General features: G+C 43.3%; 1 protein-coding gene across 1 annotated transcript; it reads right to left on the reverse strand.

Moving 5' to 3' along the window:
* Window positions 1-26,894: 26,894 nt before the first annotated feature.
* Window positions 26,895-66,688, reverse strand: PTCHD1 (patched domain containing 1). The gene is made up of 3 exons (XM_074814653.1): window positions 66,250-66,688; window positions 52,330-52,990; window positions 26,895-34,533 (listed from the first exon to the last, which is right to left on the reverse strand). Exons 1-3 carry the CDS (start codon window positions 66,676-66,678, stop codon window positions 32,879-32,881), a joined length of 2,745 nt encoding a protein of 914 aa, XP_074670754.1. The 5' UTR covers window positions 66,679-66,688; the 3' UTR covers window positions 26,895-32,878.
* Between the last annotated feature and the right edge of the window lie 77,491 nt (window positions 66,689-144,179).

Raw genomic sequence — 144,179 nt, forward strand, 5'->3', positions numbered from 1 at the left:
AAATAATAGAAGCATATTTGGAAAGTGTAAAGAATCTGTTGATTTAAGAAAATTAAATGTTTTGCTCAATTCTAATTTCAGTTGCTCCAATTCAAATGCAAAAAGCAACTTAAGTCAATATATGCTTATGAAGAAGGAAAGAAGTAGTTCAGGATAATTATGTTGGAAAAACTCAGATTCAGCTTCGTTATAGATCTTAAAATATCTAAAAAAGAGTAGTTCCTACTGTATGTTAAATGTATAGAAAACTTACTGAAAGAAGGGCTTAATGTGATGTGCATTTTTCAGACTAAATTGAAAAGGTGAGAAAATAATGAAAGAATTTTACTGTCCTATGGTGAATTTTTCTAAAAATGGGCATTGTGGGTTTGTTTGTTTGTTTGTTTTTTAAAATCTATGCTTTAATTTTGGGGGGGTCTTTGTCAGACTGTGTGTATGCATACAAATGACAGAGAGGAGGAACTTCCAGAGCCTAGAATTGGCAAGCTTAATCTAGGCTTCTTAAAACTACCAGTGCTGGTGGTGATGCTAGTAGTTATCTTTCTGTGTACTCTTTCTAACATGATTCATTTGTTTGTGATTAAAAATTTAAAAAGCCACTTTAGGCATCCTGTGAGGATTTTCTGCAAATCCCTGTATTTCTGTCAATGAGCCCATATGCAACTTTAGCTCAAAAAAACCTATTTGTAAATCTGTCTTCTGTCACCTAGGATGTTAATAAAAGACAGGTCATGGCCAAAATTTGCCTCGTCTATCATTGCTGCTGTAAATGGGAGACTAGCTTGTACTTTCAAAGCAGAATTTGGCTTTTAATTGGTGTTGGCTCATCCTGTGTGATCATGCAACATTACAGTAACACATGGGGTTTTTATTGTACTTCCTTTGCAATGGACATGCTTGCTTTTTTTGCTTCCCTGTAGACTGCTGTTTACGAACTCTGCCCAAAGGAGAATACCATTAGTTCTATAATGATATCTCTTTCTCTAGCCTGACCAGTGGATGCATCAAGATTTTATAGTTCATGTTTATCTCAGCTAAACATTATTTGGTGAAACAGTGGAAACACTTTTTCTAAACCCAGCCTCTACCCATATTTTTCTTGGCTTTCTCTGGGGCAATCTGAGATTTTTTTTCTATGTATTATAAAGGTTTTCATTAAATCTTTTCCTTATAGCACTTCTAATCCAAATCTGTCACTTCTCAGCCCAACCAACCATTTATGTTCATGACCTTACTCTTATCTTGTGAGGAATGTGGAGATCTGAAGAGGTGACTTCAATCATCTGCTTTTTTGCCTACAGGTTTTTTTGTGGGACTCCACAGAGGGGTATTTTAGTATGTATTTCAGATGACTGAGAGTGTTAAAAAGGGGCTGGCGTATTTGCAGTATGAAGGAGGAGTAACTGATCTTTTAGGGAGGCTGAAGGCAAGGCTGGGAAGTCAAGGGAGATAAGCAGATAGTTTGACAGAAACTTCAGTCTGCTTCTCATCTGTGATTATGTGGGCTATCTTGTACTTTATTTCGCATCTGGTTCTGGTTTTGGAGGTAAAAAGGCTCTTCTAGAGTGGAAGTGTTTAAGAATTAATTCCTCCCATTTTTTATTTTATTTTGTTCATTGCAGAATGGTTGCGTGTGTTAATTTGGGATGAAGATTGTGCTAGCATGACTATGATGAATTTTCTCAAGGGTAAACTGCTGCATATACCTGAAGCCACACTGAAAATCAACGTGGAAATCAAAGTCAGGACAAGGCAATTTGCTTTATGAGCAGGGTGATTCACCAGGAGCAAATGAAAGATCCAGGGGAATCAGTCTGATGTCAGCAGAAGATTAGTAACACGTGAGGATTTCTCATAAAAATCCAGTTCTGACTAAATATTTTTGTTGTAAACAACTGCAGCTGAAATGATACACAAGAAGAAATAGCCTACTTCATTACAATGTTTGGAGTCTTTCCTTTTCACAGTATAAATGCACCAATTTTCTTTGGCTTTTATAGCTCTGGCAGATAAAGTGTAGAGGGTAGCTTGAAGGGTCATCTAGTTTAACCTTTATTAGCACATGAATGCATGAAACAGTATTAAATAGAAAATAGAAACACCTCAACATCATATCAAGTGCTGAGTTTGTATTTACAGGTCGGATTGTAATTTGTGAAGATACTGGATGGCAGGTCTTTGTTTCCCTGGCTGTTAAATAGAAGAGGTTGGAATTCTAGAGGTAATAAAGCCAAAACAATCCTCTATTTCATTGTTTTGATTTCTTTGCTTTTTTCTTAACTGTATTTAACAGTTTCTATCTCTCCTGGAATAAAAATTTGTAAATTCCAAATGTGTCATTTGGCTTTCATGACATTTTATTCAGTGACAGAATGTGACAATGCTCATTTGTTTTTCCCCATCCACATAGTAAATATGAAGCTATGAAGTATAAATCTTTTTTCAGAGATGCTGTTGAATTAAAACCCTATTCTAATTTTCCTTAAAATGGAAAGTTTAATTGAAAGCAAGTTGAACATTGTGACAACATGCAGCAAATATGCATTTTTTTCCATTTATATCTTGTATACTTTTGAAAGCTTTTAAAATCAACTTAGTGGGTTGCGTACGTATTCTTCATACCGAGATTTGACTGGTGTGAGTAGGTTCTCTAGTGAGGACATTCACGTACACAAATTCCAGTTATTTTGTAAAATGCACTGGTAAGCTTTTTCCTTCCTCTAAGAACCCTAAAAGGCAGATGTATAACAGTAGAAAAGGGTCCCCTATCAACCAAAGCACATCGGTCTGCAACTCATGCATAATCCAGAGGTATTGAACAGAAGGTTCCTGCTGTAGACACCAGGAACTCATTTTCCATGGGATATTAGGAGGCATTTTCCCTTTCGATTTGAATTCCATTCATTGCAAATAATTTAGCTCTCAGCACTTCATAATTGTGCATTAACAAAAATGAAAGGGTGGCCTATAAATAAACTTCACCAGAAGCTACAAGCAGATTGACCAAATATAACTTTGCAGAGGCAATGGATGTGAATGAATTTCTGTGCCAAACCAGGTTCAACCACTTTTAATCCATATTCTGCTGCAATTTAACATCCACGTTCCCCTGCTCCATTAAAATTGCTATGTATATTCTTTGCCCCTGCTTTTCCTTGTTTTCCAGGCTGCAGGGCTCAGATCGGTGAGCTGTGAAGCCTCCTGCTGTTGCCATTTCCAGTGCAAGGTGTGAGAGCGCTTTGCATTGGAACAGGGAGGTGTACGGGCCGTCCCAGTGTGGGAAGAGGTAAAAGGGGCACAGCAGAACTGGGAGGAGCAGGGGTTCAACTGGGGGTTCTGAGGGGTCCCTGCTGGGACCATCAATATTTTTGAAAGGATTGTGGTACCATGTCTTTGACGCGTACCATAGTTTCCCAGGTGAGTGCATCTAATTGTAACTGTCACTTACTCAGATAGATGGAAAAGATCTGGGATTTTTTTTGCCCAGTGTCCAGTTTTCCTCATAGAGCCACATAGCCCATAGCAGACCTTTCTGTTTTGTGTAAAAGAGGGTCTTTTGCTCTGTTAGAGCCTCTCCTGCTCATTGAGATTTCCAGCAGGGTGACACAGGCGAGGTTGCGTTTTGGTGGGTTTGTTTTGTGTTGCGGCAGGAGGGGAGGCAGCCTGGGGGGCAGCGGTGGTGCGCACTGGGGGAGGAGGGAGGGGGCTGGACCGCCAGTGGCAACCAGCACTCAGTTCATGTGGTCACCTATGGGACTTCACCTTCAGTGAGCTGAGCTCACCGTCCTCTTGAGACGGCTAAGATGAAATGCTTTAGTGGGAACTTGACCTTTGTTTGCTGGTCACCAGGAGTCTTGGAAAACCAATAAAATTTTATCAAAATTGTTATTTTCTTGAGAAAAGGTGACTATTGTTTAAAAAGGGGATTTTCTTTTTTTTGTTTTTATTGTCTGGTTTTATTGTTCAGTAATTTCAGAAGGAGAGTGCAAGGAACCCAGCTTTTTCAAGGCATGAGTTGATGTGCTATAAATCAAAGGGGTATGGGGGCGGGCTGGGCACTCCATGGGAGTCATAGGCTTTGATTAATGAACAGATTTATTTGTTTCCATTAAACCAGTTGTTGGCCAGATCAAGTCTTCCACCTTGTCTTCAATAAACCATCAGCGAATGCCCCCCCCCCCCCCCCCCCAGTATTTTTTTATATTAAAGAAAGAAGCCTAGCAGAGGTTATTTCTGTCTCCTTGGCTTTGGAGGCAGGGGGCCTTAGCGAGGGTCCTGTGTGAACGGGTCCCATCATACTTCTCTCTTGACCTGGTTAAGAAGGCTTCTCATATTGTGTTGAAAAATGGGAGAAACTGTCAGAAATTTTGTTTACTGTTAGTTGACTGCTGAAAGTCTGCATTTTGAAGGCTGCTGTTAGTGAGTAAAATAAGCCCAGAGCCACTGAGAAGCCACCAAATGTTCAGTATTTGCATGTTTTCTCTTTCTCTGTTTTGACCTTGTCAATGTAGAAGGGCTTAAAAAAATTACAAAACTCAAAACATGGGCTTTTTTGGACTAATTTTTAATTACTTAGCACTGAGAGCCTAAATTACTGTTTTTCTTGAAACACCTCATAAATGTCAAGTTTTAAAAAGAGAGTATGTGGTAAACATTTGAGGGTGATACCGCGTGTTTTGCATGTTAAACAACACGATAAAACATAATGTAGCTTAACTGTGGCATGGCAACAGGTCTTCCAAAATTAACTGTTCTAGTTGCAAATGAATCTCACCGATTTATTTCAAACTAGGCTGGAGCATGAATGTTTCTTAACCAAAGCCCGGAGAATAGAATGACCCTTATATAAATTATAAATATGCAAGGAAAATATAGGATCATAGGAGGGTTTTTAAATGATTTTTTTTTTCAGAATTTTTCTTCTCTCAAGTTGTCTATTACCAACTGTGTGGCTGCTTAGATGAGTATTTAGTCTCATCAGAGGGATCTTCACCAACACGAATGCCATTTTAGAAGCAGTACCAAACAGCTGCAGAGCACTGTCATTATTCAAACGTTTGTAAAAATGTCCTGGTTTTATGTGCGAATATAGTGAATCCTGTAGATGAAAAATGAATTGGAGAGTGACTAAGCAAATTCAAAGTCAGATGGATCTTTTCAGTGCAGAAGCATCTTATATTGCTCATGGCTCTTATTTAGATAAACTCTTCTATACTTACGGACTAATGCTGCGTGGTAGTAGGACTGCAATAATAGCAGTGCTTCCATGGGGATGAGCAGCACAGGCAGCCCAAAGCATTTAATGGCACCAGTGTTTCCTATAAAATAAGTGTGCAGCATTACATTTTATTGACAGGAAATAGCTAATTCATCTCAAGGCATCTGGCTCTTGATTTTATTAACCTGCAGGATGCCTAAACAAAGAAGCATATATATAACATTATTTCAAGAAGATAAGTATTTCCAGAAGGGCATCACTTACATATGAGGCACTCTAGTGTTTCATATAACAAGCAATGGAATAATTGTCAATGCTGTACATAGTCAGAAGGGGATAAAAGCCAATAATTTTTCATTGGCTATTTGAGAAAAAACATTATATATAGATACACAGATATATATATAAAAATATATATATAATTATATATATCTGTATATGCACTTCAGCCTCTCTTTACTTATTTTGGTGCATTTAATAATAATATTTCATATTCTGTCAACGTCCATCCAAACAGTTAGCAGTCATTCATTGAGATCCACGGTCTCACACCTGTCACTTTGATGAGAGATGGTGGAGTGGAAATAGAAGAAGAGTGAAGGGCCTGATGTCCAGAGAGGCAGGTGTCCCTCCCTGAACAGCGTGCTGAGTCTGCCTGTGATGCTTTCCCAGTGCTGCCAGATCCAGGAGCTTTACTGCAGGAGTCGCAGATTTTGGTGTTTTCCTTGAAGCTCCCCTACCTGAAGTCATGTTACTATATCGCATTATTAGGACGCTTTCATAGTCAAAGATACCAGCTTGGTCAGGGGGACTCCAAAGACTCAGAAATTGGAGTGTAAAAGAAGATGTGTGCTTTCTGTTTAAAAAATCCTGTAATTCTGAAGGACAACCTTATGTGGCCTGATGTGTGATTTCTGCAAATGCAGGGCTGTTGGGATGATTTCCCTGAGCCAAACGGGTAGTCACAAATCTTAGGAGAGCACCAGCAGCTCCAGATACCTGCTCTCGACCCTCCATCACTGCCGGGACTGCACTGAATCCTCATGGGCCCAGCCAGGGTATATGGGACACCCTCTGTGGCCATAGTTCATCTTGGGCTTTTCTACTGTGATTGTGACAAAGTCCTCCTCCCCATCGTCCTCAGAAACATGGCAAAGCTGGGACTGGCCAGCCTTAAGGGATGTGTATTTGTTGCATACAATAAGCACAGATGAGGTATTGTTATTTCTATTATTGGTTAGCTGTGTGGCTGCTACATTAATCATTCAGGGGCATATACACTGAAATTTTGCCCTGAATTCAGGAGCAGGCTCCAGACCCCACATGTTTTCCTGTTGAGACTGCCAGCCCAAGCCTGCAGGTCTTTGCTGGATGGATGAAGCCTTCAAGCTACTGCTGGACCAGCCGCCCTGGTGACACATAGGGAGTTTGAAATCTCTCCTTAAATACTGTGCCTGTAGTACTAGAGCACTAACCACCAGCTGTGAATGAACCTGGGACACTGGCAGTGGCATGTGAAGGAGCTCAAAGCTGTTTAAGAAGTCTGAGCTCTTTCAGCGATGGTTGCGGTATCCCAGCTGAGTGAGAAGGAGCTCCCTGTTGAGACAGCAGTTCCCTCAACTTCTTACACATTTTATTTTGTGAACGAGCATCTGCCCACCTTGAACAGTTTTCCAGAGCTTCCCTTGTGCTGCTGGAGGCAACCTGAAGCTGAAGACACACGGGGTCCATCTAGAGCACCAGCTCGTCTTAAGCTGGGTGGGTGCTGATTAGTTTGGCTGTTGCAGCAATGAGGCAGGTCAGGAGCCTTGCCAGGCTGGCTTCTGCTCCCAGACCTCAGGCTTGGGCCTAAACATCAGTCTAGATGTGCTGCAGAAAGCCAGGTCTGTCTGCGTTTGAAAGGTGATGTTGCAACCCAGTTAACATAGGACTGTGAGCTGGGATCAGGCAGTGTTTTGTACCCAGCTGCAGTAATGGAATCGCTTGGAATTGGTATAACATCCTTTCTTCATTTGATGGATTTGACAGATTTGACCAAAGGCCCTCTAAAAATAGATGGAGCATACCCATGTGACCCTCCTCCCCTCCCCAAGGCTCTCCATGATCTCTGTAGCACTCGCAGTATCAGAACTATGACAGATGGTACCAGGTAGCCTGTCGTTGCCCCATACTTCTATATACACCTACATAGTTGGGCTAACAGATTATAAATGGATTATCAAAATAAATAAATATAAACCCTATATAATTTATTATTACATTATTATATTATTTATTATAAATAAATAATTAAAAAAACCCAGATTATATAAATAAATAGTATACCATTAGGCTAACATTATGAAAATAATACTTGTCAGTCAGCCATAACCACTTTTAGGTGTGGATAGCAGGTATGATGTTTGAAGAACAGATGCTGTTTATGCTGAGTGAAGTTGTCTGTAAGTCCCTCCACAGTACAGATGGGCACAATCATCTGATTCAGTTGAGATTAGGTGGATGAAATATTCTATAGGCATTTAGGTGCAATCTCACGATCGCTTGCCCTTGTTCTTGTGGGAGACTTTAACTTCCCAGACATCTGCTGGAAATACAACACAGCAGAGCGGGACCAGTCCCGGAGATTCCTGGAATGTGTGGGAGATAACTTCCTGACACAGCTGGTGAGTAAACCGACCAGAGAAGGTGCCCTGCTGGATCTCCTCTTTGTGAACAGAGGACTGGTGGATGATGTGGCGGCCGGAGGATGACTAGGGCACAGCGATCATGAAATAATAGAGTTCTCTATTCTTAGAGAGGCCAGGGGAGGGCTAAGCAGAACTGACATCCTGGACTTCCAAAGGGCTGACTTTGTCTTGTTTGGGCACCTGCTTGACAGGATCCCTTGGGAGATGATCCTGAAGGGTATAGGGGTCCAGGAAGGCTGGGCGCTCTTTAAGAAGGAAGTGTTAATGGTTCAGGAGCAGGCGGTCCCCAGGTGCTGTAAGAGAAGCCGGCGACAGAGAAGACCACCCTGGCTAAACAGGGAGCTTTGGCTGGAACTCAGGGAGAAAAGGAGAGTTTACAGCCTTTGGAAGAAGGGGCTAGCCACTCACAGTGATTACAAAGAGACTGTGAGGCTATGCAGGGTGGAAATCAGGAGGTCTAAAGCCCAGCTAGAAATTAATCTGGCTTCAGCAATCAAGGACAACAAGAAATGTTTCTATAAGTATGTGAGCAGCAAAAGAAAGACCAAGGAGAGCCTCCATCCCCTGCTAGATGCAGGAGGAAACATGGTAACAAGTGATGAGGAAAAGGCTGAGGTGCTTAATGCCTTCTTTGCCTCAGTCTTTAATAGCAAGACTAGTTGTATTGAGGGAATCCAGCCCCCTCAGCCAGAGGACAGAGACCGGGAGAACAACCCCCTCGCAATCCAGGAGGAGACAGTCAGTGACCTACTGCATCACATAGACACACACAAGTCTATGGGACCGGATGGGATACAGCTGAAGGAGCTGGCTGGGGTGCTCGCTAAGCTGCTTTCCATCATTTACCAGCAGTCCTGGCTGACCGGGGAGGTGCCGACAGATTGGAAACTGGCCAATGTGACGCCCATATATAAGAAGGGTTGGAAGGATGATGCAGGAAATTACAAGCCTGTCAGCTTGACGTCGGTGCCTGGGAAGCTGATGGAGCAGCTCATCCTGAGTACCATCACACAACACATGCGGGACAACCAGATGATCAGGCCCAGTCAGCATGGGTTTATGAAAGGCAGGTCCTGCTTGACAAACCTGATCTCCTTCTACGACAGGGCGACCTGCTTATTGGATGAGGGAAAGGCTGTGGATGTTGTCTACCTTGACTTCAGTAAGGCCTTTGACACTGTTTCCCACAGCATTCTCCTGGTGAAACTGGCTGCTCATGGCTTGGATGGGCACACGCTTCACTGGGTAAAAAACTGGCTGGATGGCCGGGCCCAAAGAGTTGTGGTGAACGGAGTTAAATCCAGTTGGTGGCCGGTCACGAGTGGTGTCCCCCAGGGCTCGATTTTGGGGCCACTCCTGTTTAACATCTTTATTGATGATCTGGACGAGGGGATCGAGTGCACCCTCAGTAAGTTTGCAGATGACACCAAGTTGGGTGGGAGTGTGGGTCTGCTCGAGGGTAGGGAGGCTCTGCAGAGAGATCTGGACAGGCTGGAGTGATGGGCTAAGGCCAACTGTAGGAGTTTCAATAAGGCCAAATGCCGGGTGCTGCACTTGGGCCACAACAACCCCCAGCAGGGCTACAGGCTTGGGGAGGAGTGGCTGGAGAGCTGCCAGTCAGAGAGGGACCTGGGGGTGTTGATTGACAGCCAGCTGAACAGGAGCCAGCAGTGTGCCCAGGTGGCCAAGAAGGCCAATGGCATCCTGGCCTGTATCAGAAATAGCGTGGCCAGCAGGGACAGGGAAGTGATCTTACCCCTGTACTCGGCACTGGTGAGGCCGCACCTCGATTACTGTGTTCAGTTTTGGGCCCCTCACTACAAAAAGGACATTGAATTACTTGAGCGTGTCCAGAGAAGGGCAACGAAGCTGGTGAAGGGTCTGGAGCACATGTACGAGGAGCGAGGAGCGGCTGAGGGAACTGGGGTTGTTTAGTCTGGAGAAGAGGAGGCTGAGGGGAGACCTCATCACCCTCTACAACTACCTGAAAGGAGGTTGCAGAGAGCTGGGGATGAGTCTCTTTAACCAAGTAACAAGTGATAGGACAAGAGGGAATGGCCTCAAGTTGTTCCAGGGAGGGTTTAGACTGGATATTAGGAAGCATTTCTTTACAGAACGGGTTGTTAGGCGTTGGAATGGGCTGCCCAGGGAGGTGGTGGAGTCCCCATCCCTGGAGGTGTTTAAGAGCAGGGTCGACATAGCGCTTAGGGATATGGTGTAGTTGGGAACTGTTACTGTTGGGTTGATGGTTGGACTGGATGATCTTCAAGATCTTTTCCAACCTAGACAATTCTGTGATTCTGTGAGATTAGGTCTGTGTAATTTAGTATCGTAGAGAGAGATGAAAACATTTTGAAGAGGGTGTTGCCTGTTAGTGGAAAGGATAAATTGGAAGTGCTGCTAAAAAGCTTTGGTTTTACTTTCAGATACAGAGAAAGGACACTATAGAGAGAATTTACCTCACAATCTCTGACTAGCGGAAGATTGGCCACCTGATGGAGAAAATTACACTAAATAGTGCGGTCATTTACTTACTGTTTTGTCAGCTGGGGCTATATGGTTATCCAGAGCCCACATGCATATTCTTTCTGTTTGTAAAAGCTTTCCTTAAATAATGTAGCCAGGTAATCAAGCCTCATTCTAGGATAGAGCAATATTTATGTAATTGTTTTTCTATGTTTTGTAACTTGGCCGAAATTTGAGAGTTTATCTTTAAAACTTTCATTGTCAAAATGTGTGCATATTTTCTATTTTCTGAAACAATTTGGCTCTTTGCAAGAAAGAGATGACTGCCTTGCTCAAGTGAAAAAGCTACAAACATTTTAGTACAGGTAGAGCTCTAGACCAGGGCTGGAAAGCTGAGTGAGGAACTGGGCTGTTGTCAGGGTCTGTCCCCTGTACTGCCTGTGAAAATACCCCTGAAAGACTGTGGTTTCTGCTGTCTTATTTAATTCTGTGTGCATGCTCACTCTGTGTGTGTCCAGGGTGGAGATGGACGTGGGAGCGGGTAAGGGATGGGTGAGAATGAGGAGGCAGGAGCAAGAGGCAGGACTGAGCCCTGCGGGCTGGGGAGGGGGCTCAGGTGGGACTGAGCTGGAGGCATGAGGAATCACAAGCTCCCAGGAGGGTTGAACCTGGCTGAAGCGTAGAAGATGTCAGGGTAAGGGGCGCAAGGATAAAAATTCACTTACTGCCACTGCAGAGTGTAGTTCCTTTTGCTAAGAAACCGGAGTGGCCATTTGGCACTGAACAGGGGATTATTCCTGTTACACTGGGCAGTTTGGGGCTGCACACATGCAACCTGGGAAGTTCCTAGCCCCTTCCTTACTTGTCATAAGGGGCTGCTTACAGCACCAGAGGGAGACATGGGACAAGAAAAAAAATCCTTTTTCAAGTTGCCTGTGTAAACCTGACTTTACTATCCTGAATGGTAACAAGTGCAATCTTGGGTTACCTGCTCACACACAGCATTTTCCACAGACTTGCAAATAGTTCAGGGTACATGAACCAGAGGATGTATCACAGCTATAGGGAGAAATAGGCTGTCCCCTCCAGGACCTCTGCATTATTTGCTGCAGGAACTGGGAAAGTGTGTAGTGAATAAGATGAAGCAAGGGGAAATCTCCTGGGATGGGCTGTTAAATACTGTCCCAGAGAACTTGATTTTCTTCCTGATGCTGCCTGAATTCCATGGGGATTTAAATCACATCACTTCACTGACATTTTTCACAGGTGATGTCTGTGTGTTCTTCAATTTCTGGATTTCTTATCTGAGCCTTTCAGTCTGACTTGTTGAAATGAATTGAAGAATACTCGGAGTTTCCAATGGAGACCAGGAGAGCTCTGCTTTGCTCTGGAGAAATATAGTGCAATAAAATGCCAGATTCCCTAAAAAAGTCAAACTGTAAACGTTTCAAATGAGTTAGCCCTTTTGACATTAATATCTCTGTGCCTCAAGCCTCTATTTGTAAAATGTGTGTAAGGAAGTCTTCTCATCTCACAGGACATTTGAGAGATCAAAGTAATCATTTTTGGGAAAATGCTCACGTGCTGAGGAGTACGTAGGAAGATGGATAATTCTGTCTCTAGAATGGAATTTGAGTAACTTGTAATAAGGGAGACATTGGTGTAGCACTGAGCAAAGATGGAAACAATACAGGGAATTAACTCAGTGAGTGTTGGATACTCTTTCGCCATTCCTCCAGTGAGGAATATCAGGTGAGCAGTTGTGCCCTGTCTATTCTGTGCAAAAAAGAGGAAGGACAGGAGTGTTGTGGAGAGAATGGTGTATGACCAGGCAGTTTAAGGGCACCACAAGACACATGTGATGGAGATAAGCTAGGTTTGCAAAGGCAGCCTTGCCTTGGGAGCCCTGTGCTCACACTACCAGCTGTTCCTTGGATTATGGGTGTGCTGCACAATGCAGCACCGAGTTAAAGGCACTGAAAGAAAGCGCAAGGAGGGCACCCAGCACAACGCCATGCAGCGGTCTGCTTCTGCCAGGCAGCGTCAAGTGTCCTCACCCTTGGGTGCTCTCTGCACTGAAACGCATTTGCCCAAAGGTGCTTGTGCACCTTAGAGATAGCAGCCAGTGAGAGTTCTGGGTGCCAGTAGGTACGCACACATGTGGCAAGGCTGAGTTGGAGAATTAATTTGCAATTCAAATGTAGTTACTGAGGTAGATAAATTTAATTATTTAGAGACATTCAAGCCAGATTTCTGAGTGCCACACTCATGTGTATTTGTCAAAAACGATCATTTGCTTCATTTACTCTGCAATGATTTTCATATTTTGAATTGTCACCTCAGCTCTTAAAGTTGTGATGTATGGCTGGCACTGAAATATCTGAGGAACTCCAGACAAAGAGTAAATGCTTGGGAACGTGGCCGAGGCTGTTCCTGCTCCAATATGACAACAAGCAGGCTTTATTGCTTAGTGCTTGCCTTCAGAGCTAATACACACCACCATCTGGCAAGTGTACACGAAGAGAAAGCAGCACATGAAAAAGTCAGATTATCATTGTGCCTAGGTGGAGGAGGCCAGGAACAGAAGCTGTACATTTCAGAGAATGAAGCCCCAGCAGATGAATTCCCCATGAAGTAATGGGAAAATCTTGCTCACCTTATTCACCTTGGTAACTTCAGTGAGGTGAACTTGCATGAGAAAGGCAGGCAGGACCTGTGTAGGTCTGGTGAAAGATACAGGAGGAGTATGCTTAAGACAGAGGTTGAAACTGCAGTGCTTTGGTAGAGCAGAAATGGAAAGAAATTTGGAGTAGACATGCAGCAAATTTCCCAAGAACACACAACTAATGTTACTCTTTTCAGATGCAACATTATGAACAGTATGTAATTTTCAGCCCAAGCAGATCTGGCACTAGCATATTTTAGAGGTTTTTCATGTGGAGTGGCACACTACGGCTCCAGGCCCTTCGTTCCTCATGATTAATGTATCCTGCTTTCTGTGTACGAGAAACCTCGAGCTGCGCAGGTACATAATGGGCACATAAATGGGAAGAATTCAGAAAGGGTTTTTCTCACCACCTCAGTGACTGAAAAATACAGAGAATTTTGCTTATTCATTTCACCTGACCTCATAGCTTTGGTGAACTCCATCCCTCTCTAAATAAGAAACCTGCTTGTTCTGCTTTTGATGGATGATTCTGCTTTGCTACTCAACGTTTTACAACTAATGCAGTATTTCTGGAAAGGCTCATATTGTGCAAATCAAAGATATGCTTTTGCATCATCACCAAAAATATTATGGGACAATGTCCTTACAAATAATCTTGAATCAGTATTTTTATTCTATCAGATTTGTTTTCTTGCCCTACCTACTGTACATCATTGTGACACATTCTTTGGTAAAAGACTTCTAGAGGGAAATATTAAGTTTTCTTTCCTTCAACATTATGTGCTTGGGTACCTTGATTTTTAAAAGGGATACAAATCCTCCTCCCATTTTGGGGCCTAGATATAGGTATGTTTGATTGTATAGGCCACTCAGGAACATATCTGACTTAGTTCACTTGCTTAGCTGTGGTCAGAATTCAAAGCACACAGTACACGAGACTGTAAGTCACTCCTTCTGGCTAATGAACATGATTGTATATTATCTGTCTTCCCATCCCAAATGACATATAGAGAAGTCTACAAGCCTGATGGCTCCCTACAGATTGTTGTGGCTCTGGTATCTAGACTAACGTTAAAATAAAGAATCATTAGGTTTTTGCACTGACAAGATGGTTTTGAAGACCCAAGACCATTAGATTTTAGGGTGTGCTTTCAAAGGTTAGTGTCTCTCACTCGTGCTGATGCACGGGGTGTAATGTGCTGATCTCCTCGTGTGTCAGCAGACAGGCAGAGGAATCCGTCAGCCTGCGGTGCCCCTGCTTGTCCACTTCTTGACATGGAGCACCTGAGCTGATGTAATGGAAACTATATGTCTGGGAAGAAGTGGGGCTGCCCTCTGGCAGTCACGTCATTGGGATGGGGCAGTGCAAGGGCAGCCTGGCAGCCTGACCCCCTCCACTGGAGGGCATGGATTGAGGTCCCCGAGGGAGCAGGACTGGGCGTCTGGTGCTGTGCTGTGCTCCTATAATAGACCAGAGCCCCACCAGAGAGATAAAATAAGCTGGGAGATAGTGTGCCTGCCTCTGTGAGGTCAATGGGAAGGTGGGAAATGGACATCCCCACAAACTCCAGAAACCCTCTGGCCACCTACCATCCCCTCCAGATTGCCACGGACCTCATTGGCTCTCTGCCTGTAGTCCCTGTGACCCTGTGTCCCCCTGTGCTTACCCACAGCCCTCCAACACCACCACCTGAGTTTCAGTGCTGTCTGAAAGGAGACCTACTTCTTCGTTTGCTCTTATGATAGTGACATCCAGTTTTTGTCTAAACTGCCAAGAAATCTTTGAACTGGTGCCACCAGTGAAGCATTTCTCTAACTCTTATGTGACATTATTGCTACCTTGTCTGGCCCCTGCTTGCAGGTTGTCTTATCAGACCCATCAGGTAGATGGATGGAAACATCAACAGTCCAAGAAATGTGGTCTCAGTGTGATGATTCAAGCATTTGAATACTCACTTTATGCAGTATGTTGTAAGTCTGAAGAGGATGAAATGACTGAGTAAGTTTTGGCTACTCATAAATTTCTCAGTGTCCTTTGCAAAAGGGGTGGAGGAGGCTAGGCAGGCCTGGGGAGCAGTTAAAAGAAACAGCAAAAGAAGAACTATTGATGGGTAGCGGAAAGGTGTCAGTTTAACCATTTATTTGATTTTCCTGTACTGCTTCCTGGCTAGTTTGCATTAGGCCCAGTATGGGATTCATGAAATTTGAATGAGTTTACAATATTTTTCAGATAAGAGCAGTCCTTGTGCAGGGAAAAAGAAGGTAAGATGTAGTATTCAATTATGCAAGAACAGGGAGAAAGTACAGAGCAGCTGAGTCAAGGCAAATAGACTAAGTGTTGGAGAACGCTGCGGTGCTGACAATCTATCTTTTAATGATTATTTATTAAGAACAGACAATGTGTGAGCTCTCCCTTTCTGGCTTCTCTTCAGCTGGATGCCATCAATAGAGGAAGGCTAACAACAGTGGTTTTGGGAGAGACATGTATTAGGAGTGTATTAGAGGCTACAAAGAGATGGAAAAATGGTGCAGGTATGGAAAGAGTATTGTGTTTACATTTTCTGTGATGAAAACAACATAGATTTGAATGCTGCTGTTGCTATTGATTCTCGCTGACTTCATTGAGAAATACATGCAGTCAGAGACGTGGAGTTTAATTTTATATGGCTAAACTTTTAAGCAAAGTTGTCACTGGCTTTTCAAGGCAAAAATTCAGTTACTGGGATTTTGACATCACTTTCCATTTTCTCAGAATTATTTTAAGATCTGGTACCATCCCTGCATTTTCCCAATATCCTTTTTTTTCTTCACTGTTTTTCCTTTCTACTAAGTGCATCACCAAGGTATATTTTGCCTTCTTTTTCTGCCTTTTTTCCCATGCCACTTATTTCTTGGCCTCTCTTTCCCCCTCTTCTGTCAATTTCCTTTGACTCCTTGAATGCTTTCTGTTCTTTCATTTGTCCCTTTTTATCTCCACCATGCAAGCTCTCCCACTTTTACCTTAATAGGTCAGCCACAAACAATCAGCAGTTTTAGATGGCCTATCTTTTGCAGTAAAGAAAATGAGCCTTTCCATTTGTGAATAAAAATGTTCTTGATAACTCTGAATGGCTTTTTCTAGCAGTTTGAAATGGTCAAAGATGAAGTCTGAGGTGGGCTTGTGAGGAAGACGATTCTGCGAAGGCAAATGCTGTGGTGTGTATGACATTCTCCATTCTGAAAAAGTTAAAGAAGACATGCTTAAAGAAGTCATTTGATGGAGCTGGATGCATTCAATATCTAATACAATGGGTCTTACCACCAAGTGCCGCTTGCAACACAAATATTTCATAGTGTTCACTTACTGAACCCCTTAATTGTCTCCACTGAAGTCACAAGGAAATTTATAGAACTACTTCCATATAATGCGATCATCAAAAGATCTGAGTACATCTGGAAAAACAACTGTAGCTCTGTTTAAGCTTTCCTTCCTCTTCATAATTTGCTTGCTGAAGGACCTTACCAGTTCTCTGCCATCATTTGGCGTCTTCAGTGTGTTACACAACATAAATGATGCCTGCTGTGCTAGCTGGTCTGTCTGGCATCCCTAAATTTCATGATAGAGGTGAATTTGAAGTTCTTCACACAAGCATTTAATTCTTTATTCCAAGAAGCAGAAGGAGAGTTCCTCCTGTTGTTCCGTGTACTGTACCCTACCATCATCTTTGACCCAAAATGGGGGAGACTTGCAGTATGGTGGTAGTTTCCTCTGGGTAGGGGCTATTAAAATGAGATTTGAGTCTAAGGTCATAATCCTTTTCCTACCACTTGTGTGCAAATCAAGTGGAAGCATATACATAATACATGGTTGGACTCAACGATCTTAGAAGTCTTTTCCCACCTAAAAGATTCTATGATTCTATGATAATGGTGAATGAGAACAGCTCAGCCAAAGCTATGGAAGATATGGGGGACATAAGTAGCAGAAATGGGATGCCTGGTGGAGTGCTGCTTCTGTTTCCCTGGTTAATCTTGCTTCTCTTCAGACAGATAATTTGGAAAGTGGAACCCCAAGAGGGTCCCTAGTTTGGCATCAACAGTAATACCCACTGGCCAACTTAACCCTGATGCCCACATCTAATTCAGATGCTCAAGACAGAAGGTTACCCCCCTCCACTGCACCAGTGGAGAGAGGGATCCTGCAAAGCCTGTCGAAAGCAGGACCTTAATTCAGCTTGAAGGAATCTTTGTGTTGAGCATAAAAGGAATCTGGCGGGACACTTGCCTCGGGTAGGTGGTATGAATACTCAGTTGTAAAGCAAAGCAACTGCCAGGAAAATGCACTCACTTAAAGTTGTGCTAACATAATTTTGAATAATGAATATGTGAGAAGAAACCAATTTGCTTGTAGATATCCCACAAACAGAAAAAATAATCAGATAAATTATTCATTGTGAATTATTTGCATAGGCTGATAGGAACTCATTAAACACCAAAAGACTGATTTGCAGGAAAGAAATGGAGAAAATCTTTAGTCTGGTATTTATCTTCTCCTAAACTTCCAATAATTGTCTATCCAGCAAACGAATCTGTCTCTTTTGCTGTTATTCTGTACTTCCTGGACCATCCTTACTGAATGTTTTATGGCAAAGTTTTTCTGTGAGCCGAAGAGCACAGTTACATATTGAAGTGCATCAGAAAACAGTAGAAGACATCACATTTTCTCCACTTACTTGTGGCTGAATTGCTACAAATTTTTAAATTGTCAGACTTAATAGTATTAGTTACAGATACATAAATCTCCCATTTTTAAAAACACATCCCAGCCTCTACAGGCCAAGAATCCAGCTTTTACATTAAGTGATGTGACAAGCAATTCTAGATGTCTTTGCTTCTGAATACCGTATCTGAGTCAATTTAAAGAGACATAGCTTGGGACAACTGAAATTGCTATACCATACTCAAGTTGGAAAATACTGTATTCTTATAGAGAAAGGGCTGAATCGGTATCTAGGTTGTTTCAAGTAGCTATTTGTGTAACCTTTAAATCCTGCTAAAGATGGTTCCACAGCCAGCCTAGGCAGCATATTCCCAGTGCATGCTTATTCTTGGAATTAGGATATGCAAATTGAATTATATTTGCTGCAAATTAAGCAGATTTTTTCTTGTCCCACCTTCAGGGGACAGAAGAAACATTTGATACCTGTCCTTCTTACATATCCTTTTCATACAGAAAAGTGTTACTGTGGTTCTCCTCAAATTAATCTTTCCTACACTAAGGCTAGGAAAGCCTAGCCTAGGAAAGCCTAGACTGTAGGCTTTCCTGCAGAAGGTATATTTTCATGTCTCCTCATTCTCATTCAATTCAGTACTCTTTCCAAGTGTCATGTCCACGTTACTCAGCTGAAGGCTCATCAACTCTAAAGAGAACAGAAAAAAAATATGTCTTCCATGTCTTCTGTATGTTATTGTATTAATAAACTGGGTGAGGATTAGATAATGTGGTGGCTTTGTAGCATTGCCATAATTTTTACTCATGGTGAAGCAGCGACCAAGTGCAACCTCAGATACTCTCCTGTAGAACTGCTGTTTAATCAGTTTTTCCACATCTTGTGTTTGCACCAGTGATTTCTTTTTCCCCTGTGGGTTTGCCTTTTCTGAATTTCTTATTGTTGATTTCACATGATTCTTCCAATGGGTCAAGTGCATTCTGACTTCTGTTGGCAACCTTTGAAATTCTGCAGCCCTTCCTGACTTAGACTGACAATATTTTATTAATATACTCTCCCTTCCACTATCCTTGCTGCTAGTAGTGAAAACGTTGAATAGAGCTGGCCTGGGACAGCCCATGGGGGATCTCCCTTTCACGTGTCTGCTAAGGGGAACATTGCGTGCGCAAAATATATGCATACACACACAAATGTGTGCAAAGAGTGTAGCAATACAGTGCAAATGTGTAGCAATAGAGTGCAGAGATGGAGTTGAAATTTGACATGATAATTCCTATTGTGCCACAATAACTCTGGGATTTGAACAAAATTAAATTTCATAGTCACCTTTTTTTTTCCAAATAGTGCCATTTGACACTGTAATTGCTTTGTATTCAAAGCACAGATCAAAACTGCTACCACAAAAAATACTATCATTCCATAACCATTGAAAAAAATAATGATATGGCCTCTCCACATTTTATTTAATTTAATTCTAGCACTCATTGTACTTATACTAGAGTCACAGTTCATTTTTCGTAAAATTAGTAGCATGTTTGCTCCTTGCTCCCTCAGCAGGATTTTGGATATCAGTCATTAGATCATCTCTCTCTGTTTCTGTGGTTTAGTGAGGAAAGTAGAAAGTCGTTCATTTTGCCAGAATTACAGATTGCTTTCCTTTGCCAGTGGAGGTTGTGCTGGCCTAGGCTGGAGAGGACTGGGCTGAGATCACCCTTTTGCATTGGAATATCTTATGTGCGTGTGTGTGAGATAAATGAGGATGAGAATAAATGAGGAGAGAGAAGGAGGATGGCAGTATGGGAGGGCAAGGTGCCAGGAAAATCTTTCTCTAAAGAAAGACAGAGCTGTCTGGAAATGTGCATTGTCACTCCCAGGGAAGAGGGGGACAGTTCTGCTGGAGGTCTGCAAAGCCGTGCCTTTACATTCATGGAGGCTTGGTGGGACAATCTGTGGATCCTTGGCCAAACTGGCAGGAGCTTGGCTTTCTGCAGAGCGGTGTGTCAGCTCCCTGGTTTTAGGGCATGCCAGAAATTTACCGGTTCTCCAACCACACATGGAAGACTTTTTCCCCCTTTCCTTTTCCCATGGGCTTTGTGGCTGAGGAGAGAGCCCAGGAGTTAGAAACCCTTCGGTGTTTTGTCACTGGCACAACGAGCCATAAACACATTGCTGGAAAAATTTAGTTCTTTAAGTAGAGACCTAGTTAAGGCTCCTACCTCTGCAGAAATTTGGTTTTCCCACCTAGGCAGCTCCTAGCTAACCCCTGGTAAGCTGTTCCTTTTCGCTCCCACTCTCTCTGGAAGGCTGTAGCTCTCTCTTTGCAGGTGTAATTCAATCAAACAGGCATTGCATATTCCTTGCTAGTCATTGCCTAGTCCCTCAGGCACTGACGGAGTCATTGCCTACCCATCGGCCTCACAGGGAAGTTGCATAATGCTGCAGAGATACAATGGAGAAAGGGATATTTTTAAATGTGTGCTTTATTTTTTTTTTAAACTTGTATAAATAAATACAAAATGACAAAGAGGTTCATGTTTACTAAACATTGCATTTGATTGTATGACATTACACAGTGTGTGTCACAATAGTTCACCTTGTAATTGTGTCCTTTCAGCTGTTGGTGCATAATTCTATAACTCATAGGATACAATTAGTCCTGAAGCTGCATCCAGCCACCCTTTTAGTGGAACCCCTGAGTGCTTACAATTGCAAGAGTGTATTAGGGGAGCGCTTGAGCCAATTGGCCGAAATTGGGGAATTTCATAAGAGAGATCTGGCATAGCAAAAGAAGAAGCTAATGGGAGGGGTAGGATAGATTCTTGGGAAAAGAAAAAGTATTAAAGCTTTGGAGCATTTTTATTTCTGATTTTCTTCCCCTTAGCGGTTAACAGAAATATATCTGAAGTAATCAAAGTCAGCAGAGATCACAGGTTCATTTAGGAATATGATTTTTTTCACGCTCACTGAGAGCAGGCAAATGGATAAACCTTGCATGATCAGTTTTTACCTGAAGAGCTGGTTCGTATTGTGATAAGGGCAAAAATATACTCATCCACTTGATGAAATGCTGATTCTCCAAACCACTTACCATCCTCACCCAGTGAAGGTCAACTGCCAAGGATTTATAGACATACTCTGGCCATGATTTGCTCGCTTGCTTCTTTAAATTGCATTCCATGTGCTTTTTCACATTCATTCTCTCTAATTCTCTTCAGAAGGCTTGAATAGAGCTACTTTACCTTCATATTTAGAGCTTATAAAAGTTTTTACTGGAAACATTTCTGCATTCTGTTTGGCCTGTTCAAAGCAAATTGTTCTCAGGTAGATTAGAATTTTGTATAGATTTTCCCCATTATTCTGTGAAATACATATGTTTCATATTTATTTTAGGAATAGGGGTAGCTGTAAATGATGACCTTTGACTACTTGAGATCTATGATTGTCCACCTAAGTATGGTTTATATTTGCTTACTGGCTTACTTAATGTATATTAATGGAAACTATGTCTACAGAAACAATTACGGATTTGAATGGTGTGTGAGCATCAGGGAACTGGTAACATTACACATAAGCCACTACAAGTTAAAAACTGTAGAGAGGTTTTTGGACTTTGATGATCTTTTCCTGACTTTATTTTTCCTGGATCAGGGGATTTTTGGTAACATTTAGCTGATTCTGCATTCAAATCTGTGTTTCCATACGAGTACCACGTTTGCTATTGTTCGCATTTGCTATTGCCTTCCAGTGAGTGCTGCTCACTTGCAGTTCATCTGCCCCATCTTCCCTGGCCGGTGGAGTTAGGGCTCAATACCTTCTTCCCTTTGGCAGCATTTTGAAATAAGCTTGGTGGGCATCTGCCTTACCAGGGAACTATTTACCACTTTTCTGTTCCATAAAATGTTTGTATCCAAACACAGGTACTCCTCTGCTTTGATACTGGACATACTGCTGTTACCTGGATCTGTGACAAGGCTGAGATATTATAGAAGTCAGACAAGATACGTCTTTTCTCAGCTCACCTTCTGCCTCTCCCCTCTTGCACAGAAGTTTTTGTAAATGATTTTATGTGCTTTGAATTTGTCAGACTCAGTAAGACTTTCTTATCAGAGCAAAGGTAAGAATGTGAACTATTTTTAAAAGAAGAAACCCCAACATTTTCTGCTGAAAATCTCAAATCCAGCAACTCTATCCTCCTCTCCTTCCCTTTCCAATGTTTTATTTCCACTGGGCAACATGTTTTGAAGCCAGATGTAATATTCTGCTTGGAGTATACTGAAAACTCATAGTTCTTTCTGGCTTAGGAGTGGAATATTGAGCACCTTTTGAAAATTTGGTAGTGGAAAATGAGGCTCACAAAATCACTGGTAATTGAGCCTCATAAAATCAGCTGCCACTTATCAAAAATAATGGGACTTTTATTTGCTTTCCAATTCTCTCCTTCCCACTGTGGCCACCTTCATTTCCAAATGTACTAACAGAGGATAGAGATGGCAGGTGCACAAAAACTTCTGGGGTGAATAAAACAGTTCATATTTAAAAAGATTTGTTTGATCTAAACAAAGTCTCTTTCTCCAAACAGTTATCTCAATAAAACCTCCAATATGAATTTCAGATGGGCTCTGTGGCATGAAGCCAAAGGCTGAGGGCTACCAAGCACCGGAAAAGTGCAAGCATAAGTATGCCTGGATGGCTTCCATAGCACATCTACATCTTAGCGCATCTACAGAGTACCACAGAGGCCAATTTTTCTTACAAGCATTTAAAGAACATTAAAAGTATGAATGCCCTCTTTTGCACAGCTTTCTGATGAAGGAGTAATAAAGCTTTGCCCTGCAGTGGCTCAGGTATGGGTTGTTTCCCATCACACCCATGCTGGTCCGTGCTCACCTCTGTATCCCGGGTCCTCAGTCACTCGGGCAGCGTGACCTTAGAAAGCAGACTGACAGAACAAAAGTCAGTCTTTGACTTCAAGGGGAGAAGGAAAACAGTCATCTGGAATGCGATGGGCCATGCTTTAAACAAGTGTTATTAGCTATAACTCCTGTGAAGTCTGTGGAGAGGTGCTGATGCACACAGAGTACATCATTAAAGAATTTTTCCCATCATTTTTTCCATTTCTCCCTTACCCAGGCTCCACAGTTTAAAGCTCTGTTGGTTGCAGTTGTCAATAATTTAAAACTCTTACCTTATTTTCAGCTTGGTGCTGGAACAGACCACCTGAAGAGCTCTCCAGGGCTGTGAGTACATTTGGGAGTTTTTTTGTGCAGGTTTCTAGGAGTTCTCTACAATAAATTTTGGCATTTCTCATCTGAGTTGACTTTTTGTCTCCCTTGACTTTCCGGTTTCCAATATGTATTTGTCATTGCTACCTGTGAAATATTCTCCATAAATTCATTATTTGCTTCTCACTTCAAACATTTTATATTCCGAGATCCTGGCTTTTGAAGCACACGCTGGGCAAAAAAGGGAACTCACCGATGTTAGCAATCCTTTTCATAATTCTGAACGCACGTATCTCAGCTTCAGATTTCCCCTTTCTAAGCCCAATTCTTTTAACCTTTTCCTGTAAATTAGATTCTTCAGACTTGGTGTCACCACTGACTGTGAGGCAATAACTCTTCCTTTGATGGAGAGGTTTGGAGAGTGCCGAATGAGTAGTTTAAATGGTATTCTCTCTCTTTACTCTCCCCATTTCTGCAACTTCCATATTATAAATCTGCTGTATAACACTCACACAGATGGTGACGTTAAATAAATATGATGCTCTGACACTGACCTTTGAATTCTCCTTTCTAGATCTAATAATACATGTTAAGTCACATGTATATATCAGAGGTATGTCAGAGCAGTAACATGTCGTTGGCTTTCCTGTGATAGCTGCTGTAGTCACCCTTCCAGTAAGATCCAAGATATTGACAGAAATGGCTCCCATCAGAGGGGCTAATGAGCAGGAATAATTCTGAAATGATAATGTGGCTGCTGCCTCTGGAGGCAACACCAGGAGAGGCTCGGCAGAATCCCACCTCTCTTGCAGCCAGGGGTATGGTATACCGATTGGTAAAACTGTCAATAGGCAAGTCTGGAACAACTTGCAATAGCATGCTGAGAGGAAAGAAAAGAGACAAATTCAATTGCAGATGTTCTTGACTCAGGAATCACCTAAAGAGAGCCAGCATTTCCCACTTCTCGCTGTAGGTAATATGCCTGAGGGCTCACTTTGTCCAGAAAGAAAATTGATTGCATCTTCAAAAGAAAAGAAAAAAAATCCCTCCAACACATGAGTATTTTATCAGGAAGGTATGGCTATTTCAGACACATTAAAAGTCAGTTGCTCCTCTCTAAGTAGGAGTTGTAGTAAAAAAGAGTGAGGGTCCATTTGTTATTTTTCAGTAAGTTATGAGCCAGAATCCATCTCACTGATCTCTTTTTCTCTATGATATTGTATATCTATCATGCTAAAGTCTCCAGCTCTGGGCTCCAGATTAGATTATGAATGATATCCACCTTTTATTCCAAAGCAGTGAGGTACTGAATTTATATTTGAATTCATATAATTAGGCAGCTGTGAATTTTTAGTTTCCATACATGGACAGACACTGTCGTTTATTAGACAGCCTTAATATACATTACAGCTGCAAATCTTACATACGCTCATATAATTTAGCTCACTCCTCATTCTACCTCAGACCTTCCTTCCCCTTGCAACTCAGAAGTTTTTATATCATTCTCTCCCATCTGCCTGACACAATATAACATGACTATTTTCCTTTCTCAACAGCTCTGCATTTCTGCATCTAGCTTCTTTGTTCCTAAACTCCTTACCAACTTCTCTTTTGCTCCTCCCCTGCTGATTCATTACTAATTTCAGGACAGCTAAACCATTCTTCCTACCAGCTTTCAACTACGTTTCTGGGTTGGCTTTTCCTCTCTTTATATGGAGCCAACTTGAGTTGGGCGTATTAAAAATACATAATTGGTATGGGGGTGTATGCACTATATATACACTCGTGGGGCATCTCATTTTTCTGAATATAGCTGACAAATATAAAATAATTTTTACTTGTAGCATCAGTGAACAGATTGCTTATTATGAAATATAATCAGTATGTGAAGGCATATTTTTTTGCAAATTGTGTTTTCTGGCATCAATTTGTTTGTATACATTTAAAATTTTGTTTCCAGCAAACTTCACCTGCGCAACTCAGTAATTTCTAGGAAGATAAGTGTCAGTCTTGCTCGAAAGTATGCCCACTCACAGAATACAGCATATTGAAGGGGATCGAATGTGACCGAAGAGAATAAGCATAGAATATTCTGCATTCATTTATAACATACTCTATTGTATGTAGTCTAGATACCCACCTACTGAGGTCTTTAACATGATTCTTACATTTCATATATGTATAAATTTTCAAGCGGGCTTTGATATATATATTTCTGCTGATGGACTGTTAGATGTCCCTGGTTCTTTCTAGCTAGGTGCTTGGCATATATTTCAGTTATTCTCTGCCAATAAACTGAAATCAGCAAAACAAATTCTGCTGTCCTCAATATGTTCTATACTGCCATTAACCTTTACATGTTTAAGTGATATTTACAGGACGAAAGTAAACATGAGCACACTTCACTGTGTTGAGTCTGTAAACCTGTCTAATTTCTCTGTGCAAATTAGTTGTACAAATAAGGAAATACGGTACTTTAGAATGACAGTATTCTGATTTGTATGCAGAAGTTGAAGAATTTCTTGTGGAATTCAGATGTGCCGTCTGTGAACGTTTGTTGGGCGCAACTGTATTCCTTGATAATCTAAAAATCAGACTTAACAGGCCTCTATTTTGAAGGTATACATACAGATGATTTTTCAGAATAAAGAGTACTGATTACACATTTGGAAAGCCTGATTTTTGTAAATTAGATCTGTGGAGAATTGCATGAAGGAGCTCTTGCTAACATAGACAAATGAGGCACACCAGCCTTGTACAGGAGTTTTGCTCTTTGAGTTCCTGTGCCATGCTTAGACATAGCCTCTCTTACATTAGATTAGCAATTAAAAAATGGATGTAATTTGATTTTCTGTTTCAGCCAGAATTTTTGCCAACAGTGCTTGTGGATCCTAAATTTAAGGCAAAGTGAGAAACAGCGAATGGAAGGGACAAGGGCAGGAGCCGTAACAGGTGACAGGAGTCACCTTTAAACTGCAGACCCAAACTTTCCATTACATTAAAGTGGCTGAAAGCCCTTGGCAGCCAAAACCCACCAGCTCTCAGGCCTGCTACTGTTTGCAGTGACTTGGACTTGGGTCTGGCTCACCTGGTTTTTAGAGTAAACTGATTCTTATCTCATTGCTGCAACCAGGTGTGACAGAGCAGCCATAAGTATCACCCTTGTCCCTTGTTGCGGTGGTTTATTTCTCCATTGAAGCATTTGGTCTAGGTGGGCCTATAGAGGTGCTGTTCACCTTCCCCAAAACACTGGGAAAAGGTGTAAATGCATGGTCTACTTGGGTGTGGGAAGAGCATGATGGGCCACAGTCATCGGAAGATCCTGGGGCAGCAGCTGCAGTTCTGCTGGGGAGCGGGGCAAGGTGGGTCTCTCAGTGACAATGGGGCTTCCAAAGTTTGTGGATGCTAAGGTGTTGGTAAGAAAATTTTTAATAGTAACAATTCTGTTCAATAGTAGTACTCCAGGTCTATCTATGAGATCTCAGTAGGTCTAGCTCTCATCTGAGCAGAAAACCCTAGATTTTTGATCAAATCAATTTGAGATTTTTACCTTAGCTCATGGTTCACCTGCTGGGGCTGGGGTTCTGCTGCTAGATTAGCTAGGAACCCCACCAAAAAGGGAATTGAATCACAGTAACATGGAAATGAATAGATGTGAAGCGAATACATTTTCCCTGTATCTGCTGCTGAGCAGTGTGCAGCCCAGAACAAGAGGGGCTACTGAATAAGCAGTGTGCCCTTTGTCTTTGGGATGTTGCTGGTCCTTGCTGCAGTAGGTGCCCCTGAACTGCTCCACCACCCCTCTCTGATAGGAGTTGGAGAGGACACACAGCCTGATTATTTGGGTTAGGCCAGGTAAATCAGTTCATTAGGTTGGTGATGTCATGGGACTTCTGTAGCAGTTTGGGAGCACAGGAAGCAAAGAGAGAGACAGCCATTTTATTTCAGGCTTATGCTATACATTGAGATTCATTATACAATTTTTTTCCCTAAATTAATACAAAAATAGTAAAAATAGGTTAAAAAAAGCCCAAACAAAAACCCCTGACATCTTGCAAGCCATTTATTTGACGCACAGATTAAGACTTCTTGGAGCTTAAATAACCTAGAATTATTTATGCTGATTTTTGTTTTCCTTTTCCCAAATTAAAAAAAGGTGATGACTTGCAGAACGCCAACAACATCAGACCAATTCGTGCCTGAGAAGCAGCTGCCCCAGGCAGCCGCAGGTGATGCTGAGGTGCCCTTTCTCCAGGCAGGAAGCTGTGCCTGGACCATGACAGGGCAAGTGGTGGCACATTGCGGCAAGCTGCTCTACCCCAACCTATGCACCATGGGCAGGAATATGTGTTCGAATACCTTCCTGGGATATCTTTGCCATGTCTTTCTCAAAACCGCCCCCCAAAAGTTCTCCCTTGTGCTTTCCTGACAGCAGACGAGTTTCACAAGGGCTCCCTTGGGGTCCATCCCCACCACAATTTGGAGCTAAAGCTCCTCCCTGTTCTCTAATGACACTAGGGAGAGGGTGAAGGGAGGATAAGGTTTCCCCTGCCCCTGCACTGGGATGGGGTCCCTGGGGGTGCCCTGCAACGATGGTGTGGTGCCTGGCCATGGCTAGAAGATGCTGCTCACCTTTGGGGAGGGGAAGGGGTTGTTCCTCTCCACACCCCTTTCTCATCAGACCTGTGTGAACCCCAGAAAGGTTTACTTATTTAAAAATATTTATAAGAAAATAAATGACAAGTAGTTTTAGTGATAAATGTAAGGATAAAGCCATGGAAGAAATACTTTGCCCCTAGGTAGCTAATTGTACAATTTGATTCATATGGATCGGGGTTTTGACACCTGTGAAGGCAGGCGAGGAAAAGGCTCTGGGTAATCCTTTCCGACCAGGGTCTTCCAAAAAGTAGCTTCCCAAGGGCTCATGCCTTACCACACAAGCTCTGGTTCAGCAAAACCCAGCAGTGCTGCCATAATGTGAGGCATGCTAGGAGCTGTCTGTGAGTGCATGAGAGCCGCTGGGCTGGGCTGTGGGACAGAAACAGGGGAAATGACCCCGCCACAGTGCCTGGTCTGGCATCCCCAATGCCCATGCAGCAGAGCTGTCCCTGCCCCTCCTGCGGCCCCATCCTGCCACCAGTTCCTGACCATGCAAGAGTAGCTACAGCAATTGAGAGTCCACAGCAAACCCAAGGCTAACCCCTGTTAGCTCTGCTTCCTTTCTCTGCATCTCCTTGAACATGCTATCATCTGCTTCCAGAGTTAACAAATAGGAGAAACACCACTTGGCTAAGTTTTGAGGCAACCAGTTCTTCTTCCAGAAACCCCACTTGCTAAAGAGCTGTTTCTGGCTTTCTCATTGTTTTAAGAGAAGTCACTGTCTTCCTTCTGACTCTCCTAAACTCTGCTGAGTCGTGCCACCACTCTGTTGTGTTTTCTCTTTGAATAAAAAAGGTGTTGGCTGAGGTGGGTTTTGGTGGCTCACAGGAGGACAGTCAGCCTAGAGAAAAGCATTTAAAAGTACACCTTTCAATTTAAAGTACACATTTTATCTGAATTCAGCACTGACTCAGAAAGCTTCTGAGAGCAGATGGGAATCCTCATGTGGCTCAACATAACCTCAGGCCACTTTGGTACTGTTTTCCCTCCAGGTTCATGCAGTTGACCATGATAAGTTCGTTTGCTTCTCTTTGGAAAAGAAGCTCTTTTTCTTTGCTACACAGGTTTTTCTCAACCTTCACAGCTCTAATATTAATCTAACTAGAACATTTTCACTTAAAGCTTTGGGCAGAAAATTCTGGCTTTGTCAATTAATTTTTATAGCACAGTTATTCCAGCTATACCAACTTTTCTCTCTTCATTTTTCCTCTAGTTAGAATTCTTGTAAATTGAAAATGAACTTGTGCTAAGACATTAGGAATTATGTTTCAAGAAAACTGGACTGATCTTGATGCTCACATAAACTTAGGTTGGTTCTTTTTCCCCCATGCTTACCCTGTAGTAAAAATATACTGTACACCATACCTTACTGTATAGAAATTTTAATGTTTGTAGAAGATATATGTGCTCAGTGAGCCACAGTCCTATAGAGTCTTGTTAGCCTTAGCTAAAATTTTTGCTTAGATTTTAGTCAGTGCCTGACAGCTTATAATACTCTGTTCTACTCACTGAATTTATACAAAAATTGAGTCATCTATATTGCAAACAAAACCACAGTGATACCTGGGCTAAAAAGCCACTTAGGAGTATGTCAAAAAACTGCTTAAGCCTAGGTAGTATTCCAAAACGGAGGTTCACCAGTAAGCGTAAAATTTTATGCACAGTTATCCACTGGGAGTGCTTTGGACTGAGAACAGAGCACACCATCTGCACCTATTAATCAACAGGCACAGTGAGGCCAATTGACTTTGGTGAAGATAATTGCTCCAGAGGAAAAAGTCAAAGGGGAGGAAGGCCAAAGTGGCTTAGCATAGTCTGAAACCTTGAGAACATGCCATTTCTGGTTCATGTTGAGGTATTCAAGCTACCTGTAGAGAAGGAATATTTGGTGCATCTCTCAGACACATCAGGATCCAGGCAGAAATCTCACAGACCTGGGGTAAGCACACCTTGGACATTTTCATGGCTTTACCTTACCAAGCCTGGAATTGGGGAGTGGAGTGATGGCTTGAGGTAAAACATGGTGAAAAACGTACACAAGTTGTTTTTGGCTCTGTTTTGGGTTTCCTCTGGTTTGGGGATGCTTCAGAGACTGTCTCGTGCCTGGCCTGTCCTTCCCTGTGTGGAGAGGGGCATGGCTCCTCTTCCCCCTCCCAGCCCTGGGGTGGCCAGTAGGAGTTACTGGTGGGGTGGCCAGTAGGAGTTACTGGTGGGGTAACATGGAACGGGGTGGGTGGGTAGGGGGAAGTGCTAGGGGAGGAATCTGCCCTTAAAAAGATTTTTAAGAACAGCCTGTCAGGCTGAGCCCAACTTTACCTGTGGGCACAGGCTTTCCTTCAGAAATGATTTAAATGTCATTGGGTCTGCCTTGGGGCAAGCTGGTGGGCTGCATGACTTCTAACCCTGTCTTCTGTGGACACCTAAGCACATCTGATGGCACTTTGCCATAGGGGTGCCTCCACATCCTTTTTCTGACAGGTTTGGAGATAGAGGAGTAATTTTATCACTGGTTTTATCACTTTCCTGGAAGATCTCTGAAGGCTGCACATGCTGAGATTTAATGAGAGATCTGTTGAAACTACAAGCTTGTCTTTGGACATCTCTTTAAAAATGCGCCTATCTATGCATTTCAATTAGATGCGAAGAGGTTTATGGTAACCATCTTTGCGTCTGGTGTTTGCAAGTGATAGCATCAGGGATAGCAGAGGTGTAAAATCAGTGTTTGCCATGTATTCCTCTCTGCAGTATACAAACAACCTCTTTCACACATCTCCCATTTCCAGGTGTCCCACAAGCCAGTAGCTTGCTGCTGCCAAAAGTGGTTTGCAATTCCTCTGTATTCTCAACTAATTTGCTAATGCCCTCAGAAGTTTAAAAGCCACTGCAGCTGCCTGTTGAACAGCTAGGAGACAGGGTGATATTTAAATGACATGATGACTGTCACAGAAAATCTACAGTGAAAGTATATTTAAGAAATGATTTTTGGCTGGAAAACATAGCCCCAAGCCTGAGTCTAAAGAAAACAGGGGAAACAGATCTTTCCCCTCACCTCACATTCATTTGGCTGTCTTCAAGGTGTCTGCCTGATTTCTGCCAAGGCTGAAGTTGTTACAGCTTCCCAGCTGCTACTGCAGCTAATGTTTTTTGTTCGAGCAAAGAGCCTGTGCATTCCTGGACACAGCTTCCTTTCCTTCTGGTCAGAGAAGGGACTTATCCAGGGGAAAGCAAACGTTGCCAGCTGCACTGCTGACTTGTTTTGCTAGTCAGTATGTAACATTTTGCTTCAGGGCAAAATATCTGGTTATCTTATTTTCTGCTAGGAAGGAAGCTTCAGAGGTATCCCTTTGCTTGAAAATGAATATCCACTAGGCGGCATTTGCAGGTTTTGCACAGGACGTTTGTGGGGTCACTGGGATTGGATGCTAAAGAGAAATTTCATGCAGTGGCGCATACCCTGGGTCTGTGACCACAGATGTGCTAATCACCATACGGGTGACACAGGCAGCCTCCCCAGCCACAGTCATCCCAGTGCTCCAAGCCCCACGGCTCCTGCAATATCCCTTCACCCTCCAGATACCATCATTGAGGCAAACACTGTGCCAACTGTGAAAACTTCTCAAGTACTCTTACTTTCCAGATGAGCTGTAAAAAGGAGTCCGGTTGCAATACATTCACCTTGCACTGCAAAGCAACAGTCCATATATTCATGAGACCACCCGACACACCAGCCAGCTTCCTGCAACTGGGTTTTCACAAGCAATGTATAGTCGGAATATTCTCAGCAAAACCTAAAGAATTGGCTTACGTATCCCCACTGGGGTTCAACCGCATGATAAAACCTTACAGTAATGTGCCTGTTGCTCTTAAGGGTGGAGGGGGTGGAGGAGGAAAGAGATGCTGCTTTATCTGTATTACTCCACATCACAGATGCTGACAGAATTATTGATTTAGAACTCACAGCTCCAAAAAGACTCAGTAATGTGATTTTTTTAAAGGTGTTTTTTTCTTCCCTCAGATGTGATGTTTTCAATAGGCCCCTTAGATACGGGCTCTTTGGGGATGTTGTTAAACTTGCTGCTGCTAAACCACAGTCCCAGCCTTCAGTTTGTTCCATGCAACTCTCATGGTCTACTGTCTCTTGGAAGAGCCCATAGCTGCAAGGTCTATTGCTTTACAGGTACTCTAGGAAGATTGAGGGATTAAGTTATACATTATGTAAAACCACCCACTAATCCTCTTAGTGTGCATTACCAGTGAATGGCCTGAAATAGGCTCTCACTAAAAGAGCCCTAACATTCACTTTCTTGATGACATTTCAGTATTTGAGGTTTGTGTCATGGATTTTGGTGCTGAAATATTCAGTACACCATCTTCTGTCTGCTGCTAGATCCACACACATGTGTTAGTAGAGTGCTAACAAAATTGCAGTTGGTAAAGCAGATTACATGTTTAACTAGTAGCGAGACATGTATAAAATAGAATTACATATTTTCTAGAGTGACAGAGTCACTGGGATTTTTTTTTTCTTTTTGTTTTTATAAGAAAAAGAAACAGCTATAAAACCATGATTAAAAATGTTACAAGGGATGATTTACATTTTAAAAGAATGATTTTTTTAGAAAAAAAAAGTGATTTATAACATAAAAGTGTTTGGAAAGCATTTGGTTGCTGTGTACTGCCTTCTTTCCCAGTACAGTTTGCTATCTGTTATACAGTCTTGCATAAATGTTTAGATTAGGGGAGAAAAGAAAAATTAAATGTGATGGCTAAGACCTATAAGAGCTGACTCACTGACTTGAGTTATTGCTGTGCAGAAAGTTTGTAAAGCCTTTACATCCAGCGAACATTTAGTGCTACTTCAGCCTTGACAGTTGACCTTTCAATCTGATTGGGTTTAGCCACAATAATAGCAGCATCTGCAGTACAGGCGATGCAGATGGCTGCTTAGGAACCCAACTTCTCTCATTAGATCTTACTTCATGCATCTAAAATTCAACTCCTCTTTGCATGTGTGTGCAAATTCTCTCATAATACCTGTTACAGGATCTGAGCAAGGTACAGTCCCCTGCTTCTTTTTTAAAACTTATTTTTAATTTCTCCCATCATTTTGAATATTCCTGGATTTATCTTAGAGGGGGGAGAGAAAACCTCCAAACCCCTTACTCTCCCCAGATATTTAGTCAGTACTGGTTTCTTTTTTTTTTTTTCCCTTAGTAAGACCTAGTGTAAAAAAGCAACAAACAAACAAGTTAGACTGTTGTAATTTGGTCAACCACTCGGGTGCTATCCATATCCACCATTTCAACACACTCTATTTCCTCACGGTTTTCAGGATTCTTCTTCTCTTTCCTCTTCTTCTTGGACGGTGGCAGGAAAGTCAGTATCACAGGTAAAATGGCAAAGCAGTGAAAGAAGGTGACTAATGCTATTAAAAACAAGCACCTGAACAGTGTACGGGTCAGATTTGAAGGCACAGCTGCAAGAGGAATCAGACCAACAATATAGCAGAGGTAGCTCTGCAAAATAGCTACCCCATGCACTTCCAGGGCATTTTTCACCCATTTAGTTCTTGTGAACTCTTTGCCCAGGACAAAGGTTGATAACAGTGGAGCACAGTTGTCAATTGTATAATTAATTCCGTAAATTAAGCACAACACAGAAATACAATCTAGTTCCACTTTCCACAAGGTCATAAAACCTATAACTCCAAATTCAACCGAGGCAACAGTTAGAGTGAGCCAGACGTTGATCAGAGAGTCTGCCACCAGGAATGCAGAGAAGAAGAGCAGAAATAAAGCACTAATGCAGGAGTTTTGTAAGGGGGCTCCCACTGAAGAGGCATAACGATCCATGTACACAAATGATGGATTGAAAACGATGAATTTCACCTTGGAGGTGAGAGAGAGCTTCCTCAGGGTCTCCAGGAGGTCATAAAGTTCTTCCCTCTTGGTTTCCATTGTCTTGGCCACCAAGAACATCCTGGAGGCCACGACATCGACTTCGTTGTTGTATTTCTTGGAAAAGATGATATCCTCTGAAAAATGGGCAAACTGAGGGGTCTTCAGGAAGGAGTTCCTCAACATATCAGTGAAGTTCTTCTTGGGCAATCCAGTAGATATGTTGAGTTTCCTAAGGTAATTTAAGTAGCTTTCAAACCAAGATATCCTCACAAAGCCCTTGGTATACTCCAGCACATCCTCCTGGACACTGGTGTTCCAGTACTCGATCGACTCATAGATGTAGAACCCAATCACTGGGCTGTAGTTACTGAAATACTTCTGCTGGGCAGTTGTATACTCAATGGTCCGTGTCGCGGTCGCTACGATGTTGCTCAGGTCTGACCCTTCACTGACCTGCAGGTAGCCCATTAAGGCAAAGGAAATATAAACAAGGTAAAAGAGAACTACAAAAGGCTTGACATAAGTGTTTGTTATCCAGTCACAATAATAGCGTTTCAGGAACCACACCAAAAGATGACTCTCATAAGTGTTCGTTTCCTCTGAATCCGCCGTGTCCTCGCTGAATTTGGCTGTCAGAAGAAACCTATACCATGCAGGCTTCTCTTGCAATACCTCTGGCTTTGGTACCTTTCTGCAGAAGATACTATGCTGGTAGTTGTTTTCTATGTAGCCAGTAAACACCAGGCTGGAACCATAAAAGGAGAGTACATAGAGGTAGTTGAAGAAAATTGCAATACAGGAATTGCAGCAGAAAATCCTGGCTGCTTCAATGTTAGTGAAGGGACTGGCACCTATTCCAAAAGTGACCAGGTACATGGCAGTGGTGAGAGAAAACGAGAGCATGGAGTCTGCAAATACGGCTGCAGTCCTCTCTTTAACATGTTGGTCTTCTCTAGTTTTTCTCCAGGAGGACAACATTTCAAAAGTCCCATATAACCCATGACCTACAATAGAGAACAAAGTGAGTGTTTAAAGTACTCAAATCAACATGCAGAAAAACATAACGTGGACATGCTAGAAGATTCAAAGGAGACACAGCTGGCCATTACCAGTGCTTGCAGTCAATGTCCTGTAGAAGAGAGAAATGATTATGGAGGTCTAAGCCACAGGAGTGCATTTGCTACCTGACTAGCAAACCTTACTGCCAGAGCATGAGGAGAGTTCTGCATCGCTGGTGCAGGGTTGATGGGTTAAAGAAAAAGGATTATTTTTCTGGTTGGCTGTTTCGTTTCATTATTTTGGAGTGCCTGTGATGGAAGATGCTTTGAAATTAGTTTTTCCTGGTGATGGAATCTGACCTGTGGTGAAAATAAAGAAATATGACCTTGAAGTGCCCATGCTGGAAACAGAGCATTAGTTGGATGCTTTGTAGAAAATCTGTAAAAAATGAAACTTTCATATAAGCTGAAAATTGTCAATTAAATCAGTCACCGATTTCTCCACTTCCTATACAAATTTTCTGTCAGGAAAAAGAAATCCTAGAAATGGAACAAACAAAAAAAGCACAAATAAATTTTAGAGATGCAGAATGGTAGAACTGATATGGAACTGCTCAAGGCATTGGTCTTCTTACTTTAATATATCTAAGGGCTTTTAAAACCAAATACAGCTCTATTTTTCTTGGCAGTTCCCACATTTTGTAATGTATTTAATTAACTCTTAAAATGGATATAGCATTCATGAAAGGAGATGAAGACCTGCAGACCTAAAATCCTGTGTTTAGCACCCAAGTGTAGGCAAATCAGGAAAAGTATATGGTTTTATCTTAAGCCTTGGTTGGTCATCTTCCTCTTACAGTTTCTATTTTGTGACTGATAACCAAGACACATTTGGAAGACACAGACCTCTGCTCTCTTATAGAGGACCTGAGCTGGGAATGCAGCCATCGACCAGCTATCAGGTGAGAGTGGCTGAGATAAAAGTAGGTTGATGTTTTACACAGACATGAATGGAAAAATATAGTCTTTGTATCACACCTAAAATGTAAGACTGCAATATTTTCTCATAATAATTCATATCATGTTCATCTTTATTTAATAGATTCTTTCCATCTAATCCCACTCTCTTTGCTGCCTTTTAATTACTCCTCCTCCTTATTCTTTTGCTGTTTTTGCTGTCCCCTGCCTACCTCTCTGGTCTGCTTTTGCATTTTCTCTGGAAATTCCCAAAAGCCAGTCCATGGTGTTTTGCTCTTACCCATTCCCTGATAACATTAGATAAAACGATCTGTGCTGAATTAGTTGCTGATGACACTGGAGTGCAATCACTGGATTTCTGAAGCTGATGCTCCAGTCAGGCAGGTCAAGGTAATTCACAAATCTCTGTTAGAATTTCAGGCTGTCTGCAGAGTAACAAAATTGCTGTATCGGCTCTGTTCTCTCCACCTGTAGATGATTATCAATTTCGCCACAAGGGTTATGAACATTGGTCAAGAAACCCCCAAACAAATGAGGTATTCTAAAGAACCAGAAAACCAGAAAATATATTAGTGGGATTGGAACTAGATGATATTTAAGGTCCTGTCCAACACAAACCATTCTATGATTCTATGATTCTGCTATCATGTTTATTCTTAAATGCCTCATGTAGGCTAAATATTTAATTAACTTGACAAAATAACCCTTTTGTGATCAGTACCTTTTACTGTAGGGGCAGCTATAGCTGATTCACTCCACCCTTCTTGCAAGGAATATCCTATCTATATTTTAACAGATGGCAGAGCTGGTCACTGTTAATGCTGAAAAGAACAGGTATGGGGTATTTTATAAGGAATTCAAAATACAGAGTTCATAAGATGAGATAATAGGAGAGTTGGTGTATCTCCTTATCACAGTTACCTGGTCTTTAGAGCAACAAAGTCCATGCTCTCATTGTTGTCTGGAGTCACGGCATGGACCACGAATGTCCAATTTGTAGCAATATTACAGTCCTGGTTTTGGTATGGCATTTGGCATTCATCTTAATTTTCCCAAACAATGTTTTACAGCTGCTTTGAGAGGCCAGGTCAAGACTGTCAATTTGATAACTAGCACCGTGCCCCCTCTTAAAGCTAATGGGGAATACTGGAACTCCCCAGACATAAAATCAAGCAAAAAGCACAATCAGTGACTGGCACCCCGTTGCTAATTATGCTTCAAATAGTTATGTTCTAGGCTCAGTAGGCAAAGCTATTGCGCTTGCTTTCAGTGTGTTCTTTGTAAAGACAGACTGACCTTTATTTAAATGTAACTGATCACTTGCCAAAGCAGGGAGTGAGAAGTTTAATCCATTTATGGCTCCCATAAGTCCTGCAGACAGGCTCGTCTGAGAATTTCACATGGCATCATATGCATTAGCTTTGAGTGAGCAAAACAGAATAAAATGAGGTCATTGAATATTACAAATTACTTCCATCGTGAGCTTTAGCTATAGCATGTTTTTGTAAAAATCATTTCAACGTTAATAGGCTCTTGCCTAAAAATACTCAAATAGCCGCATTAATTTGGAAAGCCTTTGACTTTGTGATGAAAAAAAGAATGTAGAGCTAATTAAATATGATGCTGAGCATCACTTTTTAACAGGTATAAGATTTTGGATAATGTCTGATAACATGACTCCTGATACCACATATTTTCTTTAAGTAGAAAACATAAACCCACAATTTTCTGTTATATAATTTTCAAGACTACCCTAAAACAGAATCTGATTTAGAGAACTGCTCAAGTAAATGCACGAAGAGGCGTCACCACATGTGCTCCACAAAGCCAACAGAAAAACATTTAGATACTCTTCTATTTTAGGATAGGTTCCTTTTGTTGTTTTCTACACAATCTGCGTGCTAGGAATTGGTATTTTCCTTCAATTGTACAATTTGTGATTCCTCTGTCCATTTTTATAATAGCTAAAAAATTCTCATTTACCTTTAGGGAGACAAGCCTAAATGACAAACCTGCACACTTTTTGCATCAGTGGCACTACTGACCTGACCCAGTATCCTCTGAGAAAAAGATTAAGCCCAAACTCATGCATGAATTAAGCATGGCAGTCTGAAGATTAGCCTTATTTAGCTCGAATGGGAATTGTATAACTTAATGTACTCATCTAAATACTGACTACAAGCTCAACTTGGGTGACAATCTCCAACGTTGTCTAACTCACTGATGCTCTTATAAATCTAACCCACAGAGATTAGGGCAGATAGCTCAATGGAAGCATTTTGTGAGAATTTCTTTCGCTTGTCCATCACTTCATAGGTCTACCTTTTTCATCCCTAACCCATCTGCACCAATTACCTCTATTCCTCTCGCTGGTGCTATGTCTACTCTACATAATATTAATGAGAAGAAGGCAAATTTTTCCTTGCAAATAAATTCTGTAATTGCTTGAACCGATTTTCCCTTTTTAATAGAGATTTAGTCATAAATCTGTACTGATTTAGAGCAATTTGTTCATTATTCACAGTAATTCAGTAAATAATAAATATGAACTCAAACAGCTAATGGGCTACTGGAGATCTTTTCCTGTTGACATTTGCTATTATGATTCACTGGTTGTGCCCTACAGACAGGCTGTACAACCATGAGCTAAGAAGACGGCGTACATGGAAAGATGAGATTTTTTTAAGGAAAAGAGGTTCTGAAGGGTTCTGAAAGGGCAAAGGAAAATGTTAAGGGAATAGGAGAAAGGTATTGGACAAAATGGGGACCAAACTCTTTTTTTCCTTATTCTCTTTTTCTACTACTTTGCATTATAGGCGATACTCTTACCACATGTCTTGGATGACTGAGGACAGAAATTCTGGCTTTTGTAGCCAAAGAAAATGAAGAAGATAGTCACTGCTATTTCTGAGGAGCTTAAATTTTTTACGGACTGAGGTGGGCTATCTTTAATTTTACAAGCTAATAACAATACCAGAAATAAAAACAATAAATTATGCCTAGCTTAAATACAGCGCTTCTATGAGTAGTCTGAAAATGCTATAAAAAGTTTCATCTGCCTCCTTCAGGATCAAGTCTTGCAATTACACATGCTCTGCAAAATCAATACAGAGCATGCATGAGAGAAAAAAGCACTTGTAGGAAGTTGTGAAAACTAAGGCAAAATTTTTTGTTGTTTAAAATTATCAAATTATTTACCTCATTTTAAACACTACTTATGTGCAGGCACTTAAACTGTTCTTTTTAGTACCATTTTAAAATCTCAAAAAGGAGATGCATCCTTTTCCCTGCTAAGTGGGTGTTCAAGCAAGAGGCCTTTACAAATGGGCATTGGTAGCCTAGGCTTAAAGATGGCTCCACTCCTGCCTGGCAAATGGCAAGACTGAAGCAGAGAGGGGTGAAGGGATTTAAATCAGCTCCAGAGCCTGTGGGAGGGCAGTGAAGTGACCTCCTGGCCACAGGAGTCACAGACTAGCTCTCTATTTGCTTGGCTTAATTGCTTCCCTAAAACAAAAGCTGTCATCTGCTTTTGTTGTTTAAAGATTAAGGAATATGTTCAGTTTTACACTAAAGTCATGTGAGGTTTTGATCTTATCGTGATAAGATGAGGTTTGGGTATTCAAATAGACGATTTCTGTAAGAGAAAGTAAGGGGAATGACTGCGAAAAAGGTTTTGGTTCCTCTTGCAGTTCGACCCATCTATGAAAGTAGAGAATAATAGTACACTGTGGGTCTTATTTTTTTGTTCTTGCTGTTCCGAAGCCTGTACGCCTCTGTGTGTGTTTGATACTTGAGTAAAATCTTTGTGAATAAAGTACCACTTAGAGGTTGAGAAGTTCCAGCCTTCTGTGTGGAAGGTTCCATTTTAGGGGTAATTAATTTTATTCATCCCGTTTTAACGCAGTGGCACACAAAACGCTGATAATGATTGATCTCCACCTCAGTGAGGCTGAATGCTGCACCAGTGTGTATGTTGCCCATTAACTGCCAGAATTAAGACTAATAAAGTACCAACCTGTCTTCTTAAGGGGGAAAACTTCTCTAGCAGCAAAGATGGGTTAAGGAGGCGTTTCTCCCTTCTCAGGCACTGGTTCCCCTCCCCTACCAAAGTCTGTTGCTCCCTCATTACTACTAATTCACCTGTTTCTAGTTTAAATTGGACTAAAGGAATGGTTAGGATTAGAAACATCAGCAACCTTTTTTTCTGAGGGTTACTTCTTAATTGAAAATCTTTTCCTGACACTGATGGCACAAAAGACTGGCAGAAATTGAGAATGAGTCATGGTAGGATGTACAGGAGCCTCATAAACTGGGTAGGCAAAAACTTGAAGTGGAAGCATGCTCTGACAGTGTTACTGACGTTAAGTCTGGGTTTTGATTTAAGGTTTTTGCTTGCATTGCAATGGCTGCATCCTTGTACCACTATTGGTTCAGCTGGACGAATGCTGTCTCTCTTAGGTTGATTTAAGCCTGAAATCATCCCACTGAATAGGAGCACTTGTCTGCAAGAGGAATTTAGTGTGCTGTGAAAAAGTGTGTGAATTTACAGAGGGCTAGCTATGTTGCACCAGCTTTCTTTGTGGAAATCTGTGAAGGACAGCTTAATTCACTTTCAATGTGGAGTGAAATATCATCCGCAGAGACAAACACTGGACGAATTAACATGAAATAGCTAGGATGCTATAAATTCATATCCTAGCTTGCTGCCAATGCAGGCAAGGTCTCAAGAACTGCACTTGTGCAAAATTAGTACATGGGGGATCAGAATCACACCACAGGAATTGCCCTTTCCAAAACTATACCTGTAATAACATATGATATAATGAAGGTGCAATGAATTTTCCTAGCTGACAATATTAAAAATAACAATGTACACTGCTCAACTCTGGGATTGCTTTCCACAGTAATGTCAACAAAGAGGCTGAGATAATTTCCCCCTGCTGACTTATTTTTTCCAGCTAGATCAGTGAGCTCATCAGCTCCCATCTTCTGAAAAGCCAAGTGAAACTGCTAATCCAGACTCCCTTTGTCACAGGAGTTGCAATCAACCAGTTGTTGACTAAATACGTGACCTGCCTCATGTGGCCTGTCCCAGCAGGCACAATTTTAACTTGGAACATATAGCAGGTTCAAAGTGCTACTGAATATGCAGGCAGAGCAAGAGAATTTGCATCCAGTTGAAGTAAGCATCTGGCTTCATACCCTGTTCTCACTAAAACAATAAAGTACTACAGCTATCGAGATCCTTCAGCATGCAGACAGAATTAGGACTGAGCCTACAACAGTTTTCACTGAGTTTATAGCAATATAGTGGCATGGGTTGAGCCCAACAGTTAAATTATCGTTAGCATGCTGTTGCAACAAACTGTTGCCTGACTTCATTTCATACCTCCAAGCACAAGTTCAAAGGGCAAGTAAGCCTGAACACTACGTGCGGGCATGGTACCTGGATTAAGAAGAACACATGAAGAACAATACGGGATGGGATGTTCTGGTATAAGCATAGGCTGTACATATTGCAATGCTTTCTTCCTGTCACACAGACCCTACATGTCTGTATTGTAACTGAATTACAAGTATGACAACATACCTCAAAAATATGATGACAATGCTGTCAGGTAGGTTCAGCGTTTGCAATTATTGTTTTAAAGACTACTAAATTTTACATATATTTCACTAAGGTGTACTATGCCTGCAGATGTTAACAGCTGACTTGGGATCTTCCTAAATGAGACATGTACTGAAATAGGGTATCTCGGTCTGTTAGATGTCTAGGCATGATACCAGCAGATCAATCTCTGGGATTGCTTTACATTTGAATATTAGCCATTCACCCTCAATTGCCAGGCTGATCTCTCCAACCTGGTTACAACAGCACTGGCCATCCCAGCCAGGAAGCCCCAGGCATGCCCATGTATTCCTCAACTTAGTACCAGAATCAAAACCTCAAGAGTCTTGGTGCATTCACACCGGATAAAAATCTGCCTCAGTCTCCAGAGAGAGTTGTGTTTTGTGCTGTGTCTACTTGGCAACAAAATAAGAGAAACTGAAATGTTTAATAATATGTTCCCAGTATCTGCTGTGTTTCACAGCTGTGGGCGGCTGTGCCCACAGAAGCGCACTGCTGAAGAGAAAGTGTCCCCATACAACACACTGTATTGGTTGGTGCATGCAGAGAAGAAGTCTTCAACTGGTGTTCAGTGCTTCATGCTAGGAGACCACAGTGTTATTTTTAGTCGTAGATCCTGCAGAATGACTCTCTGGGCCGTTAAGCCTGCACTCAAATTGCTTAATGCACAGGCAGGAAAACAGGGTGCGTCTGGAAATCCAGCACAAGGTCTCGTGTAGTGCTGCCAAGCACAACTTAAAAAGCGGATAGGTTCCTCATAAGACTCATATGAATCTGCTGCGGGAGTAATTTTGATCCCAGTCTTCTGGCAATGAATGTCTGCCATAATATCCTACATTTTCTATGTTTCTAAACTTAACTTTTGGAAATGCAGCACAGGATTAGCTCTCTGTTCCCCTGTGAAACAGCCTGTTTGGTCAGGTTTAGCCACTTCTGAGTTATACTAAAAAGTACACATTTGCACAAAGAATGCACTGACACAAAGCAATCACCCTCACGCTCTTAGTCTCACCTTAAATGGTTGGGACATAGTCAGCAATGCTTGGGGTACATGATGCATCCCAATTATAAACTCCTCAGTACTATCTTTTGTCGTGGCAAACAAGCAATAATGATGATGCTTGCACCAAGCAAGCCGATGTTTTAGAAAACAGTACAAATCACAAGCTAATTTTAAGAGCATGATCTGCATATTACTACTGAAATGAAAATCATTCTACATATAAATCCCTAGCTCTGAAGAAATACATACATATACACAAGACACATGTAGACATTCCTGTCATTTTTCTACCTATGTAAGGGGAAAAGAAGCAAAGAGTATGAGAAGTATTTTAAATAAGTAGAATTGAACAATGCTTCAGTATTTATAATCCTAGACTTCACCACAATCCCTAATCAGCAATGGCAGTAACATGGTTCGTCACTTTTTATTTTTGGAATATGTGTATTTTAAACCTATTCATTATAAAAAAGCATCTTCTCATTTAATATTGCATTTTCAATTTTTTTTTAAGCCATACCAAATTCAATTCAAATTAATAGCCTCTTATTATAATGCTTATATGAGTAATTCAGCACATATGTGGTTAATCTTGAATAGTCCCATTGATTTCAATAGAGTAAAAATTACTGATTTAGGCTTTGGGAAGATGCTTGATTTTCTTCTTGGATCACTTTTTTTTAGTATTAAACCAATGTAATATCTGAGATTTTCTTGTTATAGTGATAGCAAGAAAGTCAGATAAGCACATTTCATAACCAGAAAAACATTGGAGAGAAAACTTGAGTGGCTCTTTTATTTTGAGAAAGATAAGCAAAGCAAGTTATAGTTCAAAATCCACTTTTATATATAAAACTAATATTTAATTCCACTTAAGAATCAGTAAAGGCTTGTTTTTGTGTTTAAATAGTGGGCTGTCAACTCTGCTTAAATGTGCGACTTGCTTTCCTCTGTTTTTGTGGAAGACCTGGCAAAAGTTAAAAGTCATATTTCGTTCAGTGCAACAGAAGGAGCTGAGTGTTAGCTAAATCTGATTTTAGCTGCTGGAATATTTATGTCTGCACGGCGCGCTCATCTACAGACTACCCAGACTTTGTGCAGATCCAAACCGAAAGCATTCGAGCCAAACCTACGTACGTGCAAGCCCGTGGTTCTGGGTCAAACAGCAGGGGAGCTTCTAACTCCTGCTGGCCTTCGAAGAGTCTCCCTGCCCAGGAGTCCCCTGCTCCCCCCAGAGATGCCTGTTTTTCCATTTTTAACTTGGAAACATCAGAAAATCCCCCCGGAAGCACAGCGCCCCGCCTAAGCTGTTATTTGAAGAGACAGGGAGAAAGGCTTCGTTTTGCTGCATGAAGGATCACAAGAAGAGGAGGGCACAGGGCTGCGGCTGCCCACCCCCGCTGCTGGCACGGGGCACAGGCCCTGGGGTGCATGGGGGGAGCCAGGGCTACCCTCTGCACCCAGGGAGCCACACAGGACAGGAAGCCAGAATAGCGAAGGAATGACACATGTGGCCAGCAAGACAGATTTCCCCCGTGATGTATGTACCTCAAGCCTCACTGGCCAAGGAGGTGGGTAGATATAGAGTTATATGTTAAGTACTACTGGGCTCGTCTCACATATGACATGCTTAGATTCCTATCAGCAGACAAAATTGCAAACTGATTTTCCCCATGAAGTGAGTTTTTGTAAAAAAAGATTACTTAAAGGTAAATGAAAGCTACCTGCAACCATACGGGCAAGGTTAATGTTTACCGGGTTACAGAATAGCCAAGTGACATATAGTACATGACAGTTCCTGAAGACAGAGTAAGACACAGTGAGTATATCTAGGGCAAAGTCATGTTTTAAATCTGCTTTAAATTTCTAAACTCACAAGCTGAAATATCAATTGCTTCTAGAAGTGTTTTCCTAGTGGAATATGGATTAGTTTACCACACTTCAAGTTCCCCTTTTCTGGTGAGAAAGCTGCAACCAAAACATTGCAGGCATACCCTTAAATTCTCCTGTTTAAGCAATGTTTGTCATTAGTCTTACTCATATAGATCAACCATATGTGAAACACAATCTTCAAAAAGTTGCAAAGGTTCAGTTAAAGCACGTTAAGACCTATTATTTTTACCGACCAAAAAAAAAAAAAAATCATTGCAAGTTTGTAACTCAGCTTGGGCTTTCCACCAAGCACCCAGACTTAATTTATTCTGATTTAACTTAATCCATCTCTGCCAGAACACCGAGGTCTCATGACCTGAAAATGGCAGGTGCCCACCCTGCCACACGGGCCTCCCGGCTATTGCCTATTTGGGGAATGTCACTTATTAGGTGCACAAAATGTGCATCATGTCTCTCACAGAAAGACCTAAAATGAAAAAAGTCATATCATTTCCTGCTGACCTTCCACAGGTCTCCATTGACCATCCATGTCCAGTATGCAAAGTATACCACAAACATATATATTTCCTACATATATATAGAGATAATAAAAGGTTTATTTTCTCTAACCTGTGAACTTCCAATATATTTTTATATATGTGGAAGTTTCTCTTGAGGGACTTCACTACTTGAAGAAAATCAGGATGTCAGAGCCAAACTTCCAGTGCCTTTGACTGAGACTTCTCTTGACAAGCCCTTCCATTAAACCATTGCACGCACTGACTTCTTTGCAGTTAAAAGAATGAAGACAGTAAAAGTATCACATCTTTCTGCTACTGTTTGCATAAATGAATGCTCATTAAATGCACTGCATCCCCTGTAACACATTTTTCATATGAAATAAGTGCATATTGGAGCATCACCAGCCAAGAGGCAATGCCTGATCTTACTCAATGATTGTACAGTACTTGGTTTCAATATTAAACTGTTCTCTGGACTGACTTTCTACAGATACAGCTCCTCTTTTCCAAAAAGCATTATAATTACTGAGTCATCGACACTCTTCTGAAGCCAAGAAGCATGTAAGAGTTCAAGGATTTCACCAGGGTTTGTGGTGGTGAGGGGACACATGTTGGCTGTGTCACCATCACACGTGGCCGGCTGCACGCCCTACTTGCTGCTTTTGCACTACATGGGAAAGGGTTGGTGCAAGCGTCTAAAATACTCTGCACCATTTGTATTTTAAGCCTATTTTCTTCCCAGGCGTTAGTGGCTTCTTGGTGTTTGGGTTCCTCAAGGTGCTTGGGGCATCATCCTTCAGGAGGAGAACTGGAGAGAGGGAGACCAGCAGGTGCAGGAGGTGGTTAATCGCCTATCCTTTGGGTGAAAAACACTGACTTTGGTGAGTGTTGAATGAGAAGGGGTGGCCTGGAGGCCTACTTCTGCTCTTCCCCATGAGGAACAGAAATGCCTGGTGATGCCTGAGGGACTGCAGAAGATGCATAGCTGCTTAGAGAGCTCAGGAAGAGACTGAGGGACTGAGGAGAATAGACTAGGTTCTGACTAGGCAGAATCCCCAGAATGCCTGTGATTCTGCTCAGGGTAGATAAAACCAGATAATTTGATTTATTTCTTAGAAGGGGAATGAAAGGAACAAAACACAAAATGTTTTAGGAATATAACTGAGCTGTGCAGGGTTGAACTGGGAAAGCTGAGCAGATGGAGTGACAAAAAACTAAGTGTACTTCCAGGACACTCTTGGAGTCCTTTGGCAGCATGAAAAAAGCAAAGGATGGATGGTGGAAATCACTGGGAAATCTGAAGCAGCTGAGATACGACTGCAGGGTATGGTGGGGACCTGTCTGGGAGCCATGGAACTTATTCAAGAATATAGGGAAAAGGGTAGGAACAATGGGCCCGGCTGTGGCCAAGGAGAGGGAAGGATGGGAGAGAAGAAAAATTAAAAAAAAAAAAAAATGGCAGAGGGAGTGGGGAAAACAGGAGAAAAGATGAAAGAAGCTTAGGGAGACCAAAAGATGCTGAGAGCTGTGCAGGCATCAGGAAGGAGATGCTATGGCCTGGAGCAGGGAGACGGGTGAGACCTGCTGGAGAAGGCTGCTGGAGATGGCAAATGAGATGGATGAGATGGGAGAAAGGGGCAGGGGGGCAGCAAGCTGAGGCAGTCAGCTGAGGGAGAACGTGCTTCTTCCTGGCACGAGGGGATGGCAGAGGGGCAGCCGGACAGGTAGAGTGAGAAAGCTTAGCTTGGGGAATAAAAACAAGAGAGACTCTGTAAGCTTCACATTTTTATTAACTGACAACAGGAAAATCGGTGGAAAAGTACTATACAAAGTCAAACATTTGTGTGTGTGTGTTACCTTTGTGTGTGGACTGAAGGGCACCAGGGAGACCTGCACAGGGGCTGGTTCTCTCTCTTTGAAACTCTCTATATGTAACCAGTGTTGACACTTCAGTTTTATTGAATATAGCAAACACTTGGGTGCTTGACAGGGAGGATAATGAATGCTTTTAGGGTGTACAAATTTGGCATATGTTGCAATTCCCTACCAGCATGTTCTTCCAGAAGACTGAAGAAGGAGCAAGGCTAGATGCCTTACTGGCACCGAGGCGCAGCTCCAGCAAGCCACGTGTGCTGGCACGTGCTGGCCTGAGTACCCTTGTCCTCTCAGGATTTTCATGCTGGTTGTTAGATGCCCTCCTTGGTTTAGCTACCTGTTGCCTTCATGGTCCCTAACCTTCAGCAATCCTTTCACTTGCCCTCCCGTGCTTTTCACTCCCATCATCAAACACACTGACCTCCCCTCTTCTGTTTCCTAACGTTTTTCTTCTGACCACCTTTCCCAACTATCTCTGACCTCAGATCCCATCTTTGCTCCTCCAACTTTTTGCATCCGTAAAGCCCCTGTACAGATATCTCAGCTCACTCCTCCCCCAGCACAGCTTTCCCACAGGCAAGCCATGTGGAAGGTGTGCATCCACCAAATTTGTGTTTCTGAGAAGCGATTGGCTTCTCTGCATCTGTGAGGTGCTCCTATGAGCCCTGGTACCCCTGGGTACCTCCCAAAGCATTCTGCACCTCTCCTACTCCTGTGCCCCCTCCTGCCAGATGCAGCCCTGTGCAGTCTCCTTCTCCCTTGACTTTCCCCCCACCCATGACTGAACCTCAGGAGGACCCTGTCTGGGTCCTGCTCAACACTTCCACCTGCTCCTTCCCAGTCGTCCCTCCCTGGACCTGCTCCGTTGACCGTATTCTCCTTCCCTCTTCCCAGAAAGGGCATACTGACAGGGTGGGATGTGATGGGAAGATGGAGGGAGGCAGTAAGAAGAGGTATTTGCATTCGTCCCTGTTTTGCTGAGTTTCACACAAAGCTGGCTATCGTTTCCGTTTACAGCAAGCTGCAAGCTCAAGCCGCTCTTGTTACTGCTAACTGGTTTTCCCCTGCCAGCATCAGACGCTAAATATAAGCCCGTGGAGCCATCCCTGCGTCCCTGCCCATATCTGGCAGCGCCTGGCATTCCACCACAATTTCACAGAGCTGATGCTTTTCACGAACTTGGCAGCTGAAGAGAGCCGCCTCTCCCTGAATAAGCTGTAGGAGTTTCTGAAGGAATAGGAAACAGATTGCTAGTTTTCTCTTCAGTGCAAAGGGCAATGTTGCAATTTTCTTTTGAGTTCCTAAGTTAAATGTTGTGCTCCACCTCTGGGAAGTAAAAAAAATCACGCCAAAAACTTGTTCAGCCAGTGCTGCTTGTTGTCCAATGGTATGTTTGGTAACACACTGGGGTTTTTTGAGGAAACTGGTATTTTTAAAGGATTGGCAGTTATTAAACAGCATTTAATGCGCAAGGGAAACTTATGATGAATGTGTTAGCATCTGTGCCAGACCAAACATCTGTAGTTTTCAATGCAGCAGGCAACAGGAAATCAGAATTATAATTCTGCTTTTCAGCTAACAATATAAATCAACTTATTTTAAATTCAACCAAATTGAAGAATTTAATTTTTTGGTTCTTAGGGTCAAAAATGAATAGCCTTAGTTCAGCAAAGTAGTCCACATGAACTAGACATGTAAGTAATCTTGTCCTTAAATTCCTTGTTTACACACTGATAAATGCGGATAATAGTTTTAAAAACCACAGAGACATATGCTAATTCAAAATATGCCCAAATGAATGGTGGGAGCCTGCCAAGTTTCACAGGTTTTAGGCTTCACTTTCACGTTAGAAGTACCTGTATAAATCCAGAGCTGAAGAAGAAAAGTTCCCAGTTTGACTTGACAAGATATCCCTAGAGAAAAGAGCGGCTGCAGCCAGCCTGCCCTCTTCTGCGAGCTCGCCCCAGCGCAGCCCCTTCACGGGGGCTCAGGCCAGCCTCAGGCACTGCCTCCTGCCTTGCCCTCACAGATGGACCTCCGGTGACCAAAGGGGACCCCTGCTCTTTTGGGATCTGCTGGGGAAGGTCATCTCTGGCAACATCTCTCCTAGCTTCAATTTTTGCCATTTAGTTAGCAACCAGAGAGGGCTAAAAAGAAACCTGCCCCAACATTAAAACATCACAGTAGTGACATACTCAGGCTATGTACAGTCATTGATGACTGCATGATTCTGACTTAATGAGTTACCTTTTGTGAGAGGGGTTACAGTAATCTGCCTTAATTAAAGAGTGAAATAAATTAGAATAAACTACCATGAAGGTGATTAAAACCAAAGCATGAAGTGTTCAAACCAGTATGTCATATTTAACAGGTGGGGTAGGCAAAAGATGTTCCTGCCTACACTTACACAGTCTGATCTTAAAGACTGCAACTTAGTAAGCCATGGTAATTTAATAACTTAAAATTGTCCTACTGATGCAAAACCTAAGGATTCAACACCTACAGAGGCTGGTGCCCTTCACTATATCTTGTTTGTTCTTGGAAATGGCCGATGCTGAAGGGATGTCAGAGAAAACAGGATGAATGAAATCTAGTATTAAAGAACACATTGAATGGAGTATTTTGCAGACATATTGCCTAAATTATTAGAATGGGATTGTGACTGGACAAAGTATTTAAACTACTCGGAAAGTAATTCTTGAGAATATGAATAAACAGCTAATTGCAAAACATTGCTGACTATAGGTAATGTATCTTGGAAGGGCAGTGATAGTATCAAGATGAACTTAACAGGAGAAACGGTGTGAGATAAACAAGCTATAATTCAGCAAGGACAAGGGTAACCTTCTACATGTTGGTTGGAATAACTGATTGTGCAAACAGGGTAGAAAGTGACACGAAGGATCTGTGAATTACCATGTGCCACCAACCAAATGCCAACCATTTCATACTGCTGAGAAAAAAAATGAATGTCATATGGGGATGTATGAACAGGAGTGCCATATGCAAGATGTGTGAAATCATCCTCCTACTCTACTTGCTGCTGAAAGCCTCAGCCTGAATCCTGTGCCTGGATTTAGGCACCACACTCCACAGAAGATGTGGAGTGGCCAAAAGCAAAGCAAGAAGATTGCTGGAAGTCTGGTAAGCATAGTCTGAGGAAACCTGTGATGAAAAGGAAGAGGACTGGGCAAGTGAGAGTGGTCCCAAATATGCAGAGAAAAAGAAAAGAAATTGTTTTCCAGATGCAATGGATAAATAATGAGGACAGCTGAGTTGCAAAAGGGGAATTCAGGTTAGACAGGATGCAAATGCTGTAGCCGTAGTGCAGCAAAAAGCAGGGGGAAGCAGCCCAAGGAAGAGACAAAGTGCAGGGTGAGAAGTATCTGTTAGGAAAGACATAATCTTGTCCTGTGGCAGAGGGCAGATGATGTCTGGAGAGTGTCCCCTCTCTGGCTCTGCAATGCTGACGAAAAGTTAAAAATCCTCAGCTGCTATAAACTGGGAAAACTTCATTAATTATTTATACCAGTAAAGGGCCTTGCCTGAAATGTGTCCAGTGTAATCATTTTTTCTACCTAATTTTTGCTTTTAGCCATGAGATTATGAGTAACAGCTATGGGGCTACCCTGTTAGCCAGAAATTCCTTAGCTTTCTAAAGGTCAGTTAATCTATGATCTAATCTGATGGTCACTGAAATTAAGTAGAAGCAGTTGAGTGGTCTATAGTGGAGGGTGGTTTGTGTCTCTAGCCACTATTGAATTACCTTGAGTTAAACCATCTTTTATAAGCAAAACATCATACAGACATGAAATAAATTTTGAAATGCATGCTGAATCTTTCTGTTGTACTGCAGGAAAAAAAAGGAAACCCTGCCTTTCTAGCTATCTGCTGGTTTAAAACGGTTCTCATTAAAAACTCCAAAATGTCTTTAGTGCCTTCTGTTCACCTGTGATATTCCTGTCCCTTGGGAGACTTTATGCAGCTGGAGAAGCAGGCGAGATTCAAGCAAACTTGGCTGCTCTGTCTTGACTCGTTCACAGTGAGAGCTGAGCAGCATATTTGAAACTTACTCCTTTTAAGACTGGAATACTTCAACTAAGCAAGACCAAAAAAAAAAAACCCAGGAAAAAAAAAGCAAAGCAAAGCAGAGTTGGCTATACAGCTCAGCAGTTAAAGGAGCACTAAAATAGGAGTGTGAAACTTTTCATAGTTATCTGTAAGTCTTCAAGGATTCCAAGTCTCAGCGCAGTCACTATTAGTGAATTAAAGATCTGAAAGGTTGTGCCAGCAAGCAGAGGCTTTGATCCCCACACAGAGCTAACATTTCATACTTTTGAGTCACCTTCCCCGGGTACTTTCACATGGCTGGACTTCAGACTGCTTTTCTACTACTCTTGCAACACATGTGGAAATCCCCTCCTATGTAATATCATATGGAATACACACTACTGAATTTTGTAATACATGCACAGGCATAAAAACCCACAGAAGAAACCAACGACTCAGGTCAGAAAGCTAGCCTTTTGACTCTGACCTTCCCATGCTGCATTTCCTCTAGATTATGATACAGTTTAATTTTCATGGATGTCACCTGAAAATTAAGTGCCGATGTAATGTAGCTGAATTCTTTTTGTCACTGAATATATTCTGTACATTAACTGGTAGTGCGATGCACTGAAGCATGGTCTTTAATTAAAGTGCAACAATACCACAGCTACCGTACGGGCATGGCATAGGAACCTGGCGCTGGATATAAAAATAGTTGTGCTGAAATGTGTCATATCACTACATGATGTGACTAAGTCAGTGGAGACACTCTTATGCTTGAAACCTGAAGTATCACTGAGCACTGATTTTCATCTGGGGAAGCTGTGATCAAATCAATACATGTATTATTCTCCACGAATGAATAATGGCACGAACGAGGATGTATTAAACACCTACAGCGCACAAAGCTTTTCACACTGGTTATGAACCAAACACAAACAAAGAGGCTGTGAACTCTCCAGAGCTCTCGTTTTGTCTCCTGTGAAGTCCTCCTGCCTGTTTGGATACAACACGCAGCATCCCCAGAAATGCCCTGGTGCCAACAGGAGAGGGCACTGATTTTGGGTCAGGAGCAAGCTGACTGCCCTTCTCTCCTCTTCCCTGCCCTCGAGGAAAACAAACAAAACAAAATGACCCCATACCCCACAGTAGAGTGAAGGCAGTACGAAAACCTGGGAGATGAAGATGCCTCTCCTGGCACCAGAGGAGGGAGCGGCCAATGCTGCTTCCCTCCGTGGCTGTCGGCTGCGGGATGCGCCGGCGCTAACTGGACGGGTCCGTCCCTGACAGGGGGAGGCAAAGCTCTCCCCACCGAGGGCTGTGAAACCCTCCCTATGCTCACTCAGCCAACACAGGGGCTTCAGGATGAACACAACCCAGAACTGACCACTGCCCTTATCCCACGGATGGGCGCCTGCCAAGCCAGGACAGCACCGCTCTGCTCTCCGAACGAGACAGCGCTCTCTAAATGCCCAATGCGCGCAGCCCCTTTGATTTGCTGTCACTGCTGTTGCTGTCGTTGCGGCACAGGGACCTCTGCAAAGGTTTCCCTCCAATGCTGGCCACCAGAACCAGCATCAAACATCCACAGAAAAGCAGCAGCTAGGCTCACCCTCTGCACACCCGTGTTCCTTGCTGCCACGTGGGCACCACGTCCCACAGCAGGGCGCTATGCCACACCGGAGCGCCAGGCATGATTTTAATATCCCGGCATGGTACAAACAGTTTAGGAAAAGAGGCTGTGTGGATTTGGTATGGGGCAGTGTTGCAGTGAGGAGGCACCAAGAGCCATGCAGTGATGCTTCTCTGCTTGCTGGGAAATGCGTCAGGGAGGCACAAACACACAAAAGAGAGAGGAGATAGGAGATAGTTACCTAACATGACGAAGGGGATTCCCAGGAAGGTGGAATTGTATTTCCCACCAGTGAGATTGATGATCCCAGCTGCAGTCAGGGTGGCAAGGGTCACGGTCAGCAATCCCAGCAGGCCAAGCCAGGGTTTGCTGCGGACACAATCCTGCATGGAGCAGCAGAGAATGGCCAAGGTGACCACAAGGACCAAGCTTGTGATCAGGTAGCGTTCTGACACCCTGCTTGTCTTCTGGAAATCCTCCTTCAGCGAAGAAGAAGTGAAAGGATACATTTTGACTTTCCTGTTGGATTTCTGGAAAAGTTCAACAGTGTCACAAAAAATGGATTCCCACTTCTCTGCCACCATGTCATTCAAGGAGTTGATTGCCTGCAAGTAGTAGGTGAGCTGAATGGCTTCTGCAGACTTCACCCGGTCTTTGCTGTGCACAGTAACCCCACCAAGCTGATGCCCGTTATACACTTCCCTGCCATCCTTTAAGTGAGTAATCGGATAAGTGATTGCAAAATTAGTTCGATTAGAAGAACGAGCAGCCTTTAATTCCTCCAGTACATGCACTATGTCGTCCACTATGCATGTCTTGTCATTGTTCAGGATACATATATGGGCAAACGTGTAATTGAAACCAGGTCTTTGAACTTGGATCCTGGTCACAGCAGAGTGCAACTACAAGGGAAAGAGAAATCACACACGTTATTCATCAGTTCATCTCGCACAGTAGCAGCCAGAACAACAGCGGCTCCTCACCTCCGTCCCTTTCCTAGTTGATCTAAGCAACAACAAAAGTTCTGGTGACTGAAATATTAATAGCACACTCATTGAAAAAAAAAGGAAACATGCACTAAAACAGCAGTATTATTCCCTTACATCCTTTGCTGGTAACTCGGGTGTGTTGTGACTTGCATCTGTGCCATGTGCATCTGTCATTTGGCCTCTCTAACAAGTAAGCAAACTCAGAAGGCCTGGACCTCCACTTTCAAGTGATCTGGGTGAACATAAAAGAGAGAGAAACAGTCCAACCATGTCTGGGGACACTGTCGTGCTCGGGATTGCTAAATTACTCTCTCGACAGATAAACTTCAGGTACAGAAGGCAGAAGGGCAAGGTGACCAGGGGTGCCACCTGTGAGGGATGTGGCGGAGCCTGGCAGCTGGCAGCCGCAGGGGACCAGCACTCGCTCAGAGAAAAGGACAGGCCACAGCTGCACATCCTAAGTGTAGAGATTGTCAGCATAGCAGGAATAAGGTAGCTGGCATTAATTAATTTGCCCTCTTTTCCCCTCCCTCTTTCCCCCATCAAATCCTCAGCAAATCTGAGAGTGGGAAGCAATGGCAGAGACTGACAGTGGTTTTCTCTTTCTCTGAGTTTCTGTCAGTCAGGGAAGGCCCTCTAATTTTAGGGCCTGCAGGTTATTACAGTTTATTGTTTGGTCTAGCAGCTCTTAGTGCAGCCTCCTTTGTAGGTTGTCTTGCATCCTTCTGAAATTTGCCATGCCTGCGCTCTGACCTGAACTGCATTCAGTTATTTTTGAGCATCAGAAGGGCAGAAAAATTACCCTCTTCTTGAAAAAATATAGAAAACTCTTGCAACCTTTTCTGAATCCATTTTAGTCAACAGAGAAGAAGCAAGAAATCTAAAAGATGGTAAGGCAATGGCCCTAATAGTCTCGGGTTGCAGTATTTTTCAAAAGTGAAATACTGAGTTTGCTAAAGTTGAGAGCCTTAGCAAATTGCAGGCTGTTTTATTGCACATTTTCCTTGCAAAACGTGCAGGCCTGACCCACCAACATCAGCATTTAACTCCTTCTGTGCTGCTCTAGTTGTGTAGAGAGTACCAGGACCTTCTGTAAGGATGTTGCTGAGGCCAAGACCATGTTAACCACCACAAGTCTGAGCAGACTTTCCCTGTAGCTGTGATGTCCTTCATGGTGGGTAGCCGCAAAGTTCAGGAAGGGGCTCCCTCTGCTCTTTTCTAGGTGGCACAGGGGGTACCTGACATACCAAATGCCAGGGGCCCCTGCACACCGCTGTGTGTGTGCTTTGTGCACGGCTCAGTGAGATATACGATTCTCTCGAGGTGTGAGTGGGGATGATGCAGAGGGTCGCGCACCCCTTGTGCTGCCTGGTCCCCATGACCCCACGGATGTGGCCGCCCAAGTGACTGGGCTGTGTGGACTGCCATGTCTGCGGCTGTGGGGGGAACAAATCTGCTGGCGTGGGGGGAGCAAATCACCAGATCTGCTTTGAGGAACTACAAGGATTTATCCTTCGGTCCCTTTTACACCGAGGAAAAAGGTCATAGGAGCATTGCAAAGGTGTGGTGACAAAAAGCAGGGCTGATAAAAGAGAAGGAGAAGCCCTCCTTCACCTGCAAAGTGGGGACACCACAGCTCTTCCAGGGAGCTGAAGAGCCAAACTGAGAAAGAGTCTAATTTATTTTCCTTAAAGGGGCAATAGTTATTTTCTGCCTTCAAATTTCGAGCAAGACACAGAGAACTGGCTACAGGGACACAATTCCTTTTTTTTTCTACCTGCATATGCTGTTTTCTGCTGTAATCCAAAGAAGGCAGGAGGCTCTTATGCCTACTAAAGAGGCTGGGATAAGTGATATTTAATGGAACTGGCTCCTTTCTGACTAAAAAAATAGAAGACAGGGTACACAAGAGCAGTAGAACTTATATACTCATCTGGCAATGGACAAAATGTCTGCTATGGCTAAAATCCTGTGTCTGTTGAAATTAAATAGTCATAGTGACTTTTGTGTGGTATTTCAGACCTATTTGCAGAAAAAAAAAATTTACATGACACTATGAATCTGATTGTTTTATGATTACATTGCATAATGTGTGATGGGTATTAATTTAATTATGTTGCCTCTGTTTCTCGGGATGATACGACATCATATAGGGAAAGATTAGAAAATTCCTATATTCTCAACTTGTTTCTCTAGCAGCTTGGAGGTGTATTTTTCTACATTTGAGTAGTTTTTATTTTTGAGTAGTTTTTATTTTTAACAGAACAACAGTTCAATATTGACATTACAAAGACAGGTTTGAGAAATTAACTGAACTAACAAATCTTTTCACAGTACTGTGAGAACACAATACCCAGCCATAGTGAGAAGCAAAATTCTCCATTGTGGTGGGAGAACAAATAACTGTCTGTGCAACAAATTAGGAGCTTTTGCACAACTTCTAAAATGAAACAAATCAAAAGATTTGCAGGAACATGACAAAGAAATGAACCTGTTCAGGGAATTCTTCCCGTCTTTCCAGTTTGTGTCTGCAGAGCTCCGCTTTGCAAGAGCTGTTTTGGGATATGAATTCAAATGTACATCATTACAGTTTGGGGAAAATGCCCTGATTTACTGAATCGAAAACAGATATCCGATTTTAAATTTTTTTCAGTGGCAGCTACTGTATGGTTTCATTGACAACAGTTGTAAAGTCAGATGTTATATAAAGAAGCGCAGCTGAGGACAGCTAGAAGGACTAGAAGGGATTTCCTGCCTGTGTTAGATTCACAATACAACTCCTTCAGAGAGGATCCATTGAGTGACACAATGCAGAAGAAACTAAACTATCATGCAACTTCTATCGAATAATGTGTCGCTCTTTACCCACCCAGCCTCACTGCTGCATTTGCTTCCTTCTACGTCTGAAGCACTTTCTTTTAATATTTAGGTTATAAAATAACCTCATCTGTCACAGCTGTTACTTCATCTTTAGTGAAAGGCTAGAAGCTAAATGTCATACCTAAAATACTCATTTCTTCTTGGAAATGATAATTTCAGACTCAGAAGCCCGTTCCATGGCAGTGGCCCGGTGTTTCCTGCGAGGCCGTGCTGGGCTGGACCAGGCGCCGCATTGGGGGGACCTGCCCATCACACCTCCCAACGATGGGGCTTTGGGGAAGAGAGGGGAGCAGACTGACAGCTCTGCATCCTGGCACAATCCCGGCAGCCGAGCAGCCCCCAGAGCCAGCTGCAAGCTCGTGCAGTTCAGAGCAGCTACGAGATGTTCTCCGAGCTTTGCCAGTGACCACAACTTTTTGTCTCAAATTGGAGGCAAACAGCCAAAGAGGAAAACCTGCCATTCTCTCCATCCCAGCAAAGTATGCCAAGCACTGCCCCAGTGCACCCAAGGATTCAGCTCTGGGCAGCCTGACTCAGACTTTCACCCTCAAGACATCACTTTACCCGCACTTTGCTTTTTCAGACCAGATTCTAGAAAGAAATACCTCTGTCACCTCAGTGCAGGGCAGGGGTGTGCTGCAGCATGGCTGCAGGCTGTCTCTCTCCCTTTGCTTGCCTGTGGCAGCCTGTGCGTCGCAGGGCTGCCGCCTCTTCCCCACCGGGAGCTGCAGTTCCACAGCACTCTCCTGTCTGCTGCCATGCTGGGGATTCAACTGTGGCCACACAGATTTTTCCACTCACATCCAGTGCCTGCACCCATAGCCCTGGGTAACTGGCTTCCACAGAAAACAGAAGGTCCAAGAGGTTACAGGGCTGCCTGCGAGTTCAAGGGATTACACCATCTGCAATTTGGCTTGTCTATGGTGCACCATGAGGTCCCCCAGGAAATTTCAGATTGTTAACAAGAGATGGTAAAGGCTGTTGTGTGATGGGGACAACATTAGCAATATGCTAATGCATAATGCATATTGTGCTCAGTGCAGCAGATTTTAATAGCAAGTAACCATATTCTGAATAAACCCAGCACCTTGTACTGGGACAAACCACTGACCACCAGATTCTCATTTATCCAGGTGTTTTCTTATCCTTATCAATCCTATTAGGAGAAAGGGAGATTTAAAGGAATAACAAAAGCTGAATGAATGTTTTTTCTTGAACGGAGGCATGCACTGCTTGCTCATCACTCACAGGTTTTTCAGCTAGCTAACAGTGCAAGGAACCAAAAAGCAGTTTACTGCTGAGATGCCAGAGCACTGCAGCATGAGAACTGCACAGCGTCGCCTAAGCTCCCTTGCCACAGTGGCACGCTGTCCCTGAAAGCGCTGAGGCACGAAATAGTAACTTCCACCTCTCCCTTCCATTGTTGTTTAAACAGTAACCATCACTTGCAACTCCACTCTCCCTTCCAAAAGTGTTTATGTGCATCCTGTACCACACCAGAGCCTTCTAGAACAGTGTTTTTCTCTTCCTTTAGCCTTAGCCATTTGCATCTGGTAACATCTTGGTCTTGGTCTTTGTTAACTCTAAGTCCCATGCTCACCCAGTTATTTATTTTTGACAGAGAGGAAAGATGCCTTCAACCGGGAGACAAATCCCTTTCTGCAAATACCTCCAGGTGAGGGCTGTACTGGTCTCATGCCTCCACATTAAGCCACATTTTGGCCCATGGCACAGCTGACAGATGAGAGGTGGTGAAAACTGCACTGCCCTGCTGGCTGGTTTTGCCCACGGGCCCAGGAGGGGATGCCAGGAAGCAAAAGCTAAAATCCTTTCACTTATCCTGGGCTAAACCATTTGCTCCAGGGCCTCCAGAGAGCCATGGCTGCAAAGATTTCTTCAAGCTGTTTTTGGCTGCCTGTCCTCCTACCTCTGCCATCAGCACAGAAAGGCAGGTGCCAGGAACCAGAGCCCCCCAGTACACTCAGTTTGGCTGCCCTGGGGTGGCCAAGCCCCACACCAGGCTCTGTGAGACAGCTTTTCCCTCTACAGAGCTTGGCACAACTTTCAGCAGTGGCAGCAAAGTGAACCTGAAGGCAAAGGGGTTGTACTTAGAGGTGTATATTCAGGACAGAAAGGAAAGCTTGATTTTATTCTTAAGTCCATGCAAAAGATGCAGGGAGCTACAAGAAGGGGTGAGGAAAACCTCTAGTTCCTTTGCTTTGTTGAGAAGTCCTTTCTTTAATTCAGAAGTGAGCAGGTATTACCAGAATTTTGTCAATTTAATCAGGTAACAAAGAAGTCTGCAGCTTCCCGGTGAAGCAAACAGATCCCATCCCAGCAGGGAGGGCTTAGAAACTGCTGATTCATTTGCAAAATGGTCCGATCCCAGAAATCCTTTAAGCCCATGTTACATAATCTGCTACCCCGACTGAAGCTATGCGCAAAGGGGACGAGGCACGAGGACCCAGCGATGGCCACTGCTGCCACACACGGGTCTCGCCTCGCTGGCGGCACAGCCTTGCTCCCAGAGAAACTCCATGGTGAGAGTGACAGCAACATGCAACAAGACACTTCAAACAGGACACCTGCCAAGCTCCTATTCCCAGCTCACGGAAAGACATTCTGACTCCCGTGGAAGCTGGATCAGAGTCTCAGCCACCATTTTTAATATTAAGGATGTGTACAACTACCTCCTGCTTATCATATATACCGCAAAAATGTTTGGTTTTGCTGCTGAGCAGTGACGTGTGGTGTTTTATAGGGGACATCACTCATCATAAGGACATGACAATGCTTTGTTACTTGACATATAGTTGATGAATGGTCAACCAGACAAAACTAGCTAGATATACGGACGTCCTCCTGTACTGTGAATGATCTGGCACAGAGAAGAGACATGTTTTACTCAGGAGCGAGATCTCTGCAATGCCTTATTACTTTTTTGTTGTTGTTGTTGCTATTATTTAACTCTATTTAGTTTATATCTGATGGTTCAAATTAAAAATGAGTTTCACTCTAGTCAGTGTTGCCAACTCTTACAATTTTTTTACTGTAATTTTCACCGTCTGGTTTTTCTCTGAGCCTGAAGTATTGCGATTTTTTAAAAAACAAAACACCTCAGCTTTCATAAAAAATCTGATCTCATGGTTATGGAGGAAAGCCTGAGAAGGCTCAAAAATAAATTGAAGAATGAACTCATTACCTATTACTATTTAAAATCTCTCACTGTTTTGGGTTCAAGACTGAAAAACTAGAAAGCAGGATGAAAACAATCATTTTAAATATAGGTTTCATTTTCATGTGAAGCTGGTTTACTCTTTTGGTAATTTTTACAGGTAACTCGTGCCAAGGAAAATGAAGAGGAGAAAAAGCCTTTAATGGATAGCTATAAATTTCTCCACTTTTTCTATGATCTCAGTAATCTCTGGCAATTCCTATCTTTGCAGAGTGCTTTTTTTATTCACTTCAAGAGACAGCCTCAGTCAAAATGTAAAAGGGTTATGAGAGGGAAAAGACTTGCACAGCTCCCACCTTAATTCATGAAAGAAGCACTGTGGTCTCTGCAAACATGGGAAGAATTAAGAGTGTGTGTTCATCAGAAGAAGGTGCACAGAGGGAAGGCAAGGGAACTCCTGAACAGGGCTGTGTCCGGCTGTCAGTCTGAGACACGGGTCCAGGGCAGAGACTCAAAGGGGGGTTGGTGGCCAGGAGGCTCCTGACCAAGCCAGCCTGGCTGAGGGACAGAGAGTGGGTGCACAGCCGATGGAGGAAGCCAACAGATCCTAACGGCTCAGGATAAACATCAGAAGTTGCAGCTGGAGAGCATGCAGCGAGGATCGCTATGAGTAGCTGGGCTCTTTTTCTAACAGCCCTACAATCAGGTTTCCCGAAGAGACACTAAGACACTAATTACGCAAGCTATGTATTTTTGCAACTAATTTTTTCAGCCATCCAAAACACGGTGAATTGTATTTTCTCCAAACAATTTTCATGTAAATAAAATCTAAAAATTGTTCAAACTACAATTCATCAACTGAGGGACAACTATTAGTGCTCAAAGTAGCAGATGTGCCTGCATTTACATTTCCATCTGCCTTCTTGGTAGCTATAGAAAATTGCTAGACATGATTTTTCTTTTCTAATCTGAAGTGGAAAAGCTTTTCTAATCAATACCGTCTTGATTCTGACAATTGCCCTGGTAATTCTGCCTGAATTTGTCCCAGCGAGAGAAGCCCGCTACGGTTTTCAGGCCAACCGCTGCCGAAGGACGGGATGCCTGGGCAGCAGAAACCCCTCTGTGCAGCCTGGTGTGTGGCTCTGAGATCGGCTTTTCACGATGGGGAAAAAAAGATGAGCACTTCACTCCTGCAGCTGATCTTGCATCCATTCCACCACCAGTGGCCTTCTCCACACACCCCAGACCTCTTCGTAAACACCTCTCCATCCTTACACTGCTTCTCAGGGGGCTGGAGACACGGTGCAGGCTCTTGCCAAGGGCTCCTCCAGCAGAAGTGTGACAAATGGTCCCTTCCTTGCTGCAGGGAAACCTCAATAGTGTTCACAGCGACTCAGCTCCTCATTCTCCCTTCCAACAGGAGAGAGGGGGTTCTCCTGCTGTAAACCCCAACTTAAAGGCAGAGCCCAGTCACAGCTTTTGGGAAGCCCAAACATGGTCACTGGGGAGCCCTGACAGCTCTCCTCAAGCCTTAAGGCGCTGCCTGGGGTGCCGGTGGCCTGGCCTCAGGTGGCTGTGATGCATGGAGGTCCCTGGACTCCGACGCCTGCCCTGCCTGCTTGCTGCGCTTTCCCAGAGGGTCACCTGGAGGGGTGATGTCCTCTGACACACACGTCCAGCCACGTATTGAGAAAATCTGTCCCCTGTGCACTCTGTTCGACAGGAGGTGAGGTCTGACCTTCCAAGGCAGGAAAGGTGACGCAACACAGGGCGCTGGACGTTCCCAGCATGGGCTGCCCGGCTGGCAGCAGCTCCGGGTGCAGGGGAGCATCGCACCATGGCGTAAGGCAGGAGGGAGAGCGGAGGGGTCCTGTCCTGCATGGCGCTGCTGGAGCAGGGCAGAGAGTCGGTGGGGACCAGTGGGATGTAGTTGACCTCCCAGGCACAGACAACTTCAGGACTTCTGCTCCAGCTGCTGGCCAGTGCCTGCAGGAGAGATCAAACCCTCTTGCCTGCAGGAACCACACCGAGGAGCTGCTGCTGCTGACACCGGGAGCTCAGGGGGGTTTCTGCACACGCTTCCACACTGTCCTTGCAGTGTGCTATTTATCTTCCTTCCCTTTTCCCTGGCTGTGCCCAGATCTTACCTGTGTATCTTAATTCTCATCTGTTTTCGCATAAGATACATTTTAGCCCTGCAGCATTGTGCTGCTATGACAACAGGCTTGCACTTCTGCTGCTTTCACACCCTTGTTTTTCTTGTATTAGGACTCTTCCCCTCATCTTACAGCTTTGCTCTAAAGACATGACTTCATCCTTTTTTTTTTTTTTTTTTTTAAGCAGAATTCACTATTTGTTCTGTTGACTGTTTCCCTGTAAGTGTTTTTAGTGCTAGAGGTACCTAGAGAAGGTGGAGACCTACTATATCCATTGCCAGATCCACATTTGACTGCCTGTGTCCAGGCATTCAGAAGTAGTTGAAGTTTTAAAATAAAGAGTACCTTGCGTTAGCCACGATCGCGACAGATAGCTTTCGGCTCTGCTGAACAACCAGAACCTACTTCCACTGACTTTGAAAATAATGGCTTAAGCGTGCCGTGTTTGTACAGCAAAGCAATTGGAAATACCACAGACACGGGAACGTAATTATGATTATTTCCTCCACAAGTTTCCTCACACATAGAAAATAAGTGTGGAAATCCAGGAAGACCGTAGACAGAGCATGCAGGCACAAACATTAACAGGGACATAATAATTAAGGAACAGAGAGAGGAAATAAAACCCCAACAAGTATGAGGTCTATAAAATTTTTAAGTTAAACTGTTTTGTTCTGCAGTAATCAGAAGTTACGCATTTCTTAAATATATGTGTCCTTAAACGGAAATACCCAAATTTACTCTTTGCTTGCATGTTCAAATAGATATTTAATTAGTTACATAAACTGGCCATCAATAGATCTAGATGAGAGGGGCTATGTATAAGCACTGTCTGAAAAATATGTCATTAGGAGAGGTTTCTTTAAAAGAAATAAACCCACATCTACAGATTTTCACAGAGGCAAACTGCAAATGCAATCCCCTTCAGTAAGGCATGTTACATTTCAATCCCTTTTCATCTTTGTGTCTTGTCATCTTAAGAGGAGTTTTTGCCAAAAATATATTAGCACTGTGTTATTGTTATAAACACAATAACGTAAGTGGAAGAGAGGATATTCTGCGAAAAAAAGGAAACCTTTCATTTAAAAAAGTCTTTTGTAGTATAACACAGTTAATTCACTGTAAGTATAGAGGAATGAACAGGCTCAAAAGGATGGGTGTCTCAAATTCTGCCTAAGTCAGAAAATATTTTCTGGGGTTCAAAAATCTGGCTAGGTCTGTATTTCCAGTAAGTCTGTATGCCTTCAACCTACCAAGCTTCTAGCTGCAAGTGGAAATACCACCATGAAATGGTAGGGGGCTGCTCTAACACTGTTTTTAGGTGGGATTATAGGCTTAAGACGATTTCTACAGACTTTATATAATCATCAGAACTTCTGCTCAATGGTCCACACCAACGATCCCAATTATTTTTGTTTCTCCAAGCACTTCTTGAAAATTCAGGGGTAAAAGCACACTTTCTTCAGTTAGGTGTTTTTACTTCCTACCTCTTGCTCTCTTGAAAGAGTGAAATCTTGAGGAAGAGAGGTCCTGCACACCGACAGCGCAGGATGTCGGTGCCCTGTGCTCTGCTATAGAGCAGGTACAGCTGCAAGTAAAATTTCATTATTGCCCTCCCAGAGTATCTCAGTCTCAGGATGCATCTCTTCCATATACGAGACCGTACCGAGGCTTTTTGTTGGATCATCTATTCAACGCCAGAGATTCAAGGTATGTTTAGGTTTCCCCCTTTCTTCTGCAAATGACTAAGTCAGCTGGAAACGCAACACTGGGATGGCAGGCCTAGAATGGTTTAAGAATTTATGGGGAGTTATGAGAACTATGGATGGAGATTTATACAAAAATAAAACAAAAGGGTATTCGGCATCATCTCCAAGTCAAAACTATTATATAAGGCAGCCACATGCCTCCTGCTAATGAGCAGGAGAGACCTTGTGTGGAGCAGCTTGTACATTCCGCAAGACCGGCCACTGTCATGCGAGCAGCCAGCGTCGCACTGGCAGATGCATGCTGTCAGCGGGGAGTCCTACGGCAGCTCTGGCTCTGGGAGCGCCGCTTGAGATCTGGGCCTGAGGCATTCGTGAGGCTGAGCCCTTCCCTAAATCTCTTCCCAGTCAGCCAACGGGGTATCATGCTGTAGTGGTAATGGCGACTTTCTCGGGCTGATAGTGTGCGCACGATGAATTGCACTAAGCTAACCAGAGTATTTCTGAGACGCCACCAAAGAAGTTATTTCATTAACTAATGAATTGATTAGGATGTCAGAATGATTAACTTTTGACAGTACCAGCTATGTTTTAATTTCAGCTGCTCAGCCCCCAAAACTTCATATCCCTTTACTAAGAGGACAATAATGGAAGCTTCTTCCTCTGCTGAAGCCAGGGGAAATCTCCTTCCCTTGCCACATGACTAGGGTAGCTGGAGCTGTTCAAAGCTCATTCCCTTCTCTCCTTGGCTGATGAGGTGGGATAAGACAGGTAAGGAAACCAAGAAGAGGTGCTGTTAGAGTAGCCGGCAGCTGGCTGGGGCAACCATCCTCCTGGGTCTCCCATCCTCCTGCTAGTGGGTGGAGATGCAGCAAGAACCATACGAGAGGAGCGTCCAACCTGACGCCTCTTCTAAAGCAAAACCTCTCCCTCCGGGAGGTCATCCTTCTCCAGAAAAGGAAAGGTAGGCAAATGCTGCTGTATAGGTTCTCTGACCTGACTGTGCCTACACAGCAGCATCTTCAGGAATGCAGGTGGGATTACTCCATGGTTTCACTCAGGACACTTATTTACAAGCACAGCACTTTGAGTTGGTTGGAACTGGACCAGGGCTGGAGCTGCCCTTGCTCCATTCTCCCTTTCATGCAACTGCATATGTGTGTATATATATATATACATAGGAGAACCTTGATGACCACCTTTCCCTTTCTCCTTCCCTCGGTGAGCCCTGTTGACACAAAATGCTGTAGCCCTGCATTGCCACAGATATAACAATACTGGGAGCTAGGAGCCCTCACTTCTGTTTTGCTGTGCTTTGACCCACGGGGCCATCCACAGGGTTGGACAGGCAGCTGCCTGAGCCTGGCTCTATCCACAAACAGAAGAATAATTAGGACAAAGGACGTAATCTATTCTGCACATGACATACTGGAATTAATTAGATAAGTAAAGAGTTGAAAATAATGCATCAAATATGCCTGACAATGTCAGATTAACAGTTAAGAGTAAACAGTCAAATGGCAATGGTGTTCATTATCTCACTAAATGAAAAATAATCATTTTGTTAGCAAATTCTGTCTATTAAAAATGAGGCAGTGTTAAATACTGACAGAACTTTCTAAGTTATAGCTCTTTCGCTGATGTGATAAATCTTATGCAGAAGTTTGCTTGTGGAAAGATTCCGAGTACCATTTATTTGTGTGTCACTATGCTATTGATAAAACTACAGATCTCTAGAGAAAGCAGAACAGAGAAAAAATCCATTATCATTATTATCCTATGACAGAGTAAATGGGCACATACTGGATGCGAATGCAATTCATGGTACAAGAAAATGAAGGAATGAAAATCGTCTCTCTGGAGTTCTCTCGTTCGCCAGTAACATTCCTGTTACTGTAGTTAGTGAGTCGATGCTCATTAAATCTGTTTGCTGATTACCATTGGGTAATATGTCAACAGAAAAAAAGGAAAACATAAAATACTGAGTGGCTCTGTACTATAGTTTTGTATGTGGCTACAGTGGAAATAAAATATAAATAAATACACTGTAACAGTTATCTCCTTGTTTAGTAAAGAGTGAGATCTCCCCAAATACAATAGGTATTTGCATCTAACTTCCTATTTTAGAAGAGACACTCCCTGAAGCTATTAAAAAGAATTAACACTGGCTTTTGTATGGGCTGACAGTTTGACATTCAAGGGGAGGAAAAAAAAAAAAAAGCAATGCTGAGTCTCCGGGGTTTCCATACGGCAACAGCGAAAACGTGCAGGACTGAGCTTGCCACACCTCTGGTTATTTGTAAACGTTCCTTTCCTTTTTCTCGGGTGAACCTGACCCTCTTAACACACAGTTTTTGCATCTGTCCTCCCTGTTTTTCCTTCCAAGACTGTTTGAAAATACTGGGGTGTAAACTAGAGTACCAGCTTCAACAAATGCAGATTTCCGACATGTTATGACATACAGTACGGTGAGATGTCCTGTTAAGACTGTGACTCGCACGCTCCGTGCCGCTCAAGTGACAGGGAAAGATGCTGTCCGCTCTAACTTAGCCGGCAGCACAGGCTGCATGCACCATGCCTGCAACCTACAGCTGAGCCGGATTTTTCTTCATCTATGAAAACAGCATTTTGTGTGATGGTGGGTTGGGAGCGGAGGGGAAAAAAATACTACCCGCTAAAAATAAGCAGCTGAGTTATGGCATTTGTCTTCATGAGCAGTGAGAAGGAGGTTTTGTGCTACCCCTCTCCAAGCAGAAGTGCAGCCCAGACACAGAAACGGCCCCCAGAAGCATTCTCGGCAGCCTGGCACCGAACTGTTCTTGAAGTTTGAGTTTATCAAAGCCCGAGCCGCCTTAACTCGGGAGCACGACTGCCAGGCGAGTACAGAAGCACCGAAAAATGATTTAAGCAAGCAGCCTGCCCTTCTCGCTCATCCAAAGCAAATAAAACCAAAACAGGGGAAAAAGATTAAAAAAAAAAGGGGGGGGGCGGGGGGGAAGGCAGCGGAGCCCTTGGCGCTGGCAGGGAGCGCGGTGCCGGCTCCCCGCGGCGGGCAGACATCCCAACTGTTGCAGGGAGGTGACCGGGCGGCTGCTGTGGCGGCGGCCGTGGCGGGCGGGTAGGGGCCGGCACCCACGGGTGGGTCCGCCCGGGCGGGCAGGTGCGGGGCCCGCGCTCGGGGCTGGCGGGGAGCGGGGCGCCGGGCCGGTCCGGGCGGGGTGGCGATGCACGGGGCCGGGGACCCGCCGCGGTTACCTTGAGGATGAGATCGGTGTGGTGCTGGTCCAGCATGTTGGCCTTGCGGAAGGAGGTGATGATCACCCTGCCGTACCTCCCCGGCGTCTGCAGGTCGGAGTAGAGCCGGTGCTTGGAGCGGTTCACCGGGAAGAGGCTGTCCACCAGGTTCCTCTCGATCTTGGCCAGGCTGTGCGTGGGGGCCAGGAGGTGCTCCACGCTCTCCTCCACCTGGTAGCGGCTGAAGCTGGCGCCCAGCAGGATGGAGATGAGCACGGGCGCCGAGGCGAAGAACACCGGGTGGCTGGCGACGAAGTGGCCGAGCCGGGAGAAGGACGTCCCCAGCCCCCTGTGCAAGACCTGCCGCAACATCCTAGTGCGGAAGGCGCGCAGGAGGGCGAGCGCCGCGCCGGGGCCCCCGCAGCTCCCCCACGGCCCCCGCAAGACCATGGGGCAGCCCCGCCGGGCGCCGCCTCCCCGCCGGCCGCGGCTGCGGGGGGCCGGGGGCCGCCGCCGCGCGTGTACGTGTGTGTGCGGTGCGTGTGTGCGCGCCCGCCCGCCCGTGTGCGTGCGTGGGGCGGCTGGGGCGCCCGTCCTCCTGCAATGCCGCCGTGCCCGAGAGGAGTTTCCCAGCGCCTGGCTGCCTGACTTGCCAACCCGCCGACCCTCGCCGCCGCCGCGGAGCGGCGGCGCGGACCGCCGCGGGGAGGCGAGGGGGGAGGGGGGGGGCAGCCCCGCCGCCGCGGCCCCGCCGCCCCTCGCCGCGGGAAGGGGCAGGCGCCGCTCCCCGCCCCCGCCGCGGAGTTTGCGCGGGAGCGGGGCTGCCCGCAGACTGCTGACTAATCCCCCGGCCGCGGCAGGCGGGGCGGGCGCGGAAAGCCCTCCGCGGCGCCCCCGCCGCCGCCGCCCTCCGCCCAGGGGCGCGGGGCCACGCCGGGCGGCGCCTACCTCGGGGCGGCGGGGCGCAGCGCGGCGCCTCCCGCCGGGGCCGCCCCGCGGGCCGCGCTCGGGACGCCGCGGCGCGCCCCGCCCCGCCCGGCTGCCAGCCGGCTCCGCCCGCCGCTGCCGGCACTGCCGCGCCGCCACATCCCCGCCCCGCCCGGGCCGCCGCCCCCGGGACGGCCGAGTAGCGCAGGCTGGCCCCGACGGGCGGGCGGCGAGGGGCGCGGAGCGGTCGCCTCCCCCCCCCCCCCGCCTGCCGTGGAGGGGGAGTTGGGTGTGTTTCGTGGAGGGGAGGAGGGCTTTGGCTCGGGGACAAGCCACCAGAAATGTCCGGGCGCTTCCTCCCGCGGCGGGGGCGGGCCGTGCCCCGGGGTGCCCGACGGCGCGCCCCGCGCTCTAGTCGCGCAGCGCACCGCGGCGGCGGCGCCAGCGCGGCCCGGCCCCGCTGCCCGAGTGGGCATGTGCGAGCGCCGCACATGCCCATTGGGGAACCCGGGCGCCGGCGGCGAGGTTGCCCCGGCCCGCCTCGCCGTCGCCGGCCGCCCGGCACCGTCCCCGGGGCCGCCCCGGCAGCGCCCCGCCGGGCCTGGGCCGTGCCGTGCCGTGCCGTGCCGTGCCGTGCCGTGCCGTGCCGTGCCGTGCCGTGCCGGGGGAGCGCGCTGCCGCTCCCCTAAGCAGAAGCCGGCAGCCTCGGCGGCGTGGGGCTGTTGGCGTTGCCCACCTGTGGGTAGGAAGCCCCGGTCCCCGCGCGGGGCCGGCCTCATTTCTAAAAGCGAACTGCAATTCAGTGACAGAAACGAGCAGAAATGCCGGGGTTGGTGGTGACGGCTGCGGCTGTCGGCGCGCGCGGGCACACGGGGTCTGGCCGCTGTGTGGTGGCCCTGGCTGCCGCTTCTCAAACCAAAGGTGTTTCTTGGCGTTCGCAGTCCAGTTCCTGCCCAGGCCGGTGGTTTTACAAATCGGCGAAAAGGAAGTTTCTGTCTGACAGCTGTTACACCTGTTGCTGCACGAAACGGCAGCAGCTCCCTGTTTTGGTTATTGACAGACTGACAGTCATCCCTCCTTTTACATTTCAGTAGTGTCTGACCTAAGCTAATGTTTTTTCACAGACACTTCGTGCACAAAACCTCATTGACATCATTCCCGTCTCCTCACTCACAGCTGGGTCATGCAGCTTGAATGCTAAATTCTTTCCGTGTTTCACCGCTTCTGATGCGGCGAGTGAGTGCGTGGCTTGATGAGCAGTGCTGAGTTATGGTCGGCAAGGTCCCCACGGCCCCCGGTTCATCTGGGTTTGGTGCCCAAATCCAGGAAAGGCTCCAGACGGAGCTCTGCCTGCAGGCCCAGTGTGGCTGCACCTAGTCTAGGGGTGCTGGGCTTTGGAATACGATCGTGCCCCTGTGCGGTTCCGCTCCCACGCTGGTGGGTCCCCACTGCTTGTATCGGTCTGACATCAGTTTGAGAAAAAAATTTAATTTGAATATAATCTGAAGAAAACCTCAAAAATGAAAATAGAAGCAGAAACATGGGAGAGAATATGACCTGCGTTTAGGCGAGGTTTGGTGTCGGGTCAGGCCTCAGAACCCAGGTCTCTCCTCTCCCAGTCCAGTGCTCTCCCCTCGCTGCCTGTTCCCAGCTGTGCGCTGGTCCCAGCACAGGCTCCGCCATGTTGCCATGTGTAGGGGGGAAGCACCAGGATGTACCTACCGCTTTATGTCATTAGCAACCCGCAAAGAGCTTTTGTCATTGCTGCTGACAGTATCATCTGTGCCGATTTTTTTTTTTGGTCTCCATTAAACATATTTTATCATTGTTAAAAATGAAGGAGATTATTAGTTATTTCAGTAACCATCCAGCGGCTGATTCGCAGTCTTCCAGGGTACCTCAGGAAAACTAGTTTGAGGACCTGACACCCAGCCCAGTTCTCAGCACATTAACATTGGGTAAGCTATAGGTGATTCCGGGAAGAATATATCCACTTTGCGGGCACAGAGAGGAAAACCAATGTGTCAGCAGTTCTGCTGGATGTTCTGTCTTCCCAGAGCAGTGTCTGTTATTGCCTGTTGTAACCAGCCACAGAGTGCACTGTTCCATGTGGTGGAAATAATACCTTTCCAAAGGTAGTCATGGGTTTTCGTCCCATGAAATTCTGCCTCCCCTTGGCCCAGGGAATTGCCCTGCCTTTGCCCGTGGGGTTGACCACAGGGGAGGGACATACAGGGGTGGGATGTGAGGCAGCTTGACATGTGCAGCTGGAAACACAGCTCAGCTGTGTGTGCTGTAACCACACTGAGTGAGAATGTTATAACACCGCAAGTGTCCTGTGGATGTTACCAAACCAGAGAGGAAACCTTCTGCCTACTCCTGATTCTGCAGATAGTGAAGTCACTTTGTTACTGACCGTCACTGCTCTGGCACTCCAAAAAACTATGGAAATATGTTCTGCGGTAACATGGCTGTCAGGAGCAGAGCAGCTGGAGGCTGCTCACAGTACTCTGTGTGGAGCAAAGCATGGTCGAGCTCTTGCCTCTGTTGTAGGGGAAAACTCCAGTAACTGGAGCTCTTGCTGGCAGCACATGCTGGGCAGTGCGCATTAACCTGCTGAGCATTAACCAGCTCTGCCTATCTTTTGGAGAAAATGGAAGGGTAGGATTTCTGTCACGTAGACGTGCTAACCTGCTACAGGTCTGAATGGCGCTTTACAAAATAGATAATGATGTCTCATTGCTCTAGAGAGTTTCCAAACTAAATTAAGAAGACAACGATGGGAAGAGATGACCATACAATGAGGTGCAGGTGCTGGGAAGAGGGATAATGAGGGGGAGGACAATGTGATTATGTCCTTTCAAAGCAAATGCCTCAGGGCACCTACTTTTGGGGACAGAGTATAAAAGGGAGATGGGGAAGACGTGACTCATAAAGACAGCATCTGTACAGGGTCCAAAGAGCAGACCTGTCCGCTGTGAAACATTTGCTAACTCTGAGACCTGTGCACAAAGAGACTGCCTTGACCCACACTCAGGAGCTCTCAAAGCCAAACAGGTCCAGTGGCTTAGCATGAGGCCATGCTGTCATTCCCAGGGTCTGCAAGCCCTGAGTGGGCCAAGCACCCCCCAGCCCAGGCCACAGGGCTTTAACTCTCTGCGAGCACAAAGCAGCGTTCTTTGAACATCCAGAAACAAGCATCTCTCTATGCTTCTGCTCAAATCTCATTACGATAGCAAGTTTTAAAACTAACGTGAGAGGAAGAAGCGGATGAGGTTCTATTTCAAATGACCTCTTCCTCCTACCTCCCCAAAAGTGGTCTAATGAAAGAAAAAGCTGAGAGGAATGATGGAGGTGGGGATTCCTGATGAGTAACTTCAGACGAGTGAAGAGGGCCTAGGGGAAAGGAAAGGTGGCGGGAGCAGCTGGGATGGCTGTGGGAGGTATGCAGAGAATCAGGATTTTGCGTTGTTTAGTTAGGCATGAGGAACCAGAGAAGATATTTTAGGAGTGTGTGCAAGGGATTTAGTGCTGCGAATGGGGAATGATTTTTGCAACAGAGCACTGAGCAATGTGTGATGCAGGTTCCAGCTGGAGCTTGGAGAGAATGAGGTTACCCACAGGGAGGAGATGGGTAACAAAGACCTTTTTTTTTTTTTTTTTTTAAAGGGAACTAAAAAGAAAATTTTCAAGGAGAGTTTAATAATTATGGCTAGATTCTTAAGGGATGGAAAACCTTTTTTACTAAAGTTCTCTGTGTTATGCTCATTTATACTGCTGAAAGTCTGGCTTGTGATGTGCAAAGACGTTGTGCTTTGTTTCAAGGGATCAAAATTACATGTAGCCAACCCAGGATGGCTGGGGAGAGCAGTAGCTCTCATTGCATCATCCAGCCGAGCTCTGCTCTGTATTTCTTGGCCTTAGGTCTGGGACCTGGGCCAATGCCAATTAAATTGGTGAGGGCACAGACAAGGTTAACGATAAAGTTAATCTCCCATTGCTGATTGGTGAGGGAACCTCACAACTTACAGCTTTTGTCCATTTGCAGTTAATAGAAAAGTGAAGCAGAAGGAGGTCTCCTCCTTACTTCCAGCCTGGGTCCCATCACGGTAGGAAGATTACCCAGAAGTATCACTCTTTCCATTGACACATGGAGCACTTCTCCCACAAGGATGACAACTTGCTTCTACTGAACAGGGCTTTCTAGAAGCAACCATGGGAAATTGCAAGCTGGTCTCAGTGTAATTAATAGTTTATATTTAATCAGTGAAACTGTTCACTTTTCTCTTTTTGTCTCCTCAGTCCTATGTTCTTTCGGCTGGCACCAAAGAGTGGGGCATTATGGGCATGAACAGCATGATCACAGTTTGAGAGCCCCAAAACTAAGGTGACTTTTTAAACTCTGCAACCAGAGAAATGAAATCGAGGATCAAAGCAGAATTTTTAGCATGTGTTATCTCTCTCTGAACAAGCCCTTTGGGGCACGAAGGATGGGGCTATCTGAACAACAGCTGCCTTCTTAGCCCAAAGTACAAACCATGAAGCAATACCCTGCCAAGGGATAGCCACATATTTTGCAATGTGCATCCACAGATTTCATTGTCAGAATTCAAGATGGCTGATTTCCTACCTCTTGAAACAGGCTACTGACAAAATCAATCGGGTTGAAATTTTTCCTTCAGCATGTGTAAGCCCCTAGTGTTCACCAAACGGAATGGAAAAGAGAGATAAAGATGAAGCAAAGCTGTGGCCGTGCATGCACTTTGGCGTTGTGCTCCCCAGTGCCCTGACGATCTGCCACCCGTGACAGGACATACATACTCTAATTGGACTTGCTAATGCAAGTGGTGGGAGAAGGCACAGGAACTGGAATATCTTTTTGCATCAGCTAAAAGGAAAGAAATCCTCTCTCCTGCTCCTGCGTGACAACATCTCTTTTTTGCAGACTGTCCTGTAAAATGCAAATACGTAAATGCTCCTTGCTGGCCTATTCCTCCTACTGGCTACAGAGATGTATAAAAAGAATGTAAATCACCAAGAAATACTTTGACAGCTGGCACCTGATTCTTTCCCGAGTGCCCTGATGGTCACTCTTCGGCAGCTCTTTGCTGATTCATGAGGACTGCTAAGAGAAAGCGTGTGTGACATCTTTTATAGAGTGTAATAAAAAGAGGGAAGTGCCCTGTGTGGCTGGAACTGCAGTTCTGTGGTCTGTCTGTGAGATGCTCCATTAGCCTGCTGCTGGCAGTGATGACACAAAAATTGGAGATCCCCGATTGTGCCATTAACATGAACAGACTGAAAAAACAAACTGGAATGTAACAGGGAGCCTGTGCTTCTTTTTTCACTGCTTGTGTGAAAGCTCAGTAGAGGGGAAGGATGGTTCTGTTTCCTCGCATATTGGCATAGGCTGCGCAAAACACGACTCTGCTTTTATTAGGATTCTCCCATATTATGTTAGATCTAGATTTACTTCTTCATCTGAAACCTTTGGATCATTGCGTTCTGGCTATATTTTGGCTAGGCCATCTGATATCTGTGATTGACCAGATTACTAATCAGTGACTGCTGACACTTCTGTCAGTCTTAGAGAAGGGTCTTTCCTTCGTCATAAACAGTGATGGCCTGACAAAAAGTCCTTCCTTGTGGAAAGATGGCTTAAGTTCTTATTTTGAAATGCAGTCTAAATAGTCCTGGTGTACTGAAATGTTATAGCTAATATAAGCAGACGAGTCAATTTACAGCTTTCATACTACATTTTAAGAAACAAAACAAGCAGACAAGACAGCACAATAAATCTGCCTGGTGCCCCAGTCTGGTTGATGTTAATTGAACACAGTTATATCAGATAACTTGATGATGCAGCTTCCTAAAAAAATAGGAAATGCACAAATGTTGTCAAGATCATGAATTTGTCCAAAGAGGGAGAGGACAGATTTAAACAATCTATTCTTTGGGAAAAAAGTCTGTAAGCCAATGAAGAAGCATAGCTGTGTACACTATCCTGTGTACACAATACCTTTGTACACAACACAAAGTTCTTAGAATAACCCTGATGATACTAGAAAAATAATTACATTATTCAGGATTCAGGGGACCAAAAGAAAACAGGTATCATTTGTGGATAAATTATTCTAGGAAAATAGGAATTTATAATTTAACTATCACAGTCAAGTGTATAAAATGTATGGCTTCTTTGCTTTAAGAGTAAAGCACTGCTTTAAGAGACAAGTTTTACCATAAAACAAAACATTAACTGGGAGTTTAGTAAATATGTCTGGAGACACTGGGATTTTGGCAGAGTGTAACTCCTAGAACAGTGTGAATGTTTCTTTCCTGTTTATGTGCCTTCATATAAAACTGGGCAAAACAAGTAGGTTGCAAGTGAAGGCAGAAGGAAACATGTGGAGCTATTGAAATAGGTTAGCATCTGATTTCAGATTTAGGAGTAAATACATTCATATGCACACATATATGCACATGTATATGTGAATGCACACATACATGTACACTGTATATATATACATGGCATATATGTAAATGCTTATTTTTGTATATATGTTTATGTAGGCAGGCTTAAATGAAAGCAGGAGACATTTAAGTCACATACTAAGAAAGCTTTACAACAGTAACATCTTTCTAATAGTAATGTGGAGCACTAGGGTCACCTGGGAAGGGTGTAGGCTTTCCAGTATTGGAGGATTTTAAAAGCAAGCTGGATAAATGTGTAAGGTGTGATGTAAGTATTGCTAATCCCACCTTGGGGTAGAAAAATGGACTAGGTGTCCTTGAGGTCTCTGTCAGCCAGCACTATTTCCTGTGACTCTAGGATATGGCCAAAGAATAGGTTAGGTGTTACACATCCACATCTGACGAAGTATAAGAAAAATATTTGCAGATGCAGACACTTATTACTGAGCACAGAGGACAGACAGCTCCTCCCTAGCTCACCTACAAGAAGAGAAAACATGGGTTTGGTGGTAGTCTCTGGCAGAGCAGCCAAGCTGTATAGTCAGGGCTGATCAGCCTATTTCTTCCCTGCTTTACTTCTTCGCATTCTGACTTATGTCCCCTTTATAGCCTTTGGCTAGGCTTTGTGTCTCTAAAGCTGTTAGTAAAGACAATTATCTAAATATAAATTACAGATGTACAGCTTTGGGACAGCACACTCTGACTCAGAATTGTCCTCATATTGCTCTGTCACGTTCTTCCACCTGCATCTAGATTGCATATTGAGTCATATTGACAGTGTAGCTGGCTATAAAGTAAGAGACCTTCAGTAAAGGACATTTAAAAAAATTTTTTCCTTAATTTTTCTCCAGTCTTTCAGAATGTGTGAATCAACTGGTATCAGATGGACTCAATTTTAGACAATATAGACAATATCTATAGTCATAGAAGTTTTGCATCATTTACAGGATGCAGCACAAATGATGGACCAAGGACCGAAACCTGCAGGAATCAGGTTCTACCACTGCTGCATGGTCACAGGCAATGCACAGTTAATCTTCCCTTGCCTCAGTTTCCCCATCTTTAAAACTGGAATGATAAAGGTTGTTTGGCTCTCACAGGAAGTGGAATGAGCATAATCAGCAATTTAACAGCACTTAGGAAATACAGTATGATATACCAATGTGGAGTTGTATTCAGACCAGAGAACCCTTATTTGTAAGATCATTCTTAACATTATGCTTTGTTATGCTTTATCAACTGTTATGAAATGTCAAAATGAGTCAAATAATACAACGAAAAGTAAAGGAGAAGTGAGTTTTAATTACTCTTTAACCAGCCCATTTTCAGCTTGCCACAAAAATATAGATCCCATATAGACATTGTCACAGCCCTGCCTCGGTGCCTTCTCAACATACACCAGGCAATCGCACCAGGTACGTGCTTAACAAGAGTTTGGATGCACCTCCATGCTGTTTCACTGCTGTGCCTTGAATTGCTGCTGTCCTGTCTGTCACAAACATGTCTTTCCCCTGTATTGCTGTAAGTACCCATGAATGAAGTCAGGGACTGGCTACAATCGGGAGAAAATAGTAGAAGAGGACCAATTAGGACCTTTAAGTAGCAAAACAAAAAAACAAAACGAGAACAGCCACTTTATTTTAAAGCAGGGGATTTGCCATTCATACATCCCTTATGTTACATGTGATGACCGAAAATGTACCACAGCCATATTTGAATAGTCCTTAAAAATGTCCTGTTACTTGCTTACCCCATGTTGCCATGTAAAGAATATGCAGGACAGTAGCTGGAGATTTCTCTGAGGACTGTGTTTAGGGTAAGACAACAGTCTGCCTGGTTTTATTTTTAAGCGCTAAAAATCTCTCATGACAAAGCACGGAATGTACAGTGCTGGAAGAAACCCACTGCAGTAAGTCACAGGTGTACATTTTACGAGCAGGTGAAATGCATACAGCATTTGATAGAGAGCACTTATTCTTAAAGCGTACATTTTTAGTTCAGAAGCATTAGATATTTAAGCAGGTGTGTATTCAAAGTAAGAAAACATCATATTCCTTTTTCTCTTACATGCTTTTCATAGGAGTGACTTGATTTTCCAATTGTTCCTGATGTTCCTGAGATAAAAACCGAAGCAGGGAATTATCCTACTGTACAACGTACATTTGATCTTTATAGGGTTTTTGGGTTTTCTTTCTATGAAAGCTGCATTCCAAACAGTGCTTTGTGCTCATGAATACAGAATTATTACTGTAAACGTAACATGTTATTTTACATTTTAATCAAGGAGCTGGTGTTCTACCCGGGTAAGTGCCCATCAGCATTAGATGACAGACAATTAAAGCAGAGTGTCAAAACCTAATTTTCTAAGGCAAATGTTTAAAATCGTGTATGTGTCTATTTTTGGATCAAAAACCCTTATCAAGCCATACACTGGCTTTCCTAGCAAATACAAGTGTGCAGACCATGGCAGTATGAATCATCAGCTTGCCTCTGATCAGAATTCAGGGTATATTCTGGTTTGTGTATAATACTAATTGAGTTTGGCTTTGCACCTGAAAGCACACACTTTATTTTGACTGCACGGGAATATCATATGAGGAAAGACTGTTTTATATTTCAATGAAATTTACTGTACATTTGAGGAAATCATTAAGAGTATTTTTTTTCCTCAAGGCTGCTGCAAGCTTACATTTTGGTTCATGGGCGGTGAATGTTATTCCTAAGACTAAAACCAGTATTTCATTATTCTGCAATGTTTATGTCACAGCAGTACTTAGAGCCTCCTCTTGCTGTTCCTGTAAAATTCTTCCCAAATTCACTAAATCATAATAATCTCAAAAGTCACTATTTGCACATGCTTAGCAGATGGTTCCTAAGAGATGGCTGCTTAAACCACACTGTATTTAGCATGCTCAGTTTGGGGCTTTGCAATTGCTTTTTTTGGAAGCCAGGGGCTGCTCTGGTCCCTGGCAATTCTGCTAAGTTCAGGGAGATTGTTTTCCTGGTTATTTTTTTAAATGCATCCCCCTCTGATATCATGGAAGGTGAATTAGTCTGACTGGAATGGAGAGGAACAGAGGTGCATGGAGATTCAGAAATTTTAGGAAGTTGATGGGGAATAATGGTGCAGTGGGGAACTGGGACCGGCAGGTGGGATATAACAGCGAGAGTTAGTCCCAGGCTTGGGGAACACATTACTTATAGGAGTGGAAAATGAACTGGGAGATATGTCTATAACCACCACCAGACATCACCCCTCTTTGTATTCCTGGGTCTCTTATGTTGCCAGAGAAGAGCAGCGATAATCACAGTAAAGGGAGTGTTTCATCCTCCCATGGAAAGTTTCCCTCTTGGCTTCTGAGGTCAAAGTCTGTATATTAAGAGTTCTGATCTGCCAATGGGTCCTCTGAGATGATAGTGCACGCAGGAATTCATGTGGGGGAGGGGAAGCCATTTCTTTAAAATCACACCCCCCCTCCCTGGGTTCCAGAATTCATATACAGATATATATTTAAAGAGCTTTTGGGTTGCAGAGTCAAGCACTGAAATGTTCAGAAACACCTAATTTGAGATGCCAATACGACCTTAATTTGGCCTCAGTGTGTACACCTATTTTACTTACATGGTAACACATCAGCTTTTTTTAAGATAAGCCCTTTCTTTTTAGGTGTCCAGGATCAGTTAAGGAAGGAGTCAGAGTAGCATATGGAATGAGTCTGATCCCTGGAGGCCAGATCCTTCGTCATTTGCTGTGGGTGCTGGAAGGAAGCTATGACTGGAACAAAGAGGAAATAGGGAAAGAAGAGAAAAGATTCATGAGTTACATAGCTGTATACCCACGCAAATCAGATTTTGTCCTTGGCTCTCACTGCTATGTCTGACTGCCTGAGGACTGAATGCTTGCAAGCTGGGAAGCATGATTTTGTCCAGGTAAAAGTATGGAAGGAAAGGGCTTGAGTGGGGAAGAGCTGCCGTTAATGTGGGTTAACTCAGGCTTTGCTTCTGAAATTTGTTATCTGTCTTCTTGTCAGGGCTCGGAGATCCTCTGAGTGAAGAAGAAAATCAGGATAAGTGACACTAATCCCTGGGTCACTGATCTGTAGCCAGAGGTCCAGGTGCTTGGAATGGCCCAGACAGAGGTGAAACTGTCTGCAGCTCGAGAGAGGAGGAAAGGTAGCAGGATATGAACAGTGGCCAGTCTTCAGCACAATCAAGCTCACAGATGTGAGAAAAAAGGTAATGAGAAAGGGAAACCTTCAGTAAGGTGGAGTTCAGGGTTGAGGGAGTTTGCTAAGCTTCACTGTCTCCGGGTACAGTTTCGTAATTTCTTCCCATTTGCCACTGCTGAGGCTCTGCTGCTGTCAGTGCTCACTGGGGATGCCACCAGCCCACCAATGCATCAGCCGCCACAGACTGCAAACACAGAGGATTACCTGGAAAAAAAAGTCGATTAGTTCTTGTAAAGAAAACAGTGCCTTTTACACTGACTGCGATGTTGTGGATTCCCCTTGCTCCAGTTCTTGGAAAGAGCCTAGGAAGGAGCTCGCTGGCACCCTGGTGACGCGCTCGGCCAAATCCTGGCCCTGTGGCGAGGCAACACCCCCACTTCTGCCGGGCGGGTGCACGAGGCGTTGTTGTGCCCTGTTTCCATACCAGATCCCGAGTTTTCCGCTCTTCCTTGTTCTCCTTTACTCTGCCCTCGGTTTCCCTCTCCTCCTCCCCACACCTCCTCCCCTCAGACCCTCTGTGAGCTCCCACCGCCTCCGCCGCCCGGGGCCGTGCCCACCTTCCCCATAGACAGCGCGCAGCCCCGCGCGTTTTCCTTCGGCGGGGAGATGAAAAGGCGAAAAAGGGGTGGCAGGGAGGGAAGGTGCTCGCGGCTCCCGCCCCGCCGAGGAGGCCGCGGAGGGCGGCTGGGCGGCGGCGGCCACGGGGCGGCGGTGTTGCGCAGCGCTCCCGCGGGCTTGGCGGGGCCGGGCGGCGGCTGGGGCTGCGGCCCGGGCCGGTGGCGGGGTTGCCTGGCGCAGGGCCGGCCCCGAGGGCTCTGCCTGCCCGCCTTGCCCCACCGGTGGACGGCAGCGCGGAGGGGCCGGCGCCTGGAGGCCTGACGGGGCCGAGGCGCCATTTCGTGGCCGCCGGGGCGGGTGGCGTCTCCTGAGGTGGCGCAGCGCCGCGGCTCGGGCCAGGCCGGGCGGCTGGGGCCAGGCGTGAGCGTCTTCCTCCTGGCTCCCGCTCTCGGCCCCCGTGTCGCATTCACGGGCGTGGAAGTTACTGCCGATGAAGGCAGCGCAGGGGAGCGCTGGGTGCCGGGCGGTGCCTCCCTGCCTGCGGACGGCCGCCGGGGACGGGCAGGGGCCCACGCGTGGCCGCAGCGCGGCTGTAGGGACTTCGTGGGTCCTTTTGGGAAAACAAGTCAAAATCTCTGAATTGGACGCCTCAGCTCCGTCGCTGAAAAAGCTGGTGGTGGTGGTGGTGTGAGGCTGCATTAAGCTTGTGGGTGTTAGCCAGCGTATCAAGTACGAAGCAGTACAGTATTTCTGCCCAAAAGAAATGGTCAGGTTTTGTTTTGATTTCCCCCCCCCCCCCACCTTCCAGATGCAGGTGGGTACTGCTGCAGAGAAGAAAGGCAAATCCAGTGCCATGGAAAAGCAAGATCGAAGGTGTAAGCAGCTAGGGACAGCCCTGGTATGACACTGAAGTGTAGGAAGTCAAAGCATTTCTGAGCAGCAGCAGCAGCAGACGAGTGTCTCTGAGCAAGTGTCAGAGTGTCTTGGCAACAGTACAAGATGTCTGCAACTTTCCTTCACTTATGCAGAAAACACGTCATGTAGGCAGTGCAGTGGTGCGTGAACACAGCAGTGTAGGCTTGGTTTTGAAATATTTGCATCAAAAGCAAAGGCTTTGGTCGGTGTAGGGAGACTGAAAATTTTGTGACAGAGGCTATGGCATTTCTCTTTCTGGCCATTAATTGGTTGTTACAAATCTGCAGTGCAGTCATGTTTTTTTGGTGTGTGTTGTTTTTTTTTTTTTTTTTTTTTTTTCCCCACCCCCCCTCCTTTCCTCTCCTTCAAATTATTTATTCTGATAGTAATATTAGTTTTAAGTGGTGTAGAACACGAACTAGTTTCTTTGGTAACCAAGTCGGTTACACACCCACACAAAGTTAGAATCTGCTAGGTGCAGACATTTTCCCTTTTAGAAAAGATGAGGGTTTTGAAAACCACAGCAGTAGGGCAGCAGTATATGTTCTCAGGGAGTCATTCCAGAAAAAGTTTCATATACCATATGTAGATTTATACCTAAGTCCTGATCTTTTGTTTATACACACATATGGAACTTGAATATATTACCTATATATTGATTTCTCCAGTGACTTCAGGATTATATGCTTCTTTCTCATCCCAATATTTCATCCTTCCCACTTTCCCCCTCACTCCTCCCCACTTGTAGACAATAGGTGACTGTGAAAGAGCACGCAGTAGGAATGGAGCACAGGTGAATAAGCTTGCAAATACATGCTGCATTGCTTCTTAGTTTATTTGGTGTAAGTAAGAATTTGCACTGTTCCTTAATCTGCCCCCTGAAATTACAGAGGTGAACTGCAGCGGCTTTTGTAGTTAGCTTCTTTTTAGGGATTTAAATATAAAAGTGGCCTTTGTGTTCTTGGTAGTTTTTTGAAAGCAAATAGGTACATGCAAGATAAAAATTAATTTGTGAATATGAATTGTAACAATTAATATGACTAATAGTCCCTGTCATACTATCTTGATCACAATCACTAGTTTAGTCTTCTGCAGAAGCAGAAGCTTGGAGACTTCTATTGTACTTTCTCTAGTGACACGTCAAATCCCCACAAAATTAAAACATGTAAATTTTTAAACATACTTCCCTTGTTCCTGCATATGAGGCAAGATGGCACTAGTACCTGAGAACTGAAAGGTAGGCATAAACAGAGGCTGAGCCTGACAAGGCCATTTCATTGTTCTTGTCTGGATGGAGTGTTAAAAAGGAAACAAACAATAAATAGGGAAGAGTGAATTAGAAGGTTTTATTTCCTTTCCTGTTCTTAATCATCAGTCATAAACCAGAATAGTAGGTATGTTTTTAGTTAAATATGTTTTTTATGCTAATGCGATGCCTTTTAACTGCAGTTCTTCCAGAGTGGGAGAAGCCTGAGACAAATACAGAGAGCACCTGAAAGTACTCTTATGCAGCATTTGTTATTTCATAACACCCCTTCCTGCACTACAACAAAATACGTAAGATGTTGTGCAACTCTGCACTAGAAAGCTGGAAAGGTTGCATTTCCTAGTTTACAGGAGCCTGATGAAGATTGAGCTGGGTGATGTGCAGTAAGCGCTTTTTATAGTGCTGCATAGTTAAAATTTAATCCATTATGAATAAAAGGTAATGAAAACATTAGCTGGAAGAAAAAGCCTGACTTGAAGAAAACAGACATGTATTGCTATCCTCCTCTGGGTCAGTTATGTCATCCTATGGCTACATCACTTTCTTAAGCCTGCAGGGAACATTTCCCTCTGGGCTTCTGCACATTCTGCTGTCTCCTCCTGGTGCCAGACACAGCCCTTTCTGCAGTGTCTTTCTCAGGCGCTTCCTGTCTCTCATTGCCATAGAGACAGCGTGTGCCTATTAGAGACACCGCAGAGATGTGCTCACTCGAACCCAGGGGTGGCTGGAGAAGGCAGAGTGCGAGCAGACCTGTAGGCTTACGGTGCCGTGGAGAGGATTTTGTGGCCAGGCCTTGATCGGCGTAGCTGTTTCACTACGGAAGGGCAACAGGCTCCAGAAATCCTTAGCAGGTGAAATGAGCTCACGGGGTGCAGCCAAAAGGCTTAAGGAACTCATTCCCAATGCCCCAGGTTATTTGAACCATGGCCTAACAGTATTTCTATTAAAGCTGATGCACAGCATTATTTCATGTTCTCAGTAGTAACCAAAATGCTATGTAGAGCACGAGGGCTGGGCTTGTAATACATGAGCTAAGCAAGGACTCAAGTCAGCCTTGATTCCCACCTCTGGCCCAGTGTTTCTGTGCAGTCCTGACCAAATTGTCTCCCTTAGTTTCTTCTCTTCAGAATATGGGTGTTATTTCCTTTTCCCCCTTTGTAGGGTAAGTGGGAGCCTATGGCCATCATCCAGCCTAATCTCCATGCACTTACACGCTGTCCACTTACTTCCACATTTGCTGCAGAACAGGCCTATTGCAGCCGCTGCGCAATTCAGCACGCTTGAGCACCTCTGGTGCCTTGCCATGGGCACGTAGTCTCCTGCATCCAGTTTCGGGAGGCAGGCTCCAGGCAGGGTGCCTCAAAGCATGGTCCATCACTGGGCATCCTAAGTCCTGCTTGTGGTAGCGTTGGCACTGTGGGTCTAAACTGCAGCTGGAGTAAGAGGAGTGTAAGTGAAAAATACATGCTGACAGTGTTTACTGGGTGTAAGCCTCAGCTTAGTCTCAAACTTGAAGAAGCACCTCTGTTGTGGTAGGAGTGTATATGGTTACTCTTATGGTGAGCAGCAGCTTATAGGGCAGAACATTGTTTCTGCTGAGCTGGTGTATGCCCTCTCCCACGCTTGCATGTGAAGCTAGCTAGAAAGAAATGGGGAGCAGAGTGAATCATGCCCCCCTTCCCCTAGCTGGCCACTGCTCTGGGAAAACTGGGACAGCACACTGCATCAGGGACAGACCCAGAACATGTGGCATGTCTGCATGCAGGCACCTGGTGCAAAGACCCTTGGTCCTGTGCTGGCCCAGTGGTGTCCCCGGATGGTAAGACAAGGTTAACAAACGTGCACTCAGGCTAATAAAGCTTGACTCTCAATGGGGCTAATTAGCTTCTATACAGCAATATGGCAAAATGAGCGGCAGCTCTGCAGCTAAATCACTGGGCACAGTCCCATGCAGAGCTGCTCTGCTTTTCTTGTCTGCTTGGGAGAATCTTCTACTTATGCAGCAGTGGTAAAGCCACAAGGACAAGGGATGCAGCTGCCAGTAAGGAGTCAGGGTACAAAGGTGGTATCCATCATTACTGTTGTTTCTGTAATGATAGCTAAAAATAGCAAAGGCCATCATTTACAGATACAGTTTCATGTTGATATTCTAACACTTTCAGCCCCTGTTAGCCCCATTTTCTTGCTCTCTCTTCTTTTCTCTATCTCTTCACGAAGCATATCTTAGTCCACAGCAGCCCGTAAAAATGTTTACGAATATGTTAGCATGTGGGCTGCAGTAAGCACTACTGTTATTGACTGTGAAGAGAAACCAGCTTGTAAGAAAACCTGGTGTTAGCTGTACAAAGAAGCTCAAGAGAACCTGTGCCTACAAGGTGAGCATGCAAACTGCCGAGGGATGTCTGAGGAGGGAATAAGTTGCCCAGCAAAGGAAGTGGTGGGGGTCAGTTCCTGAGTTTTTATGCTCCCAGCCTTCCGTTGTGAATTAGCAACTGAATCTCATCATATGGCCCTCATTTAGAAAAGCTCCGGTGTGAGTATTTATTACTTCTGGGTTTGTGTGTATGTGCTTACGTTTGCTTATTTAATCAAGCCACAGCTGTTGTCCCCACCTTGAATTTCCGGAAGGGATGGAGGATGTGGCTCACCTACCCGCAGTGTGTGGAAAACATTCTGCATATCTGGTCCCTGTATCAGGCCTGGGTTACCTTTTATTTGGAGTCTCTCAGTGCTCAGGTTGCCAAACATCACCAGCTCTGAAGTAAAAGTGCCTAATGTCGCAAAGGCTTTATAAGAGTTTTGCATTGCTTTTACTGAAACTTGGATTAAGCTCATAATAATGGCCTTCATGTGCTCCAAATACATTAACACACTTCTCTGAGGTAGAGCCTGCTTCCATTACGCTGGTTCCTGTGGCACACGGGAATTATTGCCTACCAGAAAAGTGTTAAGTGAAATGTCGCCAGGGGATTATCACCTCCCTTTCCTGCATGGTTTTGCTAAACTGAGCAGGAGAAGAGGAGCTCCCACTGCCCTGCTAGGAAGCCTAGAGGAGGAACCCTGGTCTGTGCTTTGGTTTTGAGGTTTTTTTCAATAAGGAGGGAAGAAACATGGTTTTGCTGTATGTTTTTCTGGTATGAAGACCTGGCCTTCCACAGCTCATTTCCAACACTTCTAATCTGCCTTTGTGGAAAACATGATACGGCCCAGGAAGATTGACCTAATGTGAGGCTCTCCCTCTCCCCATTTCCCCACATGCTCCAAGCACGTCTCCAGTGGGGTTTTACTGTCCGTACATTGCTTACAAGAACCAACTGTAAGTCGAGTTGCTTGTGCTTTCTGAGTTCATTGTATTTCTCATCTGCCAGCCTTTGCTGCCACCACAAGCAAAGTTTTTTTGACCTTAGTGTCTTTTTCTTACCCTGGTCACTCTCATGTTCCCTAAGATTAATGTGCCGTACTGTGAACTCTGGTTATTATTCACTGTGATTATTGCTTAATTGTGATTTATGCAAACCAATGTCACCTCAGACGAGGTGTATCTACTCCCTAGCTTGTGTACACACGCAGTTGATGGCAAGATGAAAATTGCTTGACATGTTGCTATTTTATAATGTTAGATGGGTACATCCGGGAATGTATTTCAGTCATGTAACGCTGTAGTAGCAGGTGATCGTAAGGCATTTTCTACAGCAAATATAATACCTGGGACAAAGATGCACGGATTTAAGCAGTGATAGATTAAAAGCTAATTGTGGTGCAATGCTGATGCCAGTTTAAAAGGTTAAACACTGAAAACAGCATTTGAGGTTTTCAAGCTTCTGTCAGAGCAGTCCTATCTTTGCCAAGCTGAAGGGCTTGCCTCTTCGTTATTTTGCATTTTTCCATGTGCTCCCAAACACACAAGGCACCTGATGTACAGAAGAAAAGGTGCAGCCCCTGCCTGGGGAGGGCCCTGGGCAGAGCACAGGGTGAGCAGTCGTGGCCCGGGGCTGAGGAGAGGACTGCGAACCGCTGCACCACTCATGCTTGCCAAATATGGTCCCTCTTATTGCCCTGAGAAAGTATTATCTAATCTTTGTGAGAGAAATAAAAATCATAAGCAAGCAAATAGAAGCGAGGGAGGAGAGAAAGGGAGGTGGGGAAAGCAAGGATAACACCATTTCTCACTGTAGCATGAATGTATCTCGGGGTCCATTTAATTGCAGCCTTTCCTCCTCTCTGTCTTTACCCTCCCACCCCCTCTCCAGACAACTTGCGTGGGAATTGGAGTGAGGCGAGGGAGATGCTTTGGGAGTGAACTGAATATAAAGAAGCATGTGGAGCAAAACACAAGAGCTTGGGAAGAGGCACCAGGTGTAGAGACACAAACAGGCAGATGTCCTGGGGTAGGTCCGCAGCTGAAGGTGACTTTCAAGTAGAGGAGATAAAATCCTCAATCTAGACCTTTCCAGGATTGTAGCCGGGCATGCTTTATTGAGAAAAAATTAAGGATATTTAGTCTGGAGGTGTTGACAAAGCAGTGGGGTGGGGGGGCTGCAGAAAAAGTCCAGGTCACAGAGGTGGCAAGGAGATGATGGGTGGGACCCGTGTTGCTGAAGGTGCAGCTGGGGAGTTTTAACTTGGCACCTGCGGGGTGGAGGAAACTGCCTGCTTGTTGAGTTGCAGAAACACCACCTAGAAAACTTTGGCTTCTTGTAAGGCCTCCTTTATTTTCTGTGACTCAGCTTCCATAACTGCTATACAGAACAACAGTGTATTTGTCAATGTCATGGGAGTCAGCGCATCAGTGCTGGAAAATTGCTGTGAGGTCTTTGGATGGACAGTACCACGAAAAGCACTTTAGTCAAAGGATCATCGTAAAAACACTTAGCCTCCTATCTTCCCATTTATGTTTTAAAACAGATATTCTTAATATCATGTTCCGCAGAATGAGCTAGGGTTGCTGTTAATTTAAAAGTGATTTGCAATGTCTTTTGTGGTTTTGTGATTTAAAAAATGCCTGCTTTGTTTTGCTTGCTGGTTCCTTTTTTTTTAAAAAAAGGAATAATTTGTGTTTCTTTTTTTTTTTTAATGTCATGTTTGGTAGATGTAAGATTAGAGCTGGATGAAAATCGGAGGTTTTTTTCCTAACATTAACTTTTATCCAGCCAAGAAAAAAACCTTTGAATTACCAAAATGAAAAAAAAAATAAATTCTGTCAGGCAAACAATGAAATGAGCATATAATCCAGTTCCTGAATTACAGTTTTGCTAAATTTTGTAGGCTACTGAAAATGTTACTGTCATTATTTTGCCCCAGTTGGAGCCAAATGTAGGTCTTGCAAGTAGTGGGAGAAGACTATTTTGTAACAGGGGAGATGAGTCTGCTCAGGAAAACTGGCCCAACCAAAGGTGCTCACAGCAGAGAAATGTACCATGACAGTGAAATCCAGATGAACTGCTTCAGAACATAAGCATTTTGTGTCAGAATAGAATATTTACATCTGAATGGGACTACCTAAACCAAGATACTTTTAAAAGTTTCTGTGGTTAGTGAAAACAAAAAGTAACATCAGATATCCCCCTCCCCACTAGTATTTTATTACGTGGGATTTGCACTATCCTCTGAAAAATCCTTCCAATATAAAGTTTCTAGTCCAATTCTATGCAGGATGAATCAAAAATACAGTGGGTGTAGTAACTGTCTCTTAACCCCTTCCATCCTTTAACGTATTTGTTAGTCACTACTGAGATGAAGCGTGTTCCCAAATGTTAGCCATCTGATAACAGGGAGGGATAATGTTATGAGAAGCATTTTGCTAAATTAGTAACTTTGTATTTCAGTGAGAAGTATTGTAATATGTTACCTTACTCTTTCTATGATTTGTTCAAATTAAGTTGGATTTAATATTGTCTGGCTTGATACAACTGTCAAAATTAGGCGTGTACAACAAGATGTGAGAGTTCAGATACATATGTATGTGATATACTCCCATATTTAAGAGACCCAGATTTTAGCCACCTGATATGATACAGCACACTAAAACAATCTGAATTCTAATTCTACCTACATGTTGTTGCTGAAAAACCAGAAGGAAAAAGTGGTATGACACCTAGAATACACCTGTAATGATTTCGCTTGCTGCAGAGTCATCCATCAGCAAAATGATAACTAGTCCACCCTTTTGTCAACAGAGCACTATTAAATTTATCATTTAAGTTGGTAGGTAAACAAGAGAGTTAATGAACCAGATGCAGGCTGGTCATGATGGACAAGAAATATAGGGATTATGCATTGCCTTCTTCCTTGTTCATCCTTTCATACCCGTGCTGTTTTGATTTGGCACCAATTTTACTCCTGTTTTACACTTGTCTTGCATTGCAGTAAATAATTACACAAAGATGAAGACAATTGCAAATCAGGCTTGACATATTTCACAGAGCAAATTGCAGGAACCGTATTTAGGACTCCTTAGGTGCTTGCCCTGGTTTTGCAAATCACTTGCTATGTGACCTTGGACAATTAACCTTTCTGTGTTTCTGTTTATCTAACTGTACTACCTCCTGGGGTGTTATTAGGATTAATTTATCAATCACTCAATATGTTCTTATAAAATATTTTGAAATCTCTCCTGAGAGAGACCAGGTAAGTGCAGAATAGTATTTAGAAGGATAATTCACCTATTAAACTTGGTTTGTAGATACTTCGATTTACTAGGTTTTATCAACAGAATTTGATCCAAATTATTCAGCAAGTAGAGATGGAGAAAACCAGGAGAGGGTTATCAAGAGCATGGATATTTAAAAGGTTAAAAATTTCAAGAAGTGGTTAATGGGTCTCTTTAGGCATGATATGACACTGAGTCTTTCAAACAAGCTTAAATAAATTAATATTTGCATTAATATGCATTACTCAGCAAGGTACTCTCAACATTTTTAGCTTGCAAACCAACCATGAAAAAGCAGGAGGATTTTAAAAAAAATCTGTAAATAAAGCTAGTTAGAAAAAACAATTTCCAGGTTTTCTTCTTATCTTTTAAATGAAATTTTCAGTCACCTCAGAGAGAAGAATTTGCAAGGTACTTGTCTGAGCTGATGCATTTCTGTGACTGTAAGGTTTAAGATTGCAAGTCTGTGCTTGAAGTAGGCAGAAAAGCTTTTTTTTTCCAGAAGTTTCTTCTTGGACATAAGAAATCACCTTCATAGAATCGAATTTTCTAATGAAGATGATTATTTTTGGTCAGAAAAAATTCCTGTCTAGACTACTCTGTAAAAAATAATAAACTATAAACTCTGTCTGAAGTTTCATCCACCGGAGACTGTGCTCTTCTTACACCAGTGCAGACTGGGAGGGTTTTGCAATGGCTGCTTCAAGGTTTACACCAGAGGAAGTGAGATTAGCCAGAAAACTAACCCCGGATTTACAGGTGCCAACAGAAACCGGAGCCATGACAAAAGTATGAAGCAAGGTGCAGGTGTAAATGCCAATTTTTCTGTTTACAGGGAGAGTAGCCCAGCAGGTAGCCTGTTGGACATGTTACATTGTAAGCAGGTAACGAGGAAGGAGAAAGGGATATGCAGCCATTGGGGAAGGCAGTCATAGAAGATGAAAGAACTAACATTTCATAATGAAGAAAGGTTTGGAGATGTATATACTGTACATAAAATGACTCAAGACATGATGTTAAGGCTACATATTGTTTCATTTAGAAATCAATCCTGCATACTAAATAGCTGTGGTAGCATAATTTATTTCCTGATTAACAGGGCATTTCTCCCTCTTCTGATGGCACAGCACTGAAAGAGAAATCCCTTATTTTGCTTATTGCAATGCATATTCTAGGATTTGGAGAACTTGATTCTCCACCCAGGGAGAATAGCTGGGAGCCCAGCTCAATGCCAGGCTCAGGCTGCTGACTTAGCTTTTCTTCAGTGAGCACTGCAGCCCTTGTGCCTCCTACTCCCATCCCATTATTAGCTGCAAACTAATAAGGCTTTTTCTCCTGCTGGCTGCAAAGAAATAAAGCAATTGAAAGAGTGTTGTACCTAAGCTGAAATACTTGGGAAGGGCAGGCATATTATGGGATAGGAGGGTCATAACAGCGCATAGATATATGAGGATAATTAAATTGATGTGAGAGTGATTTTTGCAGTTTGAGCATTCTTAAGCTGAAAGCACATCTTTATCTTTACATCAGTTCTGGAAGCACCATGGTTTATTTGTCTTTAGCAGGAGCTTAATTTTGTCTGATTTCAAGCGAAATGTTTTCAAGCCCAGCAGATGAAGTGACACAACAGGTCTGATTCTCCACTGCCTCGTGCTTTGGGTAGTCATTCAAGTTTGTGGAAAGCACCCTTCTGTGCTGCCAAATCTGACCCTGCCATTCACGTTTGTGGCAGCATTTCTGGCTGGAGTGCAGGCACTATGTTGTTTTTCATTCTGCAAAGCAAAGGAGGCTCGGCCCAGGGGCAGGAGTTACAGTTGCATTGCTGCTCTGTCCTCAGTATGTCATATCTTTATGTTTTTCAGCTTTTTCCTCTAAGCTGGGTAAAAAGTGGTTCAAATCTATGTAAACTTCAGTTCAACCATCAGTTCAGCCAAATTTGGCTTAGGGGCACAAGTTAAAGTCTCTCATGCTTTCTTTGGGGATGCAAGCTTATTAGGGACAGGTGCTGATAAAGAAATTTGACTATCCTTAGAAGCTTCTGAGAGTATTGCTAATGGGCTGCCCCATTCACCTTCTTGGAGTGCCTGGTGTTATCATACCTGGGTAGCTGATTATCATATCTTGAGTCATTAGCATATCTTGAGTGGTTGAACACAGGCAATTTCTTTTATTATATGGCTGTTCAAAATAGGAGATAGCGGAGATCCGAATTTCCATGGAACAAATGCACTTTTACCTCTATTCGCAGACTCAGAATGAGATAACTTTGCTGGTAGAGCAATGGTGTCTAGAAGTGTAGCGTCATGCTTGATGAGTTGCCATGCTCTCCCCAAGTGGCTTGCGCACCGTTCCAGGATCCCTTACACAGGGTTAATAACACTAGCACAGGGGAAGTTGCTCTCTTGCTGGCTAACACTCCACCTTCTGTTCAGGACTGGGCTCACCATTATGCCTTTTTTTTTTTTTTTTTTAATCAGCCAAGATGTTGTAGGAAGCAAAACCCTTTGAAAAACAGAAATTATTCATCAATAGTTTATACATCAGTTGTTGAATAAATTATTTGTGAGCATCACTGCACTGCTCTGTGGAAGAGTTATAAGCCCCTGGCTTTGCTTACTAAGTTCTGGCCAACCTTTCCTTGGTCGTTTCCACTCTCTCTGGCATTTCCTTTAACCATTGCTTTATTCATAAGAAGGTGATTTTTATCGCTCTCTGCTCAGTAATAATGTGGTTCCTATCCTTCCTGCAAGAAGAAATTTCTTATTCTTTTTATTACGTATGATCATTCTTTCCTTAATTTATAGCATGTCATGTATTATTCAGTGACATCTCTTGGCTCTGATTACAGGTTCTATATAATCTTACACACTTCAAAAATGATTGTTTAAATTACAATAAAATAATATCCAGCTCATTTATCTGGTGAATTTGTCTTTCATTTGCAGTTATCAGGGCCAATGTTTTATACAAAAGAACTTTCTTCAGGAGCCTTGCAGAGAGGTGGAGCTAATGTGCCGGGATTCCTTGAGAAAGAGAAGGAAACAGCCCTGGGGAGCACTATCTGCCTCGGGGGAAAGATGTTGCGGTTTGGAGAGAAATGGCACAGAATCTGTAAATCACTGGAGGCCTGAACCAGAGTGCATTGAAGAGGGTGGGAGCAGTATCAGATGATGGCAAATTGTGGTCTCAGCAGGTTTTTAAATTCTTCCAAAGGTGAGAAACTGAATAAAGCTTTTTTGTCCTCCTTACCACCTACAGACAGACTCAGAACTCATCCAAAGGGTCATGTGAGTACTGGAACCCTTGTGCCTCCATCCCACTGCTCTCCTCTGGTGGCCTGGGCCAGCAAGAGCCAAATGTGGTTTGGTTTGATTTGAGATGGTAAGAAAATTTGTACAGGAGGTAAGGTTAGTGGAGGGGACCCGCTTTTAGGAAGTGGAGAAATGTGGAGAGGCTTGAAAAGCTGCTCTTCCTTGACCCTGATGAAATTAATTTTCACACTATCTCCCAAGATCAATGAAATCATCTGTGCTGTGGTATTTTCCCATCAATCCAGATACAGATTGCTTCTATTAATAGTTAAGTATTGTGGTAGTGTTATGCAAACCCTGTTGGAAATTTGGCTTCTGTTGTTTTTAGCAGTGGATGCACACAGAGGACAGCATACCTGCTCCTTTTAACTGCTAGTTTCAGCCAAAACTTGGTCCTTCTATTTACCCTTTTCCTATGTATTTAGAATATCTCTGGTCCCCTCCTTGATCCCAGCTACCTGCTTTCTGTCTGAGAGGGAATTTCCTGCTGTGGTGTTGAACAAACAGTAAAGCACAGTGCAATCGCACCTGGGCAAAACCCTGGAATAAAGCTACCAGAAGTATCCAGGCTTTTCCCTTGCTTGGTGAAGACCCACTGGCTCAAGGGAGGAGACCTTTGAGTGGGTTTTCAGAGTGCTGTTAGGACTGAGTGCAGTTGATGGGTGTTATGGGTTTAATCTGGCTATCCCTTCAGCTCCCTGGTCCTTATGAAATAATGCAAGATGTCTTTATAAACTCATCTTATTTCCCAGAAAGATCTATTTTTTCTTGCTCGTTCAGTCTATCTCCACTTCAGAAGAGGCTTCTAGATGCTCTTGTAGCTAGTGCAGCTCCTCTGGGCACCTCAATGTTTGTCAGGAGACATGTCATAGGGAAATCACTCCTTCACACCTCAGCCCTCCTCCCAGCCAGCTCCAAGTCCAGATGCCTTGAAGGGAACACAAATCCTGCACAGGAATGTATTTTGTCTAACTTCATCTTCTCAAGTTAGTAGTACATCTAGGTCCTGACTCACAGGCAGGCCAAACTGATACTAAGATTCGGTGTCTTGGGCCCATTTCTAGCCCATATTTTAAAAGCAGAATGGCACATACCAAGGATTGGGCATGTGTCTTCCAGGGTTACTTCAATCTACAACACAGATATTGCTGCTGTGTGATTTCTGGCCAGATATCCAAGATTTCAACTTCAGCTTTCTCACTTTGAGGGAGAGGGAAGGTGCTGGGTATCTGAGCCCCTTAGCTTACTGGTTTTGCACCTTTGGGCTAGGTGAGGGGTCAGCTGCAGTGGGTGACTCCTCCCCAGCTAGGATTCCCACTCAGGATGGCACAGAAACCACTTCTAACATGAAACCAGTTCCTATTAGCAAAACTGCCCACTGGAAGCCTTCATTTACACTCCCAGTGCCAAGAAAAATTACACATTTCTTACTCTCCTCACACATACTGTTCCTACAAGCTCTTTTATCAAATAAAAGCAACGGAGGTTTTTTGTTGTTGTTTTTTTTGTTGGAGATTCCAGACTGAAAACCCGCAGTACCCACTCTTTTCTCTGGTTAGGATCCAGCACTGCAGAAACTCATTTTCACTATAGTTCAGCTGAAAACTTTAAAGGCTGCGGACAGGAGTTGGAGCAGTCTCTGGGTGCTGATTCTTGTCAGGTTTATAGATGTATTCCTAAGCAAGTCGTTTCTGTTCTCTGCAGGATGTTGCTTCTATCTCTAAGGGCTAGGTTATGTAAAAATAGTGGCAGAAGCCTGCCTTAACCTGGCAAAAACTGGGAATCTTGATTGTTCAGTGAAATGCTGCCTTTTCAATCAATCCTTCTCCCTAATTAGTGCTTCATGGTGGAGCTGATCTTTTAATAATAATGAAAAAAAAAGTAATTTGGTTGATGATTGATGGGAGAAAACCTGAATACATTATTAAAAGTACCAATCAATTGCATCTAGAGGGGGTCAAACAATATTTGACAAAAATCATGAGACAGATTTTTCATTAGGAATCACTTGAGTGGCTCTCCCATGTAGGCATTATATCTAATGTAGTCTGGGGTGACTTGGTGGGAGAGGTTGCCCCCACCCACTTTACTTCATGCACTAGGAAAAGTTACTGTGGACCTCAGCAGGACTTATTGGAAAAAATACATTTCACTGGGGTAATCTGAGCATGCAGAAGAAGAGTGAGCCAAATCAGCCATGAATTGTCATTTTACAACACTAGGGCAATCCAGCATGCCCAAATTAAACTCTGAATTACCCTCTGGGGCAGTTTACATCTCTCCATGGACAATATAAGGAGGCTAGCCTCCTGTTTTAGGTAGCTGAGTTAGTCGATGTAACTAACCAAGCTGTGTGGTATGGTCAACACGCTGGAGGGAAGGGATGCCATCCAGAGGGACCTGGACAGGCTTGAGAGGTAGGCCCGTGCAGACCTCATGTAGTTCAACAAGGCCAAGTGCAAGGTCCTGCACATGGGTCGAGGGAATCCCAAGCACAGATACAGGCTGGCTGATAGTGGATTGAGAGCAGCTCTGCGGAGAAGGACTTGGGGGTGTTGGTGGATGGAAAACTGACTGAGCCAGCAATGTGCACTCACAGCCCAGAAGGCCAACAGTATCCTGGGCTGCATCAAGAGAATTGTGGCCAGCAGGTCGAGGGAGGTGATTCTCCCCCTCTACTCCGCTCTCATGAGACCCCACCTGGAGTTACTGAATCCAGCTCTGGGGTTCCCAGCAGAAGGACATGGACCTGCCTGAGCGGGTCCAGAGGAGGCCATGAAGATCATAAGGGGGCTGGAGCACCTCTCCTACGAAGACAGGCTGAGAGAGTTGGGGTTGTTCAGCCTGGAGAAGGGGAGACCTTATAGCAGCCTTCTAATATTTAAAGGGGACAGACAGGAAAGTCAGAGAGGTACTTTTTACAAGGGCATGTGGTGATAGAACATGGGGTAATGGTTTTAAACTGAAAGAGAGTAGATTTAGATTAGATATAAGGAAGAAATTCTTCACTGTGAGGGTGGTGAGACACAGGAACAGGTTGCCCAAGAGGTTGTGGCTGCCCCCTCCCTGGAATTGTTCAAGGCCAGGTTGGACAGGGCTTTGAGCAACGTGATCTAGTGAAAGGTGTCCCTGCCCATGGCAGGGGGGTTGGAACTAGATGATTCTTAAGGTCCCTTCCAACCCAAACTGTTCTGTGATTCTGATTCTAAATACCCCTGTAGTGCTGTATATGTAATCTCACATCACAGCTGTGGTTCTTCTCAATGTGAGCCAGGGCAGAAGCTAACTGATTGCAACCAGGCTTTAAAAAGAAATGTAATTAGATGTAAGTCACCATTTCAGAGCAGTTGTGCTGACAGCTAGGGGATTAATTCTGCTCTTACTTATTAAGCATATGCTCCAGATTTTTGATATAATTTAAGTTGAAGAGAATATTACATGACAGGCATCCCTTTAAACTTTTACAACTTCTTGGATCTCCTTCCAATGTTAATTGTAGTCCCAAGCGATGAGCCTACCCATTTAATACAAAGTCAGTGAAGTGTTCTGCCTCTGGTGAAGTGGTAGCAGTGTGCGGGGAGTCGTTCTGATGCTCCTGTCCATGTGTGCAATCAAAGCTTATTAAGGGACTGAGTCCTGCAGTGGCTGGCGTAAGCTCTCTGGTCACAAGGAGAACAACCCCCCCCATCTTGTAAACTGCTTGGTCTTCCCCTCTGCTCTGCTCTGCTGTTCCTGGCTCTTCCCCTCCTCTACTTACTGTGGATGAAACTTTGGAGCTTCCTGGTCCCCTAGGGTTGTGGCACCTGTCACCCTGACACGCATTACAGACTGTACTTATGAACTGTAAGACAAAAAGACATCTCAGCTATGACAAGCAAGTGTTAATGCAACACGCTGCTGCAACACTGAGTACTGAAGCCCTTAGGCATGGGTTTCCAAAGGGCTGGACATGCCTTAAAGACCCAGAAAACTCATGTAAGCAGCTAATTTTCAGCAAAGTGTGCTCCATAGTGCTCATAGGATCAGGACAAGCTAGGTTAGAGATGGAGATGACAACATGGGGATTGCACTGGGTGGTTTTGGAAGTGGAGCATCTGTTTCTCTTGCAGATACAACACATGTGTCAGTTACCCTGCTGAAGGGATACTGAGGGGGTCACAGGTGGCACCCAAGCTGTGGCCTTCAGTGAACCACCGGAGGTTGAGAGATGCTAGTGGCCTCAGAGCAAGCATGGGCGAGCAGTCACCCCTCTGTGGTCAGAGCGGTCTCTCCTGTGAGTGGCTCTGTGACTATTGTCCCAGTCAGGCAGCTGTCCCACATTTGTAAATAGTCAAAAATGATAGTCATGCTGCTAGCTGAGATAAGCATAATAAGGAACTTGAAGCAGGCAAGAAAACTGCATTAGGAAAAGAAGCCTTGCCTTTTTCCCTCAGCAAAATGCTCAGCTAGTTAATGCTGGTGTAGCTGAATCTGAGCTGTGTCACTGACCTCGATATTGTATTATTAATTATATAACAATTGTGTTGCTATTCTGTACCATGGATGGGGTTTTTAACTATTTCATTAGCTCAGTGGGAATGGTACACAGAAACAGTTTAATTCTGTAGGATTTTACTGAGTCACAACACTCAAAGGAGCAAATTGCAGGATACTAGAACAAATTTGGACACCACCAGCCTCCTCACAGCACAGGTTTCAGCTAAGATCACTCTGACTAAAATATGCAGCTAAGGCACAGCCGAACGTGACTCATAGGAAATAGTGTGCTGACCTGAATACACATGCTGAGTACATGCTGTGGGTGGGCAGATTAAACACTTTGTAAAGCCATTTCTTTTAGTCCCTTTTTATCCCCCTCCTGATCAACAGTGAAAACTGAGCTTTAAATAATCTGAGTTTCCCCTTTGCCCTGCAAAAGCCATAAATATGCTGTCCCCACTCTCCCAACATCAGGGGCTCCTCTGTCACAGATTTATGTAGAAAAGTTTCTGACAAATCTGGAGTGAGGCTTGCTGATGAGTAGTGGGAAGGATTTGCAGCTGGGAAAGATGTTGGAGGCGGTGTGAGGCAAGGGAGTGGGTTTGGGTGAAGTGATGGGCTGCCAGGGTGGATCTGCAGGGACTGCTACAGCTGGATGGAGGCATGGGCAGGTCCCTATGCAGACACACATGCTTTGATGGCTTTTTTTTTTTTTTTTTTTTCTGGTGTATTGTCTAAGGTAGTTACAGACTGCTCAATGAAGGCACTTACCAGTGCAAAAATACAAATGCTCATAGGATTATAATGCTTGTTAGTTTACAATGGGAAAACAGTTCACAATTCCTAATCCCTACCTTGAGCTAGAAAAGGGGCAAACAGTGATGAAACTTCTTTTATTCATCCACCCAGGTCTTAAAGAGCAGGAGCATTAGGCAGCCAGTATGGTTACAGCCTCATATAGTAATTCCCACCGACTGCATTTGGGCACACATTCCACTACAGGCAAAACCTGCCTCTGTAATGGGAATTCAGGGAAAAAGAGGAGGTTATGTTTTCTTGACATTAATGAGAAGGATCTGGCATTAACTGAAAGTAATTGACAACATTAGGGCAATGATAAAGGGCTGGCCTTGTTGCCAGAAAGACAGATTAGAGGGAGAGACATTTTTGAGTCCAAGAATTATTCCAGAGGCAAGGAAGTGCATCCTATCTAAATCCATAGGGATATATAATGGATCAACTTAAATTTTCATATTGCTGCACAAAAAGTTTCAGTCTTTGAAACAGTGAACCCATTTTTTTTTTCCACTGTGCAAAAATTTAGATCAGGGTTGTACTGGTCTGTTGGTAACTGTTCCATAGTCTGTAGCTGAGCTATTGGTAAAGAAAGTGAATCCATGAACGTGTTACCATGACACTTTAAGTTACTGTGTGCCAGCTGAAATGTGCTAACTAACTGGGAGAGAAGATTGCACCAATGGATGAAACATTTTATTTTTTCAGATTTTTTTTTCTTTCATGTGCTTTTGTGCTAAATACTTACAGAGGATGACAGTACTGTATGAACTGTAATTCTCTGGTGTTCACCCACACCAGCATTTCTGCTGTGTTTGAGCATTTCAGTACATTGCATTGACTGAACAATCCTAAATGTGTGTAGGGGTGCAGGTAATTGGGTGCCTTAAGACAAAGGCAGGACTATGCAGGTGGGACTTCATCACTGTTTAAGTATAGAGTGTGTGTGTAGCAACAGGTCTGCTTGAATGGATGCTTTAATTCAGGATATATTTATGTCTACGGAAGTAGTGTAGCTCATCTAAGGACAACATGTTCATTTCCGTACAAACAGGAGTGAGACATTTAGAATATAATATGGTTTGCATCTAGCTCAAATTTGAATTTTTGAGTTGCCAAAAGTGTATGACCAATTTTGACAAAACGGATTAGAACAAAATAAGAAAAATATGCAAAATTCTGTACAGAAAAAATATTGATCTAACTCTAGTCTTTTTGGGATCAGTATTAAAACCCACACTGACTTCAGTGCAAGCTGAATTTAGATGAGTATCAGTGATTGTTTTGGAACAAAGAGACAAAAGGAACAAAAACGAGTCACTGGGATGAGATGGTATTCACCCCCACAACCCAGAGAAATGTGGGGATAAAGCAGCTGAGCTACTAGCTATGGTGGTTTCTGCAGTTTGTAAGGAAGTAAATAGGATGCTGATTTTTAAGGGGACTAGGGAAAATCTGATGAGGGGCAGACATCTGTCAAAACAGTAAAAAATCCGTGGAAAGAAGGATGAATGTTATGTATGGACAAAGAGTCTCATATCTTTTGTAGTGGAAACGTGTGCCTCCTATTGGTCTTCTTTGCATGTAGCTGTAGCAGACCTGGTTGATACCATCCACATGAATTTCCAAGACATTTGACAAAGTTTAAAACAGAACAGAACAGAACAGAACAGAACAGAACAGAATAGAATAGAATAGAATAGAATAGAATAGAATAGAATAGAATATTTCAGTTGGAAGGGACCTACAAGGATCCTCTAGTCCAACTGCCTGACCACTTCAGGGCTGACCAAAAGTTAAAGCATGTTGTTAAGGGCATTGTCCAAATGCCTTTTACACACTGACTGGCATGGGGCGTCGACCACCTCTCTAGGAAGCTTGTTCCAGTGTTTGACCACCTGGTTGGTAAAGAAATGCTTCGTAATGTCGAATCTGAACGTCCCCTGACTGATGCAGCTTTGAACCATTCATGCGTCTTGTCACTGGATACCAGGGAGAAGAGATCAGCACTTCCCTTTATTGAGTTCCTTCAGCAAAGGTCCCTTTTATAAACTAGGCAGCCAAGGATAAGAGGGAAGGCCCTTGTAAGAGGAAATAGTTGTTTAAAAGGTAGGTAACAGAGGGTAAAAATAGTCAGTTCTCCCAGGGGAGAGAAGTGCACAATGCTTTGTGCTGAGACCTGTGCAATTCAACATATGAATTTATTAATTCATTTATGAATAATGCTCTGTAAAAGTGGGTGAATATAAACCATTGACAAACTTGTACTGATGATACTAAATTCTTCAGAGTAGTAAAGATGAGAGCTGATTGTGCAGAACTGCAGAAAGATATTTCATAGCTGAGGGACTAGGCAGTAAAATAGGAAAAAAAGGAAATTTAAACTGAACCGGTGCATCCTGGAAATCAACAATCCTGATTTCATACATAAGAATGATGGACTGAGCTGGCCATTAGCAATCACCAGTCTGTGGGGGTTACTGACTTCACAGAAGACACCTCAGGCACAGAAAGTCCCTGAGCTGCAAATTGGTGGAGGCTGGAACAGTATTCAGGATAAGTAAGTAGCTTATATGCCTCCCCATTACACTCCACTTTAGATGTCTGCTTCTGGATGCTGGGGAATGCAGGATCCTAGCATTGCTGGACTGTTGGTCAGAGACAGGACTGCTGTATTACTTTCTTATGCTTTCAAAAATCTGTCTCTTTGTAGTGTTTACTGTCTGAGCCACTGAGAAATACTTCTTACTTTGGACAAAGAGTTCATAGGAAACAGAAGAAAAAATCTCCAAATGTATTGCCTAAATCCAAAACATTTAATGGGTTTTCTTTGTGTGTGTTTAGAGAAAAGAAAAATGAGATATATTGAACCTGTAATACTTAGAAAAGTACCACTGTTCTGAACAAGTTAATGCATCCTTAGGTCAAGATACATGAAACTGAGTTATGTGTTTATTGTAATCCGTCTGTGGAAACAAAAAGATTTATTTTTAATTACTTTCTTTAATCATCCAGCATAATGCTTGCTTATATTTTTCTCTTCCGCAATTTTAGAGATATAGTCATGTATGAACATATATTCAGACTTAGTGGTTTTGGAGGAAAAAATATTCTTATTTTAAGGGAAAATACTATTCTGTATCTCAGCATCAAGAAAAGGAAATGGTTGTTGCTTGCTATGACTTCTTATTTTGACAGTTAAAATAGAAAAAAGAAATTTTAGAACCTGCATACTGCTTAAGACCCAGGAATTTCTGTATATGCAAATAAGAACATCCATATGCAAATGTCATCAGAAAATGCTTTGACAAATTCTGCCAAAAATTTACGTGTATTTAAATCCTTGTACAGAGAGGATCATACAATCAAGGAATTATGTAGACTGAAAGGGACTTTTGGAGATTGTCTGGTCTCACCCCCCTGCTCAAAAAGGACCAAATTCAAAGTTAGTCTAGGTTGCTCATGGCCTTGTCCAGATGAGTTTTGAATATGTCCAAGGCTGGAGATCCCATAAGCTTTCTGGGCACTGGTTCCAGTGTCTGATCACTCTCATGGAGAAATGTTCTCTGTACATCTAATTGCTGTAACTTGTGCCCGCTGCCTCTTGTCCTTTTACTGTAAATCCCTGAAAAAACCTGGCTCAGTCTTCTGTGAAACCACCAGCCATGGACAATGAGTACATCCCCTCTGAGCCTTCCCTTCCCAGGCTGAACAGCCCCAGCTGTCCCAGTGTCCCCTCAAATGTCCTGGGCTGTGATCTCCTGACCATCATGGTGGCCCTCTGCTGGACTTGATCCAGTATGTCAGGCTGTTTTCTCCACCCCAAACTACACCCCTCCCCACCACTGCGCCTACAAAGCCACTGGGCATGAAAACATCAAGATAAGCTGGAATAGGTGTTTCATGTCAAATTTACTGAGTACCAATCTACAGTAGCAAGCCTTGAAACATTTGACCTGCCTACCTTGACATGTGCAATTTTTAGCACTTACACACCAGCTGAACAATGGTCACAAATCATATTTGTGAACATAGTTTAAACATAAGGACATGTGAATATTAGGGAAAGAATATCTGGTCATCTAAAAGTAATAGTCAAAAAGCATGCACCGATGCGGCATATTTTCAAACCAGTTCAGTGTCCATGTGGCCACCTTTTCAGAACTGCCAGTGGTAGTGCTTTAAGTGTTGCAATAAGGAGCTGGCTTCTAAGCCCTTTTGAAAAACTAGTCCTCTTTCACACCCTACGTTGGGAGACAATCTGGTTTTAGCCCCAAAATCTAGAAACTACTGAGGGCTTTCTTTGAACATTTATTTCCAAAATCCTTTTTATTGATGTTTGCTTGTGTGATAAAATTGTTTGAAAAATCAGCCTTGGGCTTACTGAGTTGCTTAATCATATGCCTAATGTAGAAGGTATCCTATGGAAGCCATCTACTTAAAGTCAGGAATGTGTTTGTAATCTGGGAAGAACTGGCCTTCATCCTTCATATTTAATGAGAATAGGGTTGTGTACAGAGAAGACAGCCCTTTGATTTTAAAATATTTGGGTTTTTTGTCCCTTGATTTAGCCATTTCCTCAGTCTTAGCAGAGTATTCCCTTCCAGAAGTAAATTGTGGCATATTTTTGCACAAATATTCAAGCAAGATTTCTTGTTTTAAATGTCATTTAATTTGTCAACTTTATTGCAGAATCGGGAAATGGTGCTGAATGCAGCTGTCACCCTCAGTGCTTGGCCTTGGCAGGTTTTCCAGCAAGAATGAATCTTACAGCTTGTCTACCCTCCAGCTTTTAGTTAGCTGGAACTGCTTTTTACCATTATAGCTGCTCAGCTGCAATTAAGAGGGCATCTGAGTATTTGGGAATTCCTTGGACCATTAGTTTGAGCAACTCTAATTACGCTAGGAAAGTTTTGGGTTTTTTTTATTCTGTCCTTTTAATTACCTAGAAGCAGTTTCTTTGAGAGGAAACTATCTGAATTGTTGAGAAATTTGCTATTTTGTAAACCCAGTATTTTGGTGACACAACTGTAGCTTTTACCTAGAGCTGTGCAAAACTCATCAGTTTAGTTTCAGTGGACTGTGAGAATTTCCACTATTTCATGCAACTCTGAATGTTTCTCCGTTTTTTTTTTTTTTTTTTTTAAATTTTGAGTTGCCACAAAATATATTCATATTTACACCAAAATACAGGCAGACAAACACACATGCGCAAAGCTAAGAATTCCTGTGGCCCAACTCTATGTGCCTGAAGTAGATAGGAGCATGACCTCTGATTTTTTAATGAGAAAAGCTGGCAGTGGATTTTTCCCAGAGAGCCTGAAGTGGCTGCAGCCTCCTGGTCTGCCCTGCTAAGGAGAGTGCTGCCGTGGGCATCTGCAGCTTCTTGCTTTTGCTCATCCACATCCAGCCCAAAACTGTGCTGCTGGTCGCAGACTCCACCGCTCCTCAACAATCCAAGGCTACACAAGTTAAAAGGAAATTCCTGCTGTTCAGAAAAGACCATCTTGCTTTTGATTTTTATTACATTTTTTGTATTCTGCCAAGCTGTTTCTGTCCAAAGGCAAGACTTTCCCTTTGATTCTGATGACTGTAAAGAGTTTCTAAGCCTCCAAAAGACTACTTAGAGGAGCCTTCCCATTGACATCAAATAGCTTTAGATCCAGGGAGGCTCATTCTGAAGACACTGAAAACAATTCTGATTTTTTTTTCAAACTCTACATGGTAATATTGATGTTTGCAACTTATCTGCTCCTTGCAAACTGTTTTTCCCCAGTTGAATTTAGAATTACTCGTTTCTTCAGCTATAATATACATAGATAATATCTATAAAAACATTGATGCTCTAGAATCACTTGTGGGAAATTTTTGTCTCAATATGTTTAATAGCTGTAAATATTGTCAATAAAATTTCTTGTAGATAATCATAGTGAGACCATTTAACACACATATGTCTTGAATACTATTATTTATTAGTTCTGACTCTTAAAATCATAGGTTTCTATTAGAAGTCATTAGCCTCTTTGTAGAGTGGCTTTTTCTGACAATAGAATTCCCTGCAAGTCCTGATTCATTTGTCACTTTTTTGGTGATAATGGAATTTGCAAAAGTAGTTAATTCTGTGCTTTTTCAATGTACAGGTGTCAGCCGGATGTCCTCTGGACAAAGTGCTAAATAAGCAACATTATGAAAAAGAAGAAAGAAAACTTTGACAGCAAAAGCAAGCAGCTTCTGCTTATCAGTCTGGTTGCAGCAGGGCAGTCTGCAACCACAGGGGCTGCCCAGTCACTGAGTAACCACACCAGTAGTTAGGATTAACGTTTAATCAGGTAGTTTACAGCCATAACAACCAGCCTGGGGCTGGGAAAAGAAAGGCCGGACATGCTTTCTCACTGTACCCAGGGCAGCTTTTCATAAGTCCTGTTCTTGGTCTGTCTTCCTTGATGAGTCTGATCTCTGTGGCAGTGCACAAGTGGAGATGAGGGTTTCTAGCCTGAAACTGGAATGCAGTGATTTAAGAGGGATGTTTGTGTGTTGTTCTCAGGTGACTGCAGAGTCAACAGCTTTTTTGATCAACAGAACGATCCCACAAAAGGATAGTTCTGCTCTCCCAACTCCAGAATGAATGTCTGAAATCCTTCGATAATTTACTGGGTTCCATGTGTCTGGATAGTCAGCTGTGACTGATGACATGGGCTGTGCAGCAGCAACAACAGAGAATACAAGAGGACCTCCACCTTTACTATGGGGACAGCCCTAGCACTTAGTAGTGATAGAGGATGTGAAAGGCAAGCAGCAGTTTATCAGTAAATTTGCCCCTACAATGCTGGCGTGGGTGTCAGGGAAACTCATGTCATGGACATGTCACAGGTGGAAGAGATGGGAGTTGGTTCTCCTTTCTACCTGATGGGCAAGTCAGAAGACAGACAGAAACCTGGCATATTGCATCTCAGTGACAGGTCAGTTGGACTTGTTCCCCAAAGGAGAAAGCCTGCATTGCTTAGTTTTTGAAGTGTGAAGAAAAAGACCTGAGTCATGGTTGTGTTGGCAAAGAAAACCTGAAATGCACCTTCTTTCCTAGGTCAGGGAGCTCATGTCTACCTGCTCGTCAGTAAAACAGTGTACCATAACCAGAAGATGATCTGGATATATCCATGGTCCAAGCAGTGTCATCTCATTGGCTGCATCAGTATGTGACTATCCTACATCCCTGACATTAGAATTACCCCAACCTGTGTGGTGCATGCTGCTACTTGGTTACTTTAATCCCTGCTCAAAGCGCTTGAGTGTCAAACTTCAAATAAAGCCATTGGAAAATAATTTTTTTTTCCCCTGATAATTTTTATTGCTAAATCTAAACCATTGAAAAGCTAGATCTGTAATCTAAAACAGGCATCTGGGGAGCCATTTCATGTATTTCCATCATCTGTTTCAGGACAAAATGCGTTGCCCTCTGGAGTGCACCCATCTATCTCAGTTGACTACACAGGGACAAAACCCGCTGAGTTTAGACTAGACTCTTAGACAGCTTCATGTGATGAATCTTACCCTTAGTGTACTGGCTCTCAGTTTGAAGAAAATGGTGATATGGCAAGCAGGGGCTGGAAAACGTCTAATATCTACTGAGCTCATCCACAGCCTAACACATAAAAATAATTATCCCTATGACCTTTTCCTTTTTGAGAAGGACTCACTCTTGCAGAGCTAACTGTCCCCAGTTGATGAATACTTTCAGCAGCAGTTGGGGTTTCTGTGCAGCTGATGAGGAGTACACAGGCCTCCCCAGGATTAGGACTTTGGTGATCTCATGCTGCTTCTGACAGCTCAAAACATGTCTTGTAATGAAGGGCCAGAAAAGTCTGGAATTGATGTATGAGCAGGCAGAGCATATAGGCACACTTCTGAGAGCAAGGCTGGTTGTTATGGCTGTAAACTACCCGATTAAACATTAATCTGGCTCCCCAGAGGTGTGATTATTTAATCTGTAAACGTAATGGTTTTGGGTATGTAAAGAACAGCGTATTTAGTTATAGACAGATTATGCAAACTGCAATGATGAATTTATGCTGTGAGTGTAGCCTGTGTAACATCTGAGTCCCATTACAGTGGACTAAATGTTCATTTGTACATCTTGCATTGTCCCTACTAGATTACACGTGTGTTCTTAAAATTGAGCAGAGTGAAATGGTAACACACATCTATGCAGCTAAATAACATGACCTCTAAATGCCATCTGCAAGTTGGGACAAAATACCAAAAGCATATTCAGTTAACTACAACTGGTCAAAGAATGGGAGACATTTTTGTGGTGAAAATGGGCCCTTTTTCTGTGTGAACAGCTGAATTTTGCATTTTTCAACAAGCTCTTTCAATTTCTGCTCACAAGTGTATCTTCTTCTGGCCTTTTATAACTATGCTATAAAACTTATAACTTAGCAAGAGGACAAATCAGCTTATTTTGTTCCTTGCATTGTAGCTTGCCCTCTCCTGGACTTAAAATATAGAAGTGGTCTGTCAATAAGAATGAGTTCTTTTTGTCTGTTGTATTTAGGGCAATTTTTTAAAAGCTCTCTCTCTTTCCCTCCTAGCTTTAACTTAATTTTGCCTATCTTAACCAACTTAATCACACAAGTATTAATCTACAGGCAATCTTGTTCTATCTGAGCCTGCATTTTTTTCCTGCATAGGTAAGGGAAATGCACCCAAAAATACCACAGTGCAAATCATGAGTATAGAAGAGAAACTGGATGGGGAAGAGGGCAGAAAACTTCAGAGGCACAAAAAGCTACTGAAGAAAGCAAGAGAGCAGTCTCTTTTCCAAGTGTGTGGTAGACATGACAAGAAGTAATAAGCTTAACTTGTAAGAAGGCGATAAGAAAATATTTCTAAGCATAGACAAAGTGAAAGGCTGGGATACATTGCCTGAGGATAATATTATTGGAGATTAGATGGGCACCTGCTAATGATGAGAGAGGTGTGGTTAACCGGACATCAGGGGCTGAGGTCCCTTCCAGCTCAGTTCTTTGGGTTCTGTGATGTACAGCTTCTTCCTTGCCATAAAATCATTACTAGACGGATAGGGCCAAATGAGTGAAATTTATTGATTGTAGTTTACTTTGTGATACAGTGGCCTGTTTGGGAACAGACAATAAAAACTAGGATGATGGAGATATGCTGGGCAGCCCATTGGCATTGCAATAGGAGTTTGCTTAGTGTCTGCTCTCAGAGCTCCAGCTGTGGCTGTGGCTTCTCTTGGTCTCTACAGCACCTTCTCAGCTCTGTGCCTGAGGGTTAGGGAATGAGCAATTACATGTTACTGTATGGGTAAGTCTCCATTTATCAAATAGAGCGTTTACTAGCTATCAGTGAGCAGATCACAAAAATGTTTATTTTTTCTGAGGTGGTCTGCTTCTGCATTTTCTGCAGCTTAGATCTTACATTGCTCAATCTGCAGATCTGATTGATAGAGGAAATCTGCACAATTAAGATGATTAATTTTCCATGCCACCTGTCTTAAAGTATATAAAGTATACCTGTTCTGCCATGAATGATTACTATAAATGATGAATCAGCAAGGATGGGCCCATGTTTAACACTTTGGTTTGTGATTTTTGTTATAATCTCTGACATGACTGATTATGCTATGGCCTGGAGCAATTCATTGAATTAATGAATTACTTACTAATACATGAGTGTGATTAATTGAGATGCCTGTTTGGATCCTATTCTGTGTAATGAAGCTTGAGCACTGACAGGTGCAGCCTGTGGGCCTGATTCTGTCTTCCAGGAAATGATGGGGAGTCATGGAGATAATCCACACCAGCAAAGGCTGCAGGACCATGTTGAGTAAAATCCTATGGAGAAGGTAACAGGCACCTCTTAATTCAGTGACCTGGAAGATTTACAGCCATGCAGTTCCCATGAGTGAAAACATGCTGCCCCTTCCTACCACATTCTGTGCCTTTCCCTCCTTCAGCTCTTACTTTTCTATGTACTTACTGTGATTTATTTGCACCACCTGCAATGACAAGTCAAGAGTGGCAGGAGCTGGCTTGCCTCTGGAAAGCTGGTGTGAAATTAGGACCCGGTTTCCTGAATGTCAGAAGCAGAAAAGAGAGAGCTTGTAGTACCTAGCTGAGTTGTTATAAATGCTCTGCTAGGGTTTGTCCTCGAATGTGAGTATTTTCAAGACTGATACATTAACATTATAAGTATAAACAGCACCCGGTCTTCTGTTGGATGGTGACTCCTGAGATAAGCTTAGGCAGTGACTGGCAGAAACTGAACATCCAAATATCAAATCCTTTCCTCACCGCTGACAGCAGGTAGGGGAGGAAAGGAAATCTTGGTTGTGTTGGTTGTGGTGTTTTTGTCCATAACGTCGCTCGCTCTGAGTGTGCTGCAGAAGACCTGGTAGCTGGACGGACAGAGGGGATGGCAAGGCAGTATGTCCCAGGACAGTCCCCACTGCGTTCCTCCTTCTCAGCCTGACCTGCTGAGCCCAGGTTTTGCCACTGTGTGGGTGGCAGGTGGCTGTGAATGAGAAGCCTTTGTCTGGCTATATTGCTCCCTTCATTGTTTGGATGAACTGTGGAAGAGCTAATCCAAGAAGGTCAGCAAACTGGGCTGTAAGGTAGGAAAATTGTAGGCTTGATACCTTCCCTCTCAGAGAGGTAATTTAGGCCTGCCTTGGTCGAGGTGAATGGTGTAAAGCTGTTTGAAGGAGGAATCGGGTGTCTGCATGCTTTGCTTGTGTGGCTTCTAGGAACTGAAGAGTGAGAAAGGGGGACAAAAGGCTCCCTGGCCTAATTTTTGTGCCAGTGTGGAGGGTGTGTGTATGGATCACTGCTGTTTTGCTGAGGAGCTGAGTTCTGATAATGGCTAGAAAGCCACAGAGCTTATTGCTCCACAGAGCAATATACCTCTTTCTACAAAAAGGGCTATTAGCTCTTGTGGCACAATAAAGTGAGTGTATTTTCCAGTCCCTCATTACAATAGCTTAACTTCAGTTTTACTCTTTTTAGAGTTAGCAAACTAGCTCTAGTAGAGCTAATTAACTGAAGGGAAGGATGCCAGTAGGGCTGCTGGAGAGGCGATACAGAGTGAGGCTGGTGGTAAAGTAGCAAGGCATGTTTGGGGCGTAAGAGTTGTTTCAGTGGGCAAGTGAGTTTTGATTTAAATTGAGAAAGCTTCTTTTCTACTTAACATCTTTTCTCGGGGTGCTTCTGGTGATCCATTTCCACGACATAGCCATTTTAAACCTTCCTGAGGCTCTGGCCTTGGTTCTCCAGTCACAGCTCCTGTGTGCAGTAGTGCTTGTCTTGCTGTGCTGGCAACACAGACCCACAAATAGCTGTGTCATGCCTGAGCAATGGGTCTGACACGTTTTGGTGTTACAGCTTATACAAAGCTCATACAGCTTATACAGTTGTGAAGACTCTTTCAGGCCAGGACCCCAGAGCTGAGCATATTTCCCAGTGAATTACACCAGGAATTTCTGCACAGCATGCCCTTTCTCCTGGTCTGGCTGAATCTGAAGCCACAGCTCTGTAAGACTGAATGGCCTCCAAGTTCATGTGGCCTTTGAAGGAGAAGCACGATGAAATGGCATTGGAAATGTGAGGGACAACATGCAGAGTAGCTCAGTGAGGAGCCCTCCAAATAGCCCCCTAGGACAGCTGGGATTCACTGTAAACCTGAGATGCCGTGTGACTCATGGTGGCTATTTGGGTTCCTGTCTGGATATCAGGACCAAAAAATTCAGACTGTGCAGCTGTTAATGAAATGATCTCTTGAGAGTAGCTTTGCATGTGAGGGATGCTTATTTTGTGCGTATAATTTGTAAGGCCGTTATTAGCTTTTTTCTTGACCCCTATTCCCAGGATGCTGAAAAACAATTTAATTTGCAAATAGTAGATTTCCAGGTCTATGATTTGAAAAATCTTGAAATGGTAATGCAAATACCGTGCACTGTCTCTGTGGCCCAGGACTTGCACGGTAGCTTTCTTATTGTATTAGTGCCTGAGAGTATTCTCCTCTTGTACTGATTCCCCGCAACAGAGATATTGACAGAGGATCCCTTCGAGTCTTTGAGTTTACCCGACTGTGGGAGACTAGAAAAAGGTATTTGGAGAAGAAGAGTGGGAATAATTGTTTTTTCTATTGGTGTGATGTATTGAACAGCAGATTTTTTTCACTCTTATCCATGTGAAATAGACATTCTGTAAATTTGGGGGCTGAACAAAAGATTCAGCTAGTCAGAGAAAGCAAACCCAAAGGGCATAATCTGGAGAAAAATTAACAGAAAATGATAACCAGGGGTGTGCAGTGGAATAGGATGGCAGTCAACTTCATGAAATGCGTGGCCATCTGCGTTTGCAGGGCTTTATATGTTCTTTGAAATGGGTTTGTGGCTAAGTGTAAACACTTAGTCTGTGAAGATGACCAAAGGACTTGGTAAAAAAAAGTTCAAAGTCCTAAAATCCTTCAGTTTAAATAAAATACTCTGTTTCATTATTAAGATTTTTAAAGGTCTGTAGTAAAACAGAAGCATCATTTTGAATAGAAATGTTTTGTTTAAATAATGTCACATAATATCTATGATTTGGGTGTTTTGCTTGTTGGACCATTAAATGACTCGATTTCCCATTAAATCATAAAAATATTTCAAGATTTTGCCAAGCTCAAGCATAGATGAAATTTGTGGAATGGAGTTCAGGAAACAAAGTATACGGGAGAGAATATGGAGAAGGGGAAAAGGAAACAATGTTTGATGACAAATAGTCCTCTAAACTTTATTTATAGCTGAAAGACCTGTCCATGTAGCATGGTTGGGCCTGGGTTTTGAAGGCTGCAGTGGCTAGAAGGAGCTATTTTGGGGTTTCTAGTAGGAAGCCTTTGGGCAAGGAATATGGAGTTGGTCTGAGTGAAGATCGGGATTTCTGGATCATGTTTCTGAAGAACAATTGTGGTAGGGTCTAGGCTGAGCTAGGACAGTTTCAAAATGCTCTGTGCACCAGAAATTCTGAGAAATTAATGTTTCAGAAACCAGGTGCTTCTAAAATGAGTGAAATTCAGTTATGCTGTCAGCTGCTCAGAGTAGGTGACAACCTTTTCGGGTTTATTGCTGTCACCCAACAGCTGCCTGGGACTCTAGTTAGAGCTCGCCTCCCTGGCCCTGGGGCTCCTGAGTCCACAGCAAAAAGCCTGAAATGCTGACCTGGCTCATTGCTCCAGAGCTGGAGAGCCTGGAAAGCAACACATCTCCTCACCTGGGGCTGTCCACCTCTGGGGTTTGTCTCAAGACCTTCAGTGGGAACCCTGACTTGGATTTGCCAAAAGTTCCTCATCCTAAGATATTTGCAGCTACAAGACTTTGGTCCAGTGGGATGGCATTTCCATTTTGAAACCTCTCTAGAGAATAGTCCATGTAAGTGCCATGTTACCAGTTTCTGAAGGGCATTCAGTGCTAGATGACATTGTGAAGCCCGAGCACCAAATAAGAGATGTATAAGACAAAAGCTTTCAATTTCTACTGCTTGGTCATGGAAAAACACTTATGTACACAAATAAGAAGATACAAACTATGATTTCTGGTGCTGTCATTCTGCTGCATTTCTCATATGTTAGGCACAGATTCAAAGCCTGCATAGCATTGCAGTTTGCACTAATACTTGTTGGATGGATCCTCATCCCACTGAAACAGCTGATAAACTGCAGGAAAGCCACTGAAACATATGACTTGACCTACCTTAGCTAAAGTCAGCAAAAATGGCAAGAAAGAGAGGGAAAGGGAATGCTGAGACCTCTCCGAAGGTGACTCCTAGGTTCTGCTCCCTCTGCTCTCCTGGGGCTTTCCTCAGCATTGTGCTTTTCCAAACTCTGAAGTGCAGCTATGCTTTAAAAGTCCTACAGAGCTGGAGGCATTTTTTTCCCTTGCTTTTATTGATTTTACTTGACATGCTGATGTTGCTTTGCAGAAAGAAGTCTTCTGTTGCCGCCTGTATTGGAAGGAGGAGTGAGAGCCAGTGTCAGCCACAGGATCTGGACTGAATGCTCAAGAATCAAATTCACTTTGCTTTCATGAGCGATCCTGCTGTGTGGGCAAGTGGGATATATTACTCCTGATGCTCGCGGGTTACACACACCACAGTAATGGTGCAGAGAAACTGTGAAATAACTTTCTGTATGATCAAATACTGTTAAAGATCAGAAAAACCAATGGAAACCAGGGTATTCAGGCTTACAGTCAGATTTCTTATTTCAACCATGCCTGCCCCCTGTGGTGTTCAGAAGCCTACCAGATCTCTGAGCAGCAAAACATTTCTTCCCCTCTCCCCCTTTTACTCTGGTTGTATGATGTGTAATGGGGAGGGGGGGTTGCAGGTCTCTCGTGGTTCATGCTCTGAAATGGAGTCAATGAGGAGTCTCACTGCTTGAGAGAGGACCCTTCCCTGCAGGCCAGAGGAGGACACCTGGCTGAGGTAGTGCACAATGTTCATTTGTCATCTGCACCGTGACATCTATTCACAGAGCTCAGGATACCTCACTCAGAGAAATCCAAGCCCAGATCTGCCAGCCCTGTCAGTCTTGCACAAGGCTGTGAGCCTCCATGTCCTATCAGAGATTCATGGGAACCCTGTTTGGTGAGAAAAGAGCATCTCATCACAGTGCCTGATTGTGCTGCATAATGACAATATCCTGTGCTGCAGGGAACTCCCTTCTGCCTAAATCTCTGCAAAATGACTCAAGGAACTAAAAGATCTGCATTGCAATCAGCTGGGGATCACTGCCATCTGATAGCTCTGTAGTATCTTCTCTGATTTTCTGTAGCACCCTTGATCTCTGCAGGTAAGCATGGAAAGAGAGTTACAGACCTGGAGGAGAGGAAACAACCTTAGCAGAAGAGGTAGCTTTTGGTGATGACAGGTACAACCCAGATGTAAAGAGTTAGGAGGAGAGGGGAGCTGAGACCTCTTTTCCCCCACCTAGGCAGGCTGTGTTTCAGGAGTGGGATGTGATCCCTCAGCCAAGGGATGGTGCAAACCTGGCTACACCGGCTGAAAATATGCTGCAGAATAACACAACAGCATCCTTGAGTGCTGGCTTTCTGATCACCCATGCTGCTTAAATACCAGCACATTCCCTGACTGGTTTGGCCCGTGCCAGTTAGTGCTCTCTGAGATGCTGCCCAGTCAGTTTGTGAGACAGCTGGTAACAGTGACCAGGTCCAAAAAGCAGCAGGGTTGTGACTGCACCAAGTTTGTCTCTCTGCACTTTAAGCAGCCCTCTGCTGCTCTTCTAGCAGGCTTTGCACCTTCAGACACCCTGCTATGCCTTCGCACCATCCCCCAGGCATGCGGTGAGTAATTTTAGCTTCATGGCACAGGAGAGGCACTCTGATTTCACACCAAACTTCACATGCACATGTTAGGCACCAGTCTCTGTGTTTCCAGTGCACTGCTCTGGCTTTAATTCTTCTCATCCCAGTAAATCTGAATCTCCTCTGTTTCTGGAGTCATGATGGTTCAATTCAGTTGTTTTCTCTCTCACAGACCTATGTTTAAAGACTGGAAAAAGTGGAGCAGATTTGAGCTGACGGATGGGAGTCCTCATACTTGAGTCTTTTTGTCCTACAGAGCTTCCACTCCACCTTTACCGGAGCAAACTAAACATTTACTTTTTCCTCTACCAGTGTCAAATAAGCACAGTACCCCTTAGTGAATCTATAATGTGGGCGAAGAAGAGGAAGCTTTAGCTACTGTACAATTCATGGCATCCTTTCAGTGCTGCTTCTTTGCACTCTGTGTGTGTAATACTCTTCTCACATTTACACTGAAGATTTTCTTGTGGTCTTTTTTCTGGTGCTCTTACAGGTAACAGGTAACAGGTAAGTAAAGTGCCATTGCAGAACATAAGCACAGCTCATAAAGTCATGATGAGTTTTTGTAGCTGCTTCTTTCAGAGGTTCACACATCATACTGAACTCACCAGGTACAGAAAGACTCAGAACTGTAAAGTATCTTCTTGAGTGCAGTTTCTTTACATTTAGTTTCATCTTTACTGTCTTCATTTCCTAGTGTCATAATTCTTGGTTTACAGGACAATGCAAGAAAAGGGAGACCCTTTGCAATAGCCAGCCATCTTGTTTACTTGTGAAACTTTTGTCCTCTCTGGCTGGCAGTGCTGTATAAAACCATGTGGTATCCCAGGACCTTTTCTGAGAGCTACCACTGTGTCCTGCTGGCTCTGTCTCTGCAAGGTACCTGCCTTTCTGTGGTGACAGAAGCAGGGACTGGGGTGCACTGGGGCTCACTGTGGCCCCCTCCCTGCTCGATCTGAGGGACTGATTCAACATATGATGCATTAATTTCCTTTTATGCTGAGATATACTTTGACTTGCAAGTCAGGGACAGATGAGTGTTCTCTTGAATTCCTGTTCTATATGAAGAACTCATGGGATAGTTTCTGTGTGGCAGTGCCCCATGTGTCACTCTTTACTTCCAGAGAACAGCTTGTTTTGGAAGATGTATCCACAAGGACTAATAGATCTGTCCAAAATGTGCCCACTGCAGCACCAGGAGGACATCTTGCAGCATCTCCACCCAAATCAGGGAGCTCAACTTGTTACCAGCTTCTCCTTCACCTGAAGTTATCAGCCTGACCTTTTTATCACCTTTACTAGCAGACATTTGGCTGCTCACTGCTGACTCAGAAGCTGCTGCCTCAGCTGAGAATACCCTGCTTTGTGAATCATGCACTGTCTCTACAGGCAAACTGCTTAAAGGGCATGGTTGAATGTTGGCTGTTTCTGTGCTCCTTGAGCATCATGCTGCCAAGCGGATTGGAAAGTGTCAACAAATGTTGCATAGTATATAATTATTTTCCTGGGTATCCTTCTAAAGCCACTCTAGCTCCCTATATCAATTAGCATTACTCTGTGATTCCAGTTCATATATGTGGTTGACAAAAATGTGGGCAAATCCTCCTTCCCAGATGATCTTGTGATGGGTACCACTGATGTGTCAGACAATGTGCCATCACAAATTTATTTGATTTTGTTAGGTTGGGCTGCATTTTCCCAAGCCCTCCAAGTGACCATAGCTGCTCCCTTCAGTGGCTGACTTCAGAGAAATGTCAAGATCCATAAATAGGCATCGCAGATGAGCAGCACATAAGTAATGCCTGTCTATTCCATGTGTTAACATCTAAGTTCTGCTACTCATTAGTAGTCAAAATGTAATAGTATTCAGTAATGGGAAAGGTCACATCTCTGTCAAACTGTTAGTGGAAACATTTTTATCTAGGCATGTATGCCTGGGTATAAAATAGATATGAGTGTATACACACATACACATTTATATGTGTGTGTATAGAGATTTTTTTTTTCTTTTATGATAAACTGATGTCCTGGTGTATCAATCCTAAACATTCATGGCAAGGGTGGATGTTGCAGCTACCAAGCTGAAATCAGAAATATTTTGGAAAGTCTGATGAAGCAAACAGCTTATAAATCAGTGATGCAATTTTCCAAAACTACCTAGAGGAAACAGTGAAGGATTATATCATCAAATGAACATGTGTATTTCTTGGACTTAGCTCCTGTAGAGTAAGGTGTGGTTTTTTCCATCTTGTAATTGCCATGCACCTAATTTTTCCACACTTCATGTATAAGTATAAAAATTAGTCTGCTATAACCTTTGCGTAAGTATAAAAATTAGTCTGGTATAACCTTTGCTTACAAGCAAGGTCATCAGTCTGCTGCCAGTCACAGTGGTCTTTCTTTGTTATAAAACTACATGTGACAAATTCAATACCTAAAATACTTTGTGTTTCTGCTAAGAAACATGGTCTCTTACTTCAGGATGTGACTTGCTAAATCAGATTTCAAAGAGATCTGGTCATGAATCTGGCTATGAATTGCTTTCTGGTTTGGTAAAATTTTCAAGTCTGTTGTTTTTTTCTGGAGAGGGATTTGTATTTTGGTTTTGCTTTTTTGCAACTGTGTCCAAAATTATGATGGTTCATTCCTTGAATTTCAAACAGAAATTGGCAACATCTGTTGGCAACAGCAAGTGTTAACAGCACAGAAAAAGGCAAATATTTGTAAAGATATATAAAGAATTACAGTTCTTTAAAAAATGTGAAGGATTTGTAGGAAGTCTTACCACTGAAGACACATGAGGCTATTTTCCACAGTGGTACCTGAAAGAGGTTATCTGTCCCTTCTTCTAAGCTTATTTGTGATCCAATTGGTTCTTGCTATTCCATCAAATATTCCTGGTGAGCCTTGGATTTGTATGAAATAAACTCCTCTCTCTTACAGCAGAAGCAACTAGAAAGTAGCAATGTCTTCTTTAACTATATGACCGAGGCCACCTATGGGTGTTCCTCCCTGCTGGTCAGGGGAACCTGGCCCAAAGCTGGGTGAGGAGCAGAGTGCAGGTTCAGTAGGACTTGTCTGGTGGCTCTCCAGTGCTACATGAGTCAGTGTGAATCTGGAGGGAGAGCGCGTAGAGGGGTGCTACTGCTGCATCGTCTTGCTGCCTTCCTCCTGTGCCTCTCTGCACCTCCAAGGAGGGAGTGGGACAGGGAGTGGAAGGCTGAGACATATGGGTGGCTTGCTATTTTTCTGATTATGAGCTTATTTTCAGTTTGCTGGAGTTTAAACTTGGTTACAAGTAACTTTAGCTGTGAAAAGTGACTGTTCAGAGCATGCAAGTTTGGCCCCTGCTCTATGTTACCCTCTGGAGAAGACTCACTGCCTCCTTCAGCTGTAGATGGAGGGAAGGCCTATCTAAGGCTAGATGGTATGAATATCCTCCAGAGATTTTTAAGCCTGGATAGTGCATTCTGGTTATTAAACCTGTTTCATGTTGTAGGGGTAGGGCGAAAGGGCTTGGCCAATAATCCGGCATCAGGCCCCTGACGCTTGTTTAGGACCTGGCACATCTTCTTTTAAAAAGAAATCCAGTATCTATTTAAAGACTGCAAGTGATGAAGAATACTCTACATCCCTGAGTAAGCTGTTTCAATGATTAATTACCTGCTCTGTTAAAAATTCATACCTCATTTCTAATCTGAATCTGTCTAACTTTGGCTTTCCAGTGTTGGCTCTTTAATAGCTGGGAGAAAAAGAGACATGAGATCCATCTGTGTCTTGGTGCAGCCCCTTGTAAATTGTGATCAAGCCACCTTTTAACCTTCTCTTAGATGAACTGCACAGATAAAGATGCCTTTCACTGCAAGGAAAGCTTTTTTTTTTTTTTTTTTTTTTTTTCCCCCCTCATAGCTCCAGTCATTTTTGAGGTTCTTTCCTGGGTTATTATCTCCAGCAAGGTGACTTGGATGTATGCAGTAGCTCTGCACACTATTCCTGGATCATTGGTGTTTCCAGAATCCCTCCCTGAGGGGGTGGGAGCCTGGTGCCTGCAGGATCCCTTTGGGATCAAGAAGCCCGGTGCCAGAGCATGGGGCCTGGGACTCCTCAGGAGAATGGCTTAGACCTGGGCAATCCCATGGAGATGGAGACAAACTTTTTTCCTTTGCCATGTGGGAGTGAAGAATGTTTCCCTTTTTTTTTTTTTTTTTTCCCCCAGAATAGCTTTTCATGGAGAGTGTATAAAATAATTTTGTTCCATTTCAGAACTGAAAACATTTGCCACAGAGCTGGCTTTGATGGCTTCACGCAGACATTTTCTCCACTGTCTTCCTTGCTTATGGGTGGGAGAAACATTTTCAAAGCTTTTCTGGATAGTGGAAAAGTATTGATAAGGTCCTTAATGTGCTCTTCAAAAATGTGTATGATGTGGGGGGACAGATTTATGAGTAATTGGGGAAAATGGAAACATCAATCCTTTTGCACTCAGGCTTATCAAGTAATTGAATGTCCTCAAGCAGACACCATCAATGTAAAGATGTAAATTACCTTTGTTTTGGTCTGACAGATATTTAGGTGGGGTGATAGCCTCTCCCAGGGTTTGATACCGTGTCATTAGTTGAAAAGAGCCAGATGATCATTTTATCTAATACATTTTGACTAAAGCACACTAGAATCTTGTAGGCAATTATGGGGGTTGCCCCATGTTGTAGGGTCACGCAGGTCTGCATGCTGGCAATGTGCGTGGGTTTGCACTGTTCTTCACTTGGGCTTTGCCAGCAATGGCCTGGAAGAAAGAAGATGATATGCAAGCTTCAACCATTGCATGCTTATCCTGGACTGTGCATGGCCATGTCAGGCTGCATTTTTAATGCTGTTTTGGCCTCAAGTCAGTGGGTCCAAGGCAGGGGGGCATGGCTGTAATGGGTCTGCAGTGAGCGCACATGCGTCTCATGCAGAAGCAGCACTCTGCTGAGTGGCACTGCTGTGCAATTTTGGAGCTGTCTCCTGGGTGAGATACATATAGTGGACAGGGTATGCACTGATATTAGCACTTCTTTGACTCCTGGGAGCAGTAGATACACAGCTGCTATGTTACCCTCAGCTTCATGTCACTGATTATGGAAATTATGCCTGAGTTAGCTTACATTTGGCAAGTAATTTGCACAGATCAGTGAACTTCAGGTGAGAAACACACGTGCTTTAGTGCAGGTAGAAAGCTGTCAGCCTCACTGAATGTCTTTATACAGCTGGGTTGCTCCCAGGTTCTGCTACTTGGCATGCCCTGATCTCCATGGCTGCTGTGCTTTGAGTAAGCCAAATAATGTTTTATCCATCCCTTCCCCTCTCACATCTTGGGCCTTCTAGTTTATTGGTCAATGCCAAGTGTCTTGATGGAAATAGGAAGGAGGTGCATGGACTTAGGCTGATAAGATTAATTTCATGTTAGGGCTCTAAACATATGCTATTTGGAAAGCAGTGGGATTTAAATCAGTGATTTGTAATTGTTAAACTGGTTGACTTGCGGTGTTCTGATGTAAGAGGTGCTTAGCTCTGCTTGTAAATATGTGGTTTTGAGTTGTGGTTTGGTTTTGTTTGTTTTGGTGTTTTTTTTGTTTTTTTTTTTTTTTTTTTAAAGCTGAGGTATCCAGCCTTCTGGTAAGTGGTACTTAATAAGTGGATCATTAGCACAGCTCTGTTGTGCACTCTGGGAATAAGTAACCTGTAGGCAGAAGCAGCTGCTACCGGTTGAACTATTACTTGCTGTACCAGTAAGTTCCAGAGGACTTTTAAAACAGCATTAGATATTGGCCTGATTTCTCTTGATTTGTCAAATAGGCTGTGGGTGAAGCATTGATTTTATATAGCAGAGCCTACCACAGGCTGGATACTTTTGCTCTGAAAGTCATTGTGACAGAGAGCATTAAATTCCACCTGCCATGATGAAGCCCTGACTTCTGTTCCCAGGCAGGTGTGAAAAGCCCTCTGGTAACGCTTGCAAATTGCAAAATATCAAGAGCTGCCTGGGGAAGAGGCAAATACTAAAGTTGTGTTCTCCTGACGGGCAATTTGGTACCTAAGCCAAATGGTTTTCATTCCCTTGTCAGTGCCTGAGATTGTATCTGAGCCTTGTGCAGAGGTGACATGCCTGTCAAATGCACAAATCATGAAAGATATGTGAAGCCTGACAGTCCTGCAAGGCCTGCACCATTAGAGGACCTGGAACTGATCATGTCATCGCCAAATTCACCCTGGGATGAAGGAGAAAGGACCCCTGGGGACATTTAGCCAGAGCCCTTCTATAGTTTGTTAACATTGTGTCCTAGTGTCAGTGCACTGCACATGGTTGTTTTCTGCAAATCTCATTGCATGTCCTTTCATGTGGTAAGTGGGAACCAAATGAACAGGCTGATCTTTTTGTCAGAGTTCAGCTGAATTGATTTTTGTGTTGACTGCAAACTGGGCCATGCAAACACAGCACATTTTGTGTGATGCGATGAAATGGCTTTATCTCTACGTGTTCAGATGCATTTAGAGAGATGCTAAACTTAGTTTTGGACTACTTATCTAAAAAATGGTGTTTGTGCCTGGAGAAACAGGTTCCTAAATGACACTGTGAAGTCCACGATGAACAAAAAGCAAGGATTTAGGATATCGCTCCTCATGGATATTTCCACAGCTTGCCTCTTTGCCCCTGCTCTCTACGGCATGTCAAGCTTCCCTTTTTGCTCAGATCCACCAGTGCACCGCACAGGGTCAAACACTTCCAAGAGAAGAGGTCTGATGATGTGCTAGAGGAGATTTATGGGATTGAGACCAAACTGCAGAATATAGGTACCTGGGCTGCTTAAGTTTGCTGCTGCACACCTCAGAGCTGTATGAAGGCATCACAGTGTCATCTCAAGGGGTGATGTGTTTACACTGAAAAGGCTGTCTGTGAAAGTAGAGGTGTTACGGGGATCAGGCATGACTTGAGTCCTTCAAAGCAGTTCCTCTGCCTGGCTCTGCAGCATGCAGGAGCGCACTGCTGTCAGCCTAGGTGAGGCACTTCACTGCTGTCATAGGCAGCTTTCTGCTCACCTGATGCATCCTTTTGCTAGCTCCACACTGCGGGTCAGTCCCCACTGCAGGTCTTTGGCTCCAAGCTTGCCATTCTGCTTTACATATTCCTATCAGCATGTCTCCAGTGTCTCCTCTTGGCTCAGTGAGGTGTCTGCCATGACGTATGGTGGTGTCTCAGTTTTGAGATGATATTATTGCCACAGTACCTCTAGCCTGAATGCCAGGAGGGTGTCTTGTTTAATGGAGCCAAAATGCTGAGTGGTTGAAGGAGCTATTCTTGTATGCATCTTTGCTCTCTGCTGCCTGTTAAGTTTGGGCATCTTTTTTTTTTTTTTGTTTTGGAGCTGAGCCTCATGGATGGCTCTAAAAGTAAGTGGCAGGAAAAAACAACAGGCACTTCCTTTTTAATCTTTTCTAGTAATCATGTAAAAGGTGGTATTGACTACAAGTAGTAACTTGACTTGATGAGAGTGAATAGACTGCCAGTGATTGAAGAGGAAATGTCATCCATGTCCATTTCAAACTCTTCATTCATTTCATACCCATTTCGTCTTGCTGACAGAGAACAAATCAGTTAAAGGCTCAGTGCTGCCACCTATTCCCTCCTGGTGTGATGTATCAGCAATAGTTCTCATCCTGAGCTGCTCTGGCAGAACTAGGACCAGACTTATTCCTCATCCCCTCTTCTTACCCTATTGCTGCTAAAATGCTTTCAGGCCTTCATCAGTCATCATGGAGAAGGGCATACACTCATGGTGTTGTGAGGTAAGAGATAAAAAGAAAGGAAGGAAATACCTTTCCAAGCTGTCTGTAGTGGGAGCTGACAGTGGCGGCCAGCAACATAGAGCAGAGGAAGTGTATTTTGGTCAACTAAGCCATTTTTGTGTGAATCACCTTTCCTTTTTCATTCAACCCCATTCTGCTCCAAGAAGCCATCAACAAACTCAATAACTCAACAAAAACAAACCATATATCTGCTTGAGAACAGACCATTAAGTCTGTAGCATCCCGCTTGTGAGCTGTATATCTATGGATTGGTTCCATATAGTTAGGGATCCTGCCAAAGACTTTTCAGAAGTGACTAATGATTCTGTGTGCATCAGTTTCTGGCACCTGAACACCCACCCCCTGAAAGTCTCATCCATTATACATAGTGTTATAGAACAGACAACCTAGTCCTGCCTCATCAGGGCAGCACTCTGGTTTCTAGGGGGAACAGATTAAGCCTTTAGGCTTCTCCCTCCTTGTGTTTGCCAAGAGCGTGCCATAAATAGCATCACCCCGACATACAAACCCTCAAAATTCATCTGGATATCTGTATAGCCTTTATGGTAAATTCAGTGTTAGGATCGTGCAGAATTAGAACAGACTTCCCTTTTTTTTGTTTTTGTGTTTTTTTTTGTTTTTTCCAGCAGAACTGGCAAAATTTTATCTAAATGCCATTTCATTTTAAAAATATCCCTTCATCTGAGTTGTTTGATACATATTTCTCTGGGTTGTTTGCATAAATTTAGCTATTAAGAATAAAGCAGAGTGAGTTGGAGAAAACCAAAACAATCTTCCTTGCTCATCGCTCTTTCACCAGCAAGCCAATGTTGTTTTGTACAGCCCTTTGCCACATATTTTTCTAAATAACAGCACTACTGGAACAATTGTGAAATCCACAACTGTGTTCAGCAGAGCCAGGAACTTACCTCAGGTGCTTTGAACCCACTTCTGCTGATGCAGATATTCTGTCATGACAGAAACAAAGAAGAGTCTGACCTGTCTTCCTCTGTTCCAGCTTTACTACCAAACCCAGATGTAGGGCTAGAAAGTTGATGACTTCAGCAGAGTGCTCTGCATGCCAGGAAGCCCATGGCTTCAGGTTGCCTGCTAGCCAGCCGAGCTGCTGTGGGCAGGGCCTGTGGGTGTGCAAGGGAAGCTGTTACCTCCCAGCAGCATCTGTATTGACACTGAACACCATTGCTCCCCAGTGATCTGCAAGCCGCAGCTCTCAGGGCCTCTGCCTGGCTTACAGCCACATCTTATCTCCTAGGCTTTCCTTGGTAGGAGTAAACTCAGGGTGCATCCTTCTTCCCTGGGGTGGTATGCAGTTTTTGCCCATACCAGTGAGGTGCCCTCAGCCCTCTCTGCCTGATGTGAAACTGTGGAGCCTGGAAGTCATGGTCCATTTTGCAGCAAAGTCAGGCTTGTGCTGCAAGAACTTTGTTACCTTAAGAGAAAGATCATCAGATGTCTCAGAATGGACTTTGCTAGTTAGATCTCTTACATAAATTTAATGAGGAATGGCTGGTGTTTTTGCAAAGCCAGTTGATAATTATCAGCTGAGCTTGACATTTCTGCTAATGGATTAATACAATTTATTCTACTGTGGAGAGGATCTTCTGTGTAGAGAAGCCAATTTCACTTTCAGTTCCATGTGGAAGATAATACCCAGCATTATTTCTAGAGACATTTTAATTTAAAGTCAAAGATAATTCCAAATATACTTCAAATTCTTGCAAATCTTTGGTCTTCTGCGTGGCCAAAAGTATAGTTATTTACTTAACTCTGCGATTAAACTGCAAGCATCTCTTCTTCTCTATAGAAGAGTTGTTGCCCTTTAGGGAGATAAGATTTGAATTCTGACTATCATTAATTCTTTTTATAAACTCCCTCCATTGAAATACATTTGAAAAACGCACACACTGCACTTCTTCCTAGCCACATATTCTGCATGCTCTGGTCTGCAGCTCATGTCTGGTCTCTCATCTCCTTTGTGGAACTGTGATGTTTTGCTGATAGCTTAATTCTGTTCCTCGCTCCAGTACTGGGAACAGAAGGAAACTCTTCTAAAAGGTTACATTATTGCCATAGATTTTTTTTTTTTTTTTTGTTACTGTTAATGATATTCAGAAGGACCCCAAGCCTGATGACTACAAGGGAATTTTAAAGTTCAACTTAAAATGTTTCAGTGCAGGAATGTTTTGATTGGAAGTGGATAAAAACCCAACAGATAATTGTGGAAAAAATGGCTGTCCTATGCTCTTGCTAAGCTACTATCTATTTATACCAACTGGTGAACTTCCCTTGCTGGGATCTCAAGGCTATTAAAAAGCAAAGTCCAGGGGTCCTAGCAAAGCAGTAGGAATATGGTTATTCTTATAATATTTGAAGTGAAAGTATTCATGTTTTTAAAAACTCTATTGACTTTTGATACTTCAAGATGTCTTTACTAGACAATTAACATTTAAAACATTTTTCTGTGTTTGGGTAGTTATTTTTGCGTAAGTTTTCATTGCTGCCATGTTCAAGCACCGTGGCTGACTTTCTAAAATGCAGTTATTTCCTTGAAATTCCTGCTGGCCCACACTCTTATAAGCTTTGTTGCACAACATTTATGCATAAGAACAAATTTGATTTATGATCCTTTAAAGCAAAATAAGCAGTCCTTTTCTTTTCACATACTGGTTGTTATTGCCTGAGTATGTCTACTAAAGGGGCAGATTTACTTGACATTCCATGAAACAAGGCAACTGGGCAGAAAATGGCATTCTTGGATCTACAGGGAAAAAACCTCTTTCTTCTTCTCTTGAAATTACTACAAAGCAAAGACTTGAACGAAACCTCTTACCTTTTTGTGTGTGAAGACACATCTTTGACTCTGGCTGGGCAGTCCTGGCTCTTCCTGCAAAGTTCTGTGATGAAGCAGCATTGTCTCTTTTTGAATGTGAGGTACATAATACAATTGCATAATGTTGGCAGAAGAGTTGTCCCAAAAGAAAATGCCCATATCATTCAAATTAATGTTCTCATCCAGATGGGGCTAGTTGGTCAGATCTCAAAACACTTGCTGCTTGTCCAAGAGAATGTACTTTTTTTTTTGCAGGACTTTGTCACAGAACCATCCTAAATGTCTATCTTTCAGGAGTGCAATTTCATATTTCCAAGGGTGACAGATTATAAGGAACTCAGATGTGAAGCCCAATTTTTTTTTTTTTTTTTTTTTTTTTTTTAGTAAAGGGGATTAGCTAGAGGAATCAATGACCAAAAGGAATGATGGATTCACCATCCCTTGATATCTTCATAGCCAGTCTGAGTGGGTTTCTGAATGGTAGTCAAAGATGGGTTGGTTGGGACTGTTAGTTGGGTGACCCTCTGTGACTTGTGTTATGAATGGGCTGAGTGCAGCTGCTCCAAGTGCCTCTTCTGGCCCTGAGATCCAGGAGCTAAGGACAAGGCTCCCTAGGGACATATATCTTCTCCCACGTCTGGAGTGTCACTTTGCTGGCATAGTGCCACCGATGCCTAGCAGTGCACTGAGGGGGGCAGTGCCACCAAAGTCTCAGGATGCACAGGGGGACAGTGTCCAGCTGTTGGGGATGGTACTGGAGGCTCTTGGGCCAGGGAAGTGAGATGAGCCAAAAGACTTTGTGCAGCTGTGACTGGGCTGCTTCTGCCCCATGTGGATGTGTTGGCTCACTCCCTGTCTCTGTCTGAGAAGTTGTGTCACCTGTCTTCATTGCCCTTCTTACTGCCTCTGCTTCCCATCAGTGCATTTCTGTCTTCTCAGTGTTTTCCATTTCTCTCCTAAATCATCCCACTCTCCCAACTGATATGCCTTTCCCTTCCCCCACGTGTTACACTCTGCTTGTGTACCCCACCACTTCCCCTCTCCTGCTTCTGTCTTACCTACCTAGACTAAACTCCCTGAGGTCCTGCTAATTTCTGGGTATTAGGTAGGGTTGGATTTTAGGTTAGTGCCATGGGGATAGACAGAAATGTGCATTATCTGACCTGTTTGTTCCAGCATGGACCATGAGGAGGTAAGTGCTTGAAGCAGAGGTAGGTAGATCCCATTTATCTACATTAATGCTTGGCTACGTGCTCATTAATCCTTGGTGCTGTAGGTCCCACTGTAGAAAGTGTGATTAATAACAACAACAATAAAAATTTGCAAAGATTTTTATTCTAGGGGGAAAAAGCAGAGAGAATCTAAAACTGATAAAAATTATTGTTCAGATCATAGGGCTGAAAGTTACACTGAAATTAAGGTTATGATGAAAGGTTTTTTAATTCTGCACTGCTGTGTCTTTGCCTTTGAACAAAGGTTTGTATCTGAGGTCACGTTTGACACGTGAAGCTTCCACCACAAGAGTACTATTCTCACGGCCATCCTCTGGCCTATTCATCTATCAATGGGAAAGGGAACAATTTCAATATGTTATTGCATCCTGCAGAATTTCCTTGCTGGAGCAGAAGGAGAGACCAAGTACTACAGTGCTGCAAGCTGGGGTCCAGCACTCCTTTTGTCTGTAGTAGCCTGACCATGCTTTCTTCATCCAGTGGACAGAGAAAGCAAAACAGTGTCACTGGAGCTCAGCAATCTGGTCTCACCCATGCCACTCCTGGGACTGAGGGATCATGAAGTGTTTTCTGAAGTATATTGGTGTGTCCCTACTGCAGACTTCAGCAAGAGAAGCAGCGAAGGGTCACTCTGGTGTGCAGGACTCCTGAGTTACGTGTGTGAACCCTTGCTAAGAGAGGGGAGAGAGATAAAATCAGATGTGCCAGCAACAGTGGCTACATTTCCTTTTCCGGCTAATGTCCCTGAACAATTGCAATATTTAAATGTTAGCTGCTCCTTCAGGTTTGGTTTTCTTTTTGACCTTAATATTTTTCAAGCTGAGGATTAGAGCCAGAAGATTTCTATTGTTTCTGAGCTGTGCCGCTCTAAAGCAAATAGTTAGGGTGTGCACTTCCACTGCACCAGCCCCTTCCTACCCGCCACCCTTTGGTGCCTACTGGCTGTAAAGCTGTGTGTTATCTCCCATGGTGGGGGAAGAGGGACCTGCTCTAGTCAGTTTGGAAAAATAATTGACTTTGGGCTGATGACTGGCACTGTGACAATCATGTTTGCTGATTGACTTTGCCTGGCAGGAAATGAACATTGTAGAAATGATGTGGAAGTGTTAATTTTTTAGCATTTCAAAATGTAGACTAGAGAGAGAAAGAAAAGGGATTTCAACAGGAGAAAAGAAAGAAAATGACTACCCTCAAAATATATCTATTTTCTCTTGTAATGTTTGCAATGTGCTTTGGAAGCTGGGAGATTAATTTTCTTTTTCTAATGCTGTTTGACAGAGTGACACAAGTTGTGCCTGCCTTTTCTCCTGTGTTTCAGTGGCACAGGAACCACTGTAGCCCAGTTTCTTAGTATTCGCGGTGCATGCAGCATCTTTTACAATATTAAGAGTGATGTGTGCAACTCTGGAATACTATTTAACTGTGGCAGGTAGGAGAGCACATGTCTTCTGGGAGAACCCAGCTGCTGCTTTGTTTTTATGTTTTTTGGAAAAGCTCTTATTTCAGTGTAGTGTTAAATATCTATATTTTTTTAAATGGCAAAATTTTAAGAGTGGATTTGGTTCAGATTTCCAGCCAAATGCGGTTCTGACCCTGAAGATGTTTAAACACGTGTGTACGCTGTGTGTGTGTAGTGCATGTAACATTAACAAACATCTTGATACCTTTAAAAATATTTTCAGACCATGCTCCTAAAGTCAGTGAAACTTTCTGTGCACATGCAATTGCAAATTGGGTAAATTGGTTTTGATCCTCAGAAGATTTTTGACGCATCCTATTTTTAAGCCTAAATGAAAGCAGGCTACATAAACTGTACAGGGCTACACACCAGCTAACTATAATCACCTATATTCAGACAGAAACTTGTGTCTCTAGGGTCTCTCTATAGTCACTGGAGATACAGATATTACTCCAGAGATGATTCAAAGCACTTCCTTAATTTAGGCACTTTGGCAAACTAGTCTTCTAATTTAGGTGCAAAAAATCAGGTGGTGTGAATAGCCCTCCCTGTTTTAATTCCTGAATGCAAGTCATCCAGAAAATAGTTGTTGCCATGTAAATAAGTGATGGGAGTACAAACAGCACTGGTGGCTCCGACAAGGACTTCCCATGCCCCTGGCAAGCTAATTAACCTCCCCATCTCCATCCTGCAATATGAGTGCGCTGGGCTCTGCAGGGTTTTTGTGAGCCATGCTCGTTAATATTGACATTGCACCCTCAGATCCTGGGAGGAAAGGTGGAAGAGAGGAGGAAATATTTTTACAGCAGACAGCTACTTGATTTCTCCCCTATTATGGGAGGTGACGAGCACAATTCATGAGCGCTGGGCAGGAGGAGGGACGTATGTAAGCTCAGCTGGTGCTTGCCTCCCTGCGAGCCAGCAGGACCTTGACTCCAGGAGGTGGTGTCTCTGGCTGTCCTGTGCAAGGCTTTCCTCTAAAAAGAGTAGGGAAACACAGCTTGGGCACACCACCTTACGCCGGCATGCCAGACAAAACCTGTCCGTGATTCCCTGCCCCACGCCGCTGCTGGGCAGGGGCTGTATCCTGGGGAAGCCCTTTAGCACGCCACATGCGAGCGGTGCCAAGAGAAGAGATGACTTTGCTCTGCAGCTGCATCTCTCATCCACACAGGGACAATGCTAATGCGTTTGGTGTCTCCGCTACAGCCTCTAGTGTGAATTTGTCCATAGCAGAAAAAGATGGTGGCTGCTGTTGAGCTGCCACGGCACTGGCACTGGGGACCAAAACATGCCGGATGGAGGGCACGCTGAAATTTATCTCTTAGTGCTGCAGACTTGCAAAATAAGTCCTTTAGTCTTGGAAATCCCCTGAGCAGAACAGACAGGACTCTGCACCCAGCAGCAATCCTTGCTGCAGAGCAGAAGGTGAGTTGTGGTTTTTTGTTGTTTTCAGCCTCCCAAACTTTCATTTTTGTCAACTGACTGTGAAACGTTTTGGTTGTCTCTGAAGCAGTATGGGCAGACTCACGCTGAAAGACTTAGCTCTCCTATGAAAGGATGAGTGGGAGGACTGGCACAGAGTTGAGCTTGATTAGTATTGAGCGTAAGTTTTTCCTTGACAAGTCTTTGGCACATTTCTGATTACTTACCTCTTCTCTGTGCCAAGTCCTTGTGAGACATGTACTGAATGTCCAGTGCCAAACAATCTTTTTAAATATTAATCACTAAGAAAGCACATAAATTCTATGATTCGAAAACTGTGTATGTGTCATTTGATCTAAACCAAAACAACTTTGGGCCACACTTGGTTTCAGTTTCTTGTTTTCTGTGATTTAGGTTTTTTTTCTCCCTATAAACCACTTATCCATGCAGGCCAAATTATGGCTGGCCCTTGCTTGTGTGTAAACAGGTGCAATTCTGTCATCAACCTTGTGCTAAGGCCAGCTTAATTCCCAGGCTTGGTGCTAGAGTGGATGGCAAGAATGAGCGGAGCTGGAAAAACCTGCTGGATCAGGGCTTGCATGGGTCAGATGTGTCTGCACCACCAGTAACTTCTTGCTCCTGCCCTACCCTGAAGAAGCTGACCCCAGATGACAAAGGTGCATAAGGCCCTTTCTTTGTGGTGGTATCTAAACAGAAGCAAGGATAGCAGGAATGCCCATAGTCTTTATTTTGGTATTGCTCTTCTTAGGGGTGAGGTTTGATCAGATACCGGAGCCTGAGAAAAGGTTTGCAAGTGGCAGAAGATATAGGACCTCTTTTGTCCATTCCTTTCTCAAACAAGCAGCCTTCCTGCTTCACTTGCCCTGTCAATGACTCTCATCTGGCCTGCTGGTGAATTGGTTTGTCTTCCTACACTGGCTCATTAAAAAAAAAAAAAAAAAAGAAAATAACGTTTTCTGCTGGTTTTATGTGCAAGAGAAGAGTCATCTTGTGAAATTTAAAATTTTTGAACAGAAAATGCTGCAATCTAAAATTTTGGTGAAGCTTATGTCTATAGAAGCTGGCTTCTATTTAGAAGCTGCAGTTTAAAGACATAGGAAAGCCCTATGATAATTTACAGTTTGATAGGTCTTTTTGTTCTAGACTCTTCTCAGTTTTGCTTAAAGATCACTGAAGCAGCCAAAGAGAAGGGCAGATAAGTGGAGATAATGCACATCTATTTTGAGCAAAGATTTGACCGGCTTTTTCCAGCCAACCCCTCCACAATATGTAACTATACACTTTTTACTTAGCTCCGTACCATTACTAAAACTGCTATAATAGCAAGGTGATTCTTTTAAAATGTAGTTACTGTGATGGGGTGAGAATCTCAAAATAATTCATCGTGGAAATGCAGTCATGCTATTTGTTGCCAAGACTTCTTGTATGTATACTGACTTCTGTGTCTGTTAAGTGACGTTAGCTCACATTCAGGTTGTAAAGGGAACTTCAGGCTGCTCAGGGTGAGGGAGTCAACTAATACTGTGGTTCAGCTGTGGGATATAGCTGTTCACTTTAAGTGGAAACCCAGGAGCATATCATGCCATGTCATATTTAGGTCTGAAGGACTCTGCTGTTCTTTGGAACTAACTCACAGTGTATGAATGGAATAATCATTAAAAATAACTTCAGAGAGTCTTGCTGAGACTAAGAATCATGACTTTCTTGCTAAAATTAGCCGTGTTTGAGGGTATGAAGGAGGGAAGGAAGAAAGAAATGGAATTAGTCACAGTAATGTCAGCTTTGGGTTAAATCCATGTGAAATCCAGTGAAGCATTTCTGTAGCTTTGTGTTTTCCAAGGGCTGTACATTGCTGCTTTTGACAAACTAAGTACTGCAATTCTTTGACATTTCCAAGACCCCCAATTAAGTTTAAAGGATCCAACATTCACTCAGCTCCACTGCCCAGCTGAAGACATTTCCCTCTCTGGTATCCTTCCAGCTGCTTGACTCTGCACAACTCGAGCAGGGGCTGATTACAGATGGAGTCACTTGCCTGCGAGGAGTGGTGGCAGTTCAAGCCCCAAGCTGGAAGTCTTGGAAGCGATTGTCAGTCTCTGCCTCTATGCCATGAGGTTGGCCATGGCTTTCAGAAAACTGGTGCACAGCCCCAGCCAGAGCCCTTGGTGGGACACCCCAGCCTCAAACAGCCCAGGACTGCAGGGAGAGCCTGCTGTTCTGGCTCCTGAAAGCTGGGACCCCCTGGGCCCAGAAAGCTTCTCACTTCACCCAGCAACATCATATCAGGGAAGAGATAAGAACTCACCCCCTTCTCCGCCCCCTCCAAGTAGGCTAAGTGCTGATCTCTTTCATGTCTCTGATGTCTTATCACATTTCAGATGCTGTCACTACACCCGGCTGGGATATTTTCAGTTGAATTACCTAAGGAGAAATGAGAACAGTTTTGGTAAAAAATAAATATCCAGAACTCAGCCTCCTTTGCATTGCAATGCGATGGGATTTGGAAAGAGTAAAAAGATGTGTGAACGAGCGAGCTTGTTTATGCAGGAAGCTGCTGTGAAGCAGGACAAACCAGGCTTCACAGCTCTGTACTGCCATGCCTGAGCTGTTTCCAGTGTTGGAGTTAGTCATTTGGAAACCACCTGCAGTGTAAAAAAACATCCTTTCTACTGGAGCTTTCTCTGCAAACCTCTCATTGGTGCTGTCATGAGACAGTTAGGCAGCACTGTTCCCTAGCCCCTCTGTGTGGTAGTGCAGACTTTCTCACCCCTTTAGTCAACATCTACTTCAGTCAACTAAAAATTATTTGTGCTTTGCTGTACTACATGGTTGGAATGCATGTATGCCCATACTGCACAAGTCACTTGCAGTTTATAATGCCTCACAGGCTGGGGATGCTGCTGTATATCTGCAAAATAGGAATATAGTCCCTGATAAAGAAGGGAGACAGAGCTAGAGCTCAGACAGATGGAAGCTTGTTTGCGCCTGTTGCTGCACCTATGTTCCTCAGAAGTGGCCTCCTGTTGAAGAGGGTTTGTCATAAAAGCCTGGTGACCACAGCTGGGCATGTTGGTTGTTCTCAGGAGCAGGCTCCCAGGAAGAAGTATAAATACTGCAGTGTGTATAGGGGCTTCCTTCAGATTCTGGAATGCTCCATGGCTTTTACACCTGGTTTTCCTGGTTCTTCAGAGCCTTGTGAAAATGACAAGTGCTGACTATCTAAATAGATGCGTGATAGAAAATTCTGTCCTCTCCATAGATCACTCTTCCATTTGCACTCTGCTTTTCAATAGACTTATCACCTCTATGGTATTGACATGTGAGCAGAACACCATGTAATAAGCAATATGCTTGCTCTTACCCTTGTGAACTAACTTACATCTTTTGGACATGGAGGCGATCACACCTTTGCCACAGGGGAAGATTGTTTGCTTGCCAGTTACCCTAAAGCACCCAAAATGCTCTAAAATCACACTCTAGCCTATCTGGAAGCAGTTGGTGTTCACTTGTCGCGGTGAGGTGAGGCTCTGTGATCAACTTGCAGTGGCAAATGTATGGTGAGCCCGGCCATGCCAGCTCCTCTGGTGACTGTGTGTCAGCATTCTCCCAAATCGCTGTCTTTCAGAGACCAGTTATTGAGTTACCACTTTCAGAGATGCCAGACAGGAGATTGTTACACCAGAGAGCTCGTACACATTGGTGGAACCAAGGACACTCTCTTTGGAAATATGGAGCAGCTGAACAAATATATATGTTTCTTTTATATAAAATTGCTTTCCTTCTCCAGGTGGTTGAATGTCTTTCAGGGTGCAAAACAGAAGCTTTGGCCTTTGACTAGGCCCTGGAAACCTGGTAGAACAAGGTATTGCGCTGCACTCCAGAAACAAAGCAGCAGCAGCACCAGTATCTCCCCTCCTACTGCAGCAGTTTCTGTAGGAAGCTAAATAATATTTACCAGATATGTATGTGTGCCTCTAAGGAATTCTGAAGACACTTTTAGAAATACCTTGTCCCCGTTTCGATTATCTCTGTTCAGCAACTAGCCCTATCGCTACTCAGTGGGGTCTGAAACATTAATGACATTTCCCAGCAGGGGCCCAGCTGGATGAGGCAAAGTAGAAAGAATTGGTTTAGCCATGGAAAAAAGCATTGAAATCAGAAATCTCAAAGTTATGGCAAGTTTTGTAATTTTATTAGTTAATTTAACAGTTCATTTAACAACTGTTAATCAGTTTTTAAAAAATAATTCTTCTCTCTAATTAGAAACACTTAATATTGTATTGGTATTCTTATTTAAACCTCATGGTTATCTTTCAGTTGTGAAAACTGTAAATTTAACACTTAATATTGAACCTCACCATTTCAAATATAGTTTTATAATATGGCCATTAGATGTGCTGTCTAATTAATGTTCTTAAATGAACATGACCTTAGATTTATCTGTGAACCTGAAGATCTTTCAGAGATGTGTAGTTGAGACAAATTACTCATTCTATATTTTTTGAACTTGAATGAGCCTTCTAATAGACTTTCCCAAGTTTCAGATAAAGTTAATAATGTAAAACTTTGAAAGAGAAGATAATTATCTGCTTTCTCAACAGGAAATTATCCTATCCTATCCTATCCTATCCTATCCTATCCTATCCTATCCTATCCTATCCTATCCTATCCTATCCTATCCTATCCTATCCTATCCTATCCTATCCTATCTCCTGATGTCAGGATGTAGTAACAGAGTGCTTTCCAGAAGTATGTTGAATGTACTCTGTTTACTAACACGGAACTAACACTTGTTATTGGAAGTTTATTCTTGCTCTTATCCTCTCTCCCCATGGGGCGGATTATTCGAGCTCTTCAGTTTCTAAATTACAGTAGTTTTTTTTTCCCCTTTTAGTCTATATGTACCTGTCACTTGGTGTTTCTTTCAGGAAAGGAAAAATGACGACTGCAGAATTGCACCTTGCAGTAGGAGCCTAATTTACTGAAGTCTGCAAGGGTTGAAGGCCTCGGAGCCCCTACCTGCATGTCAAACCAAACTGTAGGAAACTTTAATTTCCCACAGAAGTCAGTTTTTGTCCTTGTGCAACAAGCTCCTGCTGTGCTGAGGCGCGGAATTTCCCAGCCTAAGAGAAGCAACCAAGTCTTTAAGAACCGGATTGTGCAAAATGTTGATTGTCCTAAGCCTGTAGGGAAGGGGGCGAGTTGTAGGTGCTCAGTGTTTAACAGGGTGAATTCTTACTGCCTTCAATGCACCTACCCATGTTGCTGCCTTTTTTTTCCCCCAGTAGATTTTAAGGCTTTCTATCTCAGTGCCACATAAATACATTATTAATAAGTCAGGTACAGCGTCTTCATTGAGTTCTCCCGAATTGCTGTGGAGAACAAAACATACTGCTTTACTGCTGCCGCATAAAGCTGTGGGCCTGAAGCCATCTGATCCCGTGGCGTTGTTCACCTCCTCATACAGGGATAAGAAAACAGAGGTGGGAATACAGACTTTTGCAGTTTTATCCAAAACAAGGGAGAGTGAAGGAAAGGAGTGTCTGGCAGCACTAACCTGAGATGTGCAGAGCAATTGCTTGCTGGCTATTTCACTCTTATCTAAAGAATAAACCAGTCTTGAAATTACCTAGGCTTGGCACTGTATTGTTAATGAGCTTGTTGACATGAAATTAAAAAGATTTGAAAAGGTGACATATGGACCAAGATATGATAGGGACAGGATGCCTCTCACTCACAGAAACACCAGGAGATAGTTTATAACACTCAGCAATGATAGGGAATTTCTTGAGAGCATGCCTTGTCATTTTACCACCTGCTTCTTTGCAAAGGGGGTTCAGGATAATACCCCCAAGGGAGATTGTTCTGTCCATCCTGCTATTTCACAATATCAGCTTGCAAAGGTGGTTGGAAACTGGCCAACTCCTGAAAGTCCTGAAGTTGTCTTGGCTCCTAGCTATCTGGAAGACTGCATTGCTTAGGTGTGTTATCTCCATGGAAGTAAAAACACCCCATTTTTTATTTAGAATCATCTGAGTCACTTTGAGCACTAGACATGCTTTCAGAGAAAAATTAGTAAAGCAAAGGGCTAAGTTCTTGATTATTTACTGACAACAAAGTTACAATACAGAAATATGAAAAAATAAATAAATGCAAACTTCAAATATACCTCACAGCTACAGATTGCTCCATCTGTCACACAGGATTTCTTTGTGGAAGCCAAAGAGACATTTCTGTCCCTGAGCTCTGTTTCAGAACTGCGTCTCAGATGGGGCTTCTCTGTGTCCCTTTCCCTTTACACTGCAGACAAAGTTGCTTGTTGTCTCTGCTGCTGAATACAGGTGAGGGGTGCAAAGAATTTCCAAATACTTCTAACCTCATCCACCCTCTATGTTTCCTTCTGATTTACCTTTTAGCTTAATCTGGTCTGCATTTAAGATATATAGAGAATCTTTGCAGTGCTTATTTTTCATACTTACTTCTTCCTCAATTGCAATGAGGCTATGCATCTATAATGTAACATTTGTCATAAGGCTTATCATAAAGGATGTTTTTGAAAAAAGTTTCATTTGCTTATTTTTGTTTTGCTAATCTTTTATGAATACTAGGTATAACACAGATGCAAGGGGCTTGGAACATGGAACAATTACCTCTCTCCAGTGATGTTAATTTTAGGGGTTATATTTTATTAAAATCTAAAGTGGTCCAATCATATATATGCATGCCTTGAGGCCATTTGGAGCTTGCAGGTAAGTCTTATGTTTTATGACGATGCTGGATCCTAGTACCTTTATGGTGTTATCCTAGAATTACTGACATTTATAGCCAAAAAAGTATCTTTAGGATTTCACTCTGGACCTTTTAGGAAGCAAAAATATTGTTCTGAACTTAAACCAGAAATCCTGATCACCAGTAGAGCTTTTATCTGATTTTCTTGCCTATGTCTACATGGCTTCCGACTGTACTATATCCCTTCTATATCCCTAGTTCTGTAAATAGAAGTTTACCAATGATGCCACTATAACTTTGCTAATTAATATATATTCACACTATCTTTAAGAGCTGTTAGTAAATTTTGACTCTTCCAACACATAAATTTGCCACATGCCATGTAGTTACTTTCCAAAATGGGAGAGACATCTTGCTTACAACTCACTCACAATCACCCTTCCAGTGTAGTTAAGGTAAGAAGTTTCAAGATATGATTCATCATGATATATGTGAGATTACGCTTTCAAATTCATCCTTGGCTCTGTCTCTTAACGTTTTCACTAAATGCTGAGCTGACAGCTGGTGTCAATGCATAAGCTTTTCATTTTGCCTTACTGTTATGAGACTTTGCAAGATCTCTGCAGAAGTAGTAGTAGTATTTTCCTTAACAAATAACTAATTTTAAAAAAATAGTGTTGTATGAGGGAAGGTGCTGGAAAAATAGTATGTTCCTGAGAGGTCAAAAAATGAATGTTGGTTGAAACAGAGTCTGATGTGCCATGCAGACCACCCTGTACAAATTAGCTGTTACTTATCTGTCAGAAATAATCCTACACATTGGCTAATGAAGCCTTGATTTGGGAAAAGGTGGAGAGACAGGTTATCTGATTAGGTAGGTATGGATATTTCTTGCCACAGAAAGTACTAAGCAAGTTTTAGTACAGATGTGGTCTCAGAACTTTGACCCTGATAATAACATGTTAAAAATATGAAAAGAAAAAAAAAATGGGTCAAAATACCTCTTAGAATAGCAATTCTGGTATTGTTAATAAGTGATTACATCTTGGCAAGGGACAAATATATAGAAAAATCAATATTAATTCTTTTGAATCACTCAACAACATTAAATATGATGGACCACAAATCCATGCTGGGTTCCTGGTGGCTCTGCTAGGGATAGATATTTCTGTGCTTTCGTTACTCCATTGCTTTCTTGAAACCTTGCAAAAACTAATCTGAAGCAAATGGGTTTTTGACCTGAATTTTTTATTTGCCATTACCATGTATTTGAAGGCTGTTAGAGAAGACAAAGTTCTCTGTGCTCTGCCTGACAGGTGTATTTCTCACCTTTCCTGACCTTGGGATGTTTCTGTATGACACTCTGCAATGGGTAGAAGTACATTAAATCATTAAGGATGTTGACAGATTCCTAGAAGCAGTAAGGGACATAGAAAGGACAGAAGATTTCTGTCTTTTTATTGGTGTGGTTTGGAGCCCTCCTTTCTCTGTGAGACTGTTTGCTGTTTCCAGACACAATCAGAGGTAGTTGCAAGTCTCTGTCTTGATACACAGACTCACAACTTGTTATTTTTTTCTAGGCTGTCTTTTCTATATTTAGCCATACATCAGTAATCTTCCCAAAAATTGGACACCACCATCATTAGTACTGAAGAAAGCTTAGAAGATTTGACTAAGCAGGATGTGGGTGGTAGACTTATGTGAGTATTGCTCAGATTGGTTCAGAACAGATTGGGCATCTGCATTTCTTCATAGATTAGTTGGGATGAATAACTTTGACTTGTGAAGTTGTTTAGAAATGCTTCATTTTAAAAAATTTCACCGGGTGCTTAGGTCATATGACAACATTTTACTTCCCTCATGGCATTACTGACATCTTGCTGGTTTAAAAGCTATGAAATAAAAGCCCTGTGAAAACTGTTAACAACATATTGAGCTCAATAAATCCTTATGAAAAAGACCTATGCATTGTGTAAGTTTTACTCAAAGACTGACAGATCTTTCCCTGGTATCAATCACCATAAATCTACTGACACCAATGTTGTTATGCTATTCTATGTAATCTGAAGATTTGCCCTTCAGAATAAGACTGGCATGGTATCTTTGCTCCTTTTCCTAAGCATAGCTTTTCTGTTGTGAACATTGCATTGTCTGTATGAATTTTTAGTTAAATATTAATTTGTAGCAAAGCCTGTGAAAACCCTAGAGTTCTAGTTACTGATGCTGCTACTGACATTTAGTCACAGGCCAAGACCTACTAGGTATAGCACAAACTTGTAAGAAGGAGCTTGCAATTGGAAGAAGTTTACAGTTCAAGGCTAAGATGGAAGACAACTGATGTCCATAGCATACTGAGGGGCTTAGGGAAACAGGGAAGCAAAGCAGCTCAGCATGATGCAGTGATCTCAGCACACCAAGAACTCAACAGTTGACATGTTTTGTAGACATCAGGCAAGAGAGTGCTTCAAGGAGGTATATGAGGGATGTCTTTTGTTGTGTTGTTTTTTTTTTTTTTTTTTTTTTTTTCCTAGTAGGATTAGAAAGCATAGCAGGTGCTTACTTGAAAATCTAAGTGAAAAATAAAACTAGTACCTTGGACTGAGTGGTAGTAAGATACAGCTACTGATGCAGAGATAGTAGTGAAGGAGTAAGCTGCAACGGGCTCTTAATTTCTATTGGATTTGAGAAGGCTGCTGTTTAGCAAGACCTAGAAATAGTAGCTAGCTGAACTCAAGGGCTAAGTGTGCAAATACATTTATGAATCATATTTCTCTAAATCCAGCTAGCTCTGTTCAGTGATAAGAGTCAGGTGGGTACTTTTTGCATTGATTCTGCTTAGAGAGACCTACCTTCCAGATAACTTTAAGACACAATTCAGTGTAGTGATTTGATGCTGAACATGATTAGGGTATTGATGCTTGTAGAGGAGGCCTCCCTCCCTTTTTCACAATTTAACAGATGAAATAAGGGACATTTCAGCTCAGGTTTGAAGGCTGGGATTCAGCTTTTGAAGTGTCAGTGGTATGTAGCTCTTACTGTAGAAAGTTCTTGCCGTGCTCTGACAGAGCTCAGATCTCATTCTTAAGGCATAAGGCAAAGTCTGCTCCTCTGAGGTTTTTCATGTTCCAGTAGTAGGCTGATTGAACTCTTGCAAACCCTTTCCATATTTTGGTGTACTTCAAGTTGTTCTGGAAATGCTCTGAGCACATACTTATCACAAACAAAATATCAATGACAATTTTTAAAATAAATGACTGAATCAGTGCTTTATGAGGCTATTTACATTAGACAAGTACTGACTGATCTTATGCCAAAGCACTCTCTTTTGGACTATTATCAAAATAAAAGGTTCATATGTTTCAATATCTATGGTCTAGTTAAAGACATCAGGCTGAAATATGCTGTTGTTAGGTATAGCCACAATATTTTCATATGGGATCCATCAGTCAGAAAGTGCATGGGCCTCAGGAAATGAAATAACAAGCTTAGTAATGGTGGGAGCTTAGAGGGAGAATATGGTTAATGTAATTAGAAAGAGTTTCAATCAAGGAACAAGTTTGTCTTACAAGTGTTCTTCCACAGAGAAAGCTCTTTCCATGAATGACTTTGGCTGCCCTGGCTTCTTGATCTTCATGCAAAATTAACTAAGACTCATCAAAATTTCATGGCCTATAAACTAAGCCACTTCAGTTTAGTGTCACCTGGATGAAATATTCAAGTGTGGCCATGGCACTTGCTAATAAACTATCATTTTAAAAGAATGGGTGGGGAAACCTATGGTGCTGAGGAAATAAAAAGCAATTAAAAACTATATATAAAAGTGGCATCACGAGAAGGAATTAAGCTTCCAAGGAATGACAGAGAAACTTGAGGAAATAATTGAAGGAAGAAATGTCATTCTAACCTTTTAAAATATTAAAAAAATAATATACCTGAAATATCATCAAAAACCAATCCTGTAAACAAATCTATATTCATGGGCCTCCATGTCTGTCTTCAGAGTGTTCTTTAAATGTGCAAAGCATCTATCTGGTGGCCTAAGGAGCATCTAGGAGATGATGTGAGATCAAGCTACAACTGCAAGGAAAAGAACACTGAAATTTCCAAATCCTCTTTTCCTTCTGGATTACACTTTGGATTACATATAATTTATAACCTAGGATAACACCCGGGAAATGCTTCAAGAAATTGTACTCTGAAAAGCCTGTTTATAGCTGACACAAATCTATTTAGCAGACATGTTTATCAGATTTACTTATGTTCCTGCACAACAGAAAGGTGTTGATAGATATAATACGGCTGCTAAGCTCCAAACAGCTGCTTGTGGCTCTTGTAACATGCATGGATGCTAGACGGTAAAATATAAATGACTGACTGATTGAATATCAGCTTCTTTTTTAAAATGTGAATATTAATGGATATATCATCATCTGTGAAATCATCTTTGAACAATGTTCCCAAGCCATCAAATACCGCTGGTGCTCCACCTCTGTCATCTGGCAACTTGCAGACAAATTCTGTTGAAAACCCACTGAAAAGCAGGTTATAAAACCCTAGCTGAGGCTGTTAACTGTCATGTGGCATGTGGTAGTTATGGATGTAAATCATTCATAATCCAATATCAAACTGAAAAGAGCAAATAAGTTTGTCTCTGTGGTTGAAAAGAATAAGGTATTGATTACCATAACAAATTAACAACTTGAAACCTGATATATATCCTCTGAGTGCCGAGAGCTGTGAACTGGAACAGTCATGTATTACACATTAGCCTCATGAGATTTAAAAGCAATTGCACTACAAGAATAGCTAGTTATTAGAAGAGTTCTGTAAAAACAATTTTAATGGCATTTACTGCAGGGCTAGAACAATTACCAACCTGCAATCAAACTAATAGCTTTTCGTTAATTAAGATAGTTGAGAAAGACCCTGTCTTCACAGATTTGTTGTGAGAGATGATGATGGGTGTATTTTCAGTGGCAGGCAGATGGATGACAATGTCACAGAATCACAGAATCACAGAATCATCTAGGTTGGAAAAGACCTTGAAGATCACCTAGTCCAACCATTAACCTAACAATGACAGTTCCCAACTACACCATATCCTTAAGCGCTATGTCAACCCTACTCTTAAACACCTCCAGGGATGGGGACTCCACCACCTCCCTGGGCAGCCCATTCCAACGCCTGACAACCTGTTCTGTAAAAAAATGCTTCCTAATATCTAGTCTAAACCTTCCCTGGCGCAACTTGAGGCCATTCCCTCTTGTCCTATCGCTTGTTACTTGGTTAAAGAGACTCATCCCCAGCTCTCTGCAACCTCCTTTCAGGTAGTTGTAGAGGGCGATGAGGTCTCCCCTCAGCCTCCTCTTCTCCAGACTAAACAACCCCAGTTCCCTTGGCCGCTCCTCGTACGACATGTGCTCCAGACCCTTCACCAGCTTCGTTGCCCTTCTCTGGACACGCTTGAGTAATTCAACGTCCTTTTTGTAGTGAGGGGCCCAAAACTGAACACAGTCATCGAGGTGCGGCCTCACCAGTGCCGAGTACAGAGGTAAGATCACTTCCCTGTCCCTGCTGGCCACGCTATTGCTGATACAAGCCAGGATGCCATTGGCCTTCTTGGCCACCTGGGCACACTGCTGGCTCATGTTCAGCCGGCTGTCAATCAACACCCCCAGGTCCCTCTCTGACTGGCAGCTCTCCAGCCACTCCTCCCCAAGCCTGTAGCGCTGCCGGGGGTTGTTGTGGCCCAAGTGCAGCACCCGGCATTTGGCCTTATTGAAACTCCTACAGTTGGCCTTAGCCCATCGCTCCAGCCTGTCCAGATCTCTCTGCAGAGCCTCCCTACCCTCGAGCAGATCAACACTCCCACCCAACTTGGTGTCATCTGCAAACTTACTGAGGGTGTACTCGATCCCCTCGTCTAGATCATCAATAAAGATGTTAAACAAGAGTGGCCCCAAAACCGAGCCCTGGGGGACACCACTCGTGACCGGCCACCAACTGTATTTAACTCCGTTCACCACAACTCTTCAGGCCCGGCCATCCAGCCTGTTTTTTGGCGTGTGCCCATCCAAGCTGCGAGCAGCCAGTTTCACCAGGAGAATGCTGTGGGAAACAGTGTCAAAGGCCTTACTAAAGTCAAGGTAAACAACATCCACAGCTTTTCCCTCATCCAATAAGCAGGTCACCTATGTGAACTATTGCAGGATAGTAGAGGGAGCTAAAAAGCACTTGGTGCTTCCAGAGGCTTCTACATTGAGATGGTTAGACATTGACTTTTGATGGGACTGGATTTGCTCTATGGAGTTGAAACTTACAGGGAAAATTAACCTAGAAAATCTGTGTACATGTTGATGGAAGAGGTTAGGTTAAATCGCTACTGATAAACCCTTTAAGGATGTTTCTATCTGCTTTGGGTTTTCTCTCCTTTCCTCCCCCCATTGTGATGAGTGACATTTCACCAGTTAATATAACAAGGTGACAATGTGAAAGTACACTAGTTTGAATCAATATACATCTCTAGCCAGCAAGCTGCTTTCGAGATAGTACTTACAATAGTGCTAAACCAACAGGAGCCTGGAAACTACAAGGGGACAGGGTGAATATTCATTCACATTTTTAAGGAACTTCTCTTTGTCTGTACTCAGACTTACTCCCTGTCTTGTTTATGCAAATGTTTTTGTAAAGTGGTTTGTTGGCAACAGTATTCATGGAAATTGAAAAACATAGCAAATATTGCAAATGATGATAGATTTCTTTTTTCAGATCCACAGCAGGGCTTGCAAGGAAAGCCATGAATTACATTCATAGTCACGGAACAAAAACATATCATTTGATTATTCTATAAACCAAAATGCTTTTAGTTGAAGATACTCAAAACTTGCAAGATATATTTTGCTGATCAGCTAGAGATAAAAATTCTTCAGAGAGGCTATTGTGACTACCTTACACTGCAGATATTGTGGTGTGCTGGTGGACAATCTGAAAACAGAATATAGCGGTTATGTTTGTGATGAACTGTTTAGCTGGCCTTATGAGTGCTACAGATGATCCTTTTTGCTTGACTGGGTATTAAAAGAAACAGCTGGTAGACCTATGAAGATAAGTAAACTCCCAGAAGCCGAAGGAGAAACTTATTAGGTTTACAGCTGAAATGAAAGCCATTTTGCCCCTCCTTTCATCCTGCAGTGGTGACCTTACACCAGGAGGAAGAAGGTGGTTCTAGGTGTCTGAAGGCAAAAATTGAGGTCAGTATTTAACACATGAGGAACAAAGTAATGTACTGCTGCCATTGGCAAAACTGAGTTTTGTGGTGATTTCTGGGGGAAAGCAGGATATGATGGGTCTGGGAAAACTTGAGATCCTCAGCTGAGTGGAATTTATCTCTCTCTTTCCCCTCGACAAATTTCTCGAATTCCTCATCTGGTCTGATCTTGCTTGGGTGGAATATCTAATGCTAGAGTAAATTGTTGTCATATTGAAGTTGACAATGTGTGTTAATAATATTTCATATTATATGAACATAAAAATCACATAGAAACCCATTTGGAACCCTTGAACCTGTTGAAGACCACTGTAACAATATGCAGAGATCTAGGAACACCTGGGAAAGCTGCCGCTGTGATTTTAAGAAACTTAAATGCCTTGAAGTGTTATTTATTTGGTGACATATGACAAATTGTTCTATGAGGGCTAGATGATTGCAACTTAAAAATAAATTAAAGCCTCTCTCTGGGTGTCCTGCTCAATTTTGGTATGCAACACTCTAAATAGGAGTCTTGGCTGCCTGGGATATGAAGCATTTAAAGAACCAATTAAAATTATAAAACTCTGGCAAAGTTTCCCATCAGCATTATTGCTTCTTCACTTTGTTACCTTGTATTTGTGTAATTCCTCATGCTTTATCTGTTGTAGATCTGTTTCTCATGCTAATTAAAGTAGATCTAGTGTGGAAGTTTTTATTAGTGTATCTGCTGGAGAGCTGATGGGCCAGTGACTCTGCTCCATCCTTCTCTTCTTGGCTGGGCCACTACACCAGGGGTACAAGTGGTGGATAGGAAATGGCTTCTGCCCTGCTAGCTTGCATCTGTAGATGGTCCAGTCCCACTTCAGAATGCAGTAACTTTTTCAGTTGACTTCAGATGGATTTGCTTCTACCCCTACATGGGTAGCATCATGTGCTGTCCCAGCGCATAGAGAGATGACTAATATTGTTGTCTCACTTTCCTGTGGCTAATCCTCAATCGAAAAAGTTGCTGAAAGTGGATGAAGTGTTCATTTTCACTATTGGATGCAATAGGAAATAGGGGTTTGAACAGATCAGTTCAGTGCAAGGGCTTCTTTTATACTTGGAATTGATTTGGAATGACAATTTAAGCGAGAGAGATTTTGGCACAGTAATGTTCACATTCATATCAATCTCATAAGCTACAAGGGGAAAAGTGTGTTGTTTTTTTTTTTTTTTTTTTTTTTTTGTAAGGAGATCACCTTGCTTTATTTTCTCAGTATAACCTGCGGCTACTGCAGAGTGGATGAAGCTTTGGCTGTAACGTTAATATCCACACAGCGTAACGATCCAGTTGTGCATGGTGAATCCCTCATTTGGTGCTGCAGCCTTTGTAGATTATGCTGCTGTTTGGTGGAGTTGCTTTCCCTGTGGGAATCAAAGCACCCACTCATTTTCTCTTCTGGCGAGGAAATTGATATCCTATTCATGTAGCTGTATATTGCTTTTAATTGGCTTAGTATTAAACTATCAATTGCCTGAATGAGATGTTGTGGGGAAGTTCATTTATAGAAGGCAGTTTGTCTCTGGACAATTACAGAGTGTTTATTTCTGTGTTATTGAATCACAGGAGGGAATATCTCATGTAGAAAACTGTATTTTCAGATAAATTAATGTCCCTTTAATAAAACAATAAGCATTTTTTCTTAAATAAAAAGAGTGAGAAAAATGGTACCACTAACTTGGGTGGTAAAGTCATCTGCCCAATAAAAAAAGTGGGTAAATATTTATGAATTGCACATCAGGAGCAATCAGGGAGAACTGTCAGCATAAAACATACAAATAATATTTTTTTAACTTTATCAGCCCCTTTACTAATTTAGAACACAGGCTCTTTGGGGCAGAAAGTCTCTGGAGGTGGCTGTCTCTCCTCATATCCAGTTCAGAGATGTCAGCCAGCTCTCTTCTCCTGCACATCGGGCTGGACGGCCAAATTGAAATGGCTCTGCCAGCTGCCGTGGAGCCATGCTGCAGGGGGTTGTTTCTGTTGTCCTTACCTAATGACAAAGTTGATGTGGAAGTGCCACATCCATGTGCTTGGTGAGGTCTGCAGCTGACAGTCTGGATGGGGCACGAAGGTGTTGCAATACTGTGAGTGATGATGAAAAGTCCGTGCTCTCCCAGGATTCTTCCTCTCAGTACCTCTTTTCTTTCTGCCCTCCACTTGGGAAGGGAATATCTCCTTTTCCTCAAATATGGGTGTAGTAATAAAAAGAATAAAGCAACTTCTTCATCAAGATCTCACGAGGTAGACAGATGCCCAATGTAAGTGGTATGTTGCGAGATCAAGGTGTTCCACGAATATTTCTGGTGCTTCAGTAAATGATATTAGGAATTCAGTCGATGATATTCTGGTCAGAGACAGTGTAATACTTGTCCCTCAGCATGATATCAGGATACAGTGCTGCTGAACAAGGTGTAAAGCTGCTGCTCAGACCATCTGTAGGTATTAGAGATCCCATGGCTCGTTTTGTAAAATGTGGTATATCTTGTAATCCTTGCACATTTCAACATACGTATGTACATCCTGGGAAACTAAATCCATCCACACTGTTTTCAATTCTGAGGAAAAGAGATACATAAATGTTATGTATTTAGAAGGGACCTTGACATAATCCACTAAAACCGACTGGGATTTACAGGTCTATGTATCTCACCTTGATATTCTATAGTGATCCCAGTAATGTATGTTTGACTAAATTATGTCTCCAGAAAAGCATCCTGTCTTGATTTAAAGACCTCTAAAAACAGAGAATCTGGCACATTCCCCCACTCACCCCACTGGTTAATATCTTCACAATTAAAACCATGTGCCTAATTCCTGATCAGCCTCAGCTTCCAACCATTATTTCTTGACATGCTTTTCTCTGGTAGATTAAACAGTCCTCTCCCACCTGGAAAAGCTTCCCCAGAGGTCCTTAATACTGTAATCCAGTGACGTCTGAGTCTTCTTCCTGGCAAGCATTTAAAATGCTTTGTGGTGTAGCGTTATCTCCAGCCCTGGGATAATTTCTGCAGTTCTTTTCTGAGGCTTCTGCATTTTCAAAATCCATTTTAAAGCCTTTGCAGGCTTGATGTGATATATAGTAGGGGGAGAGTCATACATAAACACATACTATACAAGTGATATGTTTTGGACTGATTTCATCTTAACTATTACATGGAATAAAATGTAGGTGCAGCTTTTCACACATTAGATCATATTTAAAAATAAAATCTCTACCCATGCATCTAAAACAAATGTTACACCTGTATGACTTGAAAAGGTGCACTTCATCAGAACAATGTTAATAGAGTTTTTGCTTTCATAACCAACCCTGAAGATATGGAAAAGTTCTTATGGTCTGACCCAATATACATTTATTTTCCTTTTTGGCAACACGTATTAAAGGAAACATTTTCAGGTTGACCATGAATTTTCTGAAGCTAACAGTTCTGTTTAAAAAATGTTAATGCAATTTTACACTTCTGAAGTTTTTCTCCATATTCTGCTGCAACTAATTGCAGGGCTGGCCTGAGTAATTTGTAAATGGACATGCACATCAGTTGATAAGATTTTATACAGTAAACAAAGGAAGTTTGTGCAACTGAATACACAGTCTGGTATGTAAGGCTGCTCTGAAGCCACAGCTCCCATAAAGGAGAGTTTAGACAGGGTCCTGGGGCATGATAGGCGGAGGGCATCTCCCCATACCATGTCCAGGGAGGGCAAAAGGACCTCTCTTTGGTTTGAGTCTGAAGACAATGAAAGCTAGCAAAGAAGGAGGGAAAGGTATTGGGGACAGAAAAAGGGGGAAGGGAAAAAAACCTGAGAAGCTTGGCAAAAAGAAAAGGTTAAAAAAACAACATCCAGAGACTGGAAAGCTGCAGCTTGAGCTGGGGCAGGCCCTGGGAGTGTCCACTGAGGAAGAGAGGAGACAGAGAGACCCACCAGGAAAGCAGAGGGGCTTCAGCCCCAGGTGGCTTCAGCGAGGCTTCGGGCAGGCATGGGGCTTTGGTGGGGCTCAGGAGGGGACATAGTCTGTGAAAGGGGGTAGAGGAGGGCTCCCACCAGGGACTGGGATGCGTGAGGGTATGGCAACTGATGGGAAAGGCAGACTGGGATGGGTCAGAAGATGAAGGCAAAGAACTGAAGGGCG

Source organism: Strix aluco, chromosome 2 (assembly GCF_031877795.1).
Source record: "Strix aluco isolate bStrAlu1 chromosome 2, bStrAlu1.hap1, whole genome shotgun sequence".
NCBI classification, from domain to species: Eukaryota; Metazoa; Chordata; class Aves; order Strigiformes; family Strigidae; genus Strix; species Strix aluco.

Excerpts from the sequence above, each read along its gene's own strand:
- PTCHD1 (XM_074814653.1), bottom strand. The coding sequence starts at position 66,678 with ATGGTCTTGCGGGGGCCGTGGGGGAGCTGCGGGGGCCCCGGCGCGGCG. Across the intron at positions 52,991-66,249 it reads ACACCGATCTCATCCTCAAG|TTGCACTCTGCTGTGACCAG; the intron begins GTAACCGCGGCG and ends TTTCCCTTGTAG. Across the intron at positions 34,534-52,329 it reads AATCCCCTTCGTCATGTTAG|GTCATGGGTTATATGGGACT; the intron begins GTAACTATCTCC and ends TCTCTATTGTAG.